This window comes from Acomys russatus, chromosome 21, assembly GCF_903995435.1.
Source record: "Acomys russatus chromosome 21, mAcoRus1.1, whole genome shotgun sequence".
NCBI classification, from domain to species: domain Eukaryota; kingdom Metazoa; phylum Chordata; class Mammalia; order Rodentia; family Muridae; genus Acomys; species Acomys russatus.
In genome coordinates, this window is record NC_067157.1 from 17,915,492 (window position 1) to 18,059,670 (window position 144,179).

A 144,179-nucleotide genomic window follows, 5' to 3' on the forward strand; every position below is an offset into this window, starting at 1 on the left:
GTGTGCTATCTGCTCATTTGATTGGGTGAACTTAGGGGCAATCACATGGGGCATAAACTGATAGCCTCAGATCTTTCCTACATGATGTCTTTCTGGGACCAGGAGCATGCTGTTACATGACTCCAACTGGGATTGGCTGGTGCCAGCCCATGTCTGTACGTGACTTCTGTCACAGGCCTTTTAACAGTGTCCAACCCTCTCAACACAAACACGCATGCGTGTGCCTGCATCAGAGATCATCAATGCTCTCTCAAAGTGGTCGTTGTCAATGGAGTTTAGTTCCCAGACCCAGACAGAAGAGGTAAAATCCTGCCTCTCATCCTACTGTTTTCCAGGCTGGTGGTGAAATGTTAACAGGGCAGTAGAGCACTTCCATTTGATCCCCTCTCTCCCTTTGGATGGGTCTGGAAACTGGAGGCTGACAGTGTACAGAAAGGTAGATGTGTGTGTGTTCCACTTATACTTACAAGTTAACACTGGCTTAGCTGCAATTACCAACTGCATGCTGGCTCGCTCTGTTGGACTCAAAGATGTCAGCACAAGTGACCTTGTACGTTTCCTTTAGCCAAAGTGGTGGGAGTGTGTGTGTTTGATGCTCAAATGAGCCATGCACACCTGAAACACTAAACAGGCATTTTATTGTTGTTGTTGTTTTCGTCATCTTGCCAAATTCTGCTGGAAAATGAAACTTATCAGGAGGGACCTTCTTCCACCAAAAGGAGATGTGGGAGAGGCGGGAGCCATAGTCTTTCTAGCTGCTACAATGTTTATCAAGGAGAATAATTTAGAGTTTTACATTTATGAGGCTGCCAGCCTTAATCAAAGGTCTCTGCCACCTGGAGTTTGCCAATCACTATTATATGCAAAGCACCCTAGGAAGGTTCCTCTTGATTCAGCGACTGCCATGGTCCCCCTGAGTTTCTTGTTCCCTTCTTTCTCTCACCATCAGGATTGTTCTTGCTTACATAATTTTTGTCTTGAAGACTAGGACAATTTCCAATTTTGGAAATTTACATTTTTTTTTAATGTGTCTACTATTTTGTGCTTCGTCCAAATACACTTTGTTGGGTTAATCATTTAGAAGTCAGGCTGATAAAATGTTCAATCTATTTTTTTCACTCTGAAAATACACAGCCTTTTTCAAATACTCCATAATAAGTATGTTCTGCTGTATAAACTTAAAGGTATTTTTAAACAAGATAAATTACTGTTGTTAAAGACAATAAGCATAATTACTTTAAAAATAATTATTAATGGTAACATAGAAAAATAATGTATGGATTTTTTTTTCTGGCTAGGAAAGAAAATATTTTTTAAAATTTGTTAAAGTAAAAAAAGATGAGCAAATTCCCACCACCTTGAGAAAAGGGCATTACTTGACCCATTACTTAGAAAATAACTCTTCTCTTTGAAGTTCTGGGAAGTGGTGTAGTAACTCATTTGCATCTGGAGGAGAAAACCCAATTTCAACTCAATTTTCCCAATCCCCAAGTTATTCTCAGCTTGTGGTTTGACTCAGAAGGAACCCCACAGATCACACAGAGGCATCCACATGCAGTTCAGGGCAGCCTGTGGCTCAGTATCCAAACCATTTGTGAGGGCATCTGCTTGGCCTGGCCATGTGTCTGCAGAGACTCATACCTACAGACCTGACCAACCTAGCTGTGTGGCTGCCAAGCAGCATTCACCCCCTTAGGAGGGCAGGAAACGGAAATGCTCCACTCACTACCCTGTTAACATAACACTATCAGCAAGGAAAACCTAAAAGATGGAAGACAGGATTTACCAATTACCCTCATCGTTTTTGACTCGGTCAGAGACCTAAACAAATATAGGGCAGTTTAACAGGAGAAAAAGAACATACGTGCACACGGTATTAAGTTCTACTGCACACAGGAGCTCTCATGAAGAAACACAGAGCCGGAGAAATGGCAAAACCTCAGGGCTTTACGTTCGGCGGGACAAAGAGGCCACAGGGAAAGTGCACTCTGTGAGTAGGTTAAAAGAGAGACATTAATCTCAAAAGGAAGAGTTCCTAAGAAGTCTCTCGTTCTTAACTTCCTGTCATTGATGAGACATATACTGCATTTCCTTAAAGGACAGAGAAGACACCTTCCAGGCGAGGGCAGTCAGGAAGAAAGGGATCTGCCTTCTTGCACTTGTAGTCTACCACTTTCATGCATATATCTGCATGCCAAACTCGGCGCGGAGCGGTGGGGGGGGGGGGGGGGGAGAGGGCAGAGCAACAGTGGCACAGCTGTACCTTCCCTTGGCTTTCAGCACATCAGCGAAGGTGAGAATACTCCCTCCATGAAGCTCCATATGGTGTTTTGGAGCTTGAATGTTTCATGATGGTATTCTATATAAAGCTTTCCCAGCAAAATTTGTCCTTGTGGTTTTGAGATGTGCATTCTAGCGGCCTATTATTACCTAGGAAAAAATACCCAGAGATACACGCAGCATGGTGATGACCAAGAAACCCCAAAAATCTGCAAATGTTTCTGTTGCCAATAATCTCTTGCACTCTGGGTGGGAAGCGAAAAAAAAAAAAAAAAAAATAGCATCTTCATTCAAAACAGTATTGACTCTAGGTTCTCTTCGGGATATCTTTTCTGAACATCTACATTTATATGAAGAAATACTCAAGCAGAAATACTACTTAATATAGTAGTGATAGAACGCTTAGCTCATTAATGTGTGGAAAGCTTTTACATTTTCATTGCAAACCTACCAGATACACAAGAGATGGGTATCAGGAGGGCTATAAAACTGGCCAATCAATAATAAGGAGCGAACAATAAAGGAGTCATATTTTCTAAGAATAGAAGACAAAATTTGCCAAGTGAAGTAGAGCTGTATTTCCAAAAGGAAAACGTTTTTACATAAAATATTTATACCTGACTAGATTTTGCCTTTATCCCTGTGTCTGATGTCTGTTTGTTTGGGTTTTTTTGTTTTTTGTTTTTTGTTTTGTTTTTGTTTTTTTACCTCCTTGATTTCTACATGTCCAGTGAAGAAGTGCCATATTATCTACATTGGGCTTGAGGAAGAGTTTATAAAAGTCTCCTGTACCCACAAGCCTCCAGCCAGAAGAGGAAACGAACGGACGCCCAGAGAAGTCGGGAAGGGGATGTAATATATCGAGGCAGTCACTGAGCATTTGCAATAGGAAACAATACTTCATCTGGATGCACACTGTAGTGGCACTTAAGCTCCCATGGGCTCTCCACTATTTTACAATTCTCACAATGGAAAGAGAAATAATAATTATGAACAATTCTTGTGTAGCAATACACTGTAAGTCGCATCTCGTGGAGATTGGACTGGTGTCCCTTGCTACACAAGGAAAGTCACTTTTGCAACTCCTTGCAACCCTCAACACTTCTGGGTTATTAGTGTGTCTGTCCTTTGGAGTCTCCTTACATCCGCTGTAAGAGCACTCCCAAATCCCACATTCAATTAATGAATTAAATAAAATATTTGACATATGTTCATTTTATATTCATGTGAGTCAGAAAGTTGCTTTTTTGGGAAAATGATCTTTTCACAGGTTTATGAAACAAAATATTTCATCACTTTGAGTTTGAATAGAACTCCTCAGTTTTTACTGAAAATTGAACCTAACCAGTAGATTAAATTTAACTGAATTTACATATTCCTATTACATATTCCTAACATAGCACTCCTTGTATGAAAGCATCGATTCCTGCAGAGATGGAGTGACAGCTCAGGGTCATTAAATACACTGATTCAATAGTATCCCCATTTTGGTGACTTTTGGCTAGAAAGTTGTGCCTATCCGCCCTGTTTTATTCAAAAGAAAAGCTGGGATAAAGTCACAGAAAATACAAATTAATTTGGCTTGCCCTTGCCAATTAGCACATCAAAGTCAAGGTAGACCAAAGTGTGATTGTAAAAATAAGTAATTGCCTGATGATAATGCAATAGCTGTGTGAGGACAATAATTTCACAATTTATATATCACAGGCTAACATTGCGTGTTAGAAGTTTATATAACTTGTTTTTGTTTTTTATAGGTGCTCACAGTTATGACATTGTCCTGAGTCTTAGATGAGATGTAAACTTTGGACATTTTTTTTGCCCTCCAAGACAGGGTTTCTCTGTGTTGTCTTGGCTGTCCTGGACTCGCTTTTCTAGACCAGGCTGGCCTCGAATTCATAGAGATCTACCTGGTTTTTGCCTCCCTGAGTGCTGGGATTAAAGGTGTGTGCCACCACACCCGGCCAACTTTGGACTTTTGAACAACGATGCGACTGTTAAAAACTCTAGAGACTTTTAAAGCTGAATGGTACACATTTTACATGAAGAGGTGGCAAAACGTTGGGGTTATAATACGAAACGTAACCCACAGGCCCAGAGCTCTGAACTCTTTCTTCCCAGCTGGTGATCCTGACCCAGATCGGCATGGGCTTTTGCAACCTCAGCCCGACCATGATGGACACACTTTTAAAGGCAAAGCCACACCTCCTAATCCTTCCTAAACAGTCTCACCACCTGGGAACCATGTATTCAAACACATGAGACGTTTTCACACAAGCCATCAGAGCGTCTCAGTGGAAGACTTGGGTCAAAGGAGGCAGGCCTTGAAGCTTTGTAGCCTGCCCCCACTTCCTATTTATTTTCTGCTTCCTGAGTGCAGATACAATGTGACCTGCCAGCCTCCTACTCCTACCACGGTGCTTTTCCTGCCTATTGCCATCTCTCTCATCATGATGTACCCCCTTAGCTGTAACCTCAAACAAAATCAGTCTTTCTTAAGTTACCTTTGTCACATGATCACATCACAATAATAAAAAGTAACTGGGGCACAGTCTTTGCTGACAATAGATTTTAAATAACTTTCACTTTAAAATGTTAACTACTTTCAGTACATTAATTTTCCTAGGCAGATATTATATTTTTAAAAAGGAGGCTGGTGGGAGAGCTCGGTGAGTACAGGTGTTTGCCGTGCAATCTTGGAGAGTTGAGGGCATATCCAGAACCCAGGGAACGATGAAAGGAAACTATAAATTCCACAATCGTTCCTCTGACTTCCATACATGTGCTGAGCACACACACACACACACACACACACACACACACACACACACACACAATACACACATACAAATCACACCACACACAATAATAATAAATAACTTCATTTAAAGAGAATATTAAAATCCATGCAAACAGTTACCCAGTTTTTAACTGAGAAAAGGTGAATGAGTGGAGAAGTGACAGCCTTTCTCCCTTTCTAAAACAAGTTCGAAGCTGCTCACAGACCTAAATGTAATCTCAAAATTATAAAATTTCTTTAAGGTAAGAGGTGAGAAATCTATGTGACTTTGGGTTTATTGATGACTTTTTAGATCATCAATTTTTAAAGTGTGATTGCTAAGTTAAAACAGGGTGGTTGGACTTCATAAAAAGGAGAAATCTGTAGCCTGACACTGAGAAGAAATGTGTAAAAACATGTATCTGGTAAGGAAAAAAATATTTATATCCAAAAATATTCAAATAACTAAAAGCTAAACAAAAAGAAGCACACAACCTAAAGTACTAAGTAGGAGAGCAATCTGATGCCATCAAACGACAAGGAGGCTGTGGGCCCTCCATCCCTCACTGGGGGAAGCACAAAGAAACCCAGTTGGGCAGTTTCTTATCAGCTAGAGGTAACTTTTGTCACAGCATCCAGCAACCTCATTCGTACATTTATGTAAATGAATTGAAAAATCATATCTGTATACCATTATATACCAACCATATAATATTTGAGAAAAACAATACTCTCAAAACAAGGAAAGGATCAGTAGCATACATGACAAATTCTGAGCCAGCCATAGCTACATTGCTCAGTCTCAAAAATAAAACAAAAATGAGTGGCTACCAGGATCTTAGAGAAGAGGGGAAAGGAGGAAGCAATGGCTAGTGCACACGTTCAGGGGAAACTGTTGTATGTGACACAGTAAACACAAAATAGCTCAGAGGACCTTAAGACAACACCAGGCAACCTGGAGCAGTGTGTTCAAAGGCATGGTCGGCCATCTACTGAAAATAGTAGCCACTCTAGTTGCAAATTTCCTTCTAAGTTTTTCAGTGTTTCTATTTTTCTTTCAGTTATATGGTTTCAAATCCTTTCAAACTTTATGGAGAATTACGGGATGGGAGACTTTTGTTTTTCTAAAATCCAATATGAGAGGACATATTCTATGGATTTTTTTTTTAACCCACCCTAGTATAAAGCATTCTTTCAAATAAGAATGCCATCCTAGGACTACCTAGCAGAGATATGTAAATGAAGTTACATTTCACTTACGGATTCAATTTTAAGTAAAAATTGAAGCCATCTTCCCAACTTGAAAGTGACAAAATATTTCATAAAACCTCATAAATCTGTGAAAGTAATTTTCAGAAAAGTAACTGTTTGGCTCATATGAATATAAAGTATATGTGAGATGTATTTTCAAAACTCGCAGAATTCTTCAAAAATATGTGATGATGTGTATTTTTCACAATTCACAGATTCATTCAGGAAAACACTAGGGATATCAGTAACCAAGAGTAATATTCGCTCAACAGTTATGTGAAATGTGCCTTACCAAGGCAAGATGTTAACAAGCAGGGAAACTGCATGCAGTGGTAGAAGGAACAAGTACATACTCTATGTAATGTTCGTGTAAACTCTAAGTGTCTTACAAGCCAGGCATCTAAAGGGAATTTACAGGCCCGTAAGATGTTCAATGCATGAACAGGTCACTATTGCTCGAGGGCAGGCATATGATTTGGAGCTCAGAATCCCCCTCAAAACATCTCTAATTCATACCACATTGTACTAAGCATTCCAGTCTTTCTTCCCAAGACCTGTTCCTTTTCTCTGTGCCGGACCCAGACTCTCTGATGGGCAAGTAACAGTATCAACACCTTAACCATCCCTTTGCATTTCGTGCACACGAAAGGTACTAACACTTTCGTGTCAAACTGAAAACCAAACACTGACGGTGAATGACCTTTTGCGTTTTTGAATTATGGAACTTATTCCACTAACTTCCTGCCACAGCCTACCTCCACATTCATCCCAGCCCCCCCCCCCCTTTTTTTTTCCTAGCTCTATGCCAGGAGCACCTGCTTTCACTTGGCTTTGAGTATAGCTCGGCAATATTGGCAATGTAACTATGGAAGTCAACAGTCCAAAGACTCCAACTGATGCCTGAGTGGTGATGGTGCAAGCCTTTAATCCCAGCACTCAGGAGACAGAGGCAGGCATATCTCTGTGAGTTTGAGGCTAGCCTGGTCTACAGAGTGAGGTCCAGGACACCCAGGGCTACACAGAGAAATCCTATCTAGAAAAACAAAAACAAAACAACACAAACCGATTGTGTTTGTGTTGACACCAACTGAATTTAAGTATGTTTGTCACAGAGTCAAATATAACAAGAAGAAGGTTATTTAAAGAGAGTCTTGGGACGATCCTTGTGCCACAATTAAGCACTGGAGATTTTAGCCTATCTCAGGATGTTTTAAAACACTTATCTTTTTGAAAATTAGTACACACACTATTAGGCTTCATTGTAGCATAAAAACAAACAAACAAGCAAACAAAACAAACAAGCCTTTTTGTTGATTCTTCATCTTCCCTCATCTTTCTCCTCATCACCTTCTTTTCGCTTTCCGGCCATGTTTGCACATGCCCTGTTGTCCCCCTTACTAGCTTCTTATCCTCTTTCTACATTCATTCTGAATTATACATACAGATTGTATAAACTAGGAGCTGCACATTATAGAACACATGCAAGTTTTGTCTTTCTTAGTCTGAGTTACCTTGCTTGATGTAATACTTTTCAGATCCACCCACTTTTCTGCAAATTTCATGATTTTATTTCTTACAACAATAAAATTCCATCATATGATATATATATATATTCTTTTTAATTATCTATTCCCCACTGATGAGCATCTAGGCTGGTTTCAGTTCCCCACTGTTGCAAATACTATAACAAGAAACTTAGATGTGCAAGTATTTTAGTGGGAGAACACAAAGTCATTTGAGTGTATGTCCAGGAATAGTATAATTAGAACTAATTAATATTTCCTTTTTTAATTAATTAATTTATTTATTCACTTTATGTCTCCTTCCTCCTCTCCTCCTGGCCCTCCTCCTTCCCCCATCCTCCCTTCCCTATTCCTTAGAAGAGGGGCGCACCCCACCCCCACCACAGCTCATCAGGTTGCATCAGGACTGAACATGTCCTCCTCCCCTGTGGCCTGAAATTTTTAAAGATTTAGCGTGTGTGTGTGTGTGTGTGTGTGTGTGTGTGTGTGTGTGTGTGTGTGTGTGTGTGTAAATTATACTACATGTACACAGGTACCCACAGAGGCCAGAAGAAGGCATCAGATCCTCTGGAGCCTTGTTGTCTCCTTTCATGATCATAGCTGGAAGATGTGATTTCAGTCTTTTTAATTTGCATTTTGCTGTTGGCTAAGAATGTCAAACACTTCTTTAAAACACTTATTGGCCATTTGTGTTTCTTCTTCTGAGAACTATCTGTTCATTAGCTCTTTTTTCCTTTGGCAGTTTGTAGTATGTTGGTGCTGAATTTTTCCATTGTTTTATACATTCTAGGTATTAATGCCTGTTAAAGTATTTTTACAAAACTGTGTTTGTTTCTCTTAGGTTTTCTCTTAACCTGGCTTTCACACAAGTAGTTGAGACTCACATTACTTAAACAAGCTTCACAGCACAAGAACTGAGCAGTTATTACTCTCAGGGTAAGATTAGATTACCCTCTAATCTTAACGCTGTAAGCTAATTTAGCTTCCTCCAAGTTTACATCCCAGAGATACTTGCACTTTGTAGCTTTCCCTGTGGAACTCTCTCTCCTTGTCCCCCCTGGACCTCTGCCATGGCTGAATCCCTCTATTTCCTCCTCTAACTCCTTCTCCCTTGGCTGGCAGGAAGTCCAGCCCTATTCTCTCCCCTGCTCAGCAGTTGCCTGTACACTTCCTTATTAGCATATCCGGGGACAATTGTGGGCAGTTTTATGGAACATTGAGACAGGAGATTCCCAGAACAAGGATTACAACCAGATATAAGGGGTACAGAAATCAGCATATGAATTATATAGCAACCGTATGCCTGCAAATCCCGAGTTAAGCTGGAAAGGATTCTCTCACATCTTGTAGGACATCTACTTGCTCTGCCTGTAGTTCCCTTTGCTATTTAGAAACGCATACGTTCCATGCCGTGATGTTTGTTCATTTGAAGACTATTTTCTGTGGTGGTGGTGGTGGTGGAGTCCTGTTCAGAAAACTCAGATCATTGAGCTATTTTTTTTTTTTTTTTTTTTTTTTTTGAGACAAGGTTTTTCTGTGTAGCCTAGAACTCTGCTGAAGACCAGGTGGCTGGCCTGGGACTCAAAGATCCTCCTGTCTCTCTGCCTCCTAAGTGCTGGGATTAAAGGCCTAAGCCACCACCACTAGCCTTGGTTCAGATCCCAAAGACCCAACCCTTTCTGCCCCACTGCAATGTACCCACACTCACCTTGGGCAAACAGCTGCTGCTTGGGTGCAGGCCACACTAGTCAGAGAAACCAGCAGGAGGCCACGTGCCCTCAGAACTCTCACACACCCTCAGTTCCAACCCAATGCCACCTCTTCTATCCCACTGCTTGTCCCCACAACCATGCCCTGGACCTACCTAGGGCAGATACCTGCTGCTCAGGTGCAGGCCACCCCAGCCAGAAGAACAGATAGGTGAACTCCTATACTCCCTTATATTACCCCGATTCCCTATGCCCCACCCCCTAACTTGGGCGGAGACTCCCTGCTGGACCAAAGGCTACACAAAGCCTCCAGAAGTCCAGCCCCCAATTCAAATGGAGACTCCCTGCTGGACTAGAGGCCATACCAGTTCCAGAAATCCAGGCTACAAAGATCAGATGACCAAGGAGGAAATAGAAATCAAGAAACAAAACACCCATCCAATAAAGACAAACTCCAAGATCAGCACCTAGACCTATAATCACCCCAAACCTAGATGCCTAGACATCAGTGTAAGGACAGAATCCACAACAGCCATGGCAATGTAGCATCACTCAAGCCCAGTTATCCAACTACAACAAGCCCTGAATATTCCAACACAGCTGAAGCACAAGAAAACTACCTTAAAACAAAGTTTATGAAGACAATAGAGGCCTTTTGAGAGGAAATTAATGCACCGTTTAAAAAGTCCAGGAAAACACAAACAATTGGAGGAAATAAATCAATTTCTTAAAGAAATCCAAGGGAGTGGGGAACAGTTGAAGGAAACAAAGTATTGAAGACATGAAAAATGTAGATACAATCAATACACACACACACACACACACACACACACACACACACACACACACACATCTGGAAATAGAAAATCTAAGGAAGAGAACAAGAACTACAGACATCTGCACGTTCAACAGAATATGAGGGATGGGAGACAGAATCTTAGGCATTGAAGGTGTGATAGAAGAAATAGATACATGAGCCTGTTAAGTCTACAAAGTTCCTCACACAGGAAATCTGAGACACTATGGAAAGACTACACCTAGGAATAATAGGAATAGAAGGAGATGAATCTGAGCTCAAAGTCCCCAAAATTATTTTTAACAAAATCATAGAAAAAAATTTCTAACCTAAGGGAAAAGATGCCTGTAAAGGCATACAGAGAAGCATACAGAACACTAAATGGATTGGACCAGAAAAGCAAGTCTCCTTGCAACATAATAATCAAATCACTAAACAGACAGAAAAAAAAAAGTATTAAAAGCTTCAAGAGAAAAAGGCCAACTAACATATAAAGGCAAAACTATTAGAACTACATCTAACTTCTCAACAGAGACTATGAAAGCCAGGAGGGACTGGACAGATGTCCTGCATACTCTGAGCAACCACAGATGTCAGCCTAGACTACTATGCCCAGTAAAACTTTCGGTCACCAAAGATGGAGAAGAAAAGATATTCCATAACAAAGTAAAATTTAAACAATATTATCCACAAAATCTAGCCCTACAGAAGATAGAAGAAAAACTCAACCCAGGGGACCAACTACACCCATATAAAGAGGAAATAAGCCATACCCAGTGTGTGTTTTTATTTGAAACTTTTAAGTGGGGCGTGGTGGCATAGGACTGTAATCCCAGCACTCAGGGAGGCAGAGGCAGGCAGATCTCTGTGAGCTCAAGGCCAGCCTGGTCTACAAAGTGAGTCCAGGACAGCCACGGTCTCTACATTTGAAACTGCTCTACTGGAGCTCAGTAAGATTGCTGGGGTGGGAAGGTAGAGTGGGCTCCTTTTTCTGAGGAATAGGAGATGAGGGATGGGGGAAGAGGGAGGGTGGGTGGAACCGGGAGGAGAGGAAGGAGAGGGCTATGATCAGGGATGTAAAGTGAATAATAATTTAAAAAAAAAAAAGGATTGCTAACATAGATCCAATCTCTGTTTAAATCAAGCCGCCTGCTGTATTTTCCAAATACATAATAGTTTTATTACTTCTCTAAGAGTCTTGTATAGATGTGTTCCCATACCCAACTCTCCCTTCATACCTGCCAAACTCTATATACTTTTCTTTTTTTTAAACCATTAAGTCCAATGTGTGCTGGATATTGTTTTTGACACAAGATCCGAATGGAGAAAACTGACATAGGTTTTTTTAAAAGCTCCAAATTTTATTAACATCACTAGAATATGCTTTACTATATATTAAAAAAAAGAAAAACCAGATCAAAAATGACTCTTTCACTCTGCAGGAGAAAAGTTAATCCTAGGATTTAAAATTTTGGTTTTAAGAAATAGTATCTCACCTGGATAGATTTCAAACTTACTATCTAGCCAAGGAAAGCCTTGAACTCCCAACTCTTCTGAGATTGTGAACAAGCATCATCATGCCCAGCTCCGTGGTCTTATTTCTAAGATATGATTGAAACCTAGGTCGTGTGGGACACCGACACTGGGAGCTATAGCAGGTCCTTCCCCTGTTGACTGAACTGTGTGTGTCACTAAAGAGATCAACACCAAGAAAGCTGTGCTGGAAAAGATGCCACAGACCCAAAGATCAGCCCACGTCCTGGAGACAGAGCGCCTACAGCGCAGAGTGCTTCACAACAAGCCTGCCATTCTTGTGGCATATCTGGGTCCTCACCAGCAAACCCAAATGAAATGGGAGGCCCTATATTAGTAGGCTTCATTTGTACCCATTTCTGCAAAGTGTCCCATTGATTAAAAGATTTGACTCATATGCCCAACATAGAAAACTGAAGACAGATCTGTTGGAAAACTAGTATGACTCCATAAGGGAGCACAGCACTGGCCGCCGGGAAGCACTGCACTAGGAGCTGAGATGCACACAGACTTCATTTCGCATTTAAGACACCTGCCCATGGGAACTCTCTCCCCCTTTCCATAAAGACATTGAGGAAAAGCCTTTTAGTTAATAAAATAACTTAGCGAGCAGAAGCTTTGTGTTCTGGTCAAAGATTCTTCTATGTATTTATGGAGAGCAATTACTTAAAAATCAAGTCAACATACTGTTGTCATAGAGAGCTTAGCATACAGAGCCTGGGCTTTCAAAAACATTCTTATATCAACATTAGACAACTTGAAGACAATTATTTTTCTAAAAAAATTTATTTCTCTGCAAATACAAATTTCAACATCAACAAACAATAGTCCAGTGGAAAAATACCAGCCATTGACACTGAAAACTTTTTTCGTCGTTTAATAAATAGAACTTTGGCATTCAAATTTCTAGCTGTAAACCCTATTTAAAAAACAAAAACTCCTTTCCAAAAAGGAGGTAAAAACAAAAAGACAGAAGGCATAAGCCAGCCAGTGGCTTCACATTTTATTTTTACAATAACTGTATTTCAGTTAAGCCATGAACACTGTGTTTACACATGAGGTATTCTGGTGGTTCAAAAACTGAACCTAGTTTACAAACCCACCAGTCAGTGACTGATTGCACACTCTGCTGTGCTTTTTATGTGACCATCTAGCACCTAACTACTTCAGGTCACCACGCCAACATGATGCTCAATTTCACGCTTAAGTACTTAAATAACTACATATATAATATATATATATATAAATACACACGCACACATACAAATGTGAATACATTGAAAAGGAACTTCCTGCTGTCTCTATAGAAAAGGCTGGGCTTCAAACACATACAAATATGATACATCCTCTCACGTTTACTAAGGTAGCTATCCTCTAAGAAGAAATGGCTCTTTTCAGAAAAATCTTAAGTCTATTTACCAAAGAACAAGGTGCAATAATCAACATTCTTACAGCTCATGTAAGAGAAATAAACACTGCAGGCAAAAAGGCACAAAAGGTTCTCTCTGTATGCAGCTGCAACGGTGCTGCCGATGACTTATTGACTTCAAAGTACATTCTAGTATATTCAGTATTTCCTTTAAATAAGAGCTCTCAAATCATTCCCTTTCATGATCGAATGATACATTCGTACAGCAATTACCATCAATGTTTTGGGAAGGCAAAGTTGAAAACGTTGCTCTTTATAGCAGATAGAAAGTTTCTCTTAGTTCGTGAACACTGTCAGAAATGGGGGCAAAGGGGGAGCAAGAGCTATCGGTGGTTCCAAACGTCATCTGCTACTTGTGGTCATTCAAAGAACATCCTATCCCTGTGAGGACATATGTGGTCACAGAAATCTAGATGAGAGCTTCAGCAACCAAAACCAGAGGCGTGCTTGAGTTGAACAGTGCTGTGGGTAACAGCCCACATGCTTAGTTCCTGCTGGCTCTATGAACTATTACTGATATTTAAAGAACATTCTCCAGTGAAACAGTTCCTTTACAGAAATTCTTCCTCCTACTGAGTCTGAAACAAGAACAGTATTTGTCACAAGCTTCTAAAAGTCAGAACTGTCCAATATCCATTTTAGCAACATTTTCTAGCTCTTCGATTTTTTTAAACAAGCTACTAAAAGTTAAATTCGATTTTGCAAAATTACAACCCTACAATCATCACTAAGATATAATGTTAACATTAAACAGTGAATCATAGCTTTTAAAAATAAAATTCTTGTATATTTTACCTAGTCAAGACTTACAATTTTAAAATCAGAGGGCCCAGGAAATTTAAGTTTAAGTCTACATTTCTGACATCAGATGCAAGGACAAAGCAAACTGTGCCCTTGTTCAGCTCAGTCTACCTGCACAGCTAAGTAACCATGTCTTCCATGGCAACTCTTAGGCTGCCTCTGTTCTGTGTGGCTGTGTTAGGATGGCTTCACTGAATAGACTAAAAATAAAATGCTGTGCAACACTTCTTAGGAGAATAAAGGCTTGATATGTGAAAGCATAACAAATGAAAGTTCATTAATATGGAAACTGACAGATAGATCTACTTTAGAATTTAAGTTCCTTTTTATTTTAGGCATATGCCATTATAGTAACTTCCATGTACACCCTACTTCAAAATGAGGATAAAACAATATAGAATTGCTATTTGTCATCTTACTTGACCTAATGGTAAATTTTTGTTTTCAATATGATATGATGTTAATACTGTTCTAGAAAAGGCATGTGTTAAGGAAGATGCTTCTGAAAAATAAAATGCTGACTAACACAGTTCCATTTTCCTTAAAATCCCCTCCAGAGCTGACTACTTATCAAAGCACTCATTAATTCTAGACTCTAATAAGAGATTATAGTTGTAGCCCATTATATCAAGACTATCACATCTGAATACCTTTTAAGTGGTAGTATACAATTTGGAAACTAAAATGTATCCATAACATTTTGGTAATTTTTTGGGTTAATGTTTTACTCCAAGCTATGTGAATTCAATTCTTTAAGTTTTATAAAACTAGTCAAAAACAGAAATTGTTTAATTTATTGCAAGGGATCAGAAAAAAAAAGGTGTGTATGTCTCTCTCTCCACATATATGTATGTATATATACACACATATATACAAATTAAAATATGACCACAAATTTGCTTTAAATATATGACCATAAATTTGCTTTAAATATCGTAACTATAAACCTCCAAGAATAAACTAAAAAGCTAGAACTCTGGAGACGTAAGAAGCTGCTAACATGAATCAGCAATGGGTGCTCATTAGTGCTGGAGTTTTAGGTGTCTATCTCTGAAATCACCACAGGACGGCGAGGACTTTATTCAAAGAGAAGGTGAACACGTTACTCGCTGCCCTGTGGGTAACCCATGTGGATGCCGTTATCTAACTTTACAGCTTGGGACCATCTGTGCATTACGTGCTGCAAGGCATATATTTTTGCAAGAAACAATTTGATTGTCATCAAAGCACTAGTCTTAAAACCCAATGAGCACAGTTTTAAAGAACCAAAGTCTTGAGTGGCTGGTTCCGTGTGGCTTAGGGTTTGGGATGCACAATCACCAACACTATTAGTAGCCGGGTCCCAAGAGGACTTAGCACTGAATGGATGGGAACTCTGCCACGATGTAGCATAACCAACCATTGAAACGTCTATGGGCGGCCGAACACAGGCCATTCTGAAATGAGTCCTCCTGAGCGGTCTCCTCAATGGTCTGTTCCACTAAGTTTTCACTGTTGAGATTAAGAAAAATCTTTTCTAGATGCAAGCTTTACACCAGAGTAAGTTTAGCAAGAAAACTGATCGGCAGTACTGCCCTGCAGGGTCCACAGCCTCTGCTCTTCCTGCTCTGTAGTCCTGCCTCAAGGAAATTGAGTTGCATTTTAAAAAACAAGAGAGAAGGAGAGAGAGAGAGAGAGAGAGAGAGAGAGGGAAGGAAGGAAGGAAGGAAGGAGAGAAAGAATCTAACCAACTTATAAAGGGCAATGCTTTGCCTATATTGAAAAGATTATAATGAATTCTGACTGCAATATAATCTTTCTTATTGATGTGCAGACAATGCTTATTTGAAGTTTAGGTGACTGTGTACACCTGCCCAAATGAGTTGTACTTCATAGTAGTTAGTACCCTGTTCTCCAGATGAACTAACCTAAGCAATTTCATACTCCATGACAAACTGTAATGTAACAAAGTAAAAGAAATTAAAGTATCATTGAGACTTATGTTTTGTTTTATGCTACTATTAGTTCATATATGAATAATATGCTTTCTCTTAATGTAGTTTAACTCTAAACCAGGCATAACACAGTTCAAATGTAAATGTTGAAATGTGAATAAGAAGCAACTGTACCAGAGTTACTTTGTCATCTGTCTTTTTATAACAGTCACTGAAGGCCTCAGAGGCCTTCTATTAATTATATATGGCTCTGTTTGTATATATATCATAAATAAAAATTGAAAATAGTAAAGGTTATGCTGAAATTAATTGCAATTACTTACTTTTTCTTATATACAAATTACAATGCCAATGAAAAAGTTCATCACACCAAAATTTCACACTGCTGAGACAATCTATAACTACTCTGGAAAAAAAAAATAGCTGGTCTGTCTTCAGTGTCAACATATGGCCGACTTCAGCATTGCACACCTCAATACAGTCCCTTTTGGAAAACAAATGACTTTGCTTGCTGCTCTTCTATATCAGAACAACCCCCCTTGGTACTGGATCTAGTCAGCCTGCCAAAAAAATGCCAAAATGCAGCACATGCTTCTATATAAAATGAAGACTTAAGAGTGCCTTTCAAAGTTTTGCTTTGATCTTTGAAATCCTATTATATTGTGGGTGAAGTCCATGCATATGCAAATGCATGGGCATGCACACACAAAGAGACAGACAGACAGACAGACAGACAGACAGACAGACAGAGACAGGCTGAGAAAGAGTGAATGAGTACTCACATGTATAAACACAAAACTAGAGGAGTAAAGGAAATCCTACAGGGTTATCTGAAGGGCACTGTTCACAGCTTGGTCCTACAATCAGTAGTCTGAGAATACAGGTTATTTTGTTCTTTTTCTTGCAGGCTTTATCTTATTTTTCAAATAGTAACGTGATTGTTTGCCTGATTTGATCAGTCCCTTCAAAACTTCCTCAGGAAAGCAAATATGACAACAACAAAGCTGAAGTGCAGGGCAGGGAGTTCCACCTTTCCCTTGTACGTCCTAAAAAGAGACAAAGGCCTCCAACACAGCAGCGGTTCACACTGAGTCACTGGTGCCGTGGGGCAGCACGTGATCACTGGGTAACGCAGTTGTCGCCCATGTCCTGAGCATAGCGGTCTGATATTGTAGTCCTTAACTCGTCAATGTCCCTCCGTAACTGGCAAACGTCCGAGAGCTTTTTGGTGAGCGTTTCTGGGCTGTGGTCATTTTCAGTCTCTTCGGCTGAACAGCTCATTGCTGTGAGGGGAGGATGGGGAGACAGACATGTTAAGATTCTCACCTTCATCGTGGGAGCATGATGCTGGGTTCAAATGACACCTTATTTGATATTACACAGATCTTATATATGTAGTCTTCAAAACCCCTGCTAGTTAAAATGTATCAAATTCATACAGCTACACAGAGTCAGCAGGCTTAGTGGACGGCAATGTTACAAAAAAGAAGGATGTGCTCTCCTATCTATTTTCTTTTTCTTTTTCTTTTTTTTTTAAAGATTTGTTTATTTATTACGTATACAGTGCTCTGCCTGCGTGTACACCTGCACACCAGGAGAGGGGCATCAGATTACATTATAGATGGTTGTAAGCCACTATGTGGTTACTGTGAATTGAACTCAGAACCTTTGGGAAAGCAGCCAGTGCACTTAACTTCTGAGCCATCTCTCCAGCCCCTCCTATCTCTTTTCAAACTCCACTAGCGTACTTAATTCCTTCCCGTTGACAGAATCTGAAAAATATTTGCATAGAGAGCAGAAATGCCTTAAATTTTATTGTTACAAAAAGAGATTTTACTGGCATGCAGACATTAGTTTCAAAATACATAGCTGAAGTATTAGGCCCCTTTAATCTCGAACAACTGAATAAAGTTTATAGAGTGGCCCATGGGGACAAGGGCGAGGCTCTGGTCAGCTGGGTTTAATCTACCCTGGTTTCTCTTTGTAAGCATGCCCCAACAAAAAAGAAGAAACCTGAAATAAACTATGTCTGCCTTCACTACTCTGGCACAGGAGCACAGGATCCTGTTTTTAAACCCTAATGAACATTTGCTGTTATCAAGGTGTGATGCTGGAGGCTCAGTGCGCCTCAAACAATTCCATAAACAGCTGAGCACAGTGTGTATTGTAGATGATTCTCAACTACCCACAAGATACAGAGGCACAGAAAAAAAGACACATGGACTTAACTGGAGAAATGGTTGGGACTTATTGGTGGTCCATGAAAACAGAAAAAGTGTGACGGAATTTGATAAACTTCAAGGCTAGTAACCAGCCATTAAACAGTAGAACATGATTTACATGCAAGAGGAGTCATAAGAAATAAGCCACAGAGATAGGTAGAATCTAGTCTATCACGGGAAGAATACTGGGAAACATCATGATGTAGACAAAACCCTGGCAACACTATGAAGCATGGACAGGGAAAACAGGCTGAACACAAGGAGCAGCCCCGCTCAGGGCCAGGGGAGCCTGAACTGAGGCTGCTGTAATAGACTAAGTAGCAGCTCTGGAAGTGCTCAGCTATCTTCACTTGAGGGTCAGCGACTGCAAACAGGTCACAGAGGAAAGGCAGGCAGAGCACGGTGGTGCTTCCTTCTTAGGGTGAGGAGCAGGGTTAGCAGGGGTGAGTGGGAGTCTACTTCAGTCATGCTGAGTGTGAGTGTGAGTGTGTGTGTGTGTGTGTGTGTGTGTGTGTGTGTGTGTGTGTGTGTGCATGCGCACAGAGAGGGGGTGTGTGTGACTATACAGGAGGTCAAAAATGCCTTCTAGGCAGAGTGAGAGATAAATATCTGTATGGCAGAGAAATGCAATAACAGAGAAAAACATACAAAACCAAAAAAGTATTAAGAGATAATTGGAACTAAACATAGAAAGAAATAAAGACTTCTACTGACTAACAGTTCTTATGTATCCAATATGATTTTTTAAAAAAGAAGGTCCTCTGGCTGTCCTGTAACTCACTATGTAGGCCAGGCTGGCCTTGAACTCACAGAGATCCTCCTGCCTCTGCCTCCCATGTGCTGTGATCAAAGGCGTGTGCCGCCATGCCCAGCTTAAACCTCATAATGAGGTTGTCCTAAATCACTGGAGTCTTACATGTGTGAATGTCTTCTTTTTACTCCAAGAGATGAAGTCTAAGCAAGTGTCAGTGTTCACCAGCTGCGCCATGAAGCCTTTGCTGGCCCTTCCCACGCAGTCTTAGTTATGGCTCTGCTGTGTGTTCCCACTGCTCCTTGTCACATCTCAACTGCAGCACTTATTGCAATGATCTAGTCACTGGTTAGCAAGTGAGGGGTTGTTTAATTATCTACACTCACAGCACCCACTTAGCACCCACAGCAATGAAGGTGTCTGCTATTTATTAATACTGACCAGAGTTTTCACATGCCTACACTTAAACGTGGACAAACCTATAAAGTGAAGGTAAAATTCTGCTGACCCTGCTAAATACAAATGCATGTGTCATTCTACAAGTAACATGCTTTAAGACCATTTGTTTTAAACCAAACTGCCTATTATATAGAATTTATACAAAAATATATAGCTATTTTTAGAGAAAATAGAAATATTCTCTTGTTACATACAAACCACACTGAAGCAAGAATTCAGTAGAACTGTTTTTTAGTGTACCCTTTTCCAGTTTTTCATCTTGATACTATCTATTAAAAAGACACCCACAATACTATATTATACTCCTGAGAACCACACAAAGAGATGGGCATTCCTACAAAAGGAGGCCCCAAAGGAAGACTCAGACTATTTTATTCCTGGGGCAGCTCTCACACAGTCTTGGGGAGAGAGACAACAGAGTCCAGGGATGTCACAAAGAAAGGAGAAAGCCATGCATGGCAAAGGCAGCACATCTGTGGGCGAGAATCTGGCTCACATGAAATGACTGGCACTCCCATTCAGCCATAGGTCACACAATGCTTACAAAACAGTATTATCTTACAAATATTCTAGCAGTTGAAACACAGATGGCTCACTTGTCTGTGCAAATGCCACAGGAAAGCAGCAGTAAAAAGGGTAAATAGGAAATCACTGCTAGTGATTTCACACTCAGTGTAGGAAACATTTCTACGCATTCTGCAGCTACGCCCTTGCTGGCTCCATCAGTTTGAACGACGAACTGCGCAGAGGTAAACCTGGGACTGCCAACTTAGTCTGAGACCTACAAGGCCAAAGGAAAGGAGAGCACAGTAACAAACATGGAGACGCAGTTAGAGTAGAGACAGTCACAGCCACTTACATCTGATTCCCAGTAACAATGAGAGATTAGGCTCCTTGCCCTGAGCTCGTTGGTTAAGAATACTGCACAATGCTTTCAAGTCAAACAAACAATAGGACATTTCCTTGAACAGTTGATCAATCACAGTCAAGTCAAAGAGAGGCCACTTAGAATGAACGGTCTGCAGCCTAGAATGCTCTGCTTCCTGGCCCTGATCCAGTAAAGAGTACGTCTCTGCTGTTTGTCTTTGGTTCTGTAGTGGATAAAGAAAGCAAAGGCCGGTTGTTAGAACAGAGAGAAGATATTAAAAAAAATCATACAGGTTAACATTTTTTTTTTTTGAAGTCTACAAACAAGTCTATTATCAAACATCATAGTATTTTTACTTTAACCAAATTCAGTTGCTGACATTTGGTAGGAAAAAAAACAAAAAAACCACACTGACTTATCAGATGCCCATGGCTGACAAAGGGACGACCACACACCCCGGCAGCCTCAGGCCCTCAGTGCCTGAGTAGCCTGTATCTACGCACGCATTTCCCACAAGGTAAGCCGCTTGGAATGAAAAGAACGAGGACAGCTTAACCCTCATCCCTTGATCTAGTTAAGTAGCAGAAGTGACTTAATTATACTGGAAGCAGTTTTCCTTTTTATGGGAATTTTTTCATACAATTTATTCCAATCACTTTTGCCCTTCTGAACTCCTAGGTCCTCTCCACCTCCCCTTGCTACTCCCCTACCTAACAGGTCACCCCCTTCTTTTCCTCTCTCTTTTTAAAAAACAAACAAGCAAAAAACAAGAAACACAAGACATACCCAAAACAAAATAAAAGAAAAACTGTCCCATAAAAAACAAACCAAAATATACAAGCAAAAGACAAATAAGACAAAAAATGCTCAACAATCCAAAACGAGACAAAAAGCCTACAAAAATAGCACTGAGTTTGTTTCATGTTGGTCAACAGTTTATTCCTGGGCATGGAGCCCATCCTGACGTGGGGTTCATACACACAGAGATTCTACTGGAGAAAACTGGAACTATTTCTTTAATTTTGAAAAAGGTTTATTTATTACGATAGTCATCAAAACTACATTTTACAACTTAATGCATACAGAAATAGAAACACGAAGTGAAAGGGAAAGCAGTGCCAGCACCGCAGAATCAGCTGCACCTGGGGGCATCACCATGGACTCAGGACTTGTACTCAGCAGATGCTGTTCTCCTCTCCAAGGCTCTCCTCCCTCCTCACCCTGAAAACTGCTAATGAAACGTGAGCTCAATGGGATTTCCAACTGGAACTATATTTATGAATCCCAAACAGACTGGGGTGAAAAGAAAGATTGCTTTATATATGAACGCTAGATAATAAAGGTAAAGGGAATGAAGTGTGGAAAACTAACATTTTTAGATCATCTACTTATTTAGGCAATAAACTTTGGTAGAAGCTAAACCCACCAAGGAAACAGATGTTGGCAAACTGAATATTCATCCACCCCACAAATCAGCTCCTGTTTATAGTAGCTGAACCTTTATATTAAAAAAAGTCAGGTTGTCACCACTTTAACCTAGAAAAATTATTTGTATGCCACTTAGAGCAGTCATTGTATAATACGTCAGCAATACAGAATATTCATAGCAAAAACTGACATGTATTTCATGTAGCCTTTAGCTCTAGTGTGATCTGCAGAGCAGTGCTGGAAGGTCCTTTGCTATAACCTCTGAGGACTCTGTCGCTGCCCAATCTATACCTTATTTGGGACTCAGTGAATGTATAACATCTGACTTTAACTAGTTAAGTCATGACAATTGGATTCTAATTTATGAGGGGGAGATGCATAAGAGAAATAGAGGCTTGTCTTTGAAGCCTAATGAACTCAGTTAATCAGCACTTTGAAGTCAAGCCTCCAACTGAACAGTGAGCACTGACTTTAACAAGGTGGAGAATCGCGCTCCGGGCACCCCTGAGCTGTTACTCACATCCAGCAATGCACCTGTCAGCCTCTGGAGGCTTCCGTCTTTCCTTTCCAGCTCTTCTACCATGGTCTGTGCAGTCAACGTCTCTTTAGAAGGTTTCCCTTGCAAAGACTAAAATGACAACAGTGACAAAACTGTAAAGCAAGTATGTTAACACCAAGGTACATTTCAATCTAGCGTACTCTCAATATTTAGGATCTTCCGCCACCCTAGTCCCTTCTATGGTGAAGTTGTCACCTTTAAAACAATTCACATTAGAGTAGGGAAGCAACAGCAAGAAGTTTTTAATGTGCGTGAAACATGTCAAATTGAGATTCTTATTTAAAGCTATACTATAATTCTTATTTTATTAATTGGTGTTTTATACATTAGGAGTGTGTTGGCAACAAAGCAATTCTGTTAGATTTTTCATATGGTTAATAAATGTAAAATGACAGAACAAGGCAGATTTTGTTTTTAATTAGTAGTAGCTAAGCTCCTCTGTTTATACCATCCTGAGTAGTGAACATGACCCCGAACTCAGGCCAGAGCATACTCTGAAAATTAATCTCCTTACTCCATTGTAAAACTACATATCATGTAGATAAACTAGTACTGCTTTAAAAAAAAAAAAAAAAAAAAGGAAAAATCCTGAATGTGACAAAACAGCGTAGAAGACACTTAGTCATTGCAGCTGACTCCTAATTTTTTTATTACACTACAGGAAGATGCTGTCACTTGGGTTCCCAGGTGTTTCTATCAATTTTCCCCTCTGTTAAAGAACACCATTTGGTTGTCAGGCTAGATCTCCAAAGGCAAGCACGCACAGCTCAGGCAGTGCACGCGCAGCTCAGGCAGTGCACAGCAGCATGTTTATTTTCTTCCCAGTCACCCAGCTGAACAGAAAAGAGCTGTTTACATAGTTCTGGCACTGTACCTAATGCTCACACAAGCTTTTGAAATATTTGCTACCGTTTATAAATGCAAATGCATAAATACATAATACAAGTTATTAGTTATTTTTCTATGTAGACAAACTAGAAAATTTGATAGATGTTTCAGAAAATTTGTTCTGTAATGTTATTTCACAGAAGAATTTTCAAAGAATTTTTGAACTCTTGTGATTTAAAAAATATATATGCTCCAATAGTGGTTCCCGGCTACATATAAGTAAGTGATCCATATTTTTTTGAAATAAATATTTGGCTGTTGTGAAATGTAGACTACCAGTTTGTCCTTAATTAGCCATGTCAAGGATTGATAAAAATTAAAGGATTGAATTAGGTTTTAAATATCAAAAAATCTTTCTTACATTCCAAACTTATTACTTTTAAAAAGTCTGTTAAGTTCATAACCTATTGGCACTTATTATGAACATTTTTGAAGGTGAAAAGTGATTTTAAGTGCATGCACTGTTTAAATATAAGAATCTAAAAATACACACATAACTCAAATGAAGGAAAGCCGTATGTATTTTATCCAATAGATACTACAGAATCTGTAAACCCAACTTAAAAGGAGTCATTTTAAAGGGAAAACATCCTAGTATTGCATTCATACAATCCTGTGCATGTGTGTGCACATGTGCGTGGCACGTCCCTGCGTGCACACACACACACACACACACTTCTCTCTGGTCATTTGCACTGAAATCTCCACTCAAACATTACCTCCTTTACAGAGTCATCCTTTCACATTGAACTCTCCTTGTCACTGCCCTCGTGGTTTTAATTAGTACTTTTCTAATAGAAAAGCAATAGAGCTTGATATTTATTTTCCATTTTTTTCCAACCCACCCGATTAGACTGACTTGAGAGTTGTTTTGCTTGCTAATGAAATTTAAGAACTGTGTCCATCATATAGAAAGGGGCTCCATAAGTATCTGGCAAACGAGTAACAGAATTAAAGACCTGTTAGCTTCCAAAGGTTTAAAGTGTACATTGTGTGTCCAGAGTTTTGGTAAGTTCTAACTCCCCAGCTGAGGGTACCAGAAACTCATTAAGACATGAATGTCATATGTCATCATTTGGTGATATATGAGCAACAGTGGCATTAGGCGGAAGAGAGAAACTAAAAGGAGCACTGTCAGTTCTACCTAAAGGCTGGGAGAATGTTGCCCCACAGCATTGAACAACTCTTTTAGAATCCTCACAGCTGAGGAGGTGCTTTGATAGACAGCGTTCTTGGGAGGTCATAGGCACTTCAGGAAGACCACAAGCACTCAAATTCACTGAGGCATCATGTGTACATATACAAGCATGGTCCTATGTAGGTAGGAGGAACTATACAAACAGAATGTGGGGACCTCATACTTAAAATTTACTGTTTAACTGATACATACTGGAAGTGTTACACAAATAATAGACAGCTCTTACTTCTGTAATTGGTGAGCATCACCTAACTAGAGCTATGGGCACTATAGTACAAGGGCAGTAGGGAAGCAAAACCAGAAAACAAAACAAGGGGAGAGACAGAGTAGTATCAGAAATCTCAATATTAGGTGCATCAGTGGGTTACTGCAGAGAACACTACAGAGGTTTGTGGAAATTTTGATCTAATAAAAGAATATAAACTGGGTTGCACAGTGAACGTTTCAGATGGAACTAGTATAGGAAAATTAAGTGACAAACAACATTCCATTTGCTCTCATGATTAGATGTCTGCATCCTGAAGTAAATGAGTTCTCAATACCTGAGATACTAATACTAACTACAATTAGTTAAAGAGAGGGAGCGGCAAAGGGCGAACAATCTCACCATCCCTTTGGAGAACTGCTTTACCAAGAGGAATTTTCCTATTTGTAAAATTAATATTAAATAATTCTTAACTTTATCTCAGATACCATTAATATCATATTTTCATAGATATATACTTTAATACTTTTGCATACATACACATTAAAATATGTAAAAATATCCCTTACCTGAATTTCTAAAATCATTCTGTTAATTTCATCCTGTTGGCTCTCTATTATCTAAAACACAGTAAAATAAATTAGTCTGAATCTTTTCCATTACTTTAAAAAAGCACCAATACTTCAAAAAAATTAAAGGCTTATTTGTAAACATCTTTATTTTACAGAAGCACTCATAGTAAAATATCCTTTAAATTGTAAACCTGTTTGGACCACCCATGAGTAAAAATGTTACCATTTTTTTATAGTTCTTAATGGCACTGTCCTTGACAGTAACCTTGAGAGAGACTGAATAATTTAGGGGAAAATACCTCCTTTTGTTTTGGGTTTTACGTTGAAATAATTTACAATTTAATAAGTTGCTATCTTCTTTTCAAATCAAAGCAAACTAAATATTTTGTAAGCTATTAAATACCAGTAGAATTATAAATCACACAGAAAGTTCGAAGACATGCATGCACATAGACATACACACACACACACACGCCAAGAGGACAAAGCTGAATCTGTTCTGGGTGTCTACTGACCTTACTAGCAGTCGCATTCTGCTCTCGGAGATGATCATTTTCACTTTGAAGCTGTTTTGCATCTAACATGGGAAGGCGGATTCCATCTTCAAGGCATTTTTCTACTTTTTGTTGTAAGCTGTTCGTTAGAAAAATCATTTTCATGAAGACACGATTTTAATCAAACAATTAGGCTCACAGAAAATACACAAAGAGCTATGTATCTTATAGAAATGAGAGGAGCCCATGGTTAGATAGAGGCTGATCACTGCTTTAGAAATGGTGAGTCTGAAGTCAGAGCTAGCTGCTTACTGTATGGCAGCCCTATGTCCCACTAGAGTCCTCAAGTCCACCTCAAGAGCTCAATTCTGCACTCTGACCCAGCTCCTCCTCCTTCCCTGATGAACACTGGTACTTGACCAAGATGCCTAGGGTAGGGAGGGAGGTTAAGGCCTGTGCCTTCTACTTGGAGTACTCAGTCTGGTTGTAGGGACCGCAGCTGTGAAACCAGAATTCCTTTCCCTCTACTAATAAGAATGTGGCTCTACCATGCTAAAAGCTTATTTAGGTATATTAAAAATAAATCCATTTCCTCCAACACAAGTCTCATTAAGGGCAGACCCCATATCCAGAAGTAGGTAGTGGAAGTACCACAAAACAAGCTCAATGGTGTTCTTTTAGACTTTTTGTCTCATTTTGCTTTGTTTGGGCTTCTTTTCTCTTTCCTCTCTCTCTCTCTCTCCCTCCTTCCCTCCCCCCCCCCTCTGTTTTTGTTTGTTTTAAAGGGAAAGAGAGAGAAATAATATAAAAGTGGTTGGGTACAGAGGGGAGAGGATCTGGGAGGAACTGGGAGAGGAAAAAAACACGATCAAAATGTATGGTAGGAAAAAAATACTTTCAATTAAAAAAAAAAAAAAAGGTAAAGGGAAGGGAGATGTTAGCCACCAGAATGGGAGATAAGTACTATTTGGGTAAAAGCAAACCCTGTCATTAACAATAACAACCCAAACCAAAGTATTAACACCTGGGAAGGGGTGTTGCAACATCTTCCAGGCACTAGTGTATAACTGGTAGTTCCAGGCCAGCCCAGGCTAAATAGTGACTATTAGGCCAGCGACATATGGCAAGATTCTGTCTCAAAACAAACAAGCAGCAGACAACTAAATCTCTTATAACTTTGATTTTAGGTTTTCTTTTATTTGTTTGTTTGTATGTTTGTTTACTTATTTATTTATTTATTAAGTATTACAGTAGTCTGAAACTCCTTTTTCCTCAATAAAAGTGACAGAAAGGTTGTGGAAAAAGAACTGAAAGCCCCCCGTGGCAGAATAAGGGCTATGGGTGTATTCATAACCAAGACATCAGTGATCTGGAGACTACATAGTAATCGTTAACTATTGTAAAATTTTACTTCTTCAAACTAAAAGCACAATTATAGTTTGAAAACTTGGTTTAAGACACTATGTTCCATGCACTTAATTGTGTGAGGGTATAATACACTTTAAAAAATTAAAATCTTTTAGTTTGGGAATATAACTCTGTCTGGGCAAGCACGAGGCCCTGAGTTCTATCCCCCAAACCCATTAACAAAGCAAGCATGGCGGCACACGCTTGTGACTTGTGAACCAGAACTGGGGAGATGGAAACACGGCACTTCCTGGAGCTCACTGGATAGTTAACTTTGCTTACTTGGCAAGCTTCTGAACACTGAGAGATTGTCTCAAACACTAAGGCAGATCACTCCAGAGAAATGATACTGGAAGTTGAGCCCTGGCTGTCATGCACAGATATAAAGTCTTCAAAGTTCAAAACAGAGCTGACAATACAAGGGGGAATGAGCGGTATTGCTTCATATCACCAAGTTTTCTTTTGTGGATTTATGTCTGGATTGTGTAGCAAGGTCATTTCCAAAAGTAAGGAAGCTCTTGAGTGGCACAACTCCTTAAACTTTCATTTCAAATGAAAAACTTTTTTTATTTTTAAGTTTCTTAATTAAAAAGCAAATAGATTAGAAACATTAAATAAAATGTAGTGAAATAATAATTTATAGTCACATATACATCTGAAATTCTTTTGAAATATAAGAAATACTCTAAAGCCAAGGAATCTTAAATACTATTCCTATCCCTCAATGTTAAGTGATGGCACTGTCAATATAAACACTGAAGTTAAAAATAAACTTTGAGAGCAAGAGGAATTTTCTAAGATATTATTTCTGTCAGCCTCAAGATAAAATTTAAAATGGAAAATGTTTCTGGAACACATTGCACTAATCTTCACAAGTAAGCATGTGTGGCTCAGGGTTCTACAAAACCTAACAAAGGGGGGACACAGACACTCTGCAGAAGCGAACAGTGGGAAACAGTGGCATGCAGTTATCTTCCAGAATTTCTATGAAGGTTCCAAGCACCAAAGTTTTAAGTTTCCTTGGTCACAGTGTCCTACAAACAGAACTCATGCACTGTTTTTATTTTTATCAACAAAGATAAAATGTCTGAATTAGTGAAGATCAGGAAGTTTTTTTAAAAACTAAAAAGTTGGTATAAATTATGAATTCATAAAAAATTAAAGTGCAAGAAAGAAAAATACAGAATAAAAATGTAAACTCAAAACTGTGACAGTTTTGGGAACTTACATCAAGAACAGAAATCAGAGTTTACTGTACTGAAATCTAAAAGAAAATACTAAGCCAAGCATACTCCAGCTTTAAAACCTAAGAGTGAAGTAGCATCAGCACGGCCAGGCTCCAGGAGACTGGACTGCTCACACTGGGCTTCTTGCTTTTTGCTATTTGACTCTTCAGGATAGTTAGGTCTATTCAAGGTTGATAACAGTAAGGTTTAAAGGCTAGTTGGAAAAGAATGCAAACTTATGAAAGCAACAGTTTTCTAGATTCACAATAAAAATTTCCAGTTTGAGCACAACGTGAATAGCCCCACGGACGCTACTGTACAACTAACAGCTTGGACGTGAAAGTGCACAATGAGGCGCCATGCGCTCAGCTCTGGAGAGCACGTGGCTCTCCGTCATTCCCACTGGGATGAGATCAGAGCCCATCAGCTCCCTGTGTGAAGGAATGTAGTGCACAGGTTTCTTTCTACTGTTTACAACTTTCACTTGTTTTGAAAAAACCTTCCATTAAAGGGTGTGCCTGGCCTTCTCAGCCTTCAGTTGTCAGGGTGACCTTGCTTGTTCATTCTTTTGCTATTTTCACCTAACATTTTTGGCAAGATGCTGATGTAGTGCTTCAAAATATCAAATCACAATAGAACCAATCAGCTTTAGTGAAGCACAGTTTAAGCAGAGCAAACTTGATAACGTTGGCGACATAAAGCGCGTGAAGACACAGCAGGTCTCCTCACCTCTGGACAGATGTCACCAGCTCCTTCTCCTTCTTCTTCTGGCACAGCAGCTGCACTTCCTTGTCTTGACATTGTTTCTTAGTCTCCTCAAGCTGCTTCTCTGTGTCTAGCAAAGCCTCTTGCAAATTCTTGTTTTTTTCTTCAAGAACTTGCAGCTAAGGGAACACGGTTACAGTTTACAGATGCAATACTAAGTACCGCCTTTAAAGTTCCTGCCTTTTCAAGGCTAGACAGACCTATCACTTACAATCATTCTGTATTTTCTCTAAAGAACTTCATACTATCTCCTCCTTTATGTGAAAGAGTTGGGAGAAGGGGATTAATAACAAAGATATGATTTAGTGTCATAACATCATCATGTGTGGATGTGTGCCTCTTTAGTATTAGGTACATCCAGACTTATTCTGACAACTCCAGAACTTATCAAATACACCAATACCATTACATTTCTTTCCAATCACTGTTCACCCCACTCCACGGTATCCTACTCCACTACTTTCTATGTCTCTGCAGGTTGACTGCCTTTGAATCTCATGCAATACAGTCATGCAAAGTTGCCTATTATGGCTGGTTTATTTTACTATACTCATTTCATTACAAAATGTTCTCCAGGCTTACTCATGCTGAAGAGTGTGTCAGAGTTTCCTTCCCTTTCAAGAAACAATAATAGTCAGTTCTATGTACATACTATCGTGTCTACTCACCCATTCGTGGGCACCTTGTTGGTTCCGTATTTTGACTACTGTAAATGACACTGTTATAAGCAGGGTCCAAGAGCACCATGACTCTTGGTAGTAGGTTTCCTAATGGGCATTAGGTGCTATGATCTTATGTGTTTTAATGCTTTACTGCTGCCTCTTCCTAATCACATAATCTTCTATGGCCCTTAAGTGCCTTCTTTTATATAATCTTAGTTTTATAACTTACAAATTAAGATAAAATAAAGAATCTCTGCCTATAAACATCCTAAATCTCATGTAAGGATGATTTTTAACCTCCACAAGAAATTGACAAATGTCTACTATCATTTGCTTTGGGAGAGAGAAGCAGCACTGTCACTTTCTAGGAGGCAGAGGCCTGAGGGACTGATTACAGGAGCCACATATCTTGCAGTGCACAAGGCACAACACACAGAACCCCTTCTGCCTTCAAATGCTGTGTATGCCAAGGTTGAGAACCCATGGCTTGGAAAGACCAAGATAACTGGAGTAGATTCATGTTTTGAGAAATCTTCACCAGAACTGGTAAAAAGACTTCAAATGAGTTATCAGTAAAGGCAAATAGAAGTTAAAGGAGTGAACAGAGGTTACAGACCAAGGTATTTAAAAATTAACTAGATTAAGAACAGTGGAGAAAATAAACATCTATAGAGATACTCAACAAGTGTTGAAGAGCCTTGAATCCCAGAGACACATTGGAGAAAACCAAAACTAGAGTGAATGTGGCTATAAGAGGTAGAGTTAACATCTAGGTTTAGAGAGGACAGCCTTTTAAGAAGAAAACACTAGGGGCTAAAGCGATGGCTCAGCAGGGAAGGTGCTCTGCAGCACAGGCCTGACGCCTGAGTCTGATGCCTGGAGCTGACTTAAAGAAAGAACGGAAGCAACTTCTCCACACAGTTGTTCTCTGACCTCCCTATACACATTACACATGCAGATAAGAAAAATAAGGGTTAAAACCAGAATACTAAGTTACCACATAGGATTATACAAAGGTTATCACATACTGACAGGAAAAGGGAGATCAGGTTCTTCTTACGAACAGCTTTAGAGTCAACCTGTATCTTAGGAGCAGCAATCGTTCATGTGCTTTCAGAGTGGCTAAGTTTCTGGAACAGGTTGAAAGCATGTCACCGGTGCATGTTGACCACATTACCTGCAGGCTCTGACTCTGCACGTCATCGAGAGTTGGAAGATCTGCCAGGTACTTTTCCAAGGTCTCAATTCTTCTCTGCTTTTCTTTGTTTTGCTCAGATTCCTTCTGGCATTTCTTTTTCAGGCTGTTGATGTATCTATCTCTGGTTTTCAGCTAAAGGAAAACATGAGTCCTCAGTTGTTTTGACTTTACAAATCAATGTTTTGTTATTGGGTATCACTGAACGTATCAATGGGTCTCAGGTTACAGTAAAGGTCATCAAGTGAGTTAAGAGCTGCCTGGTCCACAGGTGATGCCTTTAACAGCAGGAGCAGGGGCTGTCCGTGACTCTGTTGCCTGCCCTTTTCCCTAACTGGACCACCTTATCTTTCCTCAATAGAAGATATGCCAAGGTGAGCTGAGATCTATAAGAGGTCTCCCCTTCTCTGAGAAGAAAGTGAGAGAGTGAAAGAGAGGAGGGAGGGAGGGAGGACTGGGAGAGGAGGGAAAGAAGTTCCAATCAGGATGTAAAGTAAATAAATTAATTAAAAAAAGGATTCAGAGGATATTTATTTATTTTATAAATTAGGCTATTTTTAAAATTGTACTAAGCCAGGTAGCAATGATATAATTTTTATTACACACACACACACACACACACACACACACACAAACTTGGGTGAGGCTATTCATATCTTTATGATGTAAATATTATGCTCCTGTTGAACTGAGTTTAAATTATGTTAAAAATATTTAATTATAAGTCTGTATCTTCAACGTTTATTAGGTACCCAAAAAGGTATAGAAACAAAGCTACAAATATTTTTTTAATCATCAAGGCAAATATTCATCTAGGGGGCAAATTCTAATTTCTAATTTTTCAAAGCAATATCAAAATATTTTTTATGAACTACGGAAAGAACATACATTGTTTATTTCATTACTAAGAATTTGCAAAGCCAATAGAACTTACCACATTTTTAAGAACAGACAAAGGCTAAGGGAACCAACTTACATACTTATATGTATCATTAAATGAGTATCTCTCACACTTTCTTTCTTAAGTCTCCAATATAAAGGCGTCTCACCACTGAGGCCACTCTGGGCTTGCGGGTTTATGCCAACATAACACCTATTATAGCCCCAGAGCAGACCATCCCAGGAAACCCCAGTCTGTGCAGTTTTAACTTCAGATTTTGTGTTCTCCTTTGACCCTACTGACTTTAAACTGCACATCTCCCATTCACAAAACCATTTCACAACTAAGACCAATTGAGAAACAACCCAATCAATAAATAGGCTAATGAAATGAGTGCGCTATTTTCAAAAGACGAAGTATAAATGGATAAGAAATACATCAAAACAAAAGGTTTCACACCCTTAGCACATAAGGGAAATGCAAATTAAAACTACACTGAGATTAGATCTCACCCTGTTCAGAATGTCACTCATAAAGAAAACAAATGAAAAAAAAAAAAACACTGATAAGGATGTGGGAGAAGGGGAAGAAATGTAAATTAGCCCAGACATTATGAAAATCAGTAAGCAGTTACTAATAAAGCTAAAAATAAAATTATAGTACAACCCGGCCTTTGCTGCTCCTGAGCAGATATACCTGACTTTAACACAATACATCAAAAGATACCTGTATTCCGTGTTTATTACAGCGTTATTCACAATACAGGACCTATAGAATCATCTTAAGTGCCTATTAGCAGATAAGTGGATGAACACAATATGATCTTTTAATACATACATACACATGTCTCTTTGTCTCTCTCTCCTGCACATGTGATTGTGTTTGTGTGTGTGTGTTATAAAGTTTAATTCAGCCATAAAGACTGGAGTTATATCATCTGAAGGAAAACGAATGCAAATGGAGATCATCCATTAAGGAAAATAAACCAGATGAATAAAGATAAATATTGAATATTTTCTCTCATTTATGGATCACAGATCTTTTATATATACACAAACCCATATAAATGACATAAAATCTACATATTCAGAATAAGGGGCTTCAACTTAATAACTTGAACAATGTCCTTCTGAAAAGATAAGCTTCACTTCATTTCCCAATACTTACTGTCAATCAGACCGAGAACAAGGAATTAAAATAAAGAAGAGAGTGTAGGCATTTGGCTTTACAGTTTCCCTCCTAGCTAGAAAGGTACAACAGGGACTTTATTCCTCAAGTGGATCCTTAACTCTGTGCTGATAGCACCCACTTCTTGAAAGCTGCTGTGCCCAGCACTAATTACTGTAAGATAAATGATGACCTGAGGGAATGCCCGCAACAGGCAAGTGATGATCACACATTGTTTTTCACGACAGCAGTTGGTCCACGACAAACCTACACAAAACACCCACCTTTTCCTCCAGTTTCTTTTTCTCTTCAGTAAATTGGTTTAGTCTTTGCTTGAGAAACTCGTTGAGCTGTAAAACTTCTTTCTCGGTAGACGCTAGCTTTTGCTCAAGTTCTTCTTGTTGGGAATGGGACAAGGACTGCTCTGAAAATGGAGTCTGGACTGAACTGCTCTCATACCGTGGCTATTGGGAAAAAATAACAGGAGATATGTCTTCACAAGTTTACTTGTCTTGAACAAATAAAAACAAAATGGAAAGGGCTTACAGTACGTAAATACCTATAAGCTTTAGAAACAGACTGGTCTCCCATTAAATATTAGCTTTTCTGCTTCCTAGATACAGACCACAATTAGAATAAGTCAGTATCACTAAGTCTTGGTTTATTTGTCTATAAAACAGAAATAATAAAGCTACTTGCAATGTTTATTCAACAATAAAGTATACAAGCTCCCAGCACACAGCAAAAAATTCACTGAAAGGCAGCTAGTACCTGGCTTAAAAGCATACTTAAAATGAAAAGACTATATTACACACCTTTATCCTTACAAGCAAACCTTTAGGGAAGTAGTTAAACAGAAACTAAAGGGAATGTGGTAGTAAAGTCACTGGAAACTAAGGAAGAGCATTGGGATATCAAGTCTGGGACATACTTAAGACCTTGTCTCAAAAAAAAAAAAAAAAAAAAAAAAAAAAAGAAAAGAAAAATAAAAATGTTTTCACTAGTAATCATTTCAACTATTTAAACTCAATAAGCATTAACAGACTGGTTCTATAACTAAAATAAGATGCATAAAGTCAAGGTTTTTGTCTGTGGTAAGGTATGCTCATATACTTGCCTAAAATCATGCCTGGTACCATACACGTGCTCAAAAAATAATCATAGAATGAAAAGACTTATGGAAACTCCTCTAGAGGAAAAGATGATCCTCCTTGGCTTAAATTCTGGAAGGATATATATATATATATATATATATATATATATATATATATATATATATATATATATATATATTTCTTTACTCGAACCAACCGAAAAGTAACAGAGAATTTCTCCTGCTATTTATTCAATATATATATTGAATTCAATATATTGAATATATACACAACATGTATATTTATTCAATATATATTTACAAAGTATACCCATATTGGTCAAGACTGTAAAGATGATAAACAAGGTTACAGAAAAAGGTCCAAAAAACAAACAAACAAACTACACAATTAAAACTAAAATGCTAAGACGGTGGCAGATGCGAGAGTTAGGGGAAGGTAGTACAGAAGTGATTTTGAACAAGGTCTTAAGGGAGCAGCACTTTGCCAAAAGGTAGGCACTCATTCATTTTTGTCATATGCAGGAACAGCTCAACATTGCAGACTCTGGCACTAGCCTTTATCAATTTAAATTTTAAAGGAGAAGCCAATAGATAACTATAGCACAGGAAACAATATAATGAGGTGGCCAAATAAAGGTCATGATAAGTACAAAGTATGGGGAAGTCGGAAATGAAGACAACCCTGGGAAAATGAATAAATACATGGGCTTTAGTGGAGTAGTGGATTTTGAAACATTTCTTTTCAAATAGGTGGATTCTGCTGTATTGATTGGCTTTTGTTAACATGACACAAACCTAGACATATCTGGGAAAAGGGAATCGTAATTGAGAAATGACTCCATAGAATTAGCCTGCAGACAAGCCAGGTACTGTCTTGATTACTGACTGACCTGGAGGGCTCGGCTCCCTGTGAGCATCGGCACTGCTGAGCAGGTGTCCTGGAGTGTGTGAGAAAGTAAACTGAGCAACCTAGGAGATGCAAACAAGCAAGCGGCCTTCCTCCAAGGCTTCTGCTTTAGTACCTGTCTCCAGCTTCCTGCCTTCAGTTCCTGCCCTGACTCTTTTCTCTTCAAGAGCTTTTGATCATGGTGTTTTAACATAGCAATAAAAACCAAAAGACATCTGCCAAAAAAAGAAAAAAAGAAAAAAAGAAAAAAAGAAGCTATCCAGAAACAAACATTTTTTAAAAGGCAGAGCGCACACTGAGAGAAATAAAAGGGAGAAATGAAAACTGATTTGAGAACATTACTATAGAACTCCCAATACTGAGTTCAATCTTAACTTCTAAGAAATAATAACACAGAAATAGTTTTAGAAAAATTGACTTTTTGAAAGTTTTGAAACTCTCTGTATTGTCTACATTTAGCCTGGTGCCTAGGAAAGAAGTGTGTCCTGGATTCACTCTGTTGCTGGCTAAACCACTCTGACCAAAAGCAACTTGGGAAGAAAAGAACTTAATTGGCTAACACTTCCAGGTCAGAATCCATCATTAAGGAAAATGAAGGCAGGAACTCAAGAAAGGAAGCTGAGGCAGGAAACTGCTTGCTGGCAGTCTCTCTGGCTCACTACGAAGGTCATGCTTAACTAGCTTTCAGATAGAATCAAGGAGCACCCGCCCAGGGGTGGTGCAGGCCACGGTACCCTACTTTAATAAGCAAGGCAATACTCCACAGGCACGGCCACAGACCAATCTGAGCTGGGCAACTCCTCAAGCAAAGCATTCCTCTCAGATGACTCTCTAGGCTGTATCAAGTTGATAATTAAAGCTAACTAGACAAAGCGGAGGGAAAGGCAAGAGAGTGCTAAAGCAAGGCCTAGGAACGAAGGTGTCGACATTTCCTCAACAGGTAATTATGCTCATAGTAACAGTGCTATTGACACTGGACTTAAGGTTGGTAACAAATGTATATGCAAGTTCTAGGGCAAACACTAAAGAAAAATATTGAAATAAAAATGACAATATTCATATAAATGTTTAATTAAAGTGACAAAAGAAAAAAAAAACCTGTCTTACACCAAAGTGGAGTAACACAGAATAAGAATAGAAAATATTTACACACGTGATAGCTTACTAAATCAGCTGTACCCATGATTACTATGACCATCCCTGGTTTAAGTGCACCAAGTTAAAGACAAAGATTATCAGAGTGGATCAAAGAGCAAGACCCCTATGTATCGTCTATGAAAACTCCTTATCTAATCATACAAAACAGCCTTTAACAGCATAAGAGAGTACCAAAATACTTGGCAGGTGTGTGTGTGTGTGTGTGTGTGTGTGTGTGTAACAGAACTGAAAGAAGAAATACTTAAGTCTACTACAGTCATTGGAGACTTTCAGTAGCAGAACATCAATCAAGACACAGTTGCTAGCAGTCACATCCACAAATGACTCGTTCTTCAACTTCACCACACACTTCTTAAGTTCCTTTGAAACAGTCACCAAAAAATCAGCACTGTGATTCATAAATCACATCCCAAAGGTGAAAACTCATCAAATATCTGCCTTCAGACCACGAGTAAATTAAACTAGAAGACACACACACATGCGTGCGCACGCGCACAGGAACACACAAATTGACACATTCCCAAATAAAGCACTGTTAATATGGCTTAAGGAGGAACTCTCAAGAGAAACTTAAAAACAGTTACAGTAGAAATATTACTAAAAATGTGTGAGATTGAAATAAAGTACTTAGAGGAAATTTTATACCACTCTATATATATAAGATGTAAAAAAAGAAAACAAGAGAATAAAAATCAATGAAATTAAAAATAAGAGATATAGAAAATTCAACAAAACAAAAGTTGAGCATTTTTATAAGAAAATTTTTAAAAAAATCAATATATAGCCTAAGAGAAGAAAATGAAAGAAGACAGAAATTATTAACGTCAGAAATAAAAAAAAATTAATTACAGGTCCCATAGAATTCCTCCACACTTACAGAACATTATAAACTCAATGAAATGGAACACTATCTGCCAAAACACACATACAAAAGAAACCTGTAGTTAAAGTTCATTAAATAAGTAATTAATAACACGCTAAAACAGGAACCACCAGGCCCTAAACTAAGAAAGGTAGTGGAGAACCTAGACCATCTCGTCTGGAGTAATGCCTCTAGATCTGACAGGACAAGTGAGAACCACAAAGAAAACCACTGGTAAACTGACTCAGAGAGCCATCTACTGGCCTCACTGACTCAGAGAGCCATCTACTGGCCTCACATTGTTCAGATATATATTTTTTTAAACATGCTTTTGGTAATAAAATAATTATATAATCCCAGAATAACATTTATTCAGGATGAAGTTATAAGGAGATATTGAGTGGCTCTACTAAAAATACTGTTTTCAAAACAAATTATTCTAGTTACAGGAATGCTAGATTCACATAACTTCACTGTCCCACAGGGACCTACTGTTCTGTAATTGAAGCCAAAGGAGACTACACTCCCCTAAATGCCTCCTACTTGCATAAGTCTTACAGTTACTCAGTTTTTACTATTTCCTGATTGCAATTTCCAATTGGTTTAATTTTTACACGTAATATATGAGGGTACATTGAAAAATCCACTTCAAATGAGTTTTGACATCTAAGAATAAAAATCTATACAAAAGCAATTGACAAAAATAATTCCACAGACAGAAGCATGATCCAGGAAATATTCATTTCTCACTTTTTAACCCCAGTAGAAAGAACAACAGTATTTTTCTTTTGGAAATAAATAGACAATTACAAAAATGTAAGTAATTTTAAGACCAAAAAAAAAAAAAAAAAAAAAAAAACATTAAAAGAGAGAGAAATAATGGAAGAAGTGGCCACGCAGGCCCTATGTCTGTATTCCCACTGGATTTCCTAGGCAAGCTAGGCTTATTCACAGTTCTACTCCCAGGTCACAGTCCTTTACTTAGGTCACGCGGTGCCCGTCTCCAGTGGGTACTTCTGCATCACAGCCCCTGCATGCATGGCTCAGGGAAGATTGCAGAAGAAGGAGGCAGAAAGATTCTAGGAGCCAGAATACCAGAAAATCGGCTGTGGAACAGTCTCTCCTAGAAATGACTGCATAAAGAACACCAAGCAATAGCGACACAATTAGGCCTATTAATACAGAAGGAGAACATTTTCACGGGGCCCCACGCCTGGATAAAGAACCACAGCAACTACTGCCTACTGGGAGAAGAATAATTAGCCTCTTGCAGTGATGAGCACCCTATTGGTTGTCTAGTGAAGAGTGGTAAGCCTTGAAACTTTATCACACAAACAACAAAAACAGATTCAGCAGCATGTGTGTGTGTGTGTGTGTTTGTCTGCACACACACATATACACACACATGTACAGATAAGTACATATTGATGTATCAAATATAATCAAGGCAAAAGAAGCTATCAAGAAGCTATCATAGTGGAGGACACGGAAAAGTTTTGTGGGAGGGCAGCTAGGAGGAAAGGAGCAAAAAGGGGGAGGGGAAGTGATGTAACTCATTTCAATTAACTTTTTAAATATATATTAGGAAGGAATATATAGACATGTTCTATGTATTTATATATATATTTAGTTTTTAGTTTTAAGAACTATGAATTCAGAAACTATTATTTTTTTAACCTCATTTAATACTGTGGATGTTAATGTTAAACGGGATCACCTGTAAAGGTGAAACTCATTAATTATAAAACACTTGGTACTAGGTAAAATTAGAAAACCTTCACAGTAAAGAAAATATAAAGAAATAAAAGAAACATGATTTACAAACAGAAATATTCTATTAGAGTGAGCATTGGTGTATTTTTTGTATGAGTGTTTTGTCTGCACGCATGTGGGTGCACCACACGCATACAGTGTCCACAGAATCCCGAGGTGAGCATCAGATCCCTTGGAACTGGAGTTTAAGATAGCTGTGAGCCACCAATGAGTGCTTGAACTGAGCCTGGGGCCCCAAGTGTTCTTAATCACTGGGCCATCTCTCCAGCCCTGCACCAGAGTGCTCTAATTACAAGTTCTAGCGTTCATTATTTTGTCAACTGGAAAAGTCTTTGGAGCAGGGGCTGGTGTAGCTTCCAATGAGGGCAAATTAGAAGTTGCTTCCCTCATCTAGAGTCCCAATAGGATGTCTTCCCTTCTGTCCCTCAGAGGAAGGATAGCAGGCTACCAAGAAGAGACTTGATACCCTATGAGCATATAAAGGGGGAGGAAGTCCCCCTCAGTGACAGTCATAGGGGAGGGGAGTAAGGGGAAAATGGGAGGGAGGGAGGAATGGGAGGATACAAGGGATGGGATAACCATTGAGATGTAATAAGAATAAATTAATAATAATAAAAAAAAGAAGTTGCTTCCATATGAGACAGTTAAGAGTCAGGGTAAGAAAAACCCTGGCTATTCTGAAGAGCAAGTATAACTGGAAAGTCACAAAGTGAATAAGTCACAAAGTGAATACACTAGATGAGCTACTCTAGGGATTTGTGAACAAGGAATTTACAACTGTAATTAAGGAAGACTGAAGTCAAAAGTCAATCTAACAGCCCCAAGGTGAGAGGTAGCTGTTAGTAATGGAGAAGAAAGGGCCAGACACTGACAAGCCTGAAAGTGCAAGAGGCAGGGGAGTCAGGCAGTACCAGGTCAGAGCAATGCAACCCACTCTGAACATCAAGTCAGTGCTTGAGGGCTGACAGTCCTGACCCTGAGAGCTGTGGGTACACCAACCTCTGTGCTACTCATACCATTAACCTCACTGACATAGACTGAGGAGCTGAAGTACAAGGATTATACGGCATCCACAGCCACATCCTTGGGATGCCTGTACACATCACAGTGCTGTGCTTGCTTCCTGACTCCCAACGCATTTGGGAGACACCTTCCCAGGTATGGCACTAGCTACCCCGGAGTTTATACACAGGGTCTTAGAGAGTGGGAGAACCTGTCCAGCTCAGATACTGCAAAGCTAAAAGTGGCCAGCAAAGGCTGCTAGTATGAAAAGAAAAACTACTGAAGATGGTACAGCCAACTCGGTAAAGTCTAGCACCAGCATGAATCATAGGAAAGAGGAGCATATACAAGCTCAGCCTGCTGGGCACGGCAGTGCATACCTGGAAGATGAAATCATCCCAACTGCGGGACCACGGGAAAGGTTAAACGCCATTAGAAGAGCAGAGGAGCAAAGGAGAGGTAGGAGCAAAGGAGAGGTAGGAACAAACCCACTGTTTCCAACACACTAAACCCCTAATGCCAACAGCAGAGCAAAAATAGTTATAAAAAGAACAAAACAAATCTAACCACCCACGATAAGCAAGAAAACCCACCCAAATGAATACAACTGGAGATGGAAGGGGGCTGCTCCCAGAGTCCACTGAGACCCAGATGATCATTGAGAAGTACTTTGAAAACTGATAGTCCATCAAAGAAAATCTGCAAGAAACTCCTAAAGGCACAATTCAAAATTAAAGCTGGCTATAAACATATCCATGAGAAGAAACTAGGCTGCAGCAGTAACAATTCCCCACAAGTGGTAAGCCAAGACCAGCTAGGATCACCCCTGACGTCTACCAAACCTTTAAAGAGGAGCTAATTCTAACACTCTTCAAATGGAAGGAGCACTACCAAACCACTTCTGCAAAGCCAGCACACCTGACCTCAAAACCATGGTAACAAACCGGCAGAAATAAAACTGTGGAAATGGTTAAATTACTAAAAGTGCAATCCTTATTTTTTTTTTAAAAAAAAAAATTCTATAATTGTTCACCAAACTAGGAAAAAAAATGTGAAAGCACCAAAAATTCTGAGTAGCAAAAGCAATCCTAAGAGAAAGAGCAACACTGAAGAACCGATAACAGCTAACTTCAAATTACACTACAGATCCATAGTAACAAAATTACCATGATATTCGCACAAAGACATACGTACAAGATAAAACAGTGGAACCACAGATAAGACCACACAGCTACCGCCACCCTATTTTTGACAGGGGTGACAAAGACACATTGGAGAAAAGACACTTCACCAGGTGGTGCTAAAAGAACTGGCTATTCACTCCAGAAAACTGACATAAGGTACATACTTCTCATCTTAAACATAAATGAGTTAAAATATAGATTCAAGGCTTCCATGTCAGACCTGGAACTCGGAAATTCTTAAAGAAAAACGGCCCAGCACATAAAGACGGGTCTGGGGAGAGGGCTCAGCAGGAAAAGGGTACTTACTGCCAAACACTAAGACTTGAGTTTGGTTCCCTGCACCCTAAGATGAGAAAACCGGCTCCTACAACCTGTCCTCTAAGCACGAACTCATGATGGCACATACTCATAAGGACACACACATAATTAATAAATGTTAAATAAATTAAAATACCCAAAGAAATAAGCACAGGCAAGGGCTTCTGGAGAGGAATCCCACAGCTCAGGAAACAACTATAGGAACTGACAAATAAGACTGTACAAAATTAAACTTTCAGCAGTGAAAAGACAGTCTACAAAATGGGTGAAAAGCTTTGGCAACTATACATTCAACCGTGGATTAACACATAGGATCTGAGGGGAACTAAAGAAAAAAGTCAAAACAAACAACAAAATCACACCAAATTATTCAATCAACAAAGGAGCAGATGAATAATTTTCGAAAAAATACAAGGGTTAATAAATACTTAAATGGTCAACACCTTAGTCATGGGGAAATGCATACAATGAAATTACCTCACTCCAACCAGAATGGCTATCATCTTTTTAAAAGCCAGCAACGCTAGGAAAAAGAGCCATTAAGCACGGTGGAACGCTAGGAAAAAGAGGAGTCATTAAGCACGGTGGAACGCTAGGAAAAAGAAGAACCATTAGGCACGGTGGCAGGAATGTGAACAGGTGCAGCTGCTACGAAAACAGTTTGGAAGTTCTTCAAAAGACAAACCAGTACTGACACACAAGCCAGCACTACTACCCAGCAGGAAGGAGCTAAGCATACCAGAGACACTTCCGGACCTGTGTTTATTGCTGTGCTATTTGCAATAGTCTGATTATGGAACTACCCTACATGTCAATAAATTTAGGAAATTTATGTATACAGGATGAAGTTTTCTTCATCTCTAAAGAAAAATGAAATGGTTATTTGCAAGAAAATGGATGACATAGATATCATCATGTTAAGAAAAATAAGCTATAAATGGAATCTATATTTAAATATACACATATGTATATATACACCAGAAATTTCATTTCTCAGAACTTTAATTTACAAAGATGTGAAGAAGAAAACAATTTAATATACCCCAAAATAGCAAACAACTTTAACTTTCATGAGTAAGAGATGGTTGAATAAATTATGATTTCTATTAAATAAAAACTAAATGTAAATGCAGAGAACAGAACAATGAGCGTATCCTTATGGATTTTTAACTAAAGTGCATTTTATCTGTTATGGTATGCATCACTTCTGCAAGGATTACTAGACACCAATGAAAGCTTATTCTATACGCATGTGGGAATTCAGTGTTAATTCAAAGCACTGATTTAAGGGGCTCTGATGTTATAAACTATAACATATACTCTAAGTACAGGTTTATTAATCAACTACGAAGTGCTCTCAGTCTTACCTGTAAACTACTGATATAAGAGTCTTCACAATTTACATAATGTCCGAGCATGGCATGCTGTGCCCGTAGTTCATTATCCCTTATCCTTTCGTGTAGGTGGTTAATTTGTTGCTTCTGCCTGTAGAACATAAAGCGAAGTCACATTATAAAGGACAAACTATTCTAAGAAATAATAAAGAGAAATTTTAGTATGATAAAGTTTTGTCTCATCTAAAGAAAGAAAGAGAGAGAGAGAGAGAGAGAGCGAGGAGAGAGAGAGAGAGAGAAAGAAAGAAAGAAAGAAAGAAAGAAAGAAAGAAAGAAAGAAAGAAAAGAAAGAAAAAAGAAAAGAAAAAAGAAAGAAAGAAAGAAAGAAAGAAAGAAAGAAAGAAAGAATAAAGCACAGTGTTGGAGATCTGGTCAGTATACAAAGTGTCTAACACCTAAGCATGAAGAACAGACTCAAATCCCCAGGCAGGCCTGGTAGCTGCTGTAGTATTCAGGATACAGAGACAGAGAACGCCTAGGGCAAGATGGCTAGCCAGACTAGCTCAGCGTGGGGCGGGGTGGCGGGAGCCTGGCTCAGCTGCAGATCCTGCCCCAATAAAGAAAGGGGAGAAGGATCTAGGAAGGATCTAGGATCTTATCAGGTCATGTCGGGACTCAGTGTGTCCTCCTCTCCTGTAGCCTGGCAAGGCAGGCCCATCAGGGGCAACTGATCAAAAAGCAGGCAACAGTAGTCCATGTCAGAGACAGCCCCCAATTGTCCAATTGCTAGTGGACCCACATGAAGCCTGATCTGCCCATCAGCTACATCTAGGTAGAGGACCTAAGTCCAGTCCATGCATGGTCCTTGGTTGGTGCTTCAGACTCTATAGGCCCCTCTGGGCCCTGGTTAGTTGGCTCTGTTCTTCTTGTGGAGTTCTTGTCACCTCTAGGTCCTTTTATTCTTCCCCCCACTTTTCCACTAGACTCCCAGTGTTTTGCTCAATGTTTGGCTGTGAGTCTTAGCATTTGTTTTGAACTGCTGCTGGCTGGAGCCTCTCAGAGGACAACTGTACTAGGCTCCTGTCTGAAAGCATAGCAAAACATCATTAATAGTGTCAGGGGTTGGCTCTCTTCCAAGGGTTGGGTCTTGGGTTGGGCCAGGCATTGTTTGGACATTCACTTAATCTCTGCTCTATCTGTTCTATCTTTTGGCAGGGTACGGTTTTGGATCAAAGCTTTTGTGGGTGGGTTGGTGTTCCCCTCCCTCCACTAGGAGTCTTGTCTAGTTAGAAGGCGTCCTCTTCAGTCTCCATGGCCCCTGCTACTGGGAGTCACAGCTAGAATCACCCCCATGTCCTCCCAGAGGCCTATTCTGATTTAGGTCTCCAGCTTGTCACACAGACACCCGCCCTCACCACCACCACAACACGATTTCTTGAAAACAGGCTTTCTGGCTAAGGTGAGATGTAATATTGAAGCAGTTTAAATTATATTTTCCAAATTTTTCAAGTATTTACTGGCTATTTGTGTTTCTCCTTCAGAAAATGGTCTATTTGGTTTATTAGGCCATTTACTGACTGGATGACTTAGATTTGAGATGTTAATTTTTACAATATTCTATATATTCAAAATTCAAGCTATCAATCCCTTGTATAAAATAAAGTTGACAAAAGATTTTTTTCATTATGTGGGCTGTCTATTCACTCTGCTGATTATTTCTATTGCCATGCTGACTTTTTAATATATTTGTCAATTATCAACCCACCTCAGGCAGTGAGGCTGTCTCCATGCATCCCAGAGCACTTCTCATTTCTATTACTACAGCAAGTAATACATGAGGTAATGTTTACAGCTATCTTAAGCAAATTCAAGTACAAGAAGGGAATATACCTAGTGTTATGTATTATGAATGTTATCTTTGGTTATGTGAAAGAGCCAAGAATGGCCTTCATTTGCCTTTTCCAAAGATAATGTGACCATGCCAGGGCATTCATTCCCTTCATGTCTTTGTATCACATGCTTCCACTTATCACAATGTCCTGAACAGTTTTATGTCAACTTGACACAAGCTAAAGTCACTTGAGAGGAGCGAAGCTCAATTTAAAACATGACTCCATAAGTTTGGATTGAAAGCAAGCTTGTAGGTTATTTTCTTAATTAGTGATTGTGGAGGAGGGCACAGCCCATTGTGTGGTGCCATTCTCAAGCTGGTGGTCCTGAGTTCTACAAGAATGCAGGCTGAACAAGCCATGATGAGCAAGTCAGTAAGCAGCACTCCTGCCTTATTTGAGTTCCTGACTTCCTTTGATGATGGAAGTGTAAGTCAAAAACAGCAGACATCCCCTAGTTGCTTTGGTCATGGTGTTTCATCACAGAAACTGAAACCCAAACTAAGACACACAGTTTATGCAATTCATCCTAGGACACCTGTAGAAAGAACATTCTGCACTCTGCCCCATTCACAGTTCACAGTAAGCTCACAGTTTTCTTACACAGGCTCCCACAGTCAATTCTTCAGATTATTTCCTGTTCTTATGAGCAAATCCTTGTTTACGCCTATACCCTATGTCTTCCTCTAGCAGTTGAAAACTTTCAGATTTGCATTAAAGTATTGAGGGACCTACTTTTATTCTTCTTCATGTAAAAACCCTGGTTCTCCAGGACCATTTCTTAACAAGACTGTCTTTTCTCTAATGTGTATGTTTTGATACCACTGTGGTTGACGATGTATAAGAGTTATTTCTAGGTCCATTGTTGGTCTACTTGTCTATTTTTGTGACAGTACATTGCTGCTCTGTTACTGTGTTTCTGTAATAATTTAAAATCGGGTACACTGATCCTCCAGCACTGTTCTAATGATTACTTTGACTACTAAGGGACTTTGTTCCTCTAAATGTATTTTGCTAGGGTTTTGTTTTGATTTATTGATAACAAACAGTTTTAGGTATCCCAGTTTGCCATTGAATTAACTATGTAGCCCAAGAGTGACCTTGAGCTTCTTTCGTGTGTGTGTGTGTGTGTGTGTGTGTGTGTGTGTCTATTCTTTCAGAATTTCATACATGTATACAGTATATTTTAATTATATCCTCCCCCTACAGATACTCTCTAATTCTTCCTAAACCCCCACAACATCTCCATCTCTACCTCATGTATTCTTTTTTAAAAACATCTGAGTCCAATTAGTGCTTCCCACATGTGCAGGAGTATAGGGCCATCGACCTACCAGAGGATAGGCAACCTATCAGGACCAGCAGCCCTGAAGAAATCTAACTCACTCTCCCCCAGCAGACATCAACTGCCAATAGGCCTGTGCCAGGGGCGGGAGACTATATGATCCCTTCTACAATCCATGCTGGGATGTTGACTGGCTTCTTGAACAGGGCTCATACAGGTGGCCACAGCTGTATACAACAGTCCTATCATGTTAAGAAAACTACCTTACAAAAATTTCTGGGTTCTACAGTCTTTCCACCCCATCTTCCATAACGCTCTCTAAGCCTCAAGGGAAGTGGGGAGGACAATACTCACGCCTGGCACTATGAACTAGGTGACAAATCCAGGGCTGCTGCATAGGTCATGGCCCAGGGGGAGAGCCTACTCTTATCATTGTGATAATGAACATACTATCAAACGGCCTTCTTAATATTTACCTTTATATCAATAGAACATAACACCTCTCTAACCTCATCAGAGAAGATTCACACTAAATGGGATCTTGAACCACATAAACACCAAGTTTATGTGGTATTGGGAACTGATCTGGGGCCTTGTGTGTGCAAGGCAAGCACTCTATCTAATGAATTATAAATTATATCCCTAAGCCCCCAAAGAAATTTTAGAAGTGATTTTTTTTTCTAATTCTGAAGAATATCTTTGGAATTTTGACGGTAATTTTCTTGACTTTGTAGATTGATTTGGGTAACTTGGCCATTTCTATAAAATTAATCCATCTAAGTCATGAGCACATGAGGATTTTTCAACTTCAATTTCCTCAGTGCCTTAAAGTTTTCACTGTAGAAATTTTTTACTTCTTTGGTTAGGTTTATTCCTATGTATTTTTTAAAATTCATGTTAATGTGGGATTTTCCCATCACTTTTTGGTATGTTTATTTATTGATATATAAAAAAGCTACTTTTTAAATTTTGATTTTATATTCTGTTACTTTGGTGAAAGAGTTTGTAAGGGCTAACAGTTTTAAGTGGGCTCTTTTATGGTCTTTTAACTAAGAATCCGAATTCTCCCCCAAGCTGAAAGAAACCATGTCATCTACCAATGGAGATGACCTCCTCATTTTATATTCATAGCCCACTACTACTACTATCATGTTAGCTACAGTAGTAGTAATAATAATAATAACAACAACAACATCAACATCAGCTGTCATTTCTGTGAAGCCTTACTGCTTTCATCTCTCGGACAGTTATAGTCAGTTTAAATTGTTCTAAAATAGCTAATATTTGAATATCTATTTTATTTTTCTGGCCAGGGAAATTTTCTACTATAGTCTCATTGACGAGATTCAGTCTTTAGTGTTTATCTCATCTCCTTATTCTACCCCATGGGTTCTTGGATTTAGTCTAGTCATCATATCCCAGAGTTCTTAGAACATTTTGCTCATGCTTATCTTGTTTTTCTTTACTGATGTTTGCATGTGGTGTTTTACTAACCTCATCCTCCATTTTTTATGATCCTTCTTCTGCTGGATCAAGCCTACTAATTATGTTTTCTGTTTAAGTTTTTCATTTCCAATACTTTTTTCAAAACCTCAAATTCCTAGTTGAATTTTCTTCATGCTTCTGCATTTTCATCCATACCATTGATTTTCACAACCATCTTATTAACATCCTCTTTCCTAGTACTCCGGGTTCTCTTTCTTCATATTCCCTTTCATATCCTTGATCATTCTCACCAGAAAACTTATGAGATCTTCATCTGGCATTTCACTCATTTCAAGATATTGGAGCTCAATAGCTAGGAATTATGATCTCTGAAGCAGTCATGTTGCTTTGCATACCAGCCCATGTTCCTGGTAGATTCTGTGTTGTAATTTGTGTGTGGTTGGTTTAGATACCTCTTCTAGTTCTTGCTGAGCACTTTACTATTTTCAATCCCCCATCTCTCTCCTCCCTTCTCCTCCTCTTCTCCCTTACCCCATGTAGCCCAAGCTGGCCTCCAGCTTGCTGCATAGCCACAGAGAGCCTCAAACTCATGCTCCCCTTGCCTTTTACTTCCTTCATTTATTGTACATAAAGATAAGCTACAATCAACAATGGTTACATAAAAAAATAAAGTATATATAAGATGTACACCTATACATTTTAAAGATAACATAACACAGTAACTTTGTATTTATTGCTCAGAATAACCAAGAGACCTATTAAAACTAAGTGAATTCTTCTTGATAACTCTGGTACTAAAGTATTAAAAATTCATGCAATGTTATAAAAAGAAACACTTTCATAATTCTTACTCCAGACTACGTAAACTTTAAAATATACCCTTTTCATATTTATATGGTTTCAAATCTAATAAATTATAGTCATAAGAAGTCATGATGTTAGCGTGACTTTTCAAATCTGACAGTCTCCAAAGGGAAATATAAAGCCATCACCTTGCAGCTCTGACAGCTCAATGCAGCATGCAGAGAAAGGGGGAGACTAGCCTTCACTAAAGCGAGAGCAGAGCATGTCAGAAACCAGACAGCATGCCTACCCTCAGTGCTGATAGCTCTTGTGTGCCATGGGACTGCAGAAGGCAGGCGTGAGACATTAGTTTGTAATTTTACATTCTAAGTAGTGGGTACAACTGCCATTGTTTAACTAATCTACATTTTTATATTCTGAGACAGTAATTAAACATCAGACTCACCTATCAATCACAATTTCCTTTTGCCTTAGAAGTCCTTCTTTTATTTTCAGCACTGATTCCCACTTACTGAAATCCTGAAAGCCAGAAGGTAAGTAACTCTGACGAGATGACCCAGTCAAAACCTGCACAAAAAGATTACAGATTTAGTATACTATTTAAAGGGAACACAAAAAAATAAAAAATAAAAAATAAAAAAAATAAATAAAGGGAACACATACAGCATTCGGCAGTTTCCCGGTGGTTTCCATTAAGGAACAAACAAGTATCTCTCTCCTCACCACACCCTTCCCATCCCACATGCACAGTGTAAGCCAAAGAAGCCCACCAGCAGTCCTGTCATGGTTCTGCCTCCAGTCTCCAGCCTTAAGTTCCTGCCCTGATCCTCGGTGATGGATTGAGTTTAAGATCTCTTCATTGATCACTTATTATTTAGGACAGTAGGAAAGACTTTAGGACCTAGAAGCAGTAAACTAACCCTCTCCCGCCAACTTCTCAATCTCCCCAGGAGGGCCACTTAAAGGAGGATGAAGACAGACTAACAAATACTCACGGGTTATGGGGAGAGGGGGCTATTTATTTTTAAAGGGTATGATAATAACCATGAACAGTGTCAGTACTTTCAGCTAACCCTGGCAGTGTCAGGGATACTCAGAGAAAGCAGCTTTGCTGGCACTTCTACCAACTGCTTCACAAAGTGTAGGATGAAAACATACCTTCAGACCGCATTATTATCTCTATGGACAAAAAAACACAGGATGTCAAAAATGATGGTTCCCCACTGTGTATTCCTGTGGAGCGATCTAATGTGAAACATTCCTCTTACACTGCAATCATGCTTCATAAATGCACCAAAACACGTTGCCAAATGCCCCTAGAGGATGCACTGGTGCTAATGGCTAAAGAACTGAGGAATTTTTCACTGGAATTTCTCAGAGGAAACCTGAGCTGGTGAATAACTCCCTGGCCTTACACCTGGACAGTTACTCTGTGCTCTCTACTCTCTGCTCTCTCTAGCATTTGGCATCTTCTTTTCCTGTTGAGTGACAAGAAACATTCTTATACAGATGCCCTAGGTCTGCTCATGGACTACCTAATGACAAGAAAAGAGCGATTATAAGGACTGGTGAACTCCAAGGTCGGCTTCCTACCCCTTCCCCTGCTTCAGGTAGGCTCCTCGAAGAGGTCTGTTTCTTTAGGATGTCCCTTGCCATGACTACCAAAAGATCACTATTTTCAGAGAAGCCAAAAGCACCACTGACAGATCTTTTGCAGTCATTGCCCCACAAGTGGACAGTGCAATCCATATTCTTGTGGACCTAAAGAATAAATTGTGGAGCCTTAAGAAGAAGATAACTGGGGCTGGAGAGATGGCTCAGAGGTTAAGAACACTGTTCTACCAAAGGTCCTGAGTTCAATTTCCAGGAACCACATAATGGTTCACAACCATCTACAATGAGATTTGGTGCCCTCTTCTGGCCTTTATACAATAAAACATTGTGTTTATATAATAAATAAATAAATAGTTTTTTAAAGACTCACAGTTTTAGCTGGGCATGATGGCACACGCCTTTAATCCCAGCACTTGGGAGGCAGAGGCAGGTGGATCGCTGTTAGTTCGAGGCCAGCCTGGTCTACAAAGCGAATCCAAGACAGCCAAGGCTACACAAAGAAACCTTGTCTCAAAAAACAAGAAGAAGAGAAAATAAATAAAGAAAGAAAGAAAGAAAGAAAGAAAGAAAGAAAGAAAGAAAGAAAGAAAGAAAGAAAGAAAGAAAGAAAGAAAGAAAGAAAGAAAGAAGGAAGGAAGAACAAGAAGAAGAAGAACAAGAAGAAGGGGAAGAAGAAGAAAACTGTGGCCCAAATAGCAACTTCACCTCCTTTACAGACCAGGGCCCACAGCTCATTGCAACACTGATGTCTAGGCCCTAAACACAGTTGTGACTTTCTCTGGCATACAGTGCCATAGGAACTTTCTAACCTATGGGTTGTTTTAATGGAAGATTTAAGAGTTATCACTATAGACATTAGACCTTAAAGATATTCAGTTATGTGTCAAAATACAAAGCTCATTTTACATAAAAAAAAAACACATTAACAAATACTGTTCATAAAGAATTTCAAGCATGTTCCAAAGTAAGAGTGTGAGTCTAATGAAGACAAAATTTCAAAAGGTCTGACTATATGTAGCACTGCAAATAAGATCTTACATTCATTATCTTGTATAAGTAGAAGTTTTCTAAAAACAGGTCAGCTATTACCTCAGGAAGCAGTACAATAAAGAAAATGGTCTGTAGCTCAGACAAACAGTCGCAGGAGGGTTACCGTATGGAAGAGATAAGCATAGGACCTCACCATGCAGACTGTAAACTGTCACAATCATATCATTTTATTTCATTGAAATTTCAAAATCACATGTATTTTCCCAAGGTATAAAACATTATCCACAAATAACTATTAAATGGATAATTTCGATGGCTATTTGTTTCCACTATGATTATAAAATCTAAGAAAATTTTCAGATACTTAACATAAATCATCAATAATAAAATACAACTATGGCAATGCCATAAAACTAAAAAGGGGTCCTTGAGAGGGGTTAAAAGGAGGCCTTAAAGGTGGTAACAGAACGTGAGATATGAGAGCAAAAGGGAAGTACTGGGAATGGAAAGGTTTGAGAGAGATGGATGGGTAAGTAGACAGAGAAGAAGGTGTGGGGGAAAAGTTAATCAAAACTACATGAACATATAAAAAAAGCAAGGAAATCTGAAACTTGAATGAGGTGTTCTGTGTGGCTATATAAAGCTGCTTCCACAAAGCATAGATTATTAAATAAAATTTCAGAGCCACACATGGGTTCTCCCTCTCCAAGTTGTGGTTCAGGAGATCCAAGTCCCCTAAAATAATACAGGTGATTGCCACTGCTCCTGTTTGCCCACCAGACAATAAAACCCTATTGCTGGAGACACCACATGCTCTATTCGTAGGACATAGAGAATCAGCCTGGAACTGAGCTGTAAGCTTCCTCTCTGCTGACTAGCTTTCAGAGTGCTAGCTGCCAAAGGCAAATGGCTACCCACAGTATCCAGTTACAGACCCTGTGTGCTACATGACCAACCAGGTAGGCAAAATGGACCCACTGGTGCAATAGGGGCAAGTCTGTTGGGGGGGTGGAATCCAACTACTTTTTGATTGAATTTGAGGTCTAATCCACAAGAAGGTATTTAAGTTTGGTACTATAAATCTGGTCAAAGCTTACATACACCTGCTACTGGAACACTCAAGTATTTTCCTTGTGGTTGATGACTTAGCTCTACCCACTTCCTTTCATTTTCCCTCCCCATTGCTGAGTTCACTAGTGAGAACATCCCCACAGTGCAACAAACAGGAGCTATATTCCAGCATACAAAGGATCTCTGAGGACTCTAGTCCACCTATGAATGATATCTTTTTGATTATCTACTTCTTGCACAAATTGTCATTCCCCCCACGCCCCGCCCGAACTCTACCTACAAGATTACATTCAGTAGATAGAATGACAACTGAAACTGAGACATGTTCCTGACTCAGAATATATGTATGCATGCATTTATGTATATGTTGTAGTAATCATTTGTTTACAGCAGCCAACAGGTTAGAAGTAACATTAAACAAAATAAATATCCTCCATAAGTGTTGGAAGCAGATATAGATTGATAACATTTGGGAGAGGTTTTGGGTGCTATTTGGGGTTAATTTCTTCACTTGCAAAATTATATTAAAGATTTCTGTCAAGAATCTCTAATTTCCTTCCCACACCATGTTTTCTATGCTATGCATAAACACAGAGCAAAGCCCTTTATTAGGGACAGGCACAAGATGGAGACAGACAGGCAACAGACACAGATTAGAAACAGGTACAATAATATAGGTACCACAGACAGACAAGTCAGAGGCACACAAGGCTATCCATATGTCAGTACACACAAACATTAGTCAGACGGAAGATATGCAGAGGGAGATAAAAAATTTAAACGTGGCCTCACTTTTAGTCAAACTAATACCAGAGGAAGTCTGTGTCTTTAGTCCTTAATGTGCCAGGGACACATTTTGGTATCCTCTTCTCAAGTTTCTGTAATGCATTTACTGATAGAGTATACATTAACAAATCTAAAATTTTAGACAAAATGAGTAATTTTATAAGAAGCTGTGGATTTCTGAATATTTTTAATAATTTTGATATTGCTGGAATAGATGATTAGAAAAAATAAAACTATCCAACAAAGCCATAATTTTCTACATAAAGAAGTAGTTTCTATTTGAATTTAAAGAAAGACAGAATATTTGAGTAAGGTAATGTGGTGGTTTGAATGAGAACAAATTCTTGGCCCCCAGTTTGGGGAACTTTTGGGTAAAGGGGGGGGGGGTTTAAGAAGGTCTGTTCTTGTTAGAGGAAGTGTCGCCTTATTTGAAGAGGTGTGTAAGGTATGTAATTTTGAGGGTTCGAAAGCCCAGGCCAAGCCCTGTCTCTCCCTCTCTGCCTCCAACTTGGAGATTAAGATGCAAGTGCACAGCTACTACTCCAGCACCTGCCTTGCCTGCGCTCCCTGCCATGTGACCAGGGGCTAGTCTTCGGAACTGTGAACAAGCCTCCAATTAACTACTTTCTCCTATAAATTGCCTTAGTTATTGTATCTCCTCACAGCAATAGAAAAGTAACTAAGATAACTTCATTAGGCAGCCTTTGAACAGAATGAATGTTACAAATGCCATCACTGAAATTAACCTTCTTCTAAATAAAATGTTAACTGAACTGAATAAAAAATATCAAATGGTGTAAAAAAAAAAAAAGGTAAAAAAAAAAAAAAAAAAAGAGGGGAGAGAGGGAGAGAGAGGGCGCACACTGTATGGCAGTAAGTGGGTATTGGAAACAAAAGGATTTTGTTAGATAAAATCATAATGCAACATGAAACCACTGTGTAGTAGTTATTCACAGTGATAGTAAAACAGAGTTACCCCAAATGTAGATAGGAAAATGTTGATAGAACATTTCAATAGTGTATCATGTTCATATTGACTGTAAACAACCTCAGTAACCAAGAGTATAACAAATGCACGAATACGTAACTTGTGTATTTTATAAGTAATAAAACTTAGTTGAACATGAACATGAGATGTAAAGGTAATCATAAGGCCTTGTAACTGTGTCAGCTAGCCTGACAAAGGAGAACTTCTGTCACCAAAGTAATTCTTATGAGAAGGGAAGCAAATGATTTTTTTTTTAGCAAGCAAACATTATCATGAATATATTCTATACTCAGCAAATTTAGGAAAGAAAAACAATTCATCATTTATATGTTTTATCTAAAAATGCATAAATACATTATTCTTTTCTAATTGATAAGAAAAACTATTTCAAGAGCCAAAGAAAAATCATAACTTCTCTGAATACAGGCCCTAACTAAACTCAAATACAACACATTAGAGTGTGTAAATTTATAGACTCAGAAGGGACACACACACACACACACACACACACACATTCTCCTTCCACCTTGTCATTGGAAATGGCAAATTCTTCTCTCCTAATTGCATAAGGATAGCTCATATCTACAACAATACCAAACATGCTGCTGAGATGAAACCCAGATGCTATAAAAAGTTGCCAAATATGCCACTTAGTGGCCAACAATGATTCTAATAAAAGTTTACTCTAGTGCATCTGAAAATAGCTCAGCGCTCTCTGGCTGGACAAACAGTGCTGCTGTTAGATACCGCAGTGCTACCCCAGCGGCCAGAGCAGCACCTCTGCAGTCCTTCAGGGTAGTTATCGCTCTCCTTCATGTGCCTTGTCCCTGAGCTCATGCACTACTCACTGCACATCAAACAGCACAGCAAATCTTCCTCAGTTTCCTAGAATAGTATATCTGGAGTAGTACTTTGTAAGTGATACTTCAACCAAAAGAAACTCATAACATTCAATAAATGAAATGAAAATAAGCTAAAAACATCACAGAATTTACAAGCTTTCTATTTACTAAAAGAAAAAAATATTAAGATAGAACTATGAATTTAGTAGAAACTGAACTATACCTATGTTGTCTGTGCAGTACACTGCCATGTCTTCCAACAAAACAAAGGCAAAAATCACATTTCGGTAGTGTCCTTAGTCATCTTTTCCAATCAGGTACCCCAAGTTCTCAGATCTCTGCATTATATAAGGAACTGTTTGTCCTGTAGAAATGCTGCTCTTTGAAGGATTTCTTTTTTGAAAGGTAGAGAGATATTTCCTCTGGTTGGTTTTTCTAAAACAGGGTCTCATGTAGTTCTGGCTGGCCTGGAACTTACTATAGACAGCCAAGGATGACCTTGAACTTCTTATCGTCCTGCCCTTACCTCCAAAGTGCCAGAATTACTGGTGTACACAAGCACATCTGGCTCAGGGGCTGTTATTTCTTCAGTTTGCTTTCACTAACTCTTTAATGCTCTCCTGTCATCCTAATACGCTTTACTGAAATAAAAATGCAAATGTATTAAATTGCACAAAGAGTAAGAGAAAATAATAAGGAGAACATGTACATATACCCTTATATCTTAAAATGTGTGCATGACAGTAAAGCCTTAAGTTTTTATCCCCACCACACTACACAAATACATTACTACCAACTTTCTTTTAGAGCAAGAAACAGTGTTTCCTCTCAAAACTTAACCCAGGTTACATGTGTGTCCATTTATCATGTATTTTTTAATGCCAATAGAAAAAAGATTGATAAATATGAAACATGGCTTCTGTGTAGTTGTAAAACAAGAAATAATTGAAGAATAAGGGCTGAGGCAATGGCTCACGGAGGAAAGCACCTGCCCTGCTCAGATCTTTACCATCCACATAAAAAGCCAGGCACAGGTGCTCGAGTGATAACTAACTGGTAGGAAAACTTGTGGTTGGTTGTTGCAGGAACTCGGGCTCAGATCTCAGCACTCATGGCTGCCTCAGACATCTGCAACTCCAACTGCATGGGGATCAACACCTTCTGGTGGTCTCCTCAAGTACTATACTTCTATACCCATGTGTACACACATACACACACACACTTAAAAAGAAAAAAAAATATTTTTTTTTCATGACAGGCATGGTGGTGCATGCTTATAATCCAGAACTGGGGAGATATTCAGGAGGCTCATAGAACTCACTGGACAGACAGTTTAGCTCAATCTGTAAGCTCCAGATTTAGTGAAAGACACCGTGTAAAAGAGTAAGGTAGAAAGTGATTGAGAAAGGCACTCCATGTCAAGCCCTGACCTCCACATGCACAGCCACACATATGCACCTACAAATACACATGTATGCACACATACTCAAACTGAAAAACTACTTTCCTTAAAAGATTAAGCAAAATACTTACATCTTTAAATAAAGTTATTAATGAATTTATCTCCCCAAAACATTTATTGCTCTTAATTTCAAGATTTATCAACAGAAGAATTCACTTAACTTTCATTAATAAATTAGACAACTACTACTCAATCCAACTAGATAAAGATCATATTAACAAACCATAATACAGTTAAACAATAAAATGGAAATTGAAATATCTACAAGATGTGGTAGCACACACCTGTAAACCCAGCACATGAGCGAGAGGTGGGGGGCGGGGTGCAGGAAGGTGAGGAGCAGTGCAGGTGATCTTCGGCCTCACAGCAAGCTCGAGGCAGGAACACACCACCCTCTCCCATCACTCCAAAGGCGGGAGTACAGAAGTTATCAAAGCGTTTACATGAAATGGGTCTACCTTACACGCTGTTTAACATTATGAGAACAATGTACCAGACAACATAGCTTCTACTACAGAAATAACAACATATTTTCTATTAAAATTCAGATTATCAAGGTGTTTTCATCAAGTTTTCACCATAATTTACCATCAAAGAGACAAAAGAAGAAGCTTAACGCAAGTGTTCTGGAACAAAAACAATGCCAGTATTAACTCCATCAAACAACACATCAAACAGAGCTATTACTGGTGGCTATTTTAAAGGGCAGAGAGGTCTTTCGTGCTTTATCAGATGTTATCTAGCTGCCCTTACTGTGCACACATTGGTTGATTTCTATTGTCACAGGCAGACTTGGTAGCCTACCCCTGGAATCCCACCGAGAGACGCTGAAGTAGGAGGGCCGTCAGGCTGAGGTCAGCCTGGCCTACGTGCTGAGGCAGCGGCTAGTCTACACTCACGTTTACTGCAGCCTAGTATTTACCACCCTACAAAAATTATCTTCTTAGCTTTTTCTCAAATACAGAAGTTTCTTCAAAGTTATTAGACTAACTTTTGAATATTAAGGTAGATAAGTCAAATTCATTTAAAAGCCTGATTATCAACATGTAAACCAACATTTACATATAAAAAGTTTACAAAGCTAAGAGATACACTAATCTGTTTATTCATATTCAGTTTATGGTTTCTGAGGAAAAAATATAGAGTTGTTAATATCTAATGATTGACTAATTTAATACATTCCAATACAGTTAATGCTCTCAAATGTTTCCATACTAAAACATCATTGAAGTTTACAATATACATGTTTAATATATAATCACATAAAATGTCCACACATACCAAAAAAAACCCTTTTCATATTAAGAAAAATTGTTCAATTAACATATATAATTTGGAGATTTTTTAAAAATAATTTTTAAGGAATATGAAGGCACATTATCTATATATAAATATTTACTCTACTTTTTATCTGGTACAGTGTCATCAGGAGTTTGACTATAAAAATAAGTTATAAACCAACTTTTCTGTGAAATTTCCATCAACATCAACTTTTAAATATAACTACATTTCTAAGCTAGTTTAGTGTAACAAGAACATCTGACCTTTGATTATTTATAAAAACACTGAGTATAGGAAGATTTATTCCCATAAAACCATAAATGTCAGGAGTGGAGAAAGAGAAAAAGAAATGGCAATGAAAATGATATTAAAGCCCTGGTCTACAAAGCAAGTCTAGGACAGCCAAGGATATACAGAGAAACCCTGTCTCAAAAAATAAAGACAATGATATTAAGAAGCTATGAGTGACACATAACCAGAGCATAAATCAGTACGTTAGTTCTGGTTCAAACGGCACTGCCACACCAGACTCCATTAGAGAGACCAAATAAGAATGGAGCCACTGCACTAGAAACCTCATGATCAAACTGAAAACTAAAAAAACTAAAAAAAAAAAAACCAGAATGTTCCCAGCATCAATCAAAAAGAATGTGGTTTACTTGAAATCAAAGGTAAGGAACCCCTCCTCATTTTTCTTCTTTTTTTTTAAAGATTTATATTTATGATTATGTATACAATGTTCTGCCTGCATGTACACCTGCATCCCAGAAGAGGGCATCAGATCACATTGTAGATGGTTGTGAGCCACCATGTGGTTGCTGGGAATTGAACTCAGGACCTCTGGAAGAGCAACCAATGCTCTTAACCTCTCAGCCATCTCTCCAGCCCCAACCCCAGGAGACCCCCTTGTTTTCAATCCTTTGAATTAACTAAAAGGGTCAACTTGCTTTTCTGAACTTCTGCCCCTTCTTTCAGCCTTCTTCTGTCCATAAAGCCCACCTCTATTCACCATCAGGACATTCCTATGTTTGCAGATGGACTGCTGCCTGATTCATGAATCTCCCACAGTGTTCAAGGCAAGTGAGATAACAGAGCTCAATGTATTGCCAGTTTTGTTTTAACACTGTACATATGTCAAATGAGAACAGATTACTGATGGAATACATTAAAATCTTGGGTTCTCGAGACTGCTAAGGAAAAAGGAACTAGCTTATATAAAGTCTCCAGACCTTCAGGCTTACTCTTTTCCCACAGTTTGTCTTTTCGGATCCCGCTTGTTGATGGCAAATAGTACTGCAGATATCCATTAGCGCCAAACAAAGACGACCTAGTAGTTCATGTGCTTCTATTTAAACCAAGAAACAAAGTTCAGAAACCTGCTAAGGTTACGTGAGCACAAATCTGTATGTGATGATCTAAGGAACTAAGGCGCCTTAGTACATGGTAATTTCAATTTAACAGAGGGTGGGTGAGCCTAAAATTTCCCTTTCTTTAACAAAACCAGAGAGCATCACTGGGAATAGCGTGAGTGCAAGGGTCAAGCACACTGAGCTTAAGATTTATAAGGCTATGCTAAGTCACTCAACTCAACAGGAGTCTTAAATATATGACAGCATCCCAGTCTACAGGGTTTTGAAGCAGCTTTCTGGTTAACTGAGGACTGTTAGCTTTTCTTTGTCTTGTTCAATCTGTTTCATATGATATGCTTCCTGTCCTCTTCTGTAGTTCTTACATGTGCTCATTTCCTGTTCTCCTGAGTGTTAACTTACTGTAGAGCAGTTACCTTCCACATACTAAATATTGCATACTAATGGCCATACTCCTGGAAACACATACAGGGCTACAGTGCTTCTATCACTTAGGACTCATTTAATAAACTTTACAAACTGGGTACTGGAAACCTAGCTCTCTAGTTGGTGCTGGTGAAAGCATGGTTATTGGAAAGGAATCCACAACCACCAATTTACTAAAGCAGCATTATCCCAAGAAACAATCTATAAACATTTGTCCTTACACCCAAAGAGAAGTGTACTCTTCACCACTCATCAATGAACGTCTCTACAATAGACAGAGACCACTACAGAAAACCACACCCAATCAAAGTACAGAGCTGTGGAGCCCAGTCACACTAGAAACAACTACAAAATACTCCCACACCTGAGGCTCAAGGAATAGTGCAGAAGAGAAGGCAGGAAGACTGTAAAGTCAGAGAGGATCAGGGAGTTTGCTATGAGATTATGTCTTCAGCCGGACAGTGGTGGCGCACGCCTTTAATCCTAGCACTAGGGAGGCAGAGACAGGTGGGTGTCAGTGAGTTCCAGAGGCCAGCCTGGTCCACAGAGCTAGTTCCACAACAGCCATGACTACACAGAGGAACCCTGTCTAGGTTGTGCCTCCCACTAGCATCAGAAGCTGTATGAGTAAAGCCTCACTAACATGACTGCTCAAATGCAAGCTGAACAACATGCATGCAAACCTGACAGACAGAGAGAAGCCCACAAGGCCTCAACACTACACGGCATGGCCCTCTCCAGGGAAGAACACACCAAAGGACATACCAGTGACAAACTGCCAGCCCTGAAAACATACATACAAGTAACATTACATGAACTCAGTGGTTATATTTAGGAATAAATACATTTATACAAATAAATGTGCATGAAGTAACAATTGAAAAAAAGAGGCTACAATTTGAAGAGCAGGGATGGGTAAAATGGTAAAGTTCAGGAGGAAAAATATTGTATTTAAAATAGTCCCAAAAATTAATAAAATATATTTACAAATTGGTGCACAACCACCCAAAACCTCTTCATAACCTACCTAGCCTGTCTTAATGTCAATGTAATATTTAATAAGAAAATAATCTGCTTAGAATTGATGGATAGTTGAGAACCTAAATGTCTAGGCCTTTAGGTATCTAGCAATTGACTTTAACAGTGAACCTACAGCTCTCACAGCACTTTAAGGTTAGAGCCTAAGGTACTGTTTGCACTGGAGAACACCTATCCTGTCTTCCCCATTATCAGAAAAAGACTCCCTGCACTCCCAGGTGCAGATCATGTTGAAAATACTGCTTAAATGTTTTCTCAATCTTTCCTTGGCTAACTTTAATATTGAGGAAGTAATTCTTAATCTTGTAATAAAAAGGAATCCTCGGGAGGTAGGGAAATCCATCCCACCCACAAGGTATCTAACCAAAACAAAGCCCCACAACTTCTGAGATGTTGGTTAAATATTTAAATTTAATCTTGCCAAAATGTTTCCAGAAAAACTGATTTTTCTTTACTCTATTATAGTAGACCAAGGCTACACAGAGAAAAACAAAAACAAAAGACCCCAAAAGAAACCCAAACTACTCGGTTACACCACCCCCCCCCCACACACACACACTGTACTCAGTGTTAAGGACTATATAGAACATGATACACTTTACAAAAAGATAAGTTTACAAATCCTTTTAGGAAGCACACAAAGTATGTCCAGTGGCCAGCAAGACAGTTCAGACAATAAAGAGGCACCTACGCATGTGCACATAAACACACCAAATAAATAAATAAATAAAGGTTTGTAAAGTATACCTAATGGTGAAAACAAAGAAATAAATCCAACAACCCCAAATTCAAAGTATGCATTTCTCTGAGTGAGGAGCTGGGAAAACAGAACAAGATTGAAAAGGCTACATAAAAGTTGCTGCTAACATTAGTGCTTTGGGGTTTTGTGGAAAACGACCTGTCTGTTTATCTGTAATCTTTTGAGATAGTTTCCTTTGATAGGTCACACTGGCCTCCACCTCAAGATCCTCTTCCCACGGCCTTCTAAGTGCTGGAAGTACAGACAGGCAAACACCATGCTTTTGTTTTAGGTGAGTATTTCACAGGCATGCCTTATTTAAAAGTCACAAAAGTAAAATGTACCTTCAAATAAAAGCTGAATTTTAAAACTGTATAAGTAAGCTAAGCACAGTGACACATGCCTATAATCCCAGCACTCAGGGAGACAGAGACAGGCAGATCTCTGTGGGTTTGAGGCCAGCCTGGTCTACAAAGCAAGTTCAAGACAGCCAAGGATACACAGAGAAAGCCTGCCTTGAAGCAAAACAAAAAGAAAAAGAAAAAAACTGTATAAATAAAAGTGTGTGTGTGCCAATGTTAAGAGTTTACAAGTACCAAGAAATATTGCAAATCCACTGAAGAAAGAAAATAAAATACAAATCAGGAAGCTTAGTATAGTTTTTCTTCACATTTACCCTCCAAACATAATCTAATTTCTTATACTACCTTATGTATCTTAATCATTTATATTCTTTCCCCCTAAATAGGCATTAAAAGAGGATTTCAGAATTGTCCCTCATATTTCTACACCTGACAATCTTCCCCAATGTGTTCAATTCTTCATTCAATAAGAATTTAAAATCACCACAGGCCAGTTATACACCAGATAACTGTACTCTAAAGAATAAATGGCGGCTGGGCTCAGCTGCATACACTTGTAATCCCCGAATTTGGGAGGCTGAGGGAAGAGAATTGTTAGAGGCTAGCCTGGGATACATTAAAAGACTTTATTCTCAAAACATGTAAAGAAAAAGGAATAAATGGCAGATAACACAAGTTAATGAAGAACTTGCAGCTTGTCCAGCACAATCACTAACAAAGAGCAGGCAGGCGGGACCAGGGGTAAATGTAAACCGGGCTAGGAAAGGGCAGGGAAATCACAGGCACAGGAGATGAATTGAGGAAGCACTCTGCTGGGACATTCCTATGAAAAGTACCCAGGCTTAAAATAGACCCGTAACCTGTCCACAGGGTCATGGAGAGCTGCAGAATCAGAGCACAGGACACAGAGGAATGCGATAACAGACAAGACAAAGCAGACAGGGCCTGAAAGACCAAGCTAAAAGGGTTGACTTCAGCTTACTGAAAAGTCGAAAGGGCTGTCCCAGCAACAGCAACATCCCCTCACAAGAACTCTATAGTTTTGTGTCCCATCTATCCTTTTGGTAAAGTGCTGAATCCTAATGCTCTGTCCTCAGAATATTTTATGCATAAGATAAAATATACAGAATTCTAAATAATTCTGTAGCTAGTCCACACATCAGTAGTACAGCATAATATATATTAAGTGTAGAATGGCTTCCTTTTGATAGATTTGGGGCACACTGTCCCAAAGCATGGCACCTTGGCACTTGAAAAGGCACCAACATGAAAGCCACTTTCACCTTCTTCCCGACCCTTACCCCACTCAAAAAGTTCAGTGCTCCCCGCTGGAGAGCTGTTCCCCTATGGCCAAAGGAGACAGACCACTGCTAGACTCTCAGATGCCCTAAAATACTGATTTACCACTACTTTAAAATTACCATCAATATATCTGGCTAACTATTACAATTACAGACTGTGCCTGGCATGGCAGTGCATACCTGCAGGATCAAGAGAGCCAGAGAAGAATCTAAGCAGACACGCCCTGCTAAGTTCCCTTATGTGGGTTATTACTAGATCACACTTCCCCATCGCCACCTGCTTTTCCCACTGAACCAACATTAAAAACAAAACAAATAAACAAAACCCCAAAACCACAAGCTTATTCTTGTCTTTGGGCCATTCTTTATACAGACTCCATGGCATGAAAAACTTGAATGTGCATGCTTTTCTGTTGTCTTAACGGCCTCGCTCATGAACCTAGCAATGAGGGAGGAAAAGCCTGCACTCTTACACTTCCCAAAGAGTAGTTCAGAGAGAAGAGTAATAACTTCACAAGGAAAAACCTGAAGCGCTCTCCACTTCTGCCAGGTGATCACAGTTAACAACAGTGATTGTATGTCGGCTTAGCAGAGCTTCAGAGTGAGTCCACTGGAGCGACTTCTTAGCCCTGACCTCCATAACAGAAACATGTTAGCTAGCCTAACCATCAGAGAAACAGCAGACAATCAGTCTTAGGGAAATGCTATAAAATATTCGCTATAGCCGGGCGTGGTGGGGCACGCCTTTAATCCCAGCACTTGGGAGGCAGAGGCAGGCAGATCTCTGTGAGTTCAAGGCCAGCCTGGTCTACAAAGTGAGTCCAGGACAGCCAAAGCTACACACACAGAGAAACCTTGTCTCAAAAAACAAACAATTTGACCACATCCTCTGGATAGGGTGGCCTGGTGGCACTCAGAGGAAGAATAGTAGGCTACCAAGAAGACACTTGATACCCTATGAACATATACAGGGGGAGGAAGTCCCCCTCAGTCACAGTCTTAGGAGAGAGGAGTAAAGGATAAATGGGAGGGAGGGAGGAATGGGAGGATAGAAGGGATGGGATAACAATTGAGATGTAATATGAATAAATTAATATAATATATTAAAAAACAAACAGAACAAAAAAAACCAACATCAACAAAAATCTGCTATTGTTCAAAACTACCAGGTCATTTAAACAGGAACCTTAGGGAAATTGTTAGTACCAAGTGAGCAGGAAAGAGACATGATTACTAAATATAGCTTTAAGGAAAGAGACACATATTAAGAAAAATTGAAAATTCCAATGAAGTAATGACATCACTGAAAATGCATGGTAGTATCTACACAAGTGCTGAGATCATGCCATTAAGAGAAGCTGGGTGTAACGTCTAAAGGAAAGTGCTGCACTGCCTCTGCCATGGCTCTACAACGTGAAAGCTGTTTGTTTACAAAGTAAAATGCATGGTATTAAAAAAAGAAACAGGTTACAATCAAATCAGTGCTCTTTAAAAATAATGCTGTGACATAGTAATATAGCTGCTGACACTGCATTATATTTTTTAAAATTTGTTTTTAGATTTTTGTGATAGGGTTCTATGTAGCCCAGGCTGGTCTTGGGCTAACTGTATAGCTAAGGATGATCTTGAAACTCAATCCCTTCCTGCTCCTACTCCCCAGGTTCTAGGAAGCAAGTGTGCACACCTCACCTGGTACACTAAGTAATATCTACAGGCATGTCTAATTATGGCAATTTCAAGACAGTGATAAATCGGTTTCAAAAGTCTCAAGTTGCCATAATGGCTTCCTTTGGTATCTTTGGGGGTTATTTCCAGATCCCAATTTGAATACCAAAATCTGCAAATGCTCAACTCCCTTATAAAAATGGCACACTATATGCACACAACATATACACATCCTCCTGTATACTATAAATCAGTTCTAACTGGCTTATATTGAATGTAATAGAAATTATATGTAAGGAGTTATCAAATTATTATTTATGGACTAATGAAAGAGTGAGTCTGTACACATTCAGAATTTCAATTATGTTTGGATTACTCTCGGCTCTCTACTGTTGGTTGGAACCATGAGACTCAGCTTTATAAAATTATCTGAGATTTCCACAGCAAGAGCCAAATGTACTGCAAGCATTTCAGTAGCTCGTGGTCTATAGTCAGAAATGAATAAATAGGGCTTTCTTCACTTGGATACCTCCTACACTCAGGAGGGTTTTCTCACTTTCCCTTAGTAAATCTGCCTGCTCTGCAGAGAACAAAACTGAATAAACAAAAGATTCCACTGAGAGCTTAGTAAAAATGACAAGCAACTGTTTCCATATCATGTTCAAGGACTCTGAGCTACATTTCTCCATGGCCTGGTCACCAGTCCATTCTCTGAAGGCAAAGGAAATTGGGCACTAACATCAGACAATCACTGTGTACACTTCTTGTTGCTAGAGTCTCAGCCACAACACCATCCCACACATTTCACTGAGTCATGTGCCCAAGAGTGGACTCCAGGGATAATGTGATTCCAAATGAAGACTGACAAATACGTGTAAGTTTTCCCAGACCCAAGTGGATAAAGTTGTGGGCAACACTTAAGAACTGACCAGTATTTCTACTAAACAGAAAGAATGCCTACAGCTCCATAGAAATTATCATGTGCAGCAGAGCTAACTCCCAAAGGGCAAACCCAAGCGGCCCTCATCCTCCAAGCCTACAGAGTGTAGCTCAGATTGCAGTCTTCAATTGTCAGACCCCATAGTGCCTTCCTAAGGTGTTCGTGCCTGTGTGCTTTTTAAATAAACTTGCAAACATGTAAAATAACTAGGACATGTTTAGTCTGCGGCGATTCCTTACCTTCTCCTACCAAGCATTATCAATTCCGTGTTTCCTAAGCTTCATCCTCAAATAAATATATGCATCTGACAAAGACGACTTTGCAAAACATGTTACAGTCTGGAATTACAGCTATCTTAAGAACTTACTTACTGATATATGCTCTTGTATGAAAGCTAAGTCCAAATTATGGCTTTGTCCTAAAGTATGCCAACTGTACTAGGAATTATTATTTGAACTTGTCTCCCTCTCGGTCCTCACCTGCTCTTCTCTGCTTGTCTTCCTTCTGGTAGTTACTACAAGCCGCTGCGGCTTCTAAGCCTTCACAGTGCTAGCACAGACAACGTGATCTTTTATCACTTAAAGACAAAAAGAAAACAGTGTATGCTGATGCTTTTGGCACTGCACACCGTGGTAGTCTGCCCTTTACTTTTAAGTGGTAAACATGTCCCTAAATAATATTTATAGAAGACTTGATAAAGTATTTTTCAGTTGGGTTTTAGTAACAAGAGATTTGCTCAAGAGAAGGATTTCAGCTTGCTTTGCAAGAAGCCAGGATCATGTCCATTTAAGGGCACAGGAGCAGATGCAGGCACACATTTCTGTTGCACACAGGAAAGAGGAGGAGGCTGAGCTTACTCTGCTATAAGCACTTTAGAAATTTCAAATCGCTTCTCTAAAACAAAATAGTCAAGTTGAAAGACTAGGATTTGAGTGTGCTGATTTGCATACATGCAATATAAAACAGTTAAGTATATGAAGAGAAAGCAAGACCACAGTGCTGGGCCCTGCCACAGGACTTCCTAGTCAAAGCCAGGCCGGAAGCCCAAGTGTTGTTCGACTTTCTAAAATTTTACTTACATTTCAGATTTTTTAAAAAAGCTAAATTATGTCAAAAAACTTTCAGAAATACTTTAACACTTACATTTCAACCCTTGAAAACTGGGTCAGCAATGCCTCACTGCCATACAACTGACAGGAACCTGAAGCCATTTCTTTATAGAAAGCTACCCTAAATACTATACCATCTTATTAAAAATCTCTTCGGCTTTTTATGGTAATATAATGTAGCTATAAAAAAATCTCAAGTGCTTAAGTTTATAAATTGCTATCTTTCTGGGGACAATACATACCTATTGAAATACGGAGTCATTCATAAGAGCATTGGCTAAACTCCTAACTGAAGAAAACACAGTAACTTAAATGCATTTGCTCTCCTCTAACTATAAGAAAACCTTTTTCAAAATCCAAAGTAATTTTAACCTAGTTTTCTCATACACATTCTCTGCCCTATGCCTACATAGATATTAAGCACAAATATAAAATAAGACAGGGAAAGGCATCCAATATCACCTAGGAATGTTCGCTGCCCTGGAAACCGCAGCCTGAAAACAAGGGCAGCTCCTGCAGCCCTGCCCCGTAAGCCTGCCCCACACCTCTCAGGCTACTTGCATTCCATTTAGGACTGTGCTACCTTGTCCCACAGACAGCAGTGTCTAACTATCTCCAATTCTGAAGATGAATAACTCTAAAGAAAGCTGTCTACTATAAAGCTGTACCTTCAAAATAACTTTATTCTCAGTGATCTGTTACCCATATTTTAAAAATAAGAACTAAAAGTGAAGCACAAGGGGTTAATGATCTTTCCAAACCTAAAGTAAGATAAGTTCTAAGGGCTGGCTATGATAAGAACATGGCTAACCAATCACAAGGTTAGACTTCCTATGTGACATCATAAGACCTCCAGAGAACACTTTTTCTCCTCCACCTACCGCAGCTGTTCCCATAAGCCTGGGCACAGAACTTCCCAGCTCAGCTCCCACAAGACTTCACACAATTCATAGTCTGCACTGTGATGATCCCAGAAGCCAAGGTAAGACACAATATCATTGGTTTTGGAAGTCCTTACTTTCTGTAATTCATACTTACTAAACTTTCAAAAGAATCCTATCTCCCAAATTCAAAGCTAGATAACAAAACTTGCTATGATAAAATGCTTAATTTCTAAATAAATGTTTACCCATTTACTGACAGTAAAAAAAAGTAGACAACTTTTAAAAGTTTTATTCATCTTTAAATCAAATATGAACTTCTTCTAATTTAAAAACCTCCCAATTATATGAGCACACATGGTGGTAGAGGTAAATTAATTTTCATGCAAAAGCAATGGTTTAATTTGCTATGTGCTACTCTGAGCAGTTGCACAGTACAGGACTGGGCCACTTACTTACATCTGGGGATACAACTTATTTTCAATTATATTACTGTGGGACATGAACACTGTTAGCACATTTACTTTCATGATATCATTGTGGTTCTTAAGGTGACATATTAAAAGAAGATTTTTACTCTGTAAAAAGTCAATAAACTTTTAAACACTTCTAGAACTTCCATTTTAACAAACAGAATGGCTTGTTTTAGTTTGATACCATAAAAAATAAGTTAGTTTTAAAAACAAACACAAGTCTTTTTAAAGTGACAGAAAAATAATTCAACACTTTAAAAATGAAAACGACATTTTGACACACAAACATTCCTAAATAGGAAATTTGATAAATGTATATTCATCTAACAACAGAATATACATTTGTCAAGTTTTTATTCTCTAGTATTCCTATGTTTCCTGCCTTAAATTTAGAAGTAAAACAAAAAGTGCAACAAAAGCTTTATGATTGCCACTTGTTACAAATCTCAACTTACTAAATAAAATGTTTTCTGGCTCTCAGAAATCTACTAGACCACATAGAAAATTATATAGATTTTTATTTCACTACTTACATTCATATCATAGTTACATATGCTAAACAAAATGTACCTCCATAATTCTCAATTCCTGTCATTCTAACTCTGCTGCTTCTGGCTTCTGACAAACAGAACCTTGGACTCTCCTGAGCAGCACTCTCATCATGCAAAAGCATTTCCAGTATCGGCCTCTGCTGCTGAGGGGCCCTAAGCTGCCTCTACTTCTGTATTCATAAAGATACTTTGATGTCACACAAATGACACTTGGCGCCAAGTTTATTTGGCATATTTCTGCATTTTTTACATTTTTATTTATCTATCTAGTGTGTGTGAATGTGTGTGTTTGTGAGAAAGAGAGAGTGCATGTGTGTGAAGGTCAGAGGACAGTTTGCAGGCGTCATCCTCCCACCATGTAGGTTTTAGGAATCCAGCTTGGGTCCTCAGGCTCGGCAGCAAGTGCCTAGCCTTTATTGACTGAGCCATCTCCGTGGCCCTGCAGTTTTACCATCAGGTAACATTCTCAAATTTCAGTGGTGTGGGGTTTTTCCTGCTCCAATGGAGTAGGGGGTAGGTAATCCACTAGAATTTCCCTATATCACATTTTGGTCCAAAGAAAAGTAAACAACATCTAAACAAAAAAACAAACAAACAAACAAACAAACAAAAATATATACACACACACACACACACACACACTGCTACTAGCACATCTTCAGCAGGTTAAGAGGATGGCACAGTGACTACAGTTAAATTTTTCTGTGTAAAGCACTGTGTAAAGCACTGTGTCAGGTATGTTTGAACTATGTATTTTCACATAGCTTCATGATGGCACTGGAGTGTTTTGTTTACAAAGGTACACACTTTAAAACCAAGCAAAATGTCTGATAAAAGCAATGAAAAAATGTAAAAGAGATGCAAGTTACAAAATGTTAAGTTTTAACACAGGGAAAGGAATGAGATCATTTGCTTTCCCAAAGCTAATCTAAAGTATTTAACAGCGCTCTGGCAGACAAAGGAGACGTGAATTACTGCATTTGGGTGATATGTTGACAAATGCTTTTTATTGCATGAGTTTATTAAGACATAATACTTGCATTTAAAACTTCAAGAGCTCACTTGGGAGACAGAGGCAGGCAGACTGCTATGAGTTTGAGGCCAGCCTGGTCTGCAAAGCAAGCCCATCACAGCCAAGGCTAACACAGAGAGACCCTGTCTCGAAAAAAAAAACCAAAACCAAAAAACAACAAAAACTTCAAGAGGTAAAATTTTAATGTACTAAATAAATTATGAATTACATTGATTATATAGTTTAAATTATATATTAAAACATTAAGGATAATTAAAATACAGATCACCTCTATAAGTTAGCTAATATATACTACGCTTATTATTTCCTATGTGTGCTTATATAAAAAGAAAAGAAAAGAAAAGAAAAGAAAAGAAAAGAAAAGAAAAGAAAAGAAAAGAAACTCCCTCTGATCTTCAGTCTGTGTGTTTGGCACGGCATCTCTACATCACAACTTGAAAAACAGATTTTTAAAAAGTGAGCAGATCCGGTTCACAGAGCTACATGCAAATGTGAGAACATCAGCAGAAGAGGCCAGGTGCACATCTCGTGCTAGTCACGGATGAGCATGGTTAAAACACATCACACTGGCAAAGCCGGGACGGTAAAGGAGGCGCTAAGTGTGGTGGGTGCTTTATAAGACAAGTGAGGAGGGCACAAGCTTCTGTTAGCCGGGCTCCGCCCAGGCGCTGTGCTGCTCCACTCTGTGTGATGCTCTGCGTGTTGCGCATCACCTTCAAGGCACATAAGATACTACTGGTGTCTTTGGTTACGAAGCAGTTCTAGTCAAACAGTTCAAAACAACCACACAGGCATTAACGTGCTACAATCAAATTAAAATGTCCAGTTATTTAGCTGATTTAGAAAATCAGATTAATTTTTCCCCATAATTTTGCACAAAAACTTCAATACTTCAGTCCACTCCCATATTCAATCTCCACATTTCATCAATTTCACTTCTTACCCACTCACTCTACCATTTCAAAACTATTCAAGGTCACTGCTTTCAAGGTTCGCTGAGCAAAGACCCTTGCTTTGTTATTACATTGTGAAAATAATTTTCATCTAACATATGAATTCACACATTGATCAGACCAGCAAACACGAAAATTTCAAGTAGGGAATCAAGAACACAATCCTAAGCCCCAGAAGCATGAAGTGATAAACAGCAGTCACTTTGGACAGCTTCCTTACCGGCCACAATTCTGGAGCTCGCCTCACCAAATAAACACAGGAGAATAAAGCCCGCGTGTGTGCGCCTGTCACTCCCCTCAGGAGAGTCAGTCAGCTGAGGGCCTCTAGTGCTTTCCAGCATGCACTTCATCCTCAGGGCTGTCAGTGAGTGCAGTGGGTCACTCCACTATATTAGCAGGGGTACTATTCAATTTTCCTTAGTACTTCCCAAATTCTCTCCCCAACATCCTCTTTTTAAAAAACACAGACTCTGAAGCCTGAATATAAGGTTGAAAACACGTTCATGGTGGCACACACTTGTGATCCCAGGCTGATGGAGGACTGCAGCTCAAGACTAACCAGGATGACACGGAAGTGTAGGACCAGCCTGGACTACACAGTCCAAAAGACAGAGCTATTTTCATACAAACAAATATATGTTTAATTTCACTTGTAAACTAATAAACATCAACAAAAATAAACCTATAGACAAAACAGCAATAGCCATGAACTAATTTCAGAGGGAAGATCTCCATCCTGTTGGTCAGTGAATCCTCCTCAAGGCAGAAAGTTAAACAGGATGTTTTTTAATTGGGACAATTTAAAAATCACGACTTTTTCATTCTGTTTACACAATTTTTTTTTTTTTTTTTATCACAAGCAGGTAGAAGCAGCTAAAGAGCCTCTGAAACTTCAGTATGTACAACAAAGATTGGATGCTACCACCACAAAAGAATTTCCCAGTTTACAATTTGGCAATTTTTTAAAAAAATCACTTCTCAGCCTGATACCGCCCCCCTTTCCTCCCAGTCCCACCCTCATGCCCCCTTTCTCCCCTCTCTCCTTCTCAGAGAAGGGAATCCTCAAGGGGTACCAACTCACTCTGGCACCTCAAGTCACAGCAGGACTAAGGGCATCCTATCCCACTGAGGCCTGACAAGGTAGCCCAGCTAGAGGAAAGGGATCCAATGGCAGGGAACAGTGCCAGGGAAGCCTCTATCCCATTGTTGAGGGACCCACATGAAGAGCAAGCTGCACATCTGCGACACAGGTGGAAGGGGCCTAGGTCTGGCCCATGCCTCCTCAGTTGGTGGTTCAGTCTCTGTGAGGCCTCATGGGCCCATGCTACTTCACTCTCCCAGCGAACGTTGTTATAAATCCAATGATAAACTGCCCTAATGAACTTCAAGGCAAAAGAAAAGAGAAGCAGAAGAGCAAACCCACTCTTTGGCTTGTCTGTAGCTGTGGGAGCGGGGGAGCTCCAAATAATCTTAATAAAGTAAATCCTGCTTGCACAAACTCAATCTATAGAGAATTCTAATCATCTAAGTTAATCAAATAGGAAAAATACTAAATGTATCTGCCAGACTATGGGCCTAGGTGTTTAGAGCTGGAGAGATGGCTTAGCGGTTAAGAGCACTGACTGCTCTTTCAAAGGACCCGGGTTCAATTCCCAGAACCCACATGGCAGCTCACAATTGTCTGTAACTGCAGGATCTGACACCCTCACACACACATACATGCAGGCAAAACATCAATGAGCACAAAATTTTAAAAAATAGTATTTGAATTTTCAAGCAAAATATATCCAGGTTTCCTAAAACAGTAATAAACAAGCAGGCTAAACAGGAGGGGAGGAAAAGCCTACAGTTCAAAAATAAACATGAAGAATCTCAAGAATGTGACTTGGCAAAAGCAATACCCAAAAACCTGGAGTTCAGAAAGTTCTCCAAAGCAGTGTTTACAGTGGGATTACTGCCACACAGGTGTCAATGTGTTGATAAATACAGCCCTAAGGGAGGCCACCAAAGGGCTTCCAAGTCTACTGAGGTTTCTTTTTCACAAGAATACACCTGGCATATTGTTGAAGTAGGGTATATGCAAGACTCCTTTGGGATTTGATATGGATGACTTCTACCCAACAGGTTCCTAAAAATGATAAGACACTTTTTTTCTTTTTTCTTTTCTTAAGATAGGGTCCCACAGCTTAGGCCTGGTTGGCCTGGAACTTGCTACGTAGACCAGACTGGCCTCAAACTCACAGAGCATGGCCTGCCTTTGCTTCTCCCGCTGGAATGCTAAGACTAAAGGCATGAGCTACCACACCAGGCAGTATGACTCTGAAAGAACTACTGTCTCCTGTAGTTTTCCTTTTTCCTCCTATTAAAAAGCAATAGTAAAATACTCTTTTGATTATTAAGTTCCAATTTTAACAGAGAAGGAGAGGAAGAGAGAGAGACTTATAGAAGCTCCCAGTAAAAAAAAAGTAAAAAATTGGTGATAGCATTCATTCAATCCTTCCAAAAAGCAGAACAGACCCACACACAGACAACACAACACTGGGTACTTCTCTGCTTCTCACATAGACATATGTCCTCTGTACAAATGGAGCCAATGGGCAGCTCAGGCTTAGTGAGGGTCCACTAAGGGAAGCAGGGACTGTCTCTGACATGGACTCTGATGACTGCTTTTTGGTCACTTGCCAGGCCATGGGGTAAGAGGTCGAACTCAGTCCTGATGCAACTTGATGAGCTGGGGTGGGGTGGGGTGGGAGCTCCCCTTTTCTGAGGAATAGGGAAGGCGGGGTGAGGGAGGGAGAGTGGGACTGGGAGAACAGAAAGTGGGTTATGACTGGGATGTAAAATGAATGAATGAATTAATTAATTAAAAAAAAAAAGAAGAAGAGACTACAGAATTTCTAACTGTAAGAGCAGTGCTTGGTAAAGATCAGAAAGTGGCTACCTGACCCCAGGTTACAGAATGTAAGATCCGTAGTGAGGTACATACAGCCCCAAACTTCAGTCTGCACTGTTCTTAACTTTCAGCTTTCCATTTTCAACATAGGAGATGGCCCACCATGGAATAAGCTGCCATATACTTTAAAAACTCAGAAAAATCACAAATGTAGCACTATAAGATAAACTGAGTCAAAAACTCACATGCACACCATAGACATTTCATCATATAAAGAAGATATGCTTTCAGTTTTACCCAATATTTTAATCTTGCTACAAATCACTTAATAATTATGACAAGTGTCTAAGCTTGCCAAGAAGCACATTAGTTTTCGGTCTGGTCACTGTGTCCTTTATATGCAATCCCTCTATAGGAACAAACACTTCAACAAAATGTGTTGTTACATGGTGTTCTAAGTGTATCAATCATGGTCTGTTTTATTCTAAATTTTTATTTGTGTGTACATGTGTGTCTGTGTGACAATCTGCCACTGTGTGAAGGTATCAGAGGAAGCCAGAAGAGGGTGTCTCATTCCCTGAGCTGCAGTTACAGGGGTTGTGAGCAGCCTAACGTGAGTGCTGGGGGCCAGACCCACATCCTATGGGTGGGCAATAAGTGCTCTCAGCTACTGAGCCATCTTTCCAGCCCCTGAGAGCATATTGTCAATAGCTGATAGCACATCATGCTAAATGTATGCCCAGAGATACAGAATAAACATATGCTTCCTTCACTCACATACTAGAAGTCCAGACTGTGGACACTGACACATCTTCTGAAATTATAGCACAGGCAAAGAGCAATCCTGACCTAGCAACACTTAATACTACTAAAACTCGGCAAAGTTAATGACTCTACTTTATTGACTGGAAGGTCTTATTGGGACATAGTATTTGAACTGGGCTTTAAGGATCACCTCAATTTTGTCTGGCTGAGAATCAAAGGTAAAAAGGGTAGTTGTGACATTGCAGACAACGGCAGAACAGCATGTACAAAGGACACAATCACAAAAAGCAATACAAGTGCTACAGAAATGAGACACTTCATGTGACTGAATCACTAAGTGTCAGGACAGAGAATGGCTCCTGTACATGCTTTATGATGAACTACTCAAAAGCTCACTCTCTCTCTCTCCTTCTCTCTCTCTCTCTCTCCTCTGTCTCCCTCTCTCTCTCCTCTCTCTCTCGTGAATTGAGGGCAGTATAGTAACATATTGTTGACAATGATTTATCAACAAATTAGACATTGTTTTTCTAATGTTTTATCAACAAATTAGACATTGTTTTTCTAGATAGTAAATCACTGCATTTTATTTTTTATTCTTCTTGTTTTAAAACTCATTTTTTAAAAAAGTATTCTAATTAAAATAAAAAATCAGGGCCGGGCAGTGGTGGCACACGCCTTTAATCCCAGCACTCGGATCTCTGTGAGTTCGAGGCCAGCCTGGTCTACAAAAGCAAGTCCAGGTCAGTCAAGGCTACACAGAGAAAGCCTGTCTCAAAAAAAAAAAAAAAAAAATCAGGCCAGCACAGTAGCCCAAGCCAGTAATCCTTCACTCAGTCAGCAAAGGCAGACAGAAAGGTGACCTCCAGTTTGAGGCCAATCAGGTCTACGTAGTAAGTTCTGGGCCAATCAGGATTACATAGCAACACCCTGTCTCTGACATTATATATATTATATATTATATATAAATAAAATGTCAGGGTTAGAACAATAATAATCTTAAAGTGAAAGCAGCTAGACAATTCACTTTGTTTATTTTAAACCTATATCTAATTTTGTTAATAAGCTGTTGTATTTATTAATTAGCAAAGCTTTGGACCATACAGGTCCAGCAGTAGTTTAGGAGCCCTGAAAGAGGGACAGACACAGCCCCACTCGTGGAACTGTCTGTGCTAGTCTAGTGAATAATCTTTCTGTGCCTCCCAAGCTGGGCAGTCTTTAGTACTCAATGACATTGTGCTGAAGTGTTCTTTAAAGTAACATTCAACGTGGGGCTGGGGCTGGGAGGAGTCAGGAGATGTGACTATGATCAAAGTACACTGTGTGAGTCTACAAAGGTTTAAATCATAAGGGAGAATGGCAAATGGCTAGAGTCTTAATTTCTCATTGAACTCTTTTATTTTGGGCTGAAATTAAGATCCAAGATACAATTTACTATATGCATTTCTTTGTATGAGATTAGTTCTGACACATTATAATAAATGTTCACATCAATTATGGTTACAGCAAAACCATAGTAACCAGGGAATGCCCAAAAGAAGCATTCCATAAATCAAAATAATACCTGCCAAGACTAGAGTTCCTACAGCTCAGAAAGGACAAATGAAACACTAAGATATAAGAGATAGAAGCAGAGACACCACGGAGACGGGAGATAGTTGATGTTATAAAATACAGAGTTAAAGAAAAGGAATTGATGCAAAATTGTGCATATCTATCTGGAGACGGGTTTAGGTATGAACCTAATCCATTTAATATGTTTACGTTCCAGGCCTCTTAACTGAAGAAGACAGTGCACATTTGCCTGCCTGTCATCAGCTTTTTATCTTTCTCTTGACTACTTAAATAAAACTTCAGTCTTGCTGCTTTTGCCTTCCTGGCATCATGGAAAAAGTCCAATACCTCACTCGCTCTGCTATCAGGAGAGCCTCAACTATTGAAATGCCTCAGCAAGCACGTCAAAATCTCCAGAACCTCTTCATCAATTTCTGTCTCATCTTGATATGCCTCCTGCTAATCTGCATCATTGTGATGCTGCTATGAAGTGCCGCTGCCATCTCCAGATCTGCAACATGCCAGCTCCGCTTACAACCTAGCACTCCACTAAGAGGAGACGCAATACAGCCTTGTCCCTGCCGAGAATGTCTCTGTGAAGGCGAGATTAAGAGTGACACAACGTGTCCGCCAATGTATTCATCTACTGGATCCTGTAAACAAACTTTACAGTGACTAAGTGCATAATGTAGCTGCCAATTTCCTCAAAATGGCTCATAAATTTCCTTCCTAAATATGTCTGACAATGAAGTATGAGTTTTAATTTTGAAACAGCACCGCAAAAAAAAGTTCACTTTCTACATCCCCACTAGAAAGCTCACTTCCCAGCTTCAGTTTTGGAGATATGAAATTTATACTATATTGCCAACTCTATTTTCCCCCAAAACTATTCTTCAGGTCTCCACAAAGTATAAAAACAGTAATTTGAATGAAATGTTCTTATTCCAACCAGCTCACTGGGTCCTCACAAGTATGATGGTGATGTGATTCAGAAGTCTTAGGAGCTCCTGTCAGAACAAATACCTGAAATAAAGATCATGTCCTTTCTCTATACACTAATCTTTTTAAGCTTATGAGACTCAAATAGGGAAAAGTAAGATCACATTGTCACATAAACTTCTTCCTCAAGGACTGTGGGATTCAAGTGTGTTGATGTTCTTGTCAAGGGCATCTTGCTGTGTGGCTGTGACCGTCACTAGAACTCCAGAGTCTGGCCTGAATTTGACCTTGGCTTGGATATCCTCGGCTTAATAGGGTTTCTCCTCTTCCAACCAGATAATAGTACAAGATATTTCAAGGATAAATTTTTCATTCTGAACTCTCTTTACACTAATCCTTCCATTATATTTAAGCATGAACTTTTATTCTATATATTTTCTATAATAAGCAGCAGTTCTTTTCCTCTATGTCCTAGAGAAGAAACATTTGCTTTCCTAAGTAGTTGAGCTAACAATACTATTTTATAACTCTTACTGAATGTTTTCACTTCCCTTTCCAAGTTTCTATTATCTTTCAATAACTACTAATAGAATAATAGGAAAAAATTGTATTAGAAAGTTATTCACCAAAATGTAGTAATCTAAATTGGGTCAAGTATAGAGCAGTTAACATCTCTACTTTGTAATCCCACAATTTTAAGTCTAGAAGAAGAATGCTCCCAACATAGCAATTATTACGGGAGAGAGAATTATAATTAGATATATTCTCCATAACACTTGCTATAAGAATAGACAGCATCAATACTCACTTTGGTTCCTAACAGAGCAGCTATGGGCATGCTGACTCAAACTGTCTGACTCCCTGGTAGAAGGGGACATGTTTGGGTTCAGAAATTCTCTAAAGAGCAGCCAAATGAGGAGTACTATATAAACAGGGGTCTCCTCAGTGAGGGCTGGAGATGCCCATCACAGGAAACTGTAAAGCATGGATGGCACAGTCATCTAAATCAGTGGTTCTCAACCCTCCTAACGCTGCAGTCCTTTGATACAGTTCCTCATGATGTGGTGACCCCCCAAAATAAAATTATTTCCACTGCTACTTTACAACTGTTCCCATGGCTACTTCATAACTTTTTGCTACTTTTATGAACTGTAATATAAATATTTTTGGAGATAGAGCTTTGCCAAAGGGGTCATGACCCACAGGTTGAGAAGCACTGATAAATGGTCCGAGTGATGATCTAAGTATGTAAGTCTGGGGTAGGCTGTGCTCACAGGAAAGTGAAGCCGAAGCCGAAGCCGAAGCCGCATGCCTTTCATTATATTCCTCACGACTACAGCAACGCCAAGCTATTAACTGTCCACGCAGAGGGTTCGCTCCTCAGGAAACATTGAATGTTGCCTTTTACATTTTTAGTGGTTAAAAGTTTATTTGTAAAATGCATTCAGAATCACCTCTACTCAAATGAATGCTTGACCTTGGTGAAATTGCTATATGATTATATGCTACTGAGTATAAAATGCCCTAATCATAATGAATTTTGTGTTGTAAAGGGCAGGGAGGGGGAAACTTGCCCCAAAATAAAGTAAAAATCAAAATTTCCTAAAGACAAACACAAAAGGGTGAGCCTATAGAAAATAATAAATTTTCTACCAGATATTGCTTGGCCTTTGGTTATTTCTGAGTCTTCTGGTATTGTGGGATACAAACAATCACATAAGGAGGTTTTTTATATCTAATGCCACATTTTTAATGTCTTCAAACTACATGCTAAATTACATAAACATAAAAAGTAGAACTACATAGCCAATTTGTAAGGCATGTATACAATATTAGACGCTTTTAAGCTACCCCTTGTGTCACAAAATTTGCTTGCATTGTGTCATAATCAGATCTTTCAGTATGTGGATCATCTCAGTTGAAAAGCCAAAGATAAAAACAGCATGCAACAATAATGAAAATAAGAAAATTTTCTTCTCAAAGAATATAATAAAACCCAAGATACAAGCTGGACTTTTTCATTCACAATTCATTTTGAAGAAAAAGTCTTCATTTAAATAATACAAAAGTCTCTACTAACATGTTTAAAGTATTAGTTGCCAATACCTTGACTGATTAAACCACTATGATTTATACACATACAAGATTTCAACTTCATCTTTAACAACTATCGGCCAAGGAACATGAGAAAATGTAAAGTTAGCAGTAACATTAACTACTTAGCCACCATAGGTCAGATCCACTGTGAGCTTAAGAGAACCCAGTGGCTACTGCACATGTAGAGGTCCACATTCTCCACACTCCACCTTGAGAAAACGGGATGCAGGGGGCACATGCAAATTAAGCATGTCTCCAAACAAAGTCAAGACTGTCACAACCTTACACAGTCAATTTGGGGTTATTATTGGTGACATATCAAAACACAGAGGAAAGAACCAAGACCAGTGGTGAATTCCATCCTAAACCAAGTGAAGACAGATGGTTTGTCTTCAATCACAACAGAAAAGTCTTCAGATTACACTACCTACCCTCATTAGCACCTCCCCAACATTGTGACCTTTCAATACAGTTCCTCGTGTTGTGATGACACCCAACCATAAAATTATTCTGTTGCTACTGCTGCTGCTTCATGACTAACTTCGCTCCTGATGTGAGTCATAAGGTAAACATCCATGCTTTCAGATGGTCTTAGACGGTCACCCCTGTGAAGGAGGTGCTTTAATCATGAGTTTCCCATTAGTTGTGTTCTCCCTAATCTGCAATGATCTAGGAAGGTTTTCCCTCTACAGTGTGCATATCAACCCCTTTTCCCAAATCAAAAAATCCACCCATTAGCATGTTATCCCACAGACCTAACAGGGACTAACACACTGTGTTTCTCTCTATGGGGTATTATCACAAACTGGCTCCTTTACCCTGATTTAATAAACCTTGATGTTCACTTCGTTTCTTGACAATTGCAGCTGATTTATAAGCTTAAGTACAAGGAAACCATTATCAAAATAGTACTGGGCTCCAAGAAGGCCCAAAGATGCCTGGGTTCTCAGCCACACCAGACTAAGTCCCCAAAGAGTCTACCAAAGTCCTGTCACAGAAGTGGGTCACACCCATGTCTACTGACATGCATAGCAGCTGGAAGTAAAACCAGCCTAGAGGTCTTTCGATATACGAACGGGTAAGAAAATGCAGAGCTACACAATGCAAGCTTATTTGCCATAAAGAAAGATGAAATCATGATATCCGCAGAAAGAAAAATGGAACTTAAAATTACTATATTAATCAAAGTATGCCAGACCCAGAAAAACAAATACCACATGCTTTCTCTAATATTTTTCATCTAGATTTTAATTGTCATATATGTGAGGGTTAACAGGAAACTAGAAAGGGATAAGGAGGCAGAAGAATGAAAAAGAAGGAAGCAGATCTGTGATCCAGAGTAAACGGAGTCTCGTGCAGAGAGGACGGGAGCCAGTATGAGGGAACTGGGCTGGGGGAAGAAGAGGACCAAGAAAAATAATGCATGAAAATCTTATAATAAAATAAATAATTTGTATACAAGTTTAAAAACATTTTTTTAAAAAAAACTAGATTACAAAGAAAAATGGGAAATACGGTGGCTCAGTGGTTAGGAGCACAGACTGCTCTTCCAGAGGACCCTGGCTCAATTCCCAGCACCCACATGGCAGCTCACAATTGTCTGTAACTCCAAGATATGACACCTACAGACATATACGCCAACACCAATGCACATAAAATAAAAATAAATTTAGAAAAAGAAATACAGGTTCTAAATGTGATATGAACAGAAAAAAAAATCCAAGACCTGTTTTTCAAAATCCATTATCTATCTTACCATGTCAGCTTCTGTTTTTGTTCCATATTTCTTTAGACCAGATATGTTTTATTGTTAAGGCTAATTAACATGTGAGGAAATAAAGGCTAAATTAAGTACAATGTTTAAGGTTAGCATGTCACTTTAGCTCAAAAGAATCTCTAAGTTTTTCCAGTCAACACACTGTGTCAGTTTTATAGCACTTATGTTTGTTAACTTTGTGCGAGGTGGAGAAAGGACCCATGGTGTAGGCAGTCATGCACTTACTGTAATACACAAAACACCCGCTGGAGGGCAGCAAACCCCAGGTGTTGAGCCTTACCTGCACTGGTGTTTCGCTCCCTTGTTGAAACTCTTCACCCTGCGGCTGTTGCCATGGAGCTAAACTGTAAGAATCTTCTGTGGCTCTGCCTTCCAAGGGGTTTGTCCGTAGCTGCTCTGTAAGCCACATCTGAGTCCTCACAGAAGGCTGAATGGGAACTCCCCCTACAGCCTGCTGCCCGAGCATTAGATACTTTGGAGACTCAAAAGCCTCTGAGCCTGTCACAATGGGCTTGCTCTCAGGTAAGGCACTGTATGTCATGTCTAAGGTCTGTCTCCTGAGTGCGGAGGAAGGCGCTCTCACGTCCTCTTTGTTGCAGCTCTCAAACTTATACTTGCAATCCAGAGTTGATGACCGCTTTTTATTTATTTCCTTGTCTTCCAGCTTAAGCATCTCTATACTGTCATGTAAGCAACTCGGCCCAAAGGTCCTTAGGTGGGATGTGAGCGCCTTGCCCTTCCCTGGCTTTTCCAAGCCATCCCTCAGCTCCTCCGTGTATACAATGCCACTCTGGCTGCAGTTATCTGGGGCAGTAAGTTTGGACAAAGATGACCATTTCCGTAGGGGCCTGAGGTCCTTCATGTCCAGAGAGGAGTCCAGCTCCCCTCTACTGTGGCCTCCCAGGGTCTGCATGAGGCTTGGGCTCCACTTTGAGCCATCCGATGTCAGAGTCTCCCTGTGTTTGGGACCTGCAGCACTGGAGTTGGATGGCATCACATGGGCAGTGGGGAGAGTGAGCAGGGACCTACTAGGCTTGAAAGAGAGCGTGCCGCTTGAGGTTGAATGATCTGGAATGAGAAAACATCGCCAAGTCAGTTTCAGTCAGCGGGTTAAAAAGGAGATACAATATAAAATGCCTTAAAATGACAAGGAAAAAACCTGAATGTGGCTTCTAGTATGTGATTCTGAGGTTCTTTCTCAAGATGGGTAAATTGCTAGTACTATTTATTATCCCTTTAAGCTTAACAGAAATAATTCAATGTACTTTCAGACACCCCTACCCCATTTCCAGCTTCTGGTCCCTGTCTGCTCCCAACAATCCCTTTCCCCACCACAGTGCTGCTGTCTCCAGCAGTGCCTGTGCTTATCTACTCTTGATGAGGGTTGCTGCTGTCGGGCTCTGGAGAGGAGTAATTTACAGAGCACACACACCCCTCATGAGTGCTACCCACTGAAGAACCTGCCTGTCCCTCCCCTAATGGATCACTAGCTGGCCACAGATCCTCAGGGGGCAGCGAGGGACCTGAGCCCTGGTCCCCTAGCTACCATTACCTGCCTACAGGACCTGGGCAGGAGAGCTCATGTCCCCACCCATGACAGAATGTTGGCAGGCACAGTCCTGCACAGGTCTTGTGCTGGAAACCACAACTGCTGTGAGATCAAGAGTGCAATGGTGATGTCAGATTCTGAGCAGTGTCTGGCTCTCTCGTTCTTTCCACCCATCTTCTGCTGTATCCACAAGCCTTGCTGTGGGTGATACAGAACTGCTATTTATGGCTGAGCATTTAGCAGTCCCTTATCCTCACAGTCTGACCAGTTCTAGGTCTCTGCATTTACTGCAAAAAAAGGGGAGCTTTTCCAACCAATGCTGACAGTAGCACTTAACCTGTGGGTACAAACACAATTATTTAGGCAAAAATTTGATGGACACGTCATGTCCACTTAGCAGAAAAATAGCAGGAACCTCCTTCCCCTCCAGGGCCTATGACTTCCCCAGCCAAAGGGACTTGACCGGGTTGGTAGTAATGGGTAAGGATTCCCTCCCGTGGGGCGGACCTAAAGTCTGATGCACACGGTTCTCCTACTTCTGACTTGTTGCTACTGCACCAGTGGGCACATTTTGCCTGGCCAGTCAGCAATGCAGCACTGGGGTGTGCAGCTGAGCAGCCTTTGATGGCAGTTCTCCCCACGGCCCACCTAACACTACTAGAGCGCTAAGGCCCAGTGCCAGCTTGATTTCTCCGCATCCTGGGACCAAAGCACATGGAGTCTTTAGCACCACGGTCCCATCAGTGCTGATTGAGGGCAGCAGGGGTGGAGGACTGCATCCTTTTTGGGCCTACGTGGTCTCCTAGACAGGCCACTGGAGCCCACTCTGGTACTGAGGTTTTGATGGATACCCTGTGGTTTCTAGGGGCACCACTTTCTGCTCTTCTGTGTATGACACCTAGTGCTTCAGCCTCCCACCGTCACCTCTAGCAAAGGGAGAATCTGGCTTTCACATTTTACTTTGTTATTGAGGAAACATAATTTTACCACTAGGCCATGTTTCTACAAAGTGTTTTTATGGTTCTCAAGGGCCTGAAATATCTCAAGAACATTGTTAGAGAAGTGTAAATACCACAACAGGTGGCAGTCTACTTTCCGTGACACTGAAGACCCTGACACCTGATGGCCAAGCTTAGCCTATGAGCTGCCTTCAGCAACGTGGGAGTTCTCAACTGCGGAAGAGATCAACAATTGCTGATATGGTGACTTTTGTCTGTCTGAGGCAGGGTCTCCTGCAGCCCAGAAGGCATTCAACTAACTACGTAATCAAGGACAATCTGAAACCCTCTGATGCCCCATCTTCCTCTCTGAATGCACTATGTGTGTCTTATGAGATGTATTCCCTCCCTTCGGGGAGGTGCACATTAGGCAAGCCCCTTACCAACTGGGCCACTTCCTCAGCACCACTGTTGAATTTGTTACTATAAATCCCAATGCAACCAGCACATTGTGTCTATAGAATATGAACCCGAGGACAGAAGTTACTCCTAGAAGTTCCTTACGAGGAAGTCTCAAACCTCAACACGGGGAATATGCTCCTGCACTAGTAGGAGGTGACCAGTCCTGCTAGAAGAGGCCTTGGAAATGCCACGTAAACAGCACTCTACTGCTCAGTTCGTGAGGACATCAGCCACCTGGATATGACTCCCGCTCTGAACTCTTCACAGCTGCATGTTCCAAGTTCAAAGATAAAATATGGCTTGCTATAGCATTTGGACTTCATTACTGTCAAAAATAAAAACCAAAGGCCGGTCTACTTACAGACATATGTGCATCCCTAACATGCACACACAGCGCATGAGTACACAAGCAAGGCCTGGATATGGGACAGCAGAAGCATCTTGGAGGGACTGACTGTTACTCCCGAGGCAAAGCAAGTGTCAGGAAACTGTTAACTGCGTTAACCCTTTAAAACTATGTGTCCAGGAAAACCTAACTAAAGATAGCTGCGAAGTAATGCCTACTGTGCTTTAAGTTACCTAATTATAGTCACAAATCTCAAATGGAAGTTATTGCAATGTCATGTAGCCCACGTCTAAATTACAGCAGTGAAATCTGAAACTAGCCGAGCAGCAGTCCTGGGTTTGTAGCACTCAGGAAACCATAAAAGATCTGGTGACCTGAAGACCACTTAAGGACATCACTATAACCTAGCAATGTAAGTGAATTACACTTAAGATAAAATTTCTAAATTTCTAACAAAAGCTCAATGTTCTGTTTCAAAAAATGCATTGTTTTAATCTGTGAACACACCAACTCTGCCGTCTCTAATACAGCACACCCCGTCCTCTGCATCTTTTCTGATCTACTCTTCCTATAACAAAAGGGAATTAAACGCAAAACAAATTTATATCTTAGATCAAAATGATAACAATCAGAAGTTTTTAGTTAAAAATAAAACCTTAAATAAAAGCATTCTGGTTTAAAGTGCAGTAGCATAATTATTAGTCAATATGAATTGCAATAATATTATACTTTAACCACAAGGCGGTCACTTTTCCACATCACGACAGGTTTGTTTTTTTCTTTCACTTTTTTGGCCATACTATAATCACAGTGTACTGTTAACATATGGGGAAAACCAATTTTGTGCCACAAGTATTCCTTTCCTTTTTAAAATAGTTCAAAGTAATGTGTATATTTTAGGCAAATATTTTTAATATGCTGTGTGTGCTTTGACCTACAACCATATGCAATTTAAGAATGGTTATCTTAACTAACCAAGCACAGAACTCAAAATAGAACCTGGGCTATTTCCTAACCTCCTATTGCTAGACAACACTACACTCGCAGCCCAGGCCTTCTTTCCTGCCTTTTACCCAGGCAAAGGCATGTGAGGGTTAAGAAGAAAGGCTGTGCAGTGAGGTGTGGGTAATGCCAGCTCTGCCACCTGCAACCTGGAACTTCTGGACACATTGTTAACCTGCTCTAAATTAAGATGGCTGAATTTACCTCACGATTTCATGGTTAATTTTATGATCATATATGAAGGATATTTTATTACAAAAATATATGGCTTTTCTGTTTGGTTGGTTTTAAGATAAGATCTAGCTATTATATAGAGGAAGCTTATTTTAAACATTCTAGGTAGCCCATTCTGGTCAGATTTCACAATCCTCCCGCCTCAGGCTTCCAAGTACTGACACAGATGCATGCTACCACACCTGGCTTATAAAAGACATTTTTATTCATGTTAAGACCATGGATGCTATGATGCCTTAAAACATTAGTACTGATGATGACACATGTCTGTAACCTCTTTGGCTATATACAATGCTCAAGGCAATATATAAGACCTTGTGTCTAAAAGGATAGGAGGATTGGAGAAAGGATATGTTTTTATCTCCTGAGTGACTTCGTTTGCCTCAGAGATGCCCAGCAGTCCCTTGATACCCAACTGAGCTTTTCTGTGATCTATCATTCACAATAGCACATAAAGCCCAGTACTCTCTTACTCCCAGACTCTGACCAAGCTCCTCACTCCACCTAGACTGCATTCCCCTAAGCCTGCCCAGCCAGCACCTACCATCTTCTGACTGCTCAGCCATCATTTAACGAGTCTTTCCTGTAGTCCACAGACATAAGCATCCACCACCAGCCACCACCACACAACTTCTGCCCTCACCTCCCAGCATTGCTTCGCTTAGGAGACTGCTTATCTATTTTACAGCTGTCTTCTCCACTGGACCACATGTGTACGGGAGAAATAGCTGCTTCATTTCTAACCCCAGCACTGTATCCAATACACAGGACACACTAAGTAACCACTAAGCAAATAAATGATTGGGCAAGCCCTTACCTTAGTGAGGCCTAGTTTTTTCAGTAAGATAAAAACAACCTATCAAGTGACTCCTCTCATACAAGAAAACAGAATGAGCTCTAAATACCAAGTATTAAATGGACTATTATTATAAAAAAAAACTAGTGAAAATATGATTTAACTGGTGTTTATTTTATTGGACCTGTTTAAGAAATTAGTTGGAAAAAATTCTCCTCCTCAAAGAAAATTAGCAGTAGGAAATTAGCAAAAGCAAAACTTTACTCTGTACCTTTCTTTACTATAAGTATTATTAGTATGCTTCAAAAATAACCAAAAATGTTTTGTTTTGCTTTGCCTGAAAACCCACGTTATCAGAAGCCATGTAATTTGTTTTGGACAGTTCAATGTTTGTTGATTGACTTTATACATGTAGTATTAAAGTGATGTACCACAGATTCAAAATTAAAAACTATTGCATGCGCTTTTATCTATGCTCAAAAATTGAACTGGCATTTAGTGTATAGATAATGTTCAACAGCAACTATCTTACAGATAAAGAGAAAAAATGGCTAGAATAAATCGACCCAAAATAAACTATAACAGGTTAAACCTCTGAATTATAAAACATGATAGAATATTATTCGGACCAACAAAAGACCTGAAGAGAAAGGATTAAAATATTTTGTGGAATGTTTTATTTGAATTTTTAAAATGAGCTCATATTACATTTGCTAACACTTCAAAATGTATATTGTTAAGAAATTAATATGATAATATGCCATGGGAGGGATTTCTCACATAAGAGCTACAGTAAAAGGCTTTTGAATAGGAAAAAATGCTAAATACTCTGGAGGTTGCTCCCCACTGCTCGGAACTCCATATTTAACAAGGGCAGATTAGCCAAGGGTAACTCCCAATACCAAAAAAAGAAGAAAACTAGGTAAGTAAGCATAGACTAATTTCATTAAAAAAAAAAAAAAAAAAAAAAGACTGCTGGTTAATAGATGACAATTTATAGAACCAAGGATTGAGTGTGTAAAGCACACACATCACACTCATTTGACACTGTTACACACCAGCACAGCAGAGTATTTTAAAGCTCACATCACACTGTAAACACCAGCCTATCAAGCCATGTTCTGACACGAGGCTACTCGCAGTACCCAGCAAGTCACCATGCTAGTCACTCTCCGGCCCTTTTTAGATAAAAAGGTATGCCGTGAAGCAAATCAAACAATGCAAAAGAAAACTTGTAAATCAACCTTTGGACATGGGGACATTTGCCAAAGAACACAGGCTATAATACAGCAATAGCTCTCGTGCAACAGAAATCATGAAAGTCACTAACAATTCAGAAGGACTAAACACTAAGAATCAAGTGTTATGTCAAAAAGACAGTAGCCTTTCCTACTAAATAAGTACTACTAGGCAACTTACGAGAAAGTTTTTGGGACTTATGATTCCAGAAGGATAAGAGTCAAGAATGGCAGAGGAAAGGCATGGGCTAGAGTAGAAAGCTGAAAGCTCACATCTTAAACTTCAGGCACAAGCAGAGAGCATGAACTGGAAATGCCTCACAGCTTTGAAACATCAAAGCCCACCCCTGGTGACCCTTAACCAACCCAAGCAGCACCACCATCTGGAGACCAAGTGTTCAAACATCTGAGCCTATGGGAGACATTCTCATCCCAACTACTCAGTGAAGTCCATCATTCAAACCATGGGAGGGATTTGGAAATCTCCAAAAATCAAACAAGTGTGGCTCATTTTACACAGAAATGTCAAGTCTCTGCTGTCCACATTCAGTCTTCTATGGTCCTGTCTCATTCTTAGTCACAACTCTCCTCACTCCTTACCTTTTCCTAAAATCTCTGCCCTATTTGCCCTGTCTTCACATTTTAACAGTTTCACCCATGTAAAATAACTAAGTAACACTGTCTTCTAGGACAGCAGTTCTCAACTTGTGAGTCAGGAATCCTGCATATCAGATATTTACATTACGATGCATAACAGCACATAATTATAATTATGAAGTAGCTTAGAAACGAAAGCACAAACTAATTTAACTTTTAAATCATCATCATCATCAGGCAAATCCAAGCACTTCAGAACATGATGAAAACTGCAGTGTGCTCAGGAAGGAGGTTCAGATGCTCAGCCAGTCACTGTCATGAAGAGGACAGCACCCCCCAGGCTTCACAGGACCGGTGCTACACAGGAGATAGAAGGCTTCCAGCTGGGGAGTTCTATAGTTTCTGATTAATATAATATTCTTTTGAGCTTAGAGAATTCATTATATAATTATTGAGCTTTTAAGTCAAAGCTTCAAAAACTATAGAACTTTTCTCTGGATCTAAAGTAATCATCTGAGAAGGCATTATACTGGAACCTCTAAAACTAGGGAAGAGAACAAGCTGCTTAAAGCACAGACTTTAAGATAACCCTAAGAAAACAGAGCATCCACTCTGCGACTTCTAAATCCCTGATCTCTGTCACATCAGTATGTTTATTAATAACTTTAAAGTTGATTAGTGAGAACAAATAACAAGAAACATTGTTTAAAGCTTTGAGCACAGTGCCTCTGCTTTATTATTATTATTTTTTTCTTTTTTTCTTTATCAAGACAGAGTTTCTCTGCGTAGCTTTGGCTGTCCTGGACTCACTTTGTAGACCAGGCTGGCCTCGATCTCACAGATCCACCTGACTCTGCCATACAAGTGATGGGATTAAAAGCATGCGCCAATCACCGCCGAGCCACTTCTGCTTTATTTTTAAGTTCAGTATAGTTCACACTACTCTCCAGCACTTTTTTATGCCTCTGTTTAACCTCATGAGCTATATAGAACATCATGGGTTGAACTGTGTCTGTAACTGTGTCATATCATACTTGAGATACACTAAACTGTTCTCTTGCCTGCCTATCTGTCCACACCACCTGTCCACACACCTGTAAATATGAGCTCATTTGAAAATTAGTCCTTTGCAGATGAAATCAAAATTAGATATCAGATAGAATTCAGTAGAAACAAATGGTATTGACTGGTATTTTCAAATGCCATATACCTTATAAGAAAAAGAAAGAAAGATTTGAAGACAAAAGAGATAGGAAAAGACAAATATCAGGAAAGGATGCCTTGAGTAGCCTGCTGAAGCCATGACTTTTCCCTAAGGCTTTTGGGGGAAAGGGCTTTCCAACATCCTGGTTTAGACAGTCCCTAAAACCTTCAAGAAGATAAAGGTGACTCTTCCCTTCTAGTTTGCATAAAAATAGACTACAGATGGGATTTCTCAGCAGAAGCCCTGAAAACCTGGAACTGCAGCACCTGCGCCTTTCTGAGGACTGTTAGGGTCTCCTAGATTGTTCTGTCATGAGAATTTAGGGTCTAGCTACTTGGGGCCTGCTAACAAGTTTAACAAGCAGGGGTGCCCCCCGGGGGCGGGGGGCTGCCTGGAACTCACAGGTATCCCTGCCTGTGTCTCCCAAATCCTGGGATGAAAGATATGGGCCACCACACCCAGATGCTAACAATTGTTTACTAATCCAATAATTCCCAGAATTTTAACATCATTGTTCTTGTTCTTATCACCATCCTTCTTCTGTTTCCTTCTCTTCTTCCTCTCTCTCTCTCTCTCTCTTTCCCTTCCTTCCTTTTTTTCTTTAATTGAATCTAGGACCCAGGTCTTCCCTCATCAGTTAAACTATACTGAAAAATTCCCTCCAAGATCTGCCCCCGCACAGGTGTGTCTCCTAGGTAATTCAAAATCCTCTAAAACTGATAATGACGGTTAACTATCGGAAGTGTGACTGTGGTGTCTGCCAATGACAATGGCCCCACAGGTTGAAATGTTGGCATACTTGGTCCCTGCTTGGCAGAACTGGTAGGAAGGATTAGGACGTGCAGTCTTGTTGGAGAAAGGTGAGTGAGTCACAAGAGCAGCCTTGAGGTTTCAAAAGGTTCTCTTGGACTCTCTGCCTTCTGTTCAAGGCTCAGGATGTGAGCTCTCAGCTACTGTCCTAGCAGGCAACGGAAAGTAACTAACACAGCTGAAAGTGGCTATACAAGTTCATCAGCTCTAGTGAATGTCCCGCTCTGGTCAAGCAGTGATGACAGGAAAGGGTGAACCTGTGTGGGGACAAGGAGTATACAGGAAATCTTTCATCTTTAACCAGCTTTACTGATGCTCTGAAAATACACAAGTAAAAGTGAAAATCTTTTTAGAATGCAAGGACAAATGCACAAACAGAATTTAATTTGATATTTAATATGGAGCAACACTGAATACCACTAACAACCCAAACACTGTCCTACAATATTTAGAATCATCTTGAGTAACCTCAGTTTTTACCGTTCTCCATTACCTTACCTTACTCTACATTAGCTTACCTTCCACACTGTCAGAACAGGAAGTGCCAATGCCAGTGTCTCCACTGTCGGAAGTTATACTGTGTCTCCTGATATGGTTATTTCGGTGGCTAGATGGAACAGCTGTGGCCTGCCACAATGACTCATTACCAGGTAACCATGCTGATGAATAATCAGAGCCTGTAAGAAAAAAACACAATTAAGGCATGTGCAATATTGGTGAGAAGGCAAAGGAGGGGTTTTTATTTTAACATTATAAAAAATATACATAGTACTTAAAAAGCTATTTGCTGCCTGAAATAAAAATAGCCCACAAGATCAAAATCCAATAAACTACATAGCCCAGGGCTGACGACTGAGTATACGCTCTGCCATTCTGACTGCAGAGCAGTTTTCTGCTTCTGTTTACTGCTAACGATGGACTGCTGTCTGACTTAAAATTGTAATCTGAGGCTGGGAATGATGGCACATGCCTTTAATCCCAGGACTCAGAAGCAGAGGCAGGCAGATCTTACAGATCTCTGTGAGTTCAAAGCCATCTTAGTCTACATAGCATGTTCTGGGACAATCAGGAACACCTGGTGAGACCCTGTCTCAAAAGGATTAAAAATGGAGCCGGGCAGCAGTGGCTCAGGCCTTTAATCCCTGCACTCTGGAGGCAGAGGCAGGAGGATCTCTTTGACTTCGAGGCCAGCCTAGTCTACAGAGTGACTCCTGGACAGTCAGGGCTACACACAGAGAAAACCTGTCTTGAAAAAAAAAAATGAATGAATGAATGAATGAACAAATAAATAAAATTTTAAAAATAAAAAATGGGGGCTGGAGAGATGACTCAGCAGTTAAGCAGCACCGGTTGCTCTTCCAGAGGTCTTGAGTTCAATTCCCAGCAACCACATAGTAGCTCACAACCATCCATAATGTGCTCTGATGTCCCCTCTGGTATGCATGTGTACTCATATGCATAGATAGAGCACGCATATACAGAAAATAAGTAAAAAGTCTTTAAAAATGAAAGTAAGCAAGTGCTATGTGGCCAAATGTGCTGGTGCACAACCGTAACTCCAGCACGTGAGCCGTGGAGGCAGGAGGACTAGGAGCACAAGAAGAGCTTCAGCTACACAGTGAGGTAAGCCTGCCTGGACTGCTGAGACAGGCTCTCAAAAACAGGAAAGGAAAAAAATAAAAATGTCAACTATCTGCCCTAGAATTCTTCAGTCAGATACCTCTGGTTCCACACAGACCTGAGCTGTGAGCTGGGCATGAGGGAAAATCTAGTTGAGTCCTATTACATGCCCAAAATAAATTAAACGTGCTCATCATGAAAATGTTTAAAGTTTCTACTCTAACCCAACCACTTAAAATACAATTTTATTTTTTTAAAAGAATTCATGCTGTTTCATTAATTTCTTTTGCTAAATTGTTTACTAAAACTTTATAAGTTTCTCTTTATTTTCTTTTTTGATTTTTCCAGACACAGTTTCTCTATATAAACTTGGGCTATCCTAGACTCCCTTTGTAGATCAGGCTGGCCTCCAATTCACAGCGATCTGTCTGCCTCTGCCTCTCGAGGGCTGGAATCACAGGCATGAGCTACCGCACCTAGCATGTGTGATGGTTTTTATTTGAAACTTTTAAGCTGGGCGGGGTGGCACACACCCAGCACTTTGGGAGGCAGAGGCAGGTGGATCTCTGTGAGTTTATTAACCCAACCCGAAGTCTATACATCTCAATAATCATGTAGACAGTTAGAAGAGGCATTCTGAAGCTGCGAGCTTCACACTGGATTTTACACTTTCAATGCTGGATATATTTGTATGTACTTATCCCTACCAAAAACAGAAAAACAAAACCAAAAAACACCTCAGGACAGAACAAGAAAACAATTAGCTTTTGCTAAAACTTTAGCAGAACAGTAAAACGCTGATTCACAGTAAACGATTTAGCCTGTTCGTGCACCCGTCTACTTGGAAGAAAGGCTTGCTCGTGCTATAGAGCATAGCAGCAGGCCAAGACACAAGCTAGTAATTTCTAAAAGCTTTACTAAGAGGATTTTTTTTTTTTTTTTTTTTTTTTTTTTTTGAGGACTAAAAACACAAGTCTTAAAAAAAAAAAAAAAAAAAAAATGTCCATAGTAAACCAGTCTCAGTTTAACTATTTGGTAGATAAATCTTGGACAACGTCAAATGTGAGTCACAGTTAATTTTGTATGTGAATTTGACTGTGTCACTGGTCCATAGGGTGCTTATATATTTGAACAAGCATTTCCTAAAAGAAATTAAGAGTGTGTGTGTGTGTGTGTGCGCGCGCGCGCGTGCATGCACACCACACACCAGTGTGTATGTGGAGGGCAGAGGATAACAGCAGGGATTGTTTTCTCCATCTGCCACGTGGGAATCACACTAAAGTCACCAGGCTTAGCTGCAAGTGCCTCTACCTCCTGAGCCAGCTTACTGGCCCTGGACAAACGTTTCTGTAAGGTGTTCTTGGTTTGGAGTAACATTTAAGTTAGCACACATGGTGAATGACTCAACTGTCCTCAATGTGAGCAGACTTTATCTAATCAGCTAAAGGCTTGAACAGACAAAAAGCTTAATTGGAGATTTTTTTTTTTTTTAATGCCCTGTTGACCTCTGCACTAAAACACTGGCTTCTCCTGTGTTTGAACTTGAGTTGGAGCATAGGTTCTTCCTGGCTGTTGAGCCTTCTGCTCAAGAAAGACTAGAATAATAGTCTCAGTATTTTAGTCCCCTGCTTGCCCACTCAGCAGATCTGGGGTCTTTGTCAGTTTGCATCTAAGCCAGTTCTAGAATCTGTTCCTGCTGGATCGTTTCTTTAGAAACACTCATGGAGTGCTGGGAGAACTAGGACACGAAGAGAACAACGGCCAGAACCTACATCTCCCGCCCAGTACCTCAGTATCACCTGCTCAGCAGACTCCAGAGCAAATGAGCATACAATACCTGGATGCAGCACATCCAAAAATACAAATCTATGAAAACAAACAAACAAAAAAGTCTAAAACAGCCTGCCCTCACTTCTAGAAACTCTGGCCTCTGTCTCTGAATCATAAGAGAATGCAAGTGCTCCTTAAAATGAGTTATGTCCTGATAACGCTGTCATAAATTTAAAATATCACAAGTTATGAACAAATTTCAATACTCCTGCCAAGCAGCCATGCTCAGTGATGGCACATACTGTAGAGCGTCAGTGTGTCCTTGTGAGTAGACACACAGCCATGCTCAGTGATGGCACATACTGTAGAGCGTCAGTGTGTCCTTGTGAGTAGACACACAGCCATGCTCAGTGATGGCATATACTGTAGAGTGTCAGTGTGTCCTTGTGAGTAGACACACAGCCATGCTCAGTGATGGCATATACTGTAGAGCGTCAGTGTGTCCTTGTGAGTGGACACACAGCCATGCTCAGTGATGGCATATACTGTAGAGCGTCAGTGTGTCCTTGTGAGTAGACACACAGCCATGCTCAGTGATGGCATATACTGTAGAGCGTCAGTGTGTGCCCTTGTGAGTGGACAGCTGACTGAGCTTTAGCTACAAGTAGCAGCATGTCCCTAATACAAGAAAAGATGAACTTTGAAGGCAGCCCCTTACTATATAGGTGCCATTTTTACATCAGGCCCAGCCATCACACAGGAGGGACTTTCTGTGTGGACTCTGGCCTCTCCTGAATTAGCTGCTCAGAAAAATGTCTTCAGAATTTCCTTCTGTAGCCTGCAACCTTCTATGCTGTACTTCTGACTTGTACTCAGGAACACAAAAACAGACCACTAGGAAATGAGTGAAGTCATCAACTGCTGCATAAGAGCACTATGAAAAGTATAAATAAGTTTTAACGCCCCCTCAAAAAATAACAATTAGAAAAAAATAACAATTAGATAAAGAGAAACATAAATCCAAAAAACACACAGGTGGATGAAAAAATATGGTTCAAAAAAATCCAAGCTTACTGATAAAATTACTAATGTGAATTTCAAAAGACAGCCTTGCCAAGATATTGGAACAAAGAACAAAATATTCCCATATACTCCTAAACATAGTGTTAATATGTGCATTGCAAAAAGAAAAAGAAAAGGAACTTGAAATTGGGAATGCTATAATCCTAGCAACTTTCTAATCTGAGGCAGGAGGATCAGAAGACAAGTTTGCAAGTTCCAGTCCAGCCTGGGCTTTACAGGAAGCCCTCCCTATACCCAACCCCATGAAGATGGGAAAGGCACATGTTGGGAGTTGTATTCGGTACAAGCTGGAGGGAGGAAGTGGAGGTGGAAATGCTGAAGATACATTTTATATATTATGAGATTGTTAAAAATACAGAATTGTACATGACTACGCACAAAATAACCTGGAAACAACAATGCATAAATTAGTGTCTGAGAAGTTGGCTCAGTTGGTAAAGCACTTGCTGCAGGAGCATGAGGGCCTGAACTCAAGCCCAGCCCCTGCACAGCCCACACCTGTAAGCCCAGCACTGAGGAGTCAGAGACAGAGGATCCCGGGGACTGCTGACTCCTCTATCCCAAAAACAAAAAGCTCTGCCTTAAGGACATAAAAATCTAATGACCCTACACCTTTCAATACTAATTTCAACTCCTGGAGGTGCCTGAGAATAAGACAAAAAACAGTGCAGGAAAATGGGCATCAGATGAAGAATCACCTATGCATTTTATTTTCTGAAGTTCATCTGAGCACCAAGTCTTCCATAATGTACATCCTTGTAACTGCACTTAGGGTAACAATGAATTTTCTCCTCAACTGATGGCAACATAAACCTCAGAAAACAAGCAGCACATGATAAGGCAAATATACAAGTTAACATTAAAACCTGGATGTGCAGCATAAATCATAAATATACAGACTTTGGGGAGGGGGTTGATGCTTCATTAGCCCAGGCTAGCCTGGAACTCACTATGCAGCTGAGAATGTCCTTGAGCTCTTTGAATTCTTTGTTGTTGTTATTTGTTTCTTTGTGTAGACTTGGCTGTCCTGGACTTACTTTGAAAACGAGGCTGGCCTGGAACTCACAGCAATCCACCTGCCTCTGCCTCCCAAGTGCTGGGATCATAGGTGTGTGCCACCATGCCTGGCCTGACTCTGAATTTTTAATCCTACTGTCTCTACCTCTACCATAGCATTTTTTCCAAATACAAGATGCTAGCTATTGGTGGGTCTTAAAACCAACTCAGACACCAATATTTGTAAATAAAATGGAAAAAAAAAAATCAAAGCACATTGGACCTATACCACATAAATATCTTACATTCTAACAACTCTGAATTAAAGGAATAAAAGAATCTTTGTCACAAGGTTCAGGCAGTAGCTTTCAACTCCCTTTACTCTCCTGGTCAACAGAGATCAATGTACGGCACAGTTCCAAGAATGAGCCTCCAGAATAACCTACAGCCACGCAAGCTGTTTTTTCTGAATAGTGCCGGAGGTACACCTATCCAACCCCACCTCAGTCACAAACCACACTTCCCAAGTGGACAGCTGTGATTAGTCTTGGGCGTCTCTGCTCCCAATAGAGTAACTCTGCCAAACCAGCCGCTACCCAAGATTATCTTCTTTAGAATCAACTGTGAGCCAGGCATGGTGCTGCATACCTTTGATCCCAGAACTCAAGGAGGCAGAGGCAAGTAGATCTGCTGTGAGTTTGAGGCCAGCCTGGTCTACAAGTCAAGGACAGCCCAAGGCTACACAGAGAAGCCCTGACTCAAAAAACCAAAAAGGAAAAAAAAAAAAAAAAAAAAAAAAGGAAAAGGCAAAAACAAAATAGAATGTAGAACTCAAACTCATGTTTAGCAATTCTTCACCAACTGGAAATCTCAGTCTCTAATGCTTTGCAGGCCCAACCTCCCTCACCATGTAGCTCTCCAACAAACCAGAACAGCAAGGCACACTTACCCCTTCTCCTCCACACAGGTGAGTCTTCCCTTCCACTATCTAAAACACTTCACTGCTCTTTCTTCCTAGTTCTTCCATTAGCATTAAATGACTACTGCTTTGCTCCTTTCCAAACTGTGGTTTAAGTTCTAACACAGCACGTATTCAAGTGCATTAGGCTCACATATGACTTCCTTCTGCTTCCCCAAACTGCAGAGTGAACGACAAACTGTATCTAAGTGTCCCCAACTAGCCTGAGACCTATGCGCTCAGGCAGTGTCAACAAATGAAGTCACTGTAAGCACTGGATAGCCAATAAATGTTCACCAAATAAAATCAGAATTTTGAAAGCCTTACAATGAGACCTACAAAAATAGCTTCCCTTTAGAAGAAGGATTAAAACAAGAACTTTGTTAGGAAGTTGTGGTTATTTTAAAAAATCCAAGATATTCTCAACTATCCCTTAACCCAATATGCATTTACACATCTATTTAAAAACCAGTAAATACTAAAGTAGCTTTTAAAATGTAATTTTAAATAGTTAAATAGTTGATGGTCAAAATTCTTATGAATTATGGGAAAGTAGTCTCAAATAGGTCAAAAGACATAAAAAGTTTCTCACACACACACAGACACAAAAGAGCATTAAACCATATAGAAAAACATTCTTCATAAGGGGAGGGAAAGTAAGTTGTCCTTAAGGGTATGGATCCTGGCAGGTCAGCCTTGCTGCAGTGGAGAGTCCACACCCACACAGGCAGCACAAGAGGGGCTCAGTGGACTACTCCTAAAAAGAAAAAAGTTGGGGGAGAAGTAAGAGCGTGTGTGTGTGTGTGTGTGTGTGTGTGTGTGTGTGTGTGTGTGTGTGTGTGTATTATTAGGCAGGGGCTAGATCTGGGAGACGTTAAGGAAACAAGGGATATGATCAAAATATATTATGTGAAATTCTCAGAGTTAACGGAAAACATAAAATATATATTTAAAAACATTCATGAGGGCTTAAGACTTAAAAGCACTTGTTGTTCTTGCAGAAGACCCAAGTTCAGGTCCCAGCACCCATGTCAGGTGGCTCACGGTTTCCTCTAACACCAGCTCCAGAGAATTCCATGCCTCTGGCCCCCTCAGAAACCTACCCTACTCACATGCATGTGCCTACAGACACACACACACACACACACACACACACACACACACACACACACACACACACACTCTCTCTCTCTCTCTCTCTCTCTCTCTCTCTCTCTCTAAAATAAGTATCTTTAAAACTGTTGAAAAAAAGACAGGCAAAGAGGGAGGGTCATTAAGAGGCTGTGTTCCTCCAATCACAAGGAGATCAAAGCATCAGTGCAGACATGAACTGTGAATGGAGGTCAAGCTCTAAGTCAGAGAAGAGGAAGAATTAGGAGTAAAACAAGATCAGTTCCAGAACGGGAATTGAAGCTCTTCACTCTGCTAAGATAGAGCTAGCAGCATCCAATTCCTAACTGGTCTGTTCACATAAACACATAACTGGTCAGAAAGTGAATGCATTAAAATCTAGTTATCTGTAAGCTAATTGGCCTCCTTACACGTAACTTTTAAAGTAATCAGTAACTAGTAGATGTGGCTTTCCCAATATGAAAGGGAAAGGGCACAGAGAGAGGTGGCATGCCGATCAAAGGTACAAAGTTTCAGATAAACTGAAACAACAGCCCCGAGTGAATTTTTGTTCTTCGTGGTGACAAGTTTGATGTATTATATACACCAAAATATGCTAAAGGGTTGACAGTGTCACAAAAAGTGAACAGTGTTAGTCAGCATGAATAAATCTACCATATCTACTAAGTTAAATTGTCACAATGTGCTGAGAAGTTTATATATTATTCCCAATTAAAAATAAAACTTAAAAGGCAGGAATGGTGGGTGGCACATCCCTGCAATCTTCCACTTAGAAGCAGGATGATTCGGAGTTTAAAGGCAGCCTCAGCTACAGCATAAATTTGTGACCAGAGTGAGCTCCATGAAATTCTGTCTCAAAACGAAAAGCTGCAGTGCTTCAGTTGTGGATACAACCTGTGTGGGTTCTAATGTGCACCGTTCTAACATAATAGCTCAAACTACAGCTGCAGTGCTTCAGTTGTGGGAAACAGTCATTTGCAGAGAGACTGTGACCAAACTGCCAAAAGTCCCAGATCTGAATGAAATCCCTGGCGCTTTAATTCTGGGAAATATGGTCATTTGCAACAAAACTGTGAACAAGCCATCTCTAAAACCAATGTTTTTCCTAAATATAAACCAGAAAGAAGGCCTAGGCTTCTCCTGGGTGTGTATGTGATGCAGCAAAGGGTGCCACTGAGTTCAGGAGTGCAGATACAAAATATATCCAAGGCAATTTCTTGCCATCAGGAAGAGAAAAGGGGCTAGCTCGAGGTCTCACAGCAAAAATTATAAGCCGTTTCAGTCAAGGAGTAACTTGCCGGCCGAAAAACCTTAACCCTCAGCAAGAGAGAGTTACCAGCTCATAGAAAAAAAAACTGTGAAATTAAACCAGCCTATATATTGTAAGGTTGTATTAACGTCAGAATGGAAGGTAGGGAAAGTTCTGCATTGAGGACATGGATTTCCTTATATATCCACAGGAAATGAGACACCGTGGATACCATCAAAACTGATAAAGATTAGAAGTGAGCAGGAGAGATTTCCTGAAAATCTTGGCCACTGAAATCATTTATTTCAATGAAAATGACTCTGTTTATAATGTCCAAATACATCAAGCACAAGCAATGGCTTAAAAACAGAAGAGAGGTTAATGTAAAGAGAAGTCTGGATTTTGGTTTCTTTAAAAACACAAACATTATAAGAAAGTGTTTTCACTTTAATCCTAGGTATAGGCATAAGGGGCTTCTTTGGATTGTCCACAGCAGCTGACTATGATTTGCCTGGTGCTATAGCAGAAACGTGGGGTTTTTTTTCAGCTGCAAATAGTTTCTGCAATTGTGTGACATATGGAATTCTGGAAACTTTTCAGAGGGTACATAAATGCTAAGACCACAAGAGGCAGGTTGGTGGCTGATGGTCATTTAGCAGGGTTGTTTGCAGTTTGTTAGTAATCGTACTCAAAAAAGAACAAGAAATTAGATTCAGACATCTCTATCACTCTCTCCTCTCTCCTTTCTCTCCTATCTAGTGATGAGGGGTGAAATGGGCGTGGGGAGAACAAAGGGTGGGAAAATGAAGAACCCTCAAAGTAGTAAAATACCAGCTACAAGTATCAGTCCAGAGGACAGTTAATAAAAGCACAAGATAAAAGTACAAATCAAAGCCAGTGTGATGGTGCACAGCTTTAAACCCAGCACTTGGCGGAGGCAGGCAGATATCTGTGAGCTCCAGGCCAGCATGGTCTATGTAGTAAGCTCCATGCTAGCAAAGGCTACATAACAAACCCTTATTCAAATAAGAAATGAAAGAAGGAGGCGAGAGAGGAAGAATAGAGAGGGAGGAAGAGAGGAAGAGAGAGAGAGAGAATATCTCCTATTCTAATGGATTGGGGGACACTGTTAACAGTCGGCAGAAACTCTGAGAAATGGCAGTCAGTCAAGGAATATATCCAAAAAATTCTTCAGTCCTAGGCAAACCCAGGATACTTCCTTGAAACTGAAGGTTACTGGCAAGCCCAGGCTGGTAGTGGCTTTAGCTTAAGGACTCCAACTTTTTTTTGAACACTTATATATCAATCTCTATGCAACGAAATGAGCTAAGTTCTGCCCATTTAGTATGTTTAAATCCCTCATGATGGTGGTCAGTAGCATTCCACCATGTCCTTCTGACCCATCAGAAATGACCTCAGACACATGAGACGTTGATGATCAAACACCACGTTCTCCTGATTTCACTCCAACACTTCCCTGGCTGCTCCTGCTTGGTTTCTTTGAGCGCTCACCTTTTCTACCTGGTCAGAAATACTAGCGTCTCAACAGCTCAGTCCCCTGCTCTCTCCTCTGCATTCTCCACTATCTTTTCTATAATCTCTCCATGTGACTCATCCAGCTCCCATGAGTGACACCATTTATACACAGCTAACTCCTATGCCTGCAGATCCAGTGACCTCCACATTGGCCCACTTCCCACTCAGCATCTCACCTGAACTCTAAAACAGACGTCAGACTTCACACTTAACCTTCCCCAGGACTTCTCCCCACTCCCAGCAGTTCCCACTGCAGAAATGTGGGGCCACAAGCCACTGCAGTTACTGAAGCTAACCTAGGAAGTCACCTTTGCTTCATGTCCCTTGCTTGCCACCCCCAAATCCTATCAGCTCTATTTCTCACAAATATTCTAGACCTATTCTCTTCTCGCAAAGTCTCATCTAACTGCCCTAATCTAAATAGTCTCTGTTGGCTTCGCCTTTTCCAAACCTACTTTATTTAGGGCTCTTTAAATGCTTATACCTCTCTCCCAACCCACCTACCCTAGATAGGAGAGAAAGGAGATTTACGGGAATAGGAGAAGTAGACCTTGCTGAATTCAGTTCCAGGGAGCGATTCCCCTGGCGTAGTCAGCAGGATTTCAGCAGACCAGCAATTCCACTAAAGTTGCTGCTGGAACCTGGAACAGCAGCCAGAGCCTGGAGATGCAAAGTGTTCTCTGGAGAGGTCCTCCCTAGGAGCGTCTCAAAGTGGAGCAATGAACAGCCAAACAATACCAAGACACACAAAAAAAATCCCCGCCTCTTGTTTTGGGCTCATTTATATATCTCCTGTCAGAGTCTGTACTAGGATGTTTTTCAGCTGGCAAAACCCATCAACTTCTAAGTGGATAAACATCACCTGCTCTCTCACAAGTCTGTTGCCCATCCTACACTTGGGATGAAAACAAAAACATGTTTATATCCACTACACATCTCTTATATGATAGCAACAATGGTATAAAAACCAGCTTCTTCATTACTATTCTTGCCTCTACCTCTTCACTCTTTCTTCGCCTACACAATCAACATGTGATTTACAATCAACAATAAACAATGTCCATTATGTGCCTCCCCACCCCCACCCCCCATACACAAAGCAATGTCAGCTTCAAGTACAACCAACATCTTCTCTATCCTTATTCAGGTAACATCCTTTCACATACAGAATAAAATTCAAGCCAGCATGTGGTGCATGCCTTTGACCCCTGGAGAAGCAGAGGCAGATAGACCTGTGTTTCAGGACAGCCTGGTCTACAAAGCAAGTTGGCCAGCCAAGGATACATTAGGCCTTGTCTCAAAAGAACATAAAAACAAAACAAAACTCATCTCACTCCTTAAAAAGCCTTGCATCACAATCAGGCCCTCCACACCACACTTCTCTTGTCTACTCACCAAGCTAGGGACTGCCTGGGTTCTGACATTCCTGAAGCTCTGCAAGCCCCACCCTTGAAACCCTCACACCGCTCTTCATGTGAACAGTCTTCTCAGGAAGGCTTTCTCTGACCAGGCTACGCAAAGTTTTTCTGCCCTTACTTTTTGGCTTCCTTTTCTTTTCAGTAAGCAACAACAGCTAAGCCAGCTTCTTATGAATTCCTTCCTGCCCATCTCCACTCCAGGAGAATGTAAGCCCCATTACAGCAAGGACCTTCACTTTCTGGTTCAATGGCATAACACCATGGTCTAGTACAAAATCTGGCGTATGGTTAATATTTAAGAACAAAAACATACACCTAGGTGAAAGCACCATACTAGATAGCAACAGTATACTACTTCGAATAAAAACAGGAAAAATAAAATATAAGTATAAACAGCAGTTTGATGGTCTTACTACGGTAGGCCTTCCTAGTCTTTTTGTTTGCTGGGGGTGGTTGAATATGGATTTTTGGTTTGGTCTGGTTTGGGGTTTCTGAGACAGGGTCTGACTATGTAGTCCTGACTGGCTTGGAACTCAACCTGGCTGGCCTTGAAGTGTCTACAAACCTCCTGCCTCTACCCTCTAGTGTTGGGCAGCACTCAGGCAGTACTATGGCCAGTGCTTCCAAAGTTTTTGTTTTGTTTTGTTTGTTTTGTTTTTGAGACAGGGTTTCTGTGTAGCCTTGACTATCCTGGACTTGCTTTGTAGACCAGGCTGGCCTCGAACTCACAGCGAATCTCCTGCCTCTGCCTCCTGAGTTCTGGGATTAAAGGCATACGCCACCATCATCTGGCATAGTACTTCCATTCCTAATTAGTAATCTTCCACAAAAAATGGCTCCCCGCTCAATACTTTTTAAAAAATAAACCATAAAATATGAGAATCCTTAAATCAGTAATAATAGTTAATAGGGTAGGGTTTAAATATTACCTGGGTGATCACATTTTTCTTATTTAATGAAGTTTGTGGGAACTAATTAAGCTATAATTCAATAAAATAGTATCTAAGAGACTGTAACTCTTAATTATCTTCTCAGAGCACATATTTCTTATAGACAGAAAAACTATAACTAAAATATTTCTGTTCACAATATTCATAAGAATTTACAACAATAGGCGTCATCAGCTCAACTCACCATTTATTTCCTGGCCTCAGATAAATATACCGTTTCATTCAATCCAAGCAGTGATCAAATTCCAATTCCTAATCCAGCTCATTGCACAAAAGTCATCACTCAAGTTGTAATTCACCCCTCAAGGCCCAATGACAACTGTGAAAGAACATGTCCACTTGAGCTTAGCTGACAGGCTTGTTACCTTTCATTGTTACCAGAGTGCTCTTGGTTGCCTCTAACTCAGAACCATAGCAGAGAACAGCATGTGCTGTCATCTCACTGGCTATGACCACTGCCATTATGACATCACTAAGCAGCATGTCAGTGATGCATCGACTATAAAGATACAAATTTAAAGCTCAAAGCAAGTGACGCTGTGCGAGTGCTAACTGTAGCCTTCTTAGCGTGTTTTAAAAGTATAATATTCTACCCCCAAAATAATTTAAGGATTGGATATATTACGTTTTAAAATATGACTTAGAAAACTAGGACTGATGACTCATACCTGTAATCTCAGCACTAGGAAGCCTGAAGCAGGAGGATTACTGAAAGTTTGAGACCAACCGGAGCTACATATATAGAGACCCTGTCTCAAACAAAATAAAGCTACGTGTGTATGTGTGTGACCTATTTTAAGGAGCATACTCAATGTAAGCAGAAGTACTCAAAATATCACTAATTATAGATTTCAAAAGCCTAAGGAAAATATATCCATCTTTCAATCAACTTTGATCCTACTATACACTCTGAAAAAGAGTGATTTCAAATAAATTCACTGAATTGCTCAAAAGAGACACCACTTATCTGATTTTTAAGCAGCCTTCTAAAAGCCAGGCGTGATGGTGTACACCTTTATCCCCAGGATTTGGGAGGCAGAGACAAGCAGATCTCTGTGGTTTTGAGGCCAGCCTGGTCTATAAAGTGGGTCAAGGAAGGCAGTGCTCTTGTTACACAGAGAAACCCTGTCTCAAAAAAACAATAAATAATAAATACATAAGATAAAAAAAAAATAAAGTAGCCTTCTAACTATAGTTAAGTGTAGAGGTAGGACTTTATGTGATCTTGCATGGAAATACAAGAAAATATTCAATTTCGATTTTTTATTTTTAGAACATGGTTAATAAGCCTGGAAAACTAAATAAAGATAAACACAACTAAAATTTTTAAATGCTCAGCATTGTCTAAAGTATACACACTGTTCCCATTTCTTACATCCTTAAATGCAGCAGCAGCAGCAGCAGCAACTCCCTCTCCACTGCAGCAAGCTGATATTCTATTAGTTTTGCTTCCCCCTTTAGTCAATTACCTATTTGCATAAACCAGCTTCAGAACACCCAGAATTAACTTCTTGCATACAAAGACAGACTTTTTCATGTGAGAAGATTATTTACTGTGTCAGAACCAAATAGGTTGCTCATAAACTTCATTAGAAGTTTGGGTCGGCAGATGTCACAAGCCTATGATCGCCAGCGCTCTAAGAGTTTTTGGCAAGATCAGTAGCTCAAAGCCAGTCTTGGCTACACTGCAATTTCATGTTAAAGGCCATCCTGGGCTACATGAGAGCCTGGTTGGTTGGGGGGGGGTGGGGGTTCCTGACTTTTGTTATCTTCTTATAAGCCCTAAAATATTGCTCAAATTAGCCAAAGGGTATATCTGTTACCCAGTACTTCTAAGACACACATTTTCTTCATATTTGTAGGAAAAAGAAGCTTTCCATATGATCTACCCCATAAGTCATCTTGACTTTCACTCAGGTCATTTGCTAGAGAATTTATCTAAAGAATAACTTGTAAAAATTAATTTAAAGCCAGGCATGGTTGTGCATGCCTTTAATCCCAGCACTCAAGAGGCAGAGGCAGGCGGATCTCTGTGAGTTCCAGGCCATCCTGGTCTACAAAGTAAGTCCAAGACAGCCAGGGCTGTTACACAGAGAAACCCTGTTTCGAAAAAACAAAAAACAAAACAAAAACAAAAAATAATTTTAAATAATTACAAGTATTTATATTGGCTCAAGGCAAAAATAGTTACATCACCATTACCATAAAAATAATCCACCCTCGGTATATAGCTGAATTTTTTCATTATTTCACTGGGGAAAAGTATGGTGACTTGGGGCTTATTGCAGCCAACACTGAGAAAGAATGCATAGTTTTATAACAATATATACTGTCCAATTCCCTTAAATCTGAGTGATATTTTAAGGCATTTCCTTCCTCTGTATTCCAGCAAATGACTAGATACTGACTGCAGTGTAACATCGAAATCTTTCAATTATTTCACTTCTAATTCTCAGCTGTTTTCTACAGGAAAACAATGGAATACTGGATACAATGCGTCTGCAACATCCTTCCAACACAAGCCATTACCACCAATACGATTTTAGAGGTTAGGTTACAAAAGCATCACAGATGGGTTCTGACACATCCGAGGAGATGGAAACCACTCTATCTGGCCCCCAGGGATAATGAATACCTCCTCCACCTCTAAAGCCACTTAGATGCCAGGCCCTTCGTCAAGTGGGTAAGCACGGGGGAGGGGAGGGTCTGCTCTTTAAGGCAGTTAGTAAAATATTTTAGAAAGTAATCCCCCGCATATATTTTTACTGAATTCACAGCTAATCTAATCTATTACTTCTAAAACTATTATGGGTGGGTTTAAAGTATAATTTCAAACCTGATATATATTCCATAGACACGTCACAAATTTCTGAACTAAGGGTACTCAACCTGTGGGTCACCTAAGACCATCAGAGAACACAGATATGTACTTTATGTTTCATAACAGTAGCAAAATTACAGTTATGAAGTAGCAACAGAAATAATTTTATGGTTTGGGGGTCACCACATGAGGAACTGTATTAAAGGTCGCAGCATTAGGAAGGTTGAGAACCGCTGATAGTTTAGAATCGAAATTATCACAGAATGGCATTGTTTGACATTTCAGTAGCAATGTGCCTGTCTGGTGTCTTCTAAAAGGCAGAGAATATCACAAAAAGACTCCTACCAAATGCTTCTTTTCAAACAGCTTTGAAAAATGTACACAACTGCCTCTAAGTTACACAAGTCAAGTTCACTTTGTACAACAGGGTTACCACAGAGGGGCCTCCTCCCTAAATACCTAAATTTGTAGGAGTAATTTTCTATCTGGATATGTGACCTTTTTCTCTTGCGGGCGGGTGCAGAGGGGGAAAAAAAAGTCTATGTATCTTTCAGCTTTTCAAAGGGGTTCACAATTCAGTTAAGATTAAAGTGCCCTTAAGAACTGTCATCGTTAGATAACTTGTCACGGTCGAGCCAAGCCTTCTTTTTCTATTCCAGGTTAGGGGAGGATTTATCCTCATTTTGTGGCTCCTACACAACTTCTGGGAGATGCATGCATGAAATGGTTGTCCGACTCTAACAGCCCCCACCACCCACGCAAAAGCCGCAGCCGCCTAGTTTGCCTGAGCCCCGCACCTCAAAGGTGCCTGGGTACGGATGGGACCTGGGAGGCAGCTGGCAGCCAAGCGCCCAGCTTTCGACGAGCTGCCAACCCCTCTGGGGGTCTCTGACGGCGACCGTGTCCCCCAGCAGCGTCCCTGGAACAGCGGCTGCGGGCCACGCCGCAGCGACCTTCCCGCCCGCGTCCCGCGTGGGGCAGCCACGCACCACACGAGGGACAACAAAGCCCCTCCGAGCAGCCTCCAAGGTCTGACTTGTCACCCTGCGGGGGTCGCAGGCCTGAGGGCGCTGGCACCAGAGACGCCCCGGCGGCCGCCACCCCACCCGCCCTCCGTCCTCCTTACCGGCAGGGAAGCTGCGGGCCCCGCCGGGGCTGTCCCGGCCGCCAGCCTCCGGGGCCAGGAAACGGCCCCACATAGCGGGCGAGCGGGCGAGCCGGGAACTCGGCGCCCGCGGTCGCCTCGGCTTCTGGGCGGAAACTTGAGCGGAGCCTGGGCCGCAGTGGCGCGGGCCGGACCGGGGCGAGCGGCTTAACGGCTGCTCAGCGACGGCCCCGGAGCGCGGCGGCTGCCATGGCCCAGCCGGCTGCGCTGAGGCCCGGGCCAGGGAAGCGAGGGGCTCCCCGGTGACCGCGGCGTGATCCCCGGCTGCGCCCAGGCTCCGACGCTCCGAGCAAATCTGCAGCTGCGGATCCTCACGGCCCCCTCCGCCCGGGAGAACCTCAGCCAGGCGGACCCGGCCGGGAGGGGCGGGGCCTGGAGAGGCAGAGGGCGGAGCCCTGGGAGGGCTGAGGGAGTGGCCAAAAGGCAGGGCTTGGGACGCTCTTGGCGAGCCAGAGACTTATAGCCCACAGCTTGCGGGAGATCATCGCTGAGGCCGCTCTGGTACCTCCCTGCTTCTCCATCCTGTTACCTACAAGCTGAGAGAGGGGCCACGATTTAGCCCCCAAGCCCTGTCTTCCTATGCGCGCCCTCTGGGACACAATTATAAAAGGTGATGGTAGTCCCTGCAACCCGCATCGCCACTAGTCAAAATTAATGAGGGCTGGGGGCTCGCCATCTGACTCAGAATAGAGATCAGAATTAAAATTGTCATCATGCACTCCACAAGCACCGTTTATGGATCACGGTGGGAATAGAAAAGAGGTCGTCCTGCCTCCCACTTCTCTCGGAGCCCTGCTCCACTTTAGCTCTCACCCTTCTCTGGAGCAGACATCCTGAGAAAAGACAAAGGGACAGCGCATCCTCTTTAACTCTTTCTTCTTGGCAATATGATCTTTCCAATATTAAGTAATCACTGTCAGCCTCTGTAGCAGGAGGCAGGCTCTGTGCTCGGCATATGAATCAGAAGGAACCCAGAGCTCAATCAAGTCCCTTAGCCTGTGAGTCCAGTGGTGTTTTTTCTATTGTGGAAGTTGCTAACAAAAACCTAATATTTATGCATCTCCCTGCCCCCCCAAACCTATTTAAAACTTGTGAGGCTTGCATTTAGACATATATTCTCTCACTTACCACATTTGCTGAGATGTATCAGACTGTGGTTGTACATCTAGACTCCTTCCTGTAGTCCTGTGCAGTTACTACTTCAAATCCTGAAAGGTTGCTCAAGTGTCCACTGATTCTGATCTAGGAGGAGACAGGAATATGAAAACATGATGAGATGGTTCTTTCTATGATTTAAATGTGTAGCTCATTAATTATGACATTTGAAACTGGCCTTATAAACTTACTAAATTTTTCACAAAGAAAAACATGGAAAGTGAAAATACTGTACCCACACATACATCTTTTCACAACTTGTGGTTTAACAAAGAGCCCAAATAGGCTGCAAAGTTGATGTGTAGCCCAGGCTGCGAAGCCTCAAATGCTGGATTCTCCCGCTTCAGCCTCCCTTGTGCTTTCAAGAAAGGAAAGAAGGAAGGAAGGAAGGAAAGAAGGAAGGAAAGAAGGAAGGAAAAAGGATAGAATCAGTTTAGGAATTCTTAAACTTCTTAAACTCTCAACCACTTTCATCCAAGAAATTTTTGCAGAACCCTGGATATATATAGAGTAGATATTCAAGTCAAATGCTGGCATATATCATAAATTTATTTTAAAGAACTTCTTTGGTACACATACAATTTTACCATTCATTAAAGATGGAAATAAATTTGTATGCTAATGGATAGATGCAATTATTTATTTTTTATGTGATCAAAGGCTGGCCAAGCACAGTACTACATACCTATAATCCCAGCACTTGAGTGGCTCTGGTAGGAGTTAGGGAGAAGAGTAAGGCATGAATAATCAAAATACATTGTATGAAAATTTCAAAGAATAAAAAATATTCTTGCTGGGCAGTAGTGGCACACGCCTTTAATCCCAGCACTCAGGAGGCAGAGGCAGGTGGATCGCTATGAGTCCGAGGCTGGCCTAGTCTACAAAGTGAGTCCAGGATAGCCAAGGTTGCACAGAGAAACCCTGTCTCAGAAAAAAAAAATTCTTATAAAGACATTGTTGGGACTAGACAGACAACTAAGCAGTTACGAGCTCTTCTAAAGGACCTGCCTTCAGTTCCTAACAGCACCTGGGGCTGCGCATAAGCACAGCTCCAGTTGTGATGCCCTGGTCTTGCCTCTGCACCATAAGGTACATACATGCACTCCAATGTACTCACATACACATAAACTTACAGAAAGTCTTTTAAATGAAAAGTCAACATTTAGTCATAAGCTCGATATGAATCCTTAGGTTAAGTGCATTGAATTTTCTTACATTTTTTTCCTTATCCAAATTTGTCAGTTTGAACAAACAAGAAGGCTGAAGAAGGCTATGACAATGGGTAAAGTTGATTTTTAATAGTATAATAAAACCTCATAATGTAGTAAATGTCAAGAAATATTCTATTTATAAAGCTATATAGTCTATCAAAACAAGAGGAATGATAAATAGGAAGGAAAAGCTGTCACAAAAAACAAAAAACAAAAAACAAAGCAAAAACATTGAGATGGTTTCTCAAAAACATTTATCAATATATTAAAAAAGATGTGTGGATGAAGTCTAAAAAAAATCCCTGTAACTAGAAAATTCTGGTGTGCCAAGGGCATATCAATGACTATAATTTGTAACTTTTTCCACACAAGAGAAATTACAAGTTAATCAGTTTTGTATAGGTTGTTATGATTCAAATGATCACTCAAAAATTAAAATTAAGAACACTTTCAGAAGCTGGATTTTAAAATCTTATTTGGTTTTTGATACATAAAATTCATCAGTCCAATAGCAAACAGGAGACAAGTGGGTTGCTTATCTGTATGTGCCTCAGGTTAGCCACCAAAAATTTGAGATTGCAACAGCGACTACTACCTTGAACATTTGTTGTAGGGATTTAATTGCCTAATATTTTGAATGCTATGTACGAGTCCCATATTTGTAATGCAAACATATTCTCTCTATATATGAAGTAGCTACGTCTCACTAAGGAAAGAAACATCAGTTGCTATAGGGGCCTCTTTTATGTACACGTGTGTCCAAAGGGAGTAAAGTACTGTTCGCATTCTGCCCATCTGTGGTTACTAATTAGTTCAGGAATTATTGTGAAGTACTATTGAGAAATAATTACCCAACTCCCCAGGGCCAGGTTAACAGTGACATTCATCTAGGCTGTGGTTCCCTGAGTTCCCCATGTGGCTATTCCTACCTGTGCTACCAAAGCAGAGGAAGGAAAATTGACAGAGATGGCTGAGCAGTATATGGCCGCTGGAGTCAGAATTCCTCATTTCAAGTTTCTGATTCCTCTATTTTTGTCCTGAAGTTGTCCACTGGGAAAGCAGTAAGCTGTAGAACCCTGGCACAGTTCTCAGGCCACTGGAGGAGCTAAGAGGACAGGATTCGGCCAACGGTCTTCAAAAGGGCTATCAGTGTTTACTGGAACTGTTTGTCCTGACATCTTTGTCCCAGGAACTCGTAGTCACCAACTCATGTTCCTGAGCTTATGAAAAGCAGAAAGATCACTTAACAGTAAGAGGAGCCAGCAGCCTTGATGGTGTAGGAGTCGTCAAACCCTTCCCTTCCTGCCTTCCTTCTCAGCTACTGGAGGAGAGCACAGATGATATTGTGGGGCTCAACAAAATAAAGCCTACCTTCACTACACACACTGTACAAACCTACTATACACACACACACACACACACACACACACACACACACACAATATATATATGTCACACACACTACACACTACACACATTATACACACACTACACACTAGACATACTACAGACATATATACACACACTAGACTTACAGTAGACACACTATAGACATATATACACACTATATGCACACCATACACACACATATACAAACCACACATTATATACACACATACTATACACTCCCCCCACACACATTTTATACACACTACACTTGTACCCACAAACTATATACACACATATATACACTATATACACAACACACACATTACACATACACACACTACACATACATGCTATGCACACACACTATACACATACACATATGCTGCACACGCTGCACATATGCATTGCACATTCTACACATACACTATACAGATACACACACTGTACACAAATGCATATATATTTTTTAACATACACTATACACACAAACTATTACATACAAACTACCCACACCACACACACACTACACATATACACACACACATCTTCTGAGCTGACCTGCACTAGTTCACAAGGAATTATTTAACAACTCAAGATGTTGAAAAACTTATAGACTTAGGTCACAGTGTTCTGAGTGGCAAATGGGGTCATCTCCAGGGCATAGTTAGTAGCAGTTACTGAAGGAAAAAAAAAAATCTTTATTTATAAACTTCAATGATTTGAGACATCTCAATAATGTCTACATTATTGTACATGCAGCTACAGACTTTATGTGATCTTCAAAATAATCCGTTCTGAGGAGCTAGTATAAACTTCATTTTATATATTGGAGGGAAGACCCAGAGGTGCTAGATATGGTCAAATAAAATCAGAGAGCTAGCTTTCAACTCTTATTCAAGTGACTCACCATGCTCTTTAACATGTCAGCAAGAATTAGATGATTCTCCTGATGCCGTGTGAGAAGGAAGGACCTAATTATAGGATCCCTGTGTACCGTGTGCAGTTGTGCTAAGATCCCCAGCAATGACATTAGTCTGCGGTAATGTGTGAGGACAGTGGAAGGAAAATGGACGAGGAGGCAAGCTGGGCTTTGCAGTACAGCCACTTAAGAAAACTGTTGGTGCAAGACTATTGGCTGAAGAATGACGTAATGGGTCGCTGAGCCTAGCTTATCTGGAACAGGTGATGAAGTCAAGAAATGGTTGAAAATCTGAGGAGATGGAGGGAATGGGGAATGGAAGGTTGGGGTCCTTTTTTGTTTTGTTTTGTCTTTAGAGACAGGGTTTCCCTGTGTAGCCCTGGCTGTTCTGGAACTCTCTTTGTAGACCAGGTTGGCCTTGACCTCACAGAGATCCACCGGCCTCTGCCTACTGAATGCTGGGACTAAAGGCATGCTCCACCACCGCCCGGCTGGGAGTAGAAGTTTTACAATCAACAAGCACAGCGCTGTGAGTGAAGCGGGTCAACACTGCAAAGATGCAAATGAAGGCAGAAGCGAATCGTGCTCCAAGAGTTCAGAGGCGGGGCCATGGAGGGATTAATCCAAGGGACAACACTGAAGTTGTGACTCTCTGGTTTCCTTCCAGAAAGATCTTGATGTCCCAGCGTAAGGAGGACAGTTGGCCGACAGCCTGCGGCTCCTGTTCACCCACAGGACCAGCCTCAGTCTCTGAGTAGAGGCTGTGAAGTTCCATGGCATTTCCTGGCTGGCTGACCAAGGAACGAAGAGAAGCCCCGCCCCCTCATACTGCTGCACAGCCCCAGTGATCAGTCTTTGTCTCGGCCTGGAACGGGGTGGGTTGAATCCTTTTCAAACCTTGTGTGCCACCTAAGCCTTTGTTTCTCCGTCCTGTCTCTCGGCCCTGACATCTTCTACAGGCTACATCATCTAAATAACCCTCTCACGCCCTTTAGCATCTGCTTCCTGGAGCATCCAATGGATTTGGCTCATTTGAAATAGGTGAATAGAGTTTCTAGAGACTGTGACCAAAAAAAAAAAAAGTTTCTAAGGAAGTAAAACATACCAAGTATTGTGGTTTGAATGTGAATTTCTCTCATAGGTTTATGCATTTGAACACATGGGGTCTAACCAGTAGGCCGTTTTGTTTGTTTGTTTGTTTGTTTGTGATTTTGTTTTGTTTTGTTTCCTATGATTGGTTTTGGTTTTGGCTTTTGCTTTTCAAGACAGAGTTTGTCTGTGTAGCTTTGGCTGTCCTGAGCTCCTTTTGTAGTCCAGGTTGGCCTCAAACTCACAGAGATCCACCTGCCTCTGCCTCCCAAGTACTGGGATTCCAGGCGTGAACCACCACAGGGCTTGGTGGCACCGTTTTGGGGAGTGACAGATCAGTTAGGAAGTGGGAACCTTGGCGAAGGAAATGAGTCACTTGGGGTGGGTGGACCTTAGGGTTCCTAGCTCTGCCTCACTTCCTGCTCAAGTTCTGCTTCCTATGGACCTGATGTGACAGGCTTTTTCTGTGGTACCTTCCCCACCAGGACAGATTTACACCGTTAAGCTGTGAGCCAGATAAGCCTCTCTTCCCCATGATTGTTAGTGTCATTACCTTGACCAAATCTGGAATTGAAAAGATGAGAGATATGTCTGGAGCTTGCCTGTAAGCGATTGTCTGGATTGCATTAATTGATGTGAGAAGACCCCACCCAGTGAGTTTCCTCTGCATGCAGTCCTGGACTGGACTGTAAGAGTGGAGGAAAGCTAGGCTAGGGTCAGGGTCACGGTCAGGGTCAGGGTCAGGGTTAGGGTTCTAGCACTAGCACTAGCACTAGCACTCACATCTCTCTCCTGACTGTCAGACATTGTGTGAACATCTGCTCCTTGACTTCCCCACCACGAGGAACATGTAACCCAGAAGTATGAACCAGAAGGAATCCCTTATCCCTGACATTGTTTTTGTTGTGTCTTAAGACAGCAACAGAAAACACACCAAGATGTCAGCTCAAGCGGCTGCTTTTCCCTGGTACTTGACCACAGCAACAGTCGAGGTGTCTGATACACCAAGGAGCGTTGCAAGAAGTGCAGAGGACAGCAGCGGGTGCGGTGCAGACAGAGATAGTGGAAGCGAAAAGAGTCCCTGAAGTTTCCAGCAGAAGCAAGCAGGATTGGGGGGGGGGGGGGCATGACAGGATTCACAGGCTTCCAAACTCCACTTGCGTGTCCATGAACCCCACGGGGAAAAAGTTCCCCTCCTCCTGACTGGACAGGGCCTGGCAGCTGCTGTCCCAATTTTTAAAGGCGCTGCTGTCCAAAGTACTTCCAGGAGCATATTATAAACTCGTAGATGTATTGAGCCCATTGATGCCAACAGGATTTTAATTAGTTAATTAAGAGTAATTAATTGGTCATGACTTTATTACTCAAAAAAATCACTAAGATAATATTTGTGATAAAATTCGCATCCAGATAGCAAGAGAGGACTTGTTTTAATATATTTTGTTAACTTTGGAAGTCAGGCTTGTTGGCACGCCCCAGAAATCCCAAAACTGAGGATCCTGAGACAGGAGGATGGACAGGAGTTCGAACCAACCCTGGGCTTTATAGTGAGTTCCAGCCTTGGTTAGGCTACAGAATGGGACCCTGTCTTAAAACAACAGTGTTACACACTCACACATTAACTTTCGAAAGTTTCCTTTTCAAGAAAATTTCAGGGCATTTTCTGCACAATTGGAAGAGCTTTAGAGTTTTAAAGAGAGCCGGTATCACCAGAACTAGCCCCAGAAAGGTCTGGACTAATTCCAGTGGTAGATCCTTCCCTGGCCTATCAGAGGAGGCCTGGGATTTTAACAAGCATAATAACAGACTCAGAAAAGCCAAGTTAAGACTAGATATAATGTTTGGGTATATGAGAAAAATAATTTCTTATTTTTTCTTAATTATATATTTTTTAAAAACCATAGAACAGAATGGCCATGTAGAAAATACTCATAATTATTCATCTGGCAATTATTGCAGAGACACTAAATGGAGTAAAAACAAAAAACTAGAGACAAGTATGAAAGATGGCAACTTCCTATGACAGTTTTTAGCTATGTGATTTGTTTAACAGATGAGACTTTCCAGAAGGCAGTTCACTTTATGTTGCAGTTCTTCTGGTCTCTTTTATTACGGGCAATTCTCTTCATTACTTATTTTTGATCAACAAGGTACTCACTGGAGACGTCATTTAACCCGACACAAATTCAATCTGTAAAGTCTGGCTTCTGTGTTTAAAAATAAACAAAATTTTTAAAAGATCATTTTAAAAACAAGCATGGTAGAGCATGCCTGTAACTCCAACATAATTACAATAAGTCTACGCTTTGGGCTTTCAGGGTTTGGAAATGAGGTTCTACTACATAGTGCAAGCTGACAAGCTGACCTTACCCTCCTTTTATCTTACCCTCCAGGGTGCTGGGATTAAAGGTGTGAGCCAGAACACCCAGTTTAGCAGGGTTTCTTGTTTTTTGTTTTTCCTAATAGAACCGATTTATAGATGATAATCGTAGACTGATAACGGAATTTTTTTATGTTCAATGTACCTTGACTCATCAATTGTAAAACTGCATAATGGAAATGAGAATAGCCCCCCCAAATATCAAATACAGTCCTCATTAAAATGCTCATAGGGACTAACAGATCAAAATCAATTAACAAAGAACAAAGCCTCAGAAACGAATGCACGCGTGCACTGCAGATGATAACACAAAAATTACAAACCTTTATATAAGATATATATTAAAATATCAAACCGGGTGTGATAGCGCACGCCTTTAATAACAACTCAGGAGGCAGAGGCAGGTGGATCACTGTGAGTTCAAGGCCAGCCTGGTCTACAAAGCAGAGTCCAGGACAGCCAAGGCTAATATGGAGAGACCCTGTCTCGAAAAACAAGAAAAAAACTAAATAAATAAATAAATTATCGAATAGTCCCTAATTCGGACTGTCTTAAAATCTTTGCATTCATCATCTCTATATGGATAATTAAGCCAGCTTTTCAAATAATCCGTGGTCTATAGCACACATCTGCCTCAAACATGGGCAAGCTATTTTTGTGGTAATGGTACTTGAAGGCCACTGTCTTCACCTGAGGCCAAAAGCCACGGTGACTAGGATTTAATTCATTAGTGTTACAAACGTTTACAAGTTAGTAAAATGCTGACAGGAAGAGGAGCTCTAGCGACGCTGAGGGCCAGGCTCAGGAGGGAGGCCTTGGAAGCTGCCGTGGAGGAGGAAGGATTGGAAAGGCAGACGGAGGGGATCTGCCTAGCAGTTGTCTCCACATCACTGCCTTCTCTGCAGTCCTCTGAAGGTCAGACTGATACTGGCTCAGAACCAAGATCTAAGTTTCAGATCATGGCAGGCTTATGAGGAGAGTGTAGCGTGGAACATCTAATCCCACCCTGGCCTGCCCTAAAAAGGCCCTGGATTTGCAGGGCTCCCAAACCTCTTGCAATCCTCACTCCCTGGGGCTGTTTCCCAGAAGAAAAAAAAAAAAAAAACTTAAGAGCACAGAAGAGCAACGCTACATTTGCCTCAGTTTTGATTTGGGGCTTTATCACATTAATTTTTTAGAAGATTTTTCGTCTTCCCACATACCAACTCTTAGAACAGATGGCTTAAAATGTCTCATAGGAAATGAGCTGTAGTCAGCAGATGAGCGGTAGGGCCTTGTTTCCCTGGCAGAGGCCGTGGTTGCCCACAAGTACCTACCTGCTAATGTGACACGCAACCAGGCACCGCGCACACCCTGCTGCTGCCTTTGTAGCTAGGGGTTATAATGGGGCTCCATTGTAGCTAGCCTCCCCGAGAAAGGTGTCAGAGAGTGCATGAAGCTCAGATGCCTGGGTTCCAGATCTGATGCTGGCAAAAGGCCAGGCCGGCTACACTACAGCCTCAGGCAGTAACTGAGTGAACTGGCAGATTGCCCAGTGAGAGCCCATGCACATAATTTATAAGGCAAAGGCTTGTGCAGCATCCATAACCAACAGGGCCGGTTACGTAAACCTCAGGAGCATGGAGAGTAGAGGACTACTCTCTTGGCAGAAAACTAAATCTTGAGTTTGTGGGATTTATACTGACTACCTTTTTTTTTTTAATCTTTTCTTATACAATATATTCTGATCATGCTTTCCTCTCAGATCCTTCCCACCTCCCTCCTCACCCAATTTCATGATGCCTGCCACCACCATCCCCTCTCTCTTCCAGGGTTTCTCTGGACTCCCTTGAAGACCAGGTCAACCTCAGAATTTACCATGATCCGCCTGCCTCTGCCTCCTTGAGTGCTGGGATTAAAGGCCTGTGCCATGGCCCAGCTGTGTGTGAGTCTTTTTTAAACGCGTCTCCATTTACACCAATGTAGCCTCTGCATAATCACGCATCTTTAGGTCAGCTTTTTCCCGAATCTTGAGTTACTCTCGGCTTGCCCAGGCACTTCAGAGGACCTTTATTCCTGGGTCATGTTTTCACAATCAGTTACCTCACACCTTGCCTCCTCTACGTCTGATTTTCTTAAATTTAATGAAGAAATGTCACTGATGACAAAATACTCAAATAAAAAATGAATATTGATAAATTGAGTAAAAATAAAATTACTATATGATATCATCTTCCAATTGTGATATAAACAAAACTGATATGCTCTATTCATGGATGAAAGATTCAATTTTATATGCCGTGAAAAACTTGAAAAAGTATAGATTATATTTTTTATTATGAACTATTATATCAGAATTATTATGAGCTGTGTATGATGGTGTACACCTTTAATCTCAGAACTCAGGGAAGCAGAGGCAGGCAGATCACAGTGAGTTCGAGGCCAGCCTGGTCTACAGAGTGAGTCCAGGACAGGCAAGGCTACATAGAGAAACCCTGTCTTGAATAATAATAATTATTATTATTACGAAGTGGTTTTAGTTGAAATGCTTAGGACTAACACATTAACAAACTAAAATTAGGATGAAGAAATTGCCTAAGGTCTCTACTTTCTCTTTTTAAAAAATATTCAGAAAAGAGCCAGGCGAGAGTGGCACACACCTTTAATCCCAGCACTCCAGAGGCAGAGGCAGGTGGATCGATGTGAGTTTGAGGCCAGCCTTGTCTACAAAGCAGATCCAGGACATCCAGGACTGCTACACAGAGAAACCTTGTCTCAAAAAACTTAGAGAAAAAAAAAAAATCAGAAAAAAAGTAAGACTAGCTCTATGAAATTCTAAATCAGATAATACAAGTACAATACGTTTTTAGTGACAAGACTACTAGTGTTATACAAAAAAATAAAAATAAAAACTTTAAATGTAGAAAATTCAGTGGAAGAAAACAAAGAAGGAAAAGAATTATGGGTAAAGAAATGCAGGGGTGGCTCAGCAATTAAAAGCACTTACTGCTCTTGCAGAGGACCTGAGTTCAGTTCCCAGCAACCACACTGTGTGGGTCACAACTGCTTGTAACTCCATCTCCAGAGTGTCCAGCACCCTCTTGTGGCTTCCTTGGGCAACTGCATTCATGGGCATATACCACACAGACACACACACGTGGGTACACACATTTTTTTTAAAAACTTAAATCAGAAGAAAAAGAGATACTGGGGTCTACTTATAATACTTTTGTTAACAGAAATTGTACAACTACCTCATAAATGAGGCATAATACACAAAGATGAGACTTGTTAAGTGCCTAGTTAGTAGAGCTTCAGACAATAACAGCAAAGGCTGACAGTTCAAAGGTAGCTCTGCGCCACAGGAGGAGAGATCACTGCAGCACTTGCTCAGACAGCCACCAGGAGGTCGAAATATGACTGTGTTTGAGAAAAAAAAAAACTTCATAAGTTTAAGTGATGCTATCTTCCTACAAAAAGCAGGTAAATAATTCACAGTGAAAAACTAAAACAGCAACAAAGGTTATTATGTCCTGACTTCTCTGCCAAGACTGCTGTATGCACTCACCGTTTAAACCTCCAGTGTGACATGATAGAGAACAGGAGGGGCCCCATCTCCTCTCACAAGTGAAGGCACAGAGGGACTCGGAGGGACATGGGTAGCAAGGAGCAGACCGGCGTGTCAAAAGATGTATCTGACTCAAGAAACTCAGCCTTCGATATTAGTTCTGCTGTGACATGATCACTAAGTAATTGATGATTTGACAACATATATAGACATAGGGACCCAAGGGAATGCTAACCATCAAATCGCTGCAGTCCTTGTAAAGGGGGGGGGGGTAGACCTGAGGAGAGGGCAGGCAAAAGACTTCAAAATATGTCATATTTCAAAAAGCCAATGAAATATGAAAATGTGTTAGGATTTGATGAGCTAGTGTCTGAGTTAGCTGTTTTTCTCCACACTTTTGTACATGGTTGAAATAATTTGGTAAAAACAAATTTTTTTAAAAGAAACCAGCTCATGCTATCCTATTTCACATAAAAGAAAGTTGATTAATTATGGTTGAAGGCTAGAGGAGCTGACATGCCCAACATTTCCGGTGAAATAAACTGGTCCAACTTTTGTGGAAAGGATTTTGACACTATGTGCCACTTCTGGCCATAAAAATAATTATATTCCATTATAGTCCAAGGTTCAGAAATTTTCCTTTGAGGACACCATTCTAAAGAACACAAGACCAAAGCAGGCATGCTCATAGAGACAGAAACAGAGCGTGATGCACATAAGCCACCTCATCTAGAACGTGTCAGCTGTGATAGCAATCTAATACTCCAGCTGTAGATGAGCCATCAGTGTTTTGCAGCCCCAGGTTATACAACAATTTGAGTAAAGATTATGATATAACATTAGTTGGATAATATCAGTATACAAGATCACATGACCTCTAAGATTAACTCAATTAAAAAAAAAAGCATTAAAAAGGCTCAGAAATAAACACTGCAGAATGATGGGTACACACTTTACATTAAGGTGATAAGATCAATATTTTCCTTCTCTCTTCCAGATCCTTGGCCACATCGACCCAGTATATTATTATTTTTATACTACAAATGTATTGCACAGTACAGCCCTAGGCTTTGGAAACAGCAAGATGCTGCTCAAACTAGACTGGAATGTAAGGGACTTGATTGGTGGGGGGGGGGGGGGAGTGGTCCAAAGAAGAGTGTAAAGGCCAGTGGAAAGGGAGTTCCATCAGAGATGCCCTGAGAAACGCTTCCTGAACAGAAGCCATCAGTGGGCCTAGTCCAGGCAGGGAGGAGAGGGTACAGTAAGAGCTGGGCCAAGAAGAGGGGCTGGGAAAGCAGGCGAGCATCCTGCAAAGCGGAAAGGCATCGGCCATGCTCAGGGAACAGTGCTCTGTCATGGAATGTCCTGTTTTCAGTTTTCAAATGCTCAATTTTTTTTTTCAGGAGTTGTGGTGACTTCAAGGTGCCCACGGTGAAATTAATTCCACAAAACAACTGCTTGAGGACTCACTGCCTCATAATTATGACTTGTGTTTCAGGGTCCAAATCTTTCGTCTAAAAATAATCGTGATGACTACATCTTGGGTAAACAAAGCCGTTACCTATTCTGTACTCAGGCTATATTGGTCGTCCCTTACTGGAAAACGGATCCCTCGTTAAGTAACTGTGTGTTTTCAGAACACCTGCTTGTCACTCTGACCATGGTAACTGACGAGTGAAATAAATCAAACATTTGAAGTCTTCAGGACTTGACCATGACTTTTAAAAACTTTTACCACCACTCAAGCCTGCCCATACATCCAAAGGGGCACTCCCAACTGGGCACTCCGAGAAGCCAGCCCTCCCTATAAGGGGTGTGCTTTTATATATTTGTATAAAGGACAGGCAGACCTATGGTGAGATGCGGGAAGGTGAGGTGGGCCATGGGATGCTCCACTGTCCCCCACATGGACCAGCTGCTCTTTCCCAGCTTTCCTTGGGTTAGATAAATATTTCTTAAATAATCCATGATGCAACAGGATAAATGGTGATAGCTGCCATTTATCAAAGGATTGCTCTGTGCTGAGGGGTTTGCAGCCATTAACTTTAATTGTCGTGAGAACCCTGCCAAGTCTGTAAGTCAAATGGCAGGGTGCTTAGGTGCTTCAGCTGACTCTCGTTTTTTCTCATCCTTTGATATGGGTGTAAGATATAACTTCTTGATTGCCATCTTGAGCACTGGCACAAAAAAAAAAAAAAAAAAAAAAAAAAATTGTGGCTCAATGCCTTCCCAGAGTGAGGCTGGGTATGAGAAAGGCTTCCTTGGGCCTGAGTGTCAACGTTGTGCATGCAGAAGATGGTCCCCATAGCTTTATCCCTCTGGCAGGTTAGTGCCTGAAGGCTGCTCGCCTACAGAGATTGCGCCTACTGCGATTACCTCAACTTGCCTTCTCCTTCAGCTGTGTAGAATAACATTGCTCCTTGTTCTATCTGTATGCAATTGTCTTGCCTCCTCATTCAGTGTGCAAGGAAAACAATACCTCACCTCCTTGTTCAGCTTTATATAATGAACATGATGAACTTCCGGCGGTGCGGAGGGAGGGGGGGCTTGAGGGGGTGGGGGGCGTGGCTTCCCCATCAGAGTGAACTCATCAGATCCCAGAGCTTTTGCACTTACGTCAAGTACTCATCTCCTAGTCCTGCGTTTGCTTTCCCTTCGCTACACCACAACACTCAATGCTCCCTTAGTCAGTCCCCAAAGTGTCATCTGAACTGGGGAGCACCTGTTCAGTTTTGAAAAATGGGATGGCCTGTTCTGGTGCCATGTAACAAACAACTTAATGTTGGACATCTCCAGCTCTAGGGTGCTCAAATTCCAGGGCTCAGGGATGTCCCCCCACCCCAACCCACCCCCACCCTCCTGCCCTAGCCTCCTAAGTAGCAGCACGACAGGCTCACTCTTAAGGCACTGCCTACAAGATTCTTACTTACTGCACAAACCACAGTGTTCTCTACTGAAGGCTTTCCCTTTCTACTCAACGCGCGCTCCTACAGGCCTTCCCCTAAACTTAAGGTGAGGCGAGATCAGAAGACTAGCAATAGCTTAAACACCATTCAATTCCTCTGCCGGGTCATTATCTCCATTTTACACAAGACCAAACAAGTTCAGTGGAATTAGAGACGAAGGGCTGCGCTTTAAAAGCCTGCTTCGCCTAACTCAAAACGTAGCTTCTGTCTGCTCTGCCCAGGTGTTTGCAGCAGGCCTGGCCCTAAGAGCTTTACAGCATGAGTCTGTTAGTTCTTCACGCCCGAAAGGATCCGTTTTCTAGACACTGGTACAGCAACTCGCTCGAAACTCCACGGCTAACAGGGGAAGGTCAGGAGGAGAGTGCAAGCGGGCAGTCTCCCAGGTTCTCGTCAGGAGTGGTCCTTTGCCAGCCTCCAGCCATAGATCCCTGAGTCCTTCCTGGGCTAGAAGTGAGGACAGCTGCTTGGCCACAGTGCAGCCTGCACCGTGAAAACAATCCCAGCGTGCTTTGGGAGCTCCTGTCTTCAGAAAGCTACCTTCACTCCGTTGACAAACTGAATTATAAACACCGTAATGGCTGCTTGCGAAAACAGTCATGGAATTCAGTTGTTTAATGAATCGGCAGAAAAGCCCTCGATTCATTTGTCCTGTCAGCCTGCATGTCCTCTGTATGTCACTTCTGTGTCGGGCACTCTTAGGCACTGAGCAAAGACAAATCAAGTCTGTTTGCATATCGCTCTGAGGCTTGTAGGGACTGTGCAGTCCAGAGCATGTGCAGGCAGCCACATGAGATATTCCCTCGCTATTTAAAGCTGTGGAGAGCTGTGTTGTACATCACTGTATGGGGAGGAGGCAGGAGAATTACTCTTTTGAGAAAACAGTTTTAAATCCAGCACTAGGAGCATTCTGCTATGAGAAGTGGGTAAACTAAGCCTGGGTAAATAGCTGCCTGGTGGGATTCTTAAAGAGCACGTGACCATCTGATGACCTGAAACAGTCCCACCTGAGAGTCCGTGACCCCTGTCTGACTGATCCAAGAAGACCCGTGGCAGGTCTCAATGAAGATATAAAAAAGAAAAGAAAAGAAAGAAAGAAAGAAAGAAAGGAAAGTTGGAGCTGAGATTCTAAGTTACCTAGCCCAGCTCGCTGTTTATGTTTTAGCATTGTTTGTGGCAAGCTTTAACACTGTACCACAGTCTGCTGTGGAACTTACTACGAGACATAGGCTGCTCTGGAACTAGCAGAAGCCTCCTGACTTGACCTCCCCAAGTCCTGGGGTAGCCATTGAGGATGGAACACTTCCCTCAGAGTTGACTTTGGACCATACCTCCTGTTCCCTTGTAACACTAGGAAAGGGAGTCTCTCTTTAAGATTTAAAATACCAAATGAAAAAGAAGGAGTGTCTGGTCTTTGTTGAGGCCATTATCTTGCAGGCTCCTCCTCATGGTAACACAGGTTACTGTATCTTAGTGTCTCCTCCATTTTGAAGTTCACCCACCCTGTCAATCACCTACTTAGAACTCCATCCCCAGGAAATCTGATTCACCTGAAGACGTATCCAGGCAAGGGGAAGACTAATTATCCCCTCAATAAGATAATGCGCTTCTTCCCGGAAGCCCCTCCATCACCCCATCAGGACCGTAGCTTGTAGGCTGCTTGGCACTTCCATCTTGGCAGCACTGTTAACCTGATCTACTTTTTCTAAACTAATGTCTGCTTTTCTAACTCAGAAAAAGAATGTGGCTTTTCTTTTTTATTTTCATTTTCTATCTTTTTCATTTGGATGTTGGCTAAACCCACAAGCATGTTTTCCTGGATACTTTGGGCTTTCTTTCATACTCTCTGAAGCCCCAGCCACCCTGTCTCCTTCCACCACACAGCTAGCTGCCAATGCTGAGCCTGCCTCCCTGCTTTCTTTCTCTCTTTTCTTTTTTTGAGACAGGGTTTCTCTGTGTAGCCTTAGCTGTTCAGGACTCACTTTGTAGACCAGGCCAGCCTCCATCTCAGAGATCCACCTGCCTCTGCCTCCTAGAGTGCTGGGATTACAGGCCTGCGCCATTGCGCCTGGCGCTACCTGCTTTCTTCAAAGCATGACTGTCTTTCTCCTAGCCATCGCCCTCCTCCTGACAGATGCCGAAACTTACAGCCTGCCTGTCTTGTTTTCCTCTCCAGCACTAGTAAAACTCTCAGCACAATAAAATTAACAATTTTGCTCCCCAAAAGGGAACCCCCAAGTTTACCCAGTAACACACAGTAGTCACCTGGAAATGGAAAGATACTGAGAAAGCCCGGGCTGGCAAGCCACCATGTATAAAATGCTGCATTTTCTAATTTGATCCTTAAAATAAACTGCTGAATTTGTCTGAGTAAGTGTTCTACCCGCCCCGTCTTAAGTAACTTTTTCACTACCTCATGCCCTATCTGAGCCGGTTGGCAAGACACATGCAATGCCTGTTGGGAGAAGAGAGTAACAATATTCCTGAATAGAACAGCCCCTCGTACTGACAGGTGTAAAAGACAACGTAGATGCCAACCTGTAGGCCTCTGGGGAGCTTTAATATCATGACAAGGGGACCCACAGTCCACTGAAGCATGCTTATCTGTACCCTGAGTCAGGCTCGCCCCAATATGTATACCCAGTCTTAAAATGAGTGCACTTTTGTTACTGTTCAGTGCAGTCTGGCTTCTCAGCCTTGCTGAATCATGAGTAGAGACTTTGCCATATGTATTTCCTCAGAAAACTCCTATCACAGGCACGATTATGTAGAAATCTGTGCATTTTTGTTGTTAAAACCTAGATCACAGTTGGAAATTGGGGACCATCTGTTTGAAGCTAAAATAAAGAGAACACAGCAATTTGAGGGCAGAAAATAATGATTTTTTAAAACACATATTTTGCATCAGACCCGGCTTTTCTGTTTTAAAGTTGTATGTGTAATCAATGCATTTTGTTTTTCGTATTGGACGGCCACTAATTATCTGGCTTAGTGTGTGTGTGGTCAGCTCATGGATTCTCAGAAAAACTACCCGGTTGGTTGCTGTTGCACAGCCTTGCATCTCTCTAAGATGATGTCATCCTCGGGAGTCAAGTTTCTGGCCTGTGTGTGTGTGTGTGTTTGCAGATTTGCAGCAGTAATAAACTGGAAACAAAACCATGAAATGTTAAAGAGACATTTAAATTTACCCAGTGTACAAGTAACAGATAATGCCAGCTGTGAAGCATCTCTTAAACATACAATATCCGGTCAAACTGACCCAGGGAATTGAAAGAGTAAACAGCAAAGACAGCAACACCATCTAGGAACAGAGGTAAGCACAGCCCCCATGTCAGCCCCAAGGGGACAGCTGTTCCCTTCTCTCAAAGCAAACCATACTCGCCCCCCACCCCCGCCCCCTGCGCAAGCCTCGGCTTCCCTCTTGCTTACCAGCCCAGATCTGCTTTTGAGGAGTAAGCCAGACACACAGCGGCTGGTGATTACAGTGACTTCAGACACACAAGTCGACTCCACCAGGCCCTGCTTGGGGTCTGCTTTCCTTCCCTGGAAATCTCCCACTCTCCTTCCATCCACCCACCCCTCAGCCCTTCCTTACAGAACAGCCTTTGTTAGACGAGACCTGGGGACAATGCAAAGCATCTGGGAAAGAGACCAAATGTTTCCTCCTGGAAGTATTACCTATTTTAAAATAATAACCCAGAATGTATAAAATATTTTCATCAGAAATCCCTCCCCCAACTTGGCAGTCTCTATGAAAAAAAAAAAAAAAAAGACGTTTGTCAAAATCAGAATTTCAAGTCTGGAATTCCAGTTGGTGAATTTCCAAAAGGCTGTGTACCTGTGTCCAACCCATGTTGTGACTTCTGGAAGACCAGGCTCACAACTCCATGTAGGGAGTTGGAGGTAGACTGTAGGGAAGAACGTTAGAGCTACAGCGTTTGGCTCCAGGCAGCAGTAAAGCTGAATACAGACATGTGACATCAGCCCAATGCCCTCATCTCCCCAGGCCACAATAACTTTCTCATCCATAAAAACAATTATACAGAGGATCATTAAGTTTCCTGACACATGCAACTCCACGCACGTTTTAGAAAGACAGTCGTCTGTGTTATAACCATGTTTCAGCTGATGAAGTGCCTGACACAGGTAACAGTGGTCCTGTAAACTGAGGCTGGAGAGAACAAGTGTTATGACCAATTCTCATGTGAAAGCCATCACATCGTTGATGTTTGTGCTGATACTGGTGTAAATAAAAATCACTACACTGACAACTGTAAAAGCAGGGCCCACCTTTATACCATATCGTATGTCTTATCCTTATCTCAAAGCATGTGCCTCCTAGGTACATATATTTTTTAAAGTTTATTTAATATTACATGTGTGTGTGTGTGAGAGAGAGAGAGAGAGGGAGAGCACAATTAAACAAAAAGAGGCCATGAAATTGAGACAGAAAAAGGGTGGCTATATGGGAGGAATTGGAGGAGAAAAGGGAAAGGAGAAATAGTGTAATTGCATTTTAATTAAATTTTTTAATTAAAAAGTTCACTAAAACCATATTACAGCAGTGGCAGCCTAAGATATCTTGTGTCTACCATGAGCCTTCATTGCGTCAAGAGGCTACGTTGAGTGATGTTCTTGGCTCACCTGGGTTTGCATACCCTTGTGCACTCCAGTGTTCACATGACAATAAAAGGGCCTAATGGTAAATTCATGGAATGTAGCCTGGTTACTACTCACTGAGCCTTACATAGCTATGCTAAGCACAAAATTAAAGGGGAAGAGAGTGGCAGTGGAATTGTGGAGGTGCCACTGGCTACTGCCTGGTTCCTCACTCTCCCTCCTATAGTCACACACTTATCAAAAGGCTTGGCAGTATCTCCCACCCAGGTAGACAGAGACCATCTCCCCACCTGCTTCCTGCAGGGTCTGACTGCATGGCTCTCTTTTAGAGAACTGAAACTAGATGTGATACAGGGGGAGGGCGTTGTTGGTGTTGTTGTTCATCTTTACTTCTTGAGGCAAGAGCCCACTGTGTAGCATAGGCTGCCCTGGAACTCAGCATGTAGCCCAGGCTAGCCTCAAACTTACAGCAATCCCTGTGCTTCATCGTCCTGAGTACTTCTTTTGCTTTTGCAGTCTACTGACTAGCCACAGACTTAAGGGCAGGGAGAGAAAATAAACAGCTGACCAAATCCTTGAGATAAAAATATTTGCTGTGTTAAGCTCCTGAAATTGGTGCCTATTTATTACTCTGTACGGTTGCAACAGAAACATGGCTGTACAGTGAACTCTCTCCTTTCTCACGTATTTTATCCATCAGGATGCACGCTGGTCTCACCATTTCTCAAGGTTGTTGAGCTGTGCTGGAACCATCTACATGTTTTGGGTTGTCTCTGGGAACACGCTAATTGATTGGAAGAATGTTCTCGTTTGGCCCCACCAGCTGGACTGTTGCTAGTGCCGTGAACGGCACACAACTCGAAATGAGTTTCGAGTTTAGTAAACATTCTCGTGAACAGAGCCATGTGCCTATAGCACATAGTGAGCAATGACTCATGAAATCATGCTGCGCTGGCCATAAAGATAGTTGTCGTATTTTCTGATAGGGTCTTTGTGTCACCCTATTAGGGACACTTCTCACTGGTTGCAGTGACTGGGGGTGGGGAATTATCTTTGTCTAGGACAACAGAGTGGCTCACATCCTCTAGATGTGTCTATAACTGGGGTGACTCTCTAAAAAAGGGGTCTGAAAACTCAGACCCGAATACCTGGCGCCCCACAAGCAGCTTGTATTTTATTTACAAAATTGCCTCCTGGCTTCTTTTTCCTATATTCATTTTGTCTTTTCCTGTTTTTCTCATATTTCGTTCCTATAGTTATCTTTGGGAGTCGGGTGGGGAGAGTTGAGGCAGGGTCTCACTCTGCAGCCCAGGCTAGCCTAGAAATCAGTATGTAACCCAACTGAGCTTAAACCTGGGGCCAATCCTCCTGCCTCAGCAGCCCAAATAGTGCAGTGAATGACCATATCTAGTTCATAACATTATTATTATATAAATATCCTCTTCAATCTTTACAGTAACAGACTTAAGAATACATAAAATCCTGCTTGGTTAAAAGAAAAATTCTAATTTCACTTTAATGAAGACAAAAGTACAATTTAACAACTAATCTACTCATTCCTGTTCAAAAACATAAATGTATAAGGATGAAGGCTGTATTTCTTCAAACTGAAAAAATTTTTTGCTAGAAGTGGTGGCACATGCCTTAGATGCCGGGACTTAGAAGGCAGAGGCAGGTGGATCTCTATGAGTTAGAAGTCAATTTGGTCTACATAGTGAGTTCCAGAATGTTCTCTCTCTCTCTCTCTCTCTCTCTCTCTCTCTCTCTCTCTCTCTCTCTCTCTCCTCTCTCCTCTCCTCTCCCTCTCTCCTCTCTCTCTCTCTCTCTCTGGTGTGTGGTGTGTGGTGTGTTGTGTGTTGTTGTGCCTGTGTGTGTGCCTGTGTGTGTGCCTCTGTATGTGTGCCTCTGTGTGTGTATGTGTGTATGTGGTCAATATTTAACGTCTAATCTTAGGGCCTGGAGATATGGCTCAGAAGTTCAGAGGATTGTGTTCTTCCAGAGGGTGCAGGGTTGGTTCCAGCACTCCCATGGTGGCTCAGAGCCATCTCTCTGTAAGCACAGTTTGAGATGACCCAACTTTCCATTCTAATCTCCAGAAGCACCAGCCATTCAAGTGGTGCACAGTCATGCATGCAGACAAATTCTCATACATGTAAGATTAAATAAGCCTAAGAAGTTTTCAAATCTACTCCTTCCCAGTTTTAAAACACACAGTAACTGCACAATGCTATATAAAAGATCGCTAAGTCTGATGAATTTTTGGGTTTTGACCAGTATTTCCTACTCCCCTAGCCCCTCCCCACCTCAGCTCTGTTTCTGTGAGTTCGTGATGCCTTTAGATTCCATGTCACAATGCACATAGTGCTTGTCTTTCTGATCTTGGGTTATTTAGCTCAGTGTCCTCCTGGCTTATCTGCATTATATTGGCTGTGATTCAATCAGAAAACATTCCCTGAGAGGCTCCTAAGTTTGCAGGCTTAGTCCCCAAGTGATGACATCATGTTGGAAGCTTGTGAAACTTCCAGGAGATGGAGCCTTGCTGGATGAAGTGGGCCATGGGGGGCAGGGTTTTGAAATGTTACAGCCTGGATGCACTTCCTGTTCTCGTTCTGATTCCTCTCCGGGGACAGGGTGTGACCAGGTGCCGTCATGCTTCCATCACCAGACTTTCCCTACCCACCACGGACTGTAGCCCTCCAAACTGTAAGCCAGGATCAGCCCTTCCTTCCTCCAACTGTTTCTTATATTTCATCACAAAAATGAGAATATCAACTAATATCTAATAATAGAAATTTCCTCTTTTCCAAAGCTATAATACTGGTTAGGTTTTTGTTTGTTTGTTTGTTTGGTCAACTTGACACAAGCTAGAGTCATCAAAGAGGAGGGAACCTCAACTGAGAAATGCCTCCAGAAGATCTAGTTATAGGCAAGCCTGTAGGCCATTTTCTTAGTGATTGATGGGGAGGGTTCAGTACATTGTGGGTGGTGCTATGCCTGGGCAGACGTCTCTTGAGTTCTATAAGAAGATTGTGGAGTCTCTTTATTCCACGTTTTATTGAAGGAGAACATTAAGCCATGCCCCAGGAAGTCTGGGTTTCCCTGCCAGGCATGTGGCCTTGGACAAATTAGTCTCTCTGAGCCCCAAATTCCACATATGGTTAAAAAGAAAGTGGGAAATCTTGAACTAGGTGATCATCCTGAGAAACGGGCCTAGAAAAAGGTAGAATGAGAGGAACAAAGCTACAAGGGCGCGGGGGGGGGGGGGGGAGGTCTATGGTTCTTTGTTTTAACAGAGCTAACGTTGGGTGCTAAGGACAGACGCTACAAGCAACTGGCCACCATGTTAAAGGTCAGTGTTTCTTTCAATCCAGTGGAGAATTGGGGAATGGTGGGAATAAGTGGATTGGAGATCTGGGCTTCATAAGCCAAAGCAGTGACCCTCTAGTCTAATTATTATCCATGTGATAAACTCTACCCCGTGTTTGCCTTGATCATCTTCCTGATATTTATATGTGTTTTCATCCACCTGCTGAGCACGGATGACCCGAGTTGACTACAGATGAGAACTCATTCTAGTCAGTGGTGGTCCTGCCTCTCTCCCATTCATTGTCTTTACTAGTTACACCAAAATTTTTCCTTTGTGTCAAGCCGTAGACTTAGGAGACACGGATGATCTTCATCATGCAGACCAGTATTACCTATATATATACATGTGTTGATCTCTTTTTCTCCATATTTCCTGTCACCATATTTACTTAGATTCCAAATATCCCTCCACCTGTGTGTGTGTGTGTGTGTGTATGTGTGTGTGTGTGTGTGTTCGCATGTATGCAGGTACGCATGCGCACATGTACACGGGAGGCCAGAGGTCAGCCTCAATGTTCATCTTTCATAAATGCTATCCTCCTTCTGTTTTTATTTTCACCTTTGCCATGGTCTCTCACTGGCCTAGAACTCACTGAGTTGGCTCTGCTAGCTGGGGTTAGTCCCAGCGATCCTCCTGTCTGTACTGCCCCAGCACTGAGATTATAGACTTGTACCAGTGCACTCAGCATTTTCACATGGGATCTAGGGACCAAACTTAATTCTCAGCAGCTAGGCAAGAACTTTTCTGGATGTGCCATCTTTCTAGGTCTCTAGATTACAACCTTTCTTATATTTATTTTGAGGGTAATTTATTTTGTGGAGGCATGTGACGCTCAGGGGGACAATTTGAAGGAGATGGCTTGTTTTCGTCCACAGTGTGGATTCCGAAGCTTGAACTCAGGTCATCAGACTTCATCGCCAGCGCCCTTAGCCGCTGAGCCGTTTCTTGCTCAGACAATTATAACAACCTCCAAATTAAACTTTCTGCCGTCCGTTTTGTACACTTACATTTACACTTATAATCCTGTTACTTCCTTGCTAAAAACCATGCCTGGCTTGAGCATTAAGTTACATAGACCAGCACTCACTCAAGGACACTTCGGAATCTATACAAAACCAAAACAAAACAAAAATCCTCTACACCACACTGCTTTTAGTGTTTCCTGCAGTCAGTAGCCAACTGTGGACCGACGCAACATGCATCTATGCATCGGCAGAGAGAAAAGCCACGCCCACCGTGGCCCTGACAGGCTTCGGCATCCACCAGTCCACCCGTCCACCTGGGGCAGCTCTGGACACAAAGCAAGCTGCACCACATGGCCCGGGTTTACAGACTAATTAACAGTCATGGGCTGGAGGAGCACGCATCTGAAGGAAGTAAGCGCACAGTGACAGTATGTTCTGCAAGCGTTTTCTAGGACCATTCCCAGAAGCTGCATAAAGGAGGTGTTCATTTAAGGGAAGAATCGAGCAACACATCAGACACTCCCTGTGCACCTGCCTCCAGCTCATGCAGCCTTTGCTCTTCCTGTGGCCCCTGCATTGATTTGATCACAGGACTGGACACACTTGAGTCTTTTACTTTGTTTATTTAAGTAAAAACACTTTCTTGGAAACAATGTCTTGCTATGTATCCAAGGTCTTACTGGAACTCACTGTGCAGCCCAGGCTGGCCTCCGACTTGTGGCTGTGCTCCTGCTTCAGCCTGGCAAGGGCTGAGGTTATAGGCACAGACTGCCGCCGACCCGCCACACTTTATTTTACCGTCTCCTTATTTCTCTGTAATCCGCACTAGACTGAAAATGGCACCATAAATACTGCAACCTTATCAGCTGTTGATGGATAGTTAATACTGGTACTTAAAGTCACCAGACAGCTCACAGAACCAACCAGTAAGCTCATGAATGTAGTTTCCTTTCTTCTCATCCCTTAGTCTCTGGTGGGCCAGTGTAACCAAACTACTTGCAGGTCCCTGACTTTCTTCAGATGCTTTTGAAGCCATGTGTTGTGTCACTAATTCTCTGACCTGAGATGTTTTCTCTGACTTCACCAACTCTCTACCTAGTCTTTGGTCAGCTCAGAGCTGGAGACATGGCTCCGTGATAAAGAGAGCTCGCTGTTCCTGCAGGAGACCCAAGTTTGGTTCCAGCATTCATGTCAGGTGGCTCAGTTACACGTGTCTCCATTTCCAGGGGACCTCTGTGATTCTCTAGCCTCCGCAGGCACTCACACTCACACCCACCTACACACAGAAAGACTCCCACACTTACACATGCATAGACATAGAGTTGGATCTTGGAATAGGCGTCAGCTCATTCGTTACCTTTGGAGAACTTTCTCTATGTTTCCACACGACTTACTCTTTACCAACTAGAAAATTCTATTATTATTAATTCACACCTCTGATCTTTTCTAGGGGTTGGGTATGCGCCCTGGGCATGAATACATTTTTTGTTTTTTTTTTTGTTTTGTTTTGTTTTGTTTTAGCAGAGTGACCAGACACACAGTTTAGAAGAAGAAGAAGAAGAAGAAGAAGAAGAAGAAGAAGAAGAAGAAGAAGAAGAAGAAGAAGAAGAAGAAGAAGAAGAAGAAGAAGAGTGGGTAAAACTTACATTAAAATTTTTTTAATTTATTTATATTTATTTGTGGGTTTTTTTGTTTTTTGTTTTTTGTGGGTTTTTTTGTTTGTTTTGTTTTTGTTTTTGTTTTTTTTTTTTTTTTGTTTTTGTTTTGGTTGGTTGCTTGGTTTTTGGTTTTTCAAGACAGGGTCTCTCTGTGTTAGCCTTGGCTGTCCTGGACTCACTTTGTAGGTCAGGCTGGCCTCAAACTCACAGCGATCTGCCTGCCTCTGCCTCCCAAGTGCTGGGATTAAAGGCTGTGCCACCACACCCAGCATTTATTTGGTTTTTTGAGACAAGGTTCCTTTGAGTAGCCTTGGCTGTCTGGGATTCGCTTTGTAGACCAGGCTGGCCTTGAACTTACAGATATCTGCCTACCTCTGCCTCCCGAGTGCTGAGACTACAGGCATGGGCCACTGCACCTGTAAATGCGATTAAAGTCAGGCTCCTAGCAATGTTCACTAGGAAGTAACTGTTGCTAGAATCGAGAGAGGAGTTACATGAGAGAAATGATTAGGTTTAGGTTATGAATGAGGTATGCAGCTTGGCCTCTGAATTAGCTGGAATTCCTTGCTCCTACATCTGACCTTAGCCAGAAAGCCCAAAAAGAGAGTAGAGTTCCTGGAGGTGAAATTGGTTTTTCTGCTTAGGCAAGGTAAAGGGCAGAAGGGTGGTATCAATGTAGACGTTGCTCTATGTAACATGTCTCAGTCACATTGTGTCTCCACTTACACCTTACCCTAAGCTTAGGTGAGGGTTTCAGAGTGAAAAGCCTGCAGTAGCCTACAGATTACCTAAATGCAATGGGCCTACAGGGAACTGAGTCCACTAGAGGAATGTTCACTTTTCATATCAGCCATGTGGTCACCAAACAGAACACGTGTGTGGGCCTCAAGTGATGGACCACAGCCATCAATTTGCCCTTTCTTCTGAGTATTTTGAAACCCTGTTTTCTGGATTACAATAGAATTCAGTGTTGAGAAATGTATGTGACATTTTTATCTGGGTAGAAAAGAGGCAATTCCTTTATTTCTAATAAAATTCTTTCTGAGGGGGTTGTATAGTCTCACAGGAAAATCGACAGAAATTTAACTGGAATTTTTTTTTAAAGTTTTTTTCCCCTTTGGCATAACTCATTTTGAAAATCTTTATGAAGTTTATTTTATTTTTTAATAATATTAGGAGTGGGGTAGATGGCTCGCTTGGTAAAGTAACCATTGCACAACCGAGGGGATCAAAGTTCAAAGCCCAAGGCTCAGGGCAAGCGTCTGTACCACTAACTCCAGGGGTAAGGGAAGGACCAATCCTGAAAGCTCACTGTGCAGCAGCCTAGCCAATCAGTGAGCTCCGCATTCAGCAGAGACTGACTCAAAACATAAGGTGGAGAACAAAGGAGGAAGATGCCTGTTGTGGACCTCTGGCCTTCTACAAGCATGTGCCCACATGTGGATGCGCAGCTGTATACACATATGCGCAGGCACACACAGGAATATGCTATAAGAAAATGTCCCTGGGAAACAAAGCACCATGCTTAGTGAATATACACACTCTGAAAATAAATATTCTAAAAATGATACATGCTCTTTACAGAAAGTATTCAGAACAACAACAACAAAAAAAAAAAAACAAAAGCTATGAAAAATTCCTTCAAATTCCACCTCAACAAGCAAGCTCAGCGAGCATTCTAGTTCATGCATCAGACAGGTGTGGAGCTAACATCCATGAGGCGGGTGGTGGGCAGGAGAGAAGATAATTTTTGTGGAACAATTGAGTTCCCACAAGAACTTGAGATCCAACAGGACTAGTAACGACAGTCTGAGGTGACTCTCAAATGTCAGCTGTCCACATCCCAAGCAGTGAAGGAGTTTACAGCTCTGCTGCTCTGGTTGAAACAGAGCTTGCATTGGAGTGCACAAAAGAACCATTGTGCAAGTGGCATTTGCTTTGAGAGACGAATACTGGCTTGGCTCCTCTACACAAGAGTTTTTGAGTCGGCCTCATACGGAACTTATTCTGGGTCGTCAGCTTCTGACCACTGACCCAACATAGAAAACAGTTTCTTTTACCTTAAAACACTGGATGCGTTTGATGTTAAAATTAAAAGGTGTGGGTTTATATGTTTGTCAAGGGAGAAGTCGATTGCACTGAACAGCCCTGCTTTTTAACTAAGGCTGGCATTTGTTTTCTATTAGAGCACACTGTGCCAAGATGTTCTTAAGCTTCTCTGTAGACTCACGAGGACCTGAGAAACAAGGGCTCGAACCAGCTAGAATGCTAATTATTCTGGGTCCGGAATGAAAAGGAATTTCGGATGCTCAACGACTGTGAAGAGCAGTCAGGGATACTCAGAAGATGAGCAAGTTCGAAATATCCAGCATCGGACTTCAAAACAACTGGTGCTACTCTTTGTTTTTCCTTTTAGTTTTATTGGTTTTTCCTTTACCTGTTTTTTTTTTTTTTTTCCTTTCCATTTTTCCTTCCAACTGATCTCAAACCCAAGCTATTTCCTGAGTTTCCTGAGAGTTGAGATTATAAGTGTGCATCACCATGCACTGCCAAGTTTTCTTCTAATAGAATTTTATAGCTCCAAGCAAGTCTCATTTAAGAATGTATTATAGACCTGGTGTGGTGGTGTATGCCTTTAATCCCAGCACTCGGGAAGGCAGAGACAGGAGGATTTCTGTGAGTTCAAGGCCAGCCTGGTCTACAAAGTGACCAGGACAGCCAAGGCTACACAGAGAAACCCTGACTTGGCAGGGAAATGGTTTATAGGAAGGCTTGATTGGCAGCATATACCTGCAAATCTGGACCCTGATCACTGAAATTTTTAGATCAGCATTGGCTACTTTGTGAATCCCTGGTCAACTAAGACTACAGAGTGAGAGCTGTCTCAAAAACAAACAAACAAAATAAGAAAATTTAGATGAGGGATTAGGAAAAAATAGCCTATTATAAATAACTTTGGTATGCATAAGTATTTTACTTTAAATCATTATTTTATTCTCATTATTTCTAATTATAGTATTTCTCACCAGTGATAGTTCATATTGACTGTCTACTTGACAGAGTCTAGAAAGATATAACACACAAACCTATGGGTAGACTTGTGAAGGATTTTCTAAATTGAGATAGTTGAAATAAGGAAACCCCTTCTAAACATGAACAGCATGACTTGGTGAGGTAGGGTTGTGGTCTGAGTGAAAAAAGAGAACACAAACTGAAAACCAGCCTTCGCCGTCCTCTGTTTCCTGACAGAGAATCCTCTGTGCCCAGCCACCTTCTGCATCTGCCCTGCACTTTCCCTCCCCTGATGGACTGTACCCCCTGGAACTGTGAGCCAAAATTACCCTTCTCCTTCTTAAACTGTTTTTCTCATATTTGTCACATATTTTGTCACAGAACTGAGAAAAGCAATTAAGACAATTAAGACAAGTTCAAGTTTATATCAGACTATTTTCCCCTACACGTAGTTAAAAAAAAAAAAAAACACCTCTAAATTATACTTAATGCCATCCTGCTTTGGTATGCTTTATCTATATTAATATTCATTTCAAATATATTAATTTTAATAAAACCATTAAAAAAAATAAAATGTGTTGGCTCTTGGGTTTAGATATATGAAACCTAAATCAGTTCTCCCAAGTTAAATATCATAGACTCATTTTACCAAATAAGGTCCTTGATAGCTAGTTCTAATTGCCAAGTTTGCTTGCACCAAGAGACGCCTAGATTTGTAAAGCACACCCTCTGAATGTGTCTGTGAGGGCATTTCCAGGGACAGTGAAATCATGAGGACTCTGGTATAATAAGCGAATGGATTTCTTGATGGCTTTAGGATGTGATAGCGTTACCGGGACATTTGTATAGTAGAGGAGGGACAAGTTGGCAGAAATAGGTCACTGGGTGTATATATTGGGGAGCTAGGCGTTTTCCTGTTCCTTCCTCTCTGCCATCCATCTGCCACCAAATCTGCTCCGCACCATCAATGGCTGCCCCAGCGCTGGCCCAGAAACACAGAACCGAGGAACCAAGAACTGAATCCTTCAAATGTGAGGAAAAGAAATCTTTCCCTCCTTAGATTGTTTCAGCCAGGTACTTCTGCACAGTGGTGACAAGAATAGCTACTTCAAGATCCTATACTTCTTGGTCACAGAAGTTTATAAATACACTCTTCCTAATTTGTGGATTTCTTTTATTCCTTTGCTCAGTAGTGCATTAGTAAGGGTTCTCGAGAGAAACAAAACTGATAGAATGAATATATATATATATATATATATATATATATATATATATATATATATATATATATATATATATATGGTTTATTAGAGTGGCTTACAGGCTGTGGTCCTGCTGCTTCAACAATGGCTGTCTACCAACAGGAAGTCTGAGAATCCAGTAGCTGTTCAGTCCACAAGGCTGGATGTCTCAGATGCTCTTTAGCATAAACCAGAGTCCTAAAGAAATAAGCTCCACGAGTAGTAAAAGAATGGACTTGCCACCTAGAGTGAGAGCAAGCAGGCAAAGATCAAGCACTTTTCTTCTTCCATGCCTTTGTGTATGTGCTGCCATCTCAAGGTGTGGCCCGGTTTTAAGATGAATCTCCCCACCTCAAAAAAGATCTGAATTAAAGGTAGGTCTTTTCACCTCAAATGATTCAGTCAAGAAAAATTCCTCACAGGTGAGCTTTCTGCTTCAGTTTCTGTTCATTCCAGGTGTAGTCAAGTGGACAGCCAAGAAAGGCCATCACAGCTGGAGATGGCCTTTGTACTCTATGACCTCAGTTACGCAGATGTTCGTGGTACACCATGTGGAGACACAGGATTCCACACTGTGAGCCGCTGCTTAATTCCATGAAGTGGTTTTCAGAGAGGGATGGTTTACCATGGATAAAGGAAGTAAGTGATTTTGGTACCCAAACTACACTGGGAATAGAAGCAGTTCTTCCATCAACTACCAAGTGTTTCACATTCCCTCGGTGTGTGTTTCAGGTAAAGGTGCATGAAACTTTAAATCATTGATGGTTGATCTTGATGTTCAACTCTGAGCACTTAGAATCACCAGAAAAACAAGTCTCTGGGCATGTCTGTGAGGGAGATTTAAGATTCATGTAGGAAGGGCCATTGTAACTGTGAGCAGCACCATCCAGTGGGCTGGGCTTACTGGGCTCATAGACAGAATACAAAGAAGAAAAAGCTGAGTAGTGGTAGCATTCAAGGCTTTCAGCAAGGCTGAAGATGCAATGTGACCAGCTGCCTCAAGCCTATCCCCATCAGTGTGGACAATAGTCTCAAACTGTGAACCAAAATAAACCCACCCTTCCTTCCTTCCCTTCATTCCTTCATTAATCATTCATGACGTCCTCCCTCCCACCTCCCTCCCTCCCTCCTTCCTCCCTCCCTCCCTCTTTCCTCCCTCCCTCCCTCCTTCCTTCCTTCTGTTGCTTTTGTCAGGTATTTTATTAACGCAATAACTCAAGCAACTAATACAATATGCTATTTTATTAAAATGCTATCACACACACACACACACACACACACACACACACACACACACATCTCATAAAGCCCAAGATGCTTCAAACTCAATATTATCTCAAGATGACCTTGAACTCCTGATCTTCCTGACCCTCCTGTTTCTATCTCCGGATAGTTGGAATTATTAGGCATGTACCACCGTACCTGGATAAGCACGAAACGAAACTTTGGACTGAAATAAGAGCCTCTCTCTCTCTCTCTCTCTCTCTCTCTCTCTCTCTCTCTCTCTCTCTCTCTCTCTCTCTCTCTCACACACACACACACACACACACACTTTAATGCTGCCCTAATTTAAAAAAAATTTTGTATAACAAGTGCTTTGTACCAAAATGTTATTTTTGGAGCTCACAGCTCCGATATAGCACTGTGTCCACAGCCTGGCTGGAGATGTTTACATCACTCTTCACATTCCAGAGTGGTAATAATAACCACACTGGGAAAGGGGACTGGAGTGATCAGACAGGGAGCTGGGGCTTGGCCATGAAAGAGCACCAGTCTCTACTAGGCAGGAAGGTTAACAAGTAGGAACTGTGTGATCATTACTAAGGGCAGCAGTGGAGCCCCAGATGCTTCCAAGAAGCAACTGATTATAAACTCCAAGTCAGTTTTTTCTGGAGATTCCTGAGAAGATAATTTTGAGGGATCCTATACTGTGGCTATAAAACTCTGGGAACCCCATTTTCATTGAGTGTGTCTGATTTTATAACTGGCTTGCTTTCTTTTTCTTATTTTTTGAAATTATAATTTCATTTCATTTCTTTCTTTCCTTTCCTCCCTTCAAACCCTCCCATACACCCATGACTTCCAAGCCTGCCTTCAGGCTGTCCTAGAACTCACTATGTAGTCAGGCCAGGCGCACACTTGCAGCCCTCCTGCCCTAATCCTGAGTAATTTTAGGAGTGTGCCATGATGCCTAGTTGGGAGATTCTGATCTTGTCAAGACAATCTAGTTGAGTTCCTTCTCCTCACATCCTTTGAATTCTAACATGAATAAGTATATATTTTATTATTATTTCTTTTTTACTGGTTGTACTGAGGACCAAACTCAAGGCTCCATGCATGCTAGATAAGCACCCCACCACTTTGCTATGTCCCAAGCACTTGTTCGTTGAGATGTCTTGCTGTGTAGCCTAGGAGAGCCCGGAATGCAGATCCTCCTGCCTCCACTTTTATACCCCAAAGGGTTTGCATTTTAGTTGCGTGCTTATCACGCCTGCCTATGATATACTCTTTGTGGTTTGAGAGTGGTGTGTGTGTGTGTGTGTGTGTGTGTGTGTGTGGTGCTGGGAATCAAACTCGTGGCCTTGCACACACGAAGCAAGCACTCCATTCCCGAGCTACACCGAAACTGTGCCACAAACACTTTCACATGAAGATCATGTTGACTTTTATTGGTTGCATTGCAAAGTGTCATTTGTAATGCATATAGCACCTAATTAAAAAGCAGGACATCAAAATCTCCATCAACTGTGAGCTTGCATCTCCTAGTAACGTCAGGAAAGCCACGCCCATGACGTCTCACCAACATGGTTCCCCAAACAAGATCTGAGCAAGGATGCCACTAATGGACATGATAACACAGAAAAGAGAAATCACACAGGTCCACAGACCCAGACGAAGAACTGCAGGCAGCTAACTGAGTAGTCATCCCTGAAAGTATATACACACAAGTAACATTATATGGACTGGGAAGGTTGTATTTATGTATTTAGGAATGTGTGTGTAAAACAATTAAAGAAAAAGAGGCTGTCAATTTGAAAGACAGCAAGGCTAGGAGGTGGGGGTGCATATGTGGGAGGGGTTGGAGGGAGGAAATGGGATGAGGAAAATGATGTAACTGTATTCTAATTTCAAAACAAAAACAAGAAACACGTTGAACTCTATAAACATCCTGAGCTTAGTCGGCTGTTCCTTGCCACTATGGACCTACGGAGAAAAGAGACACATGTTGGTTCATGGTCTACCTGCCTCTGGAGATTTTTCTAGAGAATGAAACCTTTTTTATGGGACTGTTTTTCTTCAAAATGTAAGCATTAATTAAGTCTGTTCTTTGATGATTGCACAAACACACACACAGTCTGGCCACTCTCAACCCAACCCTCTCCCGTTTTGTCTAGCCATCCCTCCTCCCTTCTTTCCCACTTTCATGTTTTTTCATTTTTGTTCTGTGACCTACCTCATTTAACCAGGGCCACCACCCATGTGACTGTGGGTTTGGGACTCTATTGGAGCCTAATAAGTGCAGCACGGAAACACAATTGAAGATGATGATCCCTTCCCCCCAAACCTATCAACAGCCAATGGTTCTGCAATAAAGGGAAAGGCATAAGGGAGCAGCACTATTAGAAGGCGTGGCCTTGGAGTAGGTGTGGTCTTATTGGAGGAAGTGTATCACTGTGGGGGTAGGGCTTTGAGGTCTCATATGTGGCCAAGCTAGGCTTAGTGTAACTCAGTCGGCCCCCCGCCCCCCCCCCGGCCCCCCGCTGCCTACGGTTCAAGATGCAGAGCTCTCAGGTCCTTCTCCGGCATCACGTCTGCTTGTCTGCCTGCACGCTGCCATGCTTCCTGCCATGATGACAATAGACTAAACCTTTGAACTGTGAGCTAGCCTCAATTAGATGCTTTCCTTTCTAAGAGTTGCTTTGGCCATGGTGTCTCTTCACAGCAAGCAAACCCTGAGAAGCAATGCTTATGCGGAGAGAATGGCATTTCACAGCCCTCCGCCCTCTTTACGCCCTTACACACTTCCCATTCGCTCTTCTGCTGGGTGTCCTACGGCTTGGAGGCCATGTAAATGGCTTGTTTAAAACTGAGCCTTCAACAGCTCATTCACCCACAAATCTCTGCACTCACCATCGTCCACTGCAAAGAGACGCTTCTCCGATGGAAGCTTGAGAGTAGCTTTTCCCACACCCAGGTATGAGATACCTCCATAGAAAGTGATCAGGAAGGTCCCTAAAGGCGCTCCAAAATGATACAGGCTTTTGCCATGTCTCTTGCTTGCCCACCAGAAATAGAGGAAAGACACCCCAACACTTTGGTGCTCAAGGGAAATCAAGCTGCAGTATTCCTCCCTGCAGTCTAGCTTTTAAAGTGCCAGAGGGTGCGATTCAGGCAGGGGTGGAGGGTGGTGGGAGTGGGGGAGGGGAGGGGGAGCAACAACATCAGTGGTCTTAACTATCTATAACCCCTCTGACCACAAAACAAACGTGACAGGCAATATATACCCATCGGTGCATAATAGGATGGCTGTTATGGAGGTGATAAACTACCCTCTGACTAGATTTGAAGTCTACTACACAGGAACGAATCCATGCCTGGTACTTAAACCCAACGTCATCCATGCTTGGGCAGGTCAGAGGTCCAAGGTGGGAACTCACTACTGTTGTTTACCTAAGTTGACATAGCATCAACTTGCCGACTAAACATCTATCTTTATACCCACGAACAAGCAGCAAGCTCATTTTAAGGGTGACTAGATTCAGGACCCAGTGCTACCTGTTACGCCAAAGTCACTTTCAGCTTGTCACATTGATCTTGCTTTTAGAAATCACCATGTGGAAAAGTAATGTTTAATTTTTCATGATAACATTTTCTTTTGTTTGGTTTTCCCCAATGTTGCCATATCTATACTAAACATCTATTCCAAGCGGCTTACACAGGAAGTGGAGACTGGAGCTAAACCAAACTCTACACACCCTTTCCTATGGCAGCCTAGTCCAAAAAAAAAAAAAGCAATTAAAAAAAAAAAAATCAAATCATGAAAGAAAAGAAAACCCCTTCTGTTAGAACAGGGTTCCCCAGCCTACACGTAAAGGCCTACGTTTTATTTACATGCAGATTTTGTTCTTTATGATCTTTGTTTTCATTATTGTTTCTTAAGAAGTATAGAAGAAACTTAGCAATATTTTGAAGCTGCAACAAACCCTGATAGCTCTGAGTGAAACATTCCTTTCCTTCTACACTGCTCCCCATAGGGCTGCCCAGCCTCTTCCCACCTCCCTGCAGCGGTGGCTTCCCTTCTCCCTGAGGACAGCATCCCGCGACCCCTTGATCTCCTACAGCAAGATGCTCTGTGGGCCTCCTTGCTTCCTTCAAGTTGGATTTCAAAGGAACTCAAAATCCTTTATGTTGTTAAATAAGAAGTGAACTCTGACATTAAGGAGTGCGACTGTGCTAATTACTTCCGGCATTACACATTTCACGTGAAGGCATGGGTTTTTTTTAAGTCGTTTTCTATACTGAAGAGAAAATTTGCAGTTGTCTGGTTATAACCATTTACCTTTTTTCTTTTTAGGAATGTAACAGAAAGAAGGGGTAGGGGTGTGGCTCAGTGGCAAAGCAGGTGCTCAGTAAGGTAAGAGTCTAAGGGACAGAAAACAGGGAAGACAGGGAAGGAAAGGGAAGGGGAGGGGAGGGGAGGGAGGGGAGGGCAGGGGAGGCCAGGGCAGGGAAGGAAAGGGGAGGGGAGGGCAGGGGAGGGGAGGCCAGGGGAGGCCAGGGCAGGGAAGGAAAGGGGAGGGGAGGGGAGGGGAGGGAGGGGAGGGCAGGGGAGGCCAGGGCAGGGAAGGAAAGGGGAGGGGAGGGGAGGCCAGGGCAGGGAAGGAAAGGGGAGGAGAGGGGAGGGGAGGGAAAGGGAGGGGAGGGGAGGGAAGAAAGGCAGCAAACAGGAAAATCTATATAATACAAATTGCAGTGAAACAAAACAGAAGGTTGGCCAATTATCATATGATTCTACAACACTTAAATATACTTAAACCAAACCAAATAATCAGTCTTCAACTAAACCAAAGTAAACTATCTCTTCGACTTCAGACTTTTTGTTTGCTTTCTGAGAGAGCCCCACCATGCCCGGCTTTAAGCTCACTGTGTAGCCAGCCCATGCTGGCCGGTAACTTGCCATCCAGCTACGTCAGCACCTGAGAGCTGATTGCTGGTGATTCCCACCATACCTGCCTCACACACTTTTCTCTCTACGGAAATAATGCAATGAGTCATGTGGATTTCACTGGTTAGCTCACAAAATACTTACATTGATACAAGTGAAATGCTTTCTTGATAAGCCATTTTTGTTCACAATGAAGCAGAATTTTAAAATATGTTCAAAAGTATAAATCATACTTTTGTTGCCTGTGAGTATAACTGGTTTGGTTGACAGCTGTGCATTAGAAAAAAATGTGAGGATTTTTGGCTCTTTGAAGTTTAGATGTTGACATGACAAAACCTAAAGTTTTTCTTTTGTCTGACACGTCCCGGTCCTGTCCTCCATGACTATAATTATTCTCCAGGGTCATAAATAAATCTAACTCAAAGGAAAACATGGTGGATGACAGAGGAGCAAATAGGTACAGATGGGAAGACGGGAGAATCAGAGCAGTAAAAACAAATAGTGGAGAAACGTCCTGAAAACAGTTAACAAAGGTTAGAAAAGTAGGAGTGAAAGTAGACTAAAGGTGTTAAAGAGACCTAAACAAGCCAGGAAAGCAGGAAACACCAGCTGGGAGGGGATGCTTGGGAAGTGTGTGACCCAGAAAGGAAGGACACAGTAAGTCATTCCCAAGTGGGCCACTGGGTGACCCTGGAGGCCAGGCCAGCTTGGTGCTCACTAGAGCAGGGGGACAATGAGGGTAAGGGGAGGGGACACATAACCACAGGTCACACAAGGGTTTGTGGCCCAGCAGGGTCCATATGCTGAAATTTATGTTCTAAATTTAAAAAATACATGCATATGTCAGGAGCAAATTCACTGAGGTCTGTTGTAAACATTTTAAGCAATTTAAATACTTTCTCACACAAACTCTGGTGCCCCTTTTCTGACCACGTCCCCTGGATGGGGAGGCCTGGCGGCACTCAGAGGAAGGATAGCAAGTTACCAAGAAGAGACTCGATATTCTAAGAGCATATATAGGGGGAGGAGGTCTCCCTCAATCACAGACATAGGGGAGGGGAGAAGGGGGGAAGTGGGAAGGAGGGAGGAATGGGAGGAAACAGGGGAAGGGCTAACAATCGAGATGTAATATGAATAAATTAATTTTAAAAATGTCAAAAAAAAGAAAAAGAACTATAATGCCAATTTACAGTTAAATACTGCGATGTTCTGTCTTAATATAGACATTACTTTTTAAAATAAAATTATTTTAAAATAAAAAAAATTTAAATACTTTATTCCCCCTCTCTCTCTGTCTCTGTCTCTGTCTGTCTCTCTGTCTCTGTCTCTCTGTCTCTGTCTCTCTGTCTCTCTGTCTCTCTGTCTCTGTCTCTGTCTCTGTCTCTCTCTCTCTCTGTGTGTGTGTGTGTGTGTGTGTGTGTGTGTATGTAGGCCCAAGGATATCTTGGACTCAATTCCTTCCCTCCACCGTGTGAGTTTCAAGCATTGAGCTCAGGCGGGCAGGCTTGGTAGCAAATGCATTTACACGTACGACCTGTCCCACTTTAGATTCAGCACTTTAAGTGCACAGCTGAAGGAGCGATGGCGGTGTCACTGTGCTGCATAGTCATCACACAGCCCACTCTGGAGCGCTTCCATGGTCCCTGAAAGATCCCCCTGTTCCTTCACAAGGCGGCTCTGTCCCTACTCCCAGCCCCAGGCAATCACAACTCTGGAGTGTTTTTTTCCATATATAGATTTCTTTTTCTGGACATTTCATATAAATAGAATCATGTAATATCAGTTTCTTTATGTTTGAATTCTTTCTCTCAGCTTTTTCTTTTTGTTTTCTTTTTTCTTTTTTTAAGGTAGTGCCTTGCTATGTAGCCGCAGCAAATGTGGACCTCACTATGGAGCGCGGGCCTAAAATGTGTGAATCTGCTGCCTTCATCTGTCTCCAAAGTGCTGGGATTACAGGCATGAGCCACCCATGCTGGGCTCTTATCCAGCATATTCTGATGTCTGTCCATGTTGTGACACACCTCTGTGTTTCTTTTTCTCACTAGGTATGTTTTCCATCATATGAGTACACGCTTAAGGATGGATTTGGGTGGGTATTTTTGTTGGTTCTGGTTTTAGCCTATTTTGAATAAGGCTGCTAAGAATAGCTGTGTGAGGTCTCCAGGGGACATACTTTTTTTTTAGAGCAAAGTGTGCACTGGAAGGGCTATTAGTTTATATAAAAATACAAAAATATATCTCTTGTGTTCCTCAACTCCAGGAACCACCCTTGAAGAGGGAGCTTTTGAAAACAGAACTCAGTGAACAGTATAAGCTCTGTTAACATCTCCCAGTGTCTTCCCACCACGGCCTCGCTGCAGCCCACAGAGCCAGGCATGCCAGTCTCTTCTAAGATGCTCCTTAGTCCCTTCCGTGTCTTCTCTCAATTCCCCTCATGTTGCGGTGGTCAGTCCTGAAGCACTGGTGTTTATCACTGTCCTCTGGGTCTTAGGTAGGCTATCCCCACAGCCAGGAAGTCTCTTTCCTCATCTTCATTCAGCCCACTGCCTCCCATTCAGGTGTCTTCTGAAATGCTGTTAACATGGGTAAGTCTTCCAAAGCTAATGGAGCTGAAAAAAAAAAAAAAAAGCCATGTTTCTCTCACAGTTCCCTCAGCATGTTTGTTTGCTGAAT

The 144,179-nt window shown here is 40.9% G+C and overlaps 2 protein-coding genes across 5 annotated transcripts; one reads left to right on the plus strand and one right to left on the minus strand.

Moving 5' to 3' along the window:
* Nucleotides 1-16,788: 16,788 nt before the first annotated feature.
* Nucleotides 16,789-107,066, minus strand: Cep85l (centrosomal protein 85 like). Of its 4 annotated transcripts, XM_051164505.1 has the most exons (14): nucleotides 102,023-102,367; nucleotides 89,646-89,804; nucleotides 81,504-81,837; nucleotides 80,232-81,019; nucleotides 48,503-48,624; nucleotides 42,667-42,784; nucleotides 33,266-33,445; nucleotides 30,917-31,069; nucleotides 29,042-29,196; nucleotides 25,701-25,818; nucleotides 25,183-25,233; nucleotides 22,284-22,391; nucleotides 20,327-20,558; nucleotides 16,789-17,318 (listed from the first exon to the last, which is right to left on the minus strand). In XM_051164505.1, exons 4-14 carry the CDS (start codon nucleotides 80,943-80,945, stop codon nucleotides 17,155-17,157), a joined length of 2,115 nt encoding a protein of 704 aa, XP_051020462.1. In that variant the 5' UTR covers nucleotides 80,946-81,019; nucleotides 81,504-81,837; nucleotides 89,646-89,804; nucleotides 102,023-102,367; the 3' UTR covers nucleotides 16,789-17,154. The 4 variants fall into 4 exon arrangements, with proteins under 4 accessions (XP_051020462.1, XP_051020460.1, XP_051020459.1 ...); XM_051164503.1 differs by lacking the exons at nucleotides 81,504-81,837; nucleotides 102,023-102,367 and adding an exon at nucleotides 106,953-107,066; XM_051164502.1 differs by lacking the exons at nucleotides 81,504-81,837; nucleotides 102,023-102,367 and adding an exon at nucleotides 105,786-106,095.
* Nucleotides 75,360-75,665, plus strand: Pln (phospholamban). Its single transcript, XM_051164506.1, has one exon. The coding sequence runs from the start codon at nucleotides 75,469-75,471 to the stop codon at nucleotides 75,625-75,627; it is 159 nt and encodes a 52-aa protein (XP_051020463.1). The 5' UTR covers nucleotides 75,360-75,468; the 3' UTR covers nucleotides 75,628-75,665.
* Nucleotides 107,067-144,179: the final 37,113 nt, after the last annotated feature.

What these genes read in the sequence shown, in the direction of transcription:
- Cep85l (XM_051164502.1), bottom strand. Translation starts at nt 105,858, where the DNA reads ATGTGGGGCCGTTTCCTGGCCCCGGAGGCTGGCGGCCGGGACAGCCCC. An exon ending in GGAGCGAAACACCAGTGCAG is followed by an intron (nt 48,625 to 80,231) that starts GTAAGGCTCAAC and finishes CTTTTTGTGCAG; the next exon opens with GTTTTGACTGGGTCATCTCG. An exon ending in TGACAGGTGCATTGCTGGAT is followed by an intron (nt 20,559 to 22,283) that starts GTGAGTAACAGC and finishes TATCCACTACAG; the next exon opens with AACCAAAGACAAACAGCAGA.
- Pln (XM_051164506.1), top strand. Translation starts at nt 75,469, where the DNA reads ATGGAAAAAGTCCAATACCTCACTCGCTCTGCTATCAGGAGAGCCTCA.